This window comes from Euprymna scolopes, chromosome 3, assembly GCF_053919585.1.
Source record: "Euprymna scolopes isolate OS-2025 chromosome 3, ASM5391958v1, whole genome shotgun sequence".
Classification (NCBI taxonomy): Eukaryota; Metazoa; Mollusca; class Cephalopoda; order Sepiida; family Sepiolidae; genus Euprymna; species Euprymna scolopes.
Genome location: NC_136484.1, coordinates 1,178,701 through 1,322,879, shown reverse-complemented (window position 1 = coordinate 1,322,879; position 144,179 = coordinate 1,178,701). Strand labels below are relative to the sequence as shown.

The 144,179-nt window shown below is 34.6% G+C and overlaps 1 protein-coding gene and 3 long non-coding RNA genes across 4 annotated transcripts; all 4 read right to left on the bottom strand.

Annotated features, from left to right (window-relative positions):
- Nucleotides 1-24,355: 24,355 nt before the first annotated feature.
- LOC145252757 (uncharacterized) lies at nt 24,356-39,575 on the bottom strand. The gene is made up of 2 exons (XM_080112646.1): nt 38,270-39,575; nt 24,356-28,823 (listed from the first exon to the last, which is right to left on the bottom strand). Exon 2 carries the CDS (start codon nt 27,808-27,810, stop codon nt 26,920-26,922), a length of 891 nt encoding a protein of 296 aa, XP_079968772.1. The 5' UTR covers nt 27,811-28,823; nt 38,270-39,575; the 3' UTR covers nt 24,356-26,919.
- A 12,829-nt stretch (nt 39,576-52,404) lies between these two features.
- LOC145252751 (uncharacterized) lies at nt 52,405-65,162 on the bottom strand. The gene is made up of 2 exons (XR_013863668.1): nt 64,923-65,162; nt 52,405-54,959 (listed from the first exon to the last, which is right to left on the bottom strand). It is a non-coding gene; the product is annotated as an uncharacterized LOC145252751 (long non-coding RNA).
- A 13,621-nt stretch (nt 65,163-78,783) lies between these two features.
- Nucleotides 78,784-93,886, bottom strand: LOC145252750 (uncharacterized). The gene is made up of 2 exons (XR_013863667.1): nt 92,633-93,886; nt 78,784-81,900 (listed from the first exon to the last, which is right to left on the bottom strand). It is a non-coding gene; the product is annotated as an uncharacterized LOC145252750 (long non-coding RNA).
- A 25,433-nt stretch (nt 93,887-119,319) lies between these two features.
- LOC145252745 (uncharacterized) lies at nt 119,320-139,512 on the bottom strand. Its single transcript, XR_013863666.1, has 2 exons — nt 139,053-139,512; nt 119,320-123,885 (listed from the first exon to the last, which is right to left on the bottom strand). It is a non-coding gene; the product is annotated as an uncharacterized LOC145252745 (long non-coding RNA).
- Between the last annotated feature and the right edge of the window lie 4,667 nt (nt 139,513-144,179).

The window sequence follows — 144,179 nt, the reverse complement described above, 5'->3', positions numbered from 1 at the left end:
ATCCGATCCCGCATTTTGCTAATTCCTACCCTCTGATGAGAAGGAAAGTATTTCTTCGAAACTCCGCGGATTAAAGATTATCCATTTATCTAGTGTTTCCTTTTCAGATTAAATATGTTTTTAACTCATTTCAAAGTGTTTTTAACATATTTTATTAACTGTTTGCTTATTTGGAATACAGTCATTTGAATTTCTCATTTGGTTGGATTACACATGCTTAAACTTATACAGAAAAAGCTAAAGCGAGGATCGCTCTACAATGAGCAGGGGGGGGTATAATGGCTGACAAGGTCAAATGTTTATAACCGATGCTTTTCAAAAAACAGGTGACATCAGCAATGGCAACAAGTGTAAATTCTACAGAAGTAGAGATTGTGTGCAACCTGACATCCAGTTGTAAGGTTCTGCTGGGGACGGTTACTGTATAATGGGACATAATGGAGTGTGTTAATATTTACACTGGATTATTTGGGGAAAAAATTGAATATAGAATACAGCAGCAAGTCCATGATACATATACCAGAAAGAACGGGTGGAAACAAGTTACACACAATTATGACTATGAAATTTCTACACCTACTTACCTTGAAAATTGAGCAATTAAGCCTAGCATAATGATATTGGACTTGAAGGAGAAAGAAGCAACCTTAGTAGAAGTTAGTGACCTCAATGATGTGTTAAAAAAGCTGAGAAGGGTAAAATAATGTGGTGCAAATGTTATATTTTCAACATGAACAGAAACTGGAATCTTAGGAAGATTTATATCTTTCCAATGATTCGAGGAGCAGCAGAATTTCACAAATTATTGGAAAATATACCCGGTATACCAAATACAAGAGAGATTCAAACAGTTGAACTAAAAGGGATGATTTGAATCTAAAAAAGTTATTTAAATCGGAATATATGTGATTGTGGGTGATTGTATGGAATTCCTAACGTAAACAAAATTTAAACAGAAAATTGAAAAAAGGGTTAATTCTTTTATTATCATAAGGTCACGAGTTTTTTTGTTTTTTTTTACACAGTAATCACCACTTATCAAGGCCCGGAAGCCACTCATGGATAAGGGTTATTGCAAGTACATTACGTTAGTGTGGAGATTTGATGAAGTGTTTACTTAAGGGAGCGGTTCATTAGGAATTTGTTAACATTAGACTTGAAGACATCCAAGTTGTAGTCCGGAGGGAAGCAGGCAGACGGAACAGAGTTCCACAGGCGTGCAGTTCTAAGAAAGAAGCTTTGTTCATGGAATCCGCGTTTTGATTTAGGCACAGATATAGAGTGGGGGAAATTTTTCACAGTGGATTCAGCTAGACGGGTGTTTTTCGTGAAAGAATGTGCGAAGGGGGACCAGGGATTGGAGTTCAGACGAGCACCTGCCATGAAAATAACGATAAAACAAGGATAGGCTCGCAACATCTCTTCTGTGGGAGAGGGGTTGCAGGGTAGAGAAAAGGGCATCCCCCACTAAACCACGAAGTCTATTTTGTACTCTGTCAAGGCATGATAGGCTGTTTTTGGCAGCTCCTACCCAGATATGGCAACAGTATTCCATCCTTGGACGTACTTGGCTTTTATATAGATAGAGAATTGCATCAGTAGTGAGATATCTTCTTGAGCGGTAGAATGATCCCACCATCTTTTCAGCGACCTTGTCAACAGACTTGATATACGTGTTCAATTTCAGATCAGGAGTAAAGGTCAAACCCAGAAGCTTGTCAAAACACGGAGCCTCACCCAGACGAGAGCCATCCATCACAATTGATGCCAGCTGGGGATCAGAGCGTTGATGATGTAAGGATGGAGTTTGGTTTTGGAATGTAAACATTATCCTGATTTAGATGCTTAGAATTCTGACAACCACGAGTATGAAGCCATGCACCATATTTTGCAAGTTAATTGGTGTCAATAAAAACGGCTGTGACATTAACATTGGCGAGCTTACTCTGCATAGTTTTACTTGGGTTATAAAGAACAGTTAATGTTATCACATGCTATGTCAACAGAGACAAAAAATAACACAAACCCATTATATATATATATATATATATATATATATATATATATATATATATATATATATATATATATATATATATATATATATATATATATATAGTCAGACTACGCATCAAAAACAAGAATAGGTTGAAGATTGTTAACATATTAACATGAATCTTAAATGGAACACATATATCAAGTCTGTGGGCAAGGTCGCTGGAAAAATGGTGGGATCCTTCTACCGCTCCAGAAGATATCTCACTAATGATGCAAGTATCTATCTATATAAGAGCCAAGTACGTCCAAAGATGGAGTACTGCTGCCACATATGGACGGGGGCTGTTAAAAACAGTCTATCCTGCCTTGACAGAGTACAAAATAGACTGCGTGACTTGGTGGGGATGCCCTTTTCTCTACCCTGCAACCTCTTTCCCACAGAAGAGACGTAGCGAGCCTGTCATTGTTCTATCGTTATTTCCATGGCAGGTGCTCGTCTGAGCTCCATTCTCTGGTCCCCCCTCGCCAATCTTTCTCAAAAAATACCCGACTAGCCACCATCAATAATTTTCCCCACTCCCTATCTGTGCCTAAATCAAAACGTAGATACCATGAACAAAGCTTCTTTCTTAGAACTGCACGCCTGTGGAACTCCGTTCCGCTTGCCTGTTTCCCTCCCGACTTCAACCTGGATGTCTTCAATCCAACACAAACAAATTCCTGATGAACCGCCACCCCCCTAAGTAATGACACCTTACCAATTCTCCAATACTATTGCTACACTATCCCTTTGATTACTGTATACACAATAACCCTTATCCCAGAGTGGCCTTGATTAGTGGTGAACTCCATGTACAAAAAAAATGAATTGTCTGCAACATGTTGATAAATAAATGCTAAAGTAATCATCCGTTAAAAGTAAAAGTCCTATTTAAGGTTCAATCCTCAGTACGGACGATACTAAGAATGCAATTAGGAATTGTTTATTTTTTTATTGCATTTTCACCCCAAACAAGGCGCAGTGGCACTTTGTTAACATAATTTGCAGGGATACTATGTAGGGAGTTGAGCAGAAATATATCTGTTTACATTACACTTAAGCTTCTGCATGTGAGTACAGTCAGGGAAGCAGGAACCCGGAAGGGAATTCCAAATTCTAGTAGTCATAGGGAAGAAACTATTAGAGTAGAAAGCTTTCTCGCATCTTGGGATCTCGACTGTATAGATGTGAGATGTTCAGCTTGTCGGCTTTGTAGGGTATATTTACGTTGAGGGGTTACAAAGGGTTGTAGTTCGCCGAAACACCTACCAATAAAATACTTGTAAAACAGGATGCAACCTCTCGTCGATGGGACAGTGGTTTAAACCTAGCAGACAGTGCAGGACATTAGGTTGGCAACTCTCTGTTGAACCTTGTCTAAGAGTGAGAGACTATCAGTAGATGCACCAGTCCAAATGTGGCAATTATACTCCATACATGGGCGAACGGTGGCCTTGTAGAGATACAGGATACTCTCAGAAACAATTTTATCATTTATATGATAAATATCGGAAATAATAAAGGTTCAAGAATCGACCCCTTGGGTACACCCGTATTCATATCATATTGTTTTGTGCGTACGAATATTAAGGGTAAACTGGATTCTTCTCTTATTTAAAAAGGATTTTATTATGTTAAGTGTTCTTCCAGTAATGCTAAATGATCTGATTTTCATGAGAAGACAATTAAAGATTTTACACTATCATGGCTGATGGAACGAGCGCAACTTCCATCCGCTTATTAAATAAAGAGATCCATTCGAAATTCTGTGTAAATTCCCAAGTTCCAAAACAATGTTCCTAACTTCGACAAGGTGCACCTGGAAAAGCTGAACGTTAACATGAACATGAAGGTTGTGAGAATACCAAAATCATCCGAAATATCAATCCTTTAAAGATAAATTTCAAAACAAAACACAGTATGATGAGGCAAATTAATGTTGCTTAAATCAACTTTAGTATAATAGGTCAGTATTGTTTTGATGGTTGTCAGTCCGCGTCGTTAACAACAGAATCACTTTTTTTGATAAAAATTATTATTTTTTATGAATTAATAATTTCTGAAAATAATTGCATTTTACGCACACATTAGTGCGCGCGTGTTATTTTAGGAAGTAAATAAAAGTCATTTACAGATAGCTGTAACTTATAGTTTTTTTATATAATTAATAAATTCCGCCTGTTAGATTTGACTTGTGTTAAATGTATAATTACATAAATAGATAGATAGATAGATAGATAGGTATAATTATGAATGGCTAAATACACAGACACATATGAAAACACTGAATAAATTGATAGATATTTTCAATAGAGAGCCACTATTTATTAAAGGTCAAAAGTCAAAGGTCAAAAGTCATTAGAGGATAAGAGTTAATGAGTATCAAATGGCCAGTGAGATAACACTGTGTTGATCGGTAATGTTTGAAATTGGGTAGAATTTCATTACTAAAGAGGACAGCCCAAGAGGATTTGTTTATATTGTACTTGTTATAATCAGCTCGAAGCACGTTATTGTGTTTCGCAGACTAGAAATAAAAAGCCGATAGATAACCATATATTTTTATTTTAAATATTTATTTCTATTTACAGACATTAGTGTTTCATTTAATCCATGCGGGATACTGATCATCCATTAAAAATTTATGTCATTTGGAATCAAACATTAATTCTTTATCTTGTTATTCTTATTTTAATAATGTATTTATTAACCTTTGAAACAATATTTCCTTCATTTAAATCGCATTAAAACAAACTAATTTGATGTCTATATCCATGTTCTATGCTTATTCCTTTTACAACGCAGCAACCTATCTCCAAATTTAATTTTCTTTTTAGTGGAGGAGTGTAAATATTCAGTAGATACTAAATACCTCAACTACTAACTACATTTAATCTTAATTATCTATGTAGGGGCGCAGAAATACTTGATTTAAATTCTAGACGCGGAGTTACACCTCTTGGTGTTGATGTTATGTTATATCATAAAGGGGATCGTGTGTGATCGTCTAGTCAGAGTTAATGTCGTGTGATCGTCTAGCTGTTCTTTCTATCAAATATGTTCATATGCCGTTGTGTGTTGTGTGTGGTACATGTATTTTTCAACATACCTTCTACGTCTTGGATGTTGGTCTATCTGGAAACATCTCGTGTCTTGGAGAGGAAAAGGTACCTGTTTTGGACGAAGGTTCATTCACTCCAACACGATGAATTTGTTTTATGGTTTTTATTTCACTTTCCAGATGTCTCGCAGAAGATGGAAAGTGAATCGCTGGCTTGCGCGGTACTCTTTTTTTTAATTACATTTTCACCCCACACAAGGCATATTGCCACTTTGTTGCAGGGGGCTACTATCAGGGACATGGGCATCAGGGCTACTGTGTAGGGAGTTGGGCAGCAAGATGTCGGTTCACGTTGCACTTGAACTTCTGCATGTCAGTACAGTTGGGGAAGCAGGGACCTGGCAGGGAATTCCAAATTTTAGCTGTCCTGGGGAATGAACTACTGGAGTAGAAGGCTTTCTTACATCTAGGGATCTCTACTGTGTAGGGGTGGGCATTAGCTGCTTGTCGGGTTTGTCGGGGCTATTTATGTCGAGGGGGTACAAGTGCTTGCAGTTCGTCAGAGCATTCACTGTTAAAGTACTTGTAGAACAGGCAGAGGGATGCAACATTTCGTCGATGGGAGAGGGGCTGAAGTTTAGATTTCAGTTCAGGACCTATCAGATTGGCGACTCTCTTTTGAACCCGTCTAGGACCGATAGACACGTGGTAGATGCACAAGCCCAAATATGACAACAATACTCCATACATGGGCGAATGGTGGCCTTATAGAGGTATAGGATACTTTCAGGCGTTAGTATCTTTCTAGCACGGCAGAGAGAACCAACCTTTTTCGCAGCGGTCCTGGCGATAATCTCGATGTTATTGTTTGAACTCATGTTTCCTGAGAGCGTTAGGCAGAGGAGTTTAATGATGTACTTTCAGATAAAGAGTCTTTGGCCATTGCTATTGGGGGTAGGGAAGGTTTCTTGTAATTATTGAAGAAAACAAGTTTAGTCTTGGCAGCATTGAATGTGACCATCCATTTTTGTCCCCATTCCACTACAGATCGGAGGTTATATTCTAGTGCTTCTGCCATTTCTTTAGATATGTGTTCATTTGTTTTTCTTTCGTGTTTGTTATAGAGTGTGGTGTCGTCAGCATATATACCCATCTCACAGGCAATTTTGTCAGGAAGGTCATTTATGAATATTAGGAATAACAGAGGTCCCAGTATAGACCCCTGAGGAACTCCCGATTTATATCGTATTGTTTAGATGTACGACCGTCGAGGACAACCTGGATTTTTCTCTTATCTAAGAAGGATTTAATTATGTCATGTATTCTTCCAGTGATACCATATGATCAGATTTTCCTGAGAAGACCTTCATGCCATACCCTGTCAAAAGCCTTAGATATATCTAGAGCTACCGCTCTACCCTCCCCAGCTTTGTCTAGTGACTGGTATATACGTTCTGAGATTACAGTTAGGATGTCTGCTGTTGAACGGGCTTGTCTGAATCCATATTGTTGGTCAGTCAGAAGTTTAGCATCTGTAAGGTGCTGGACTAGAGCTTGGTTACTTATTGTATCAAATATTTTGGCAAAAAGTTACAGGAGGCTAATGGGGTGATGATTTACTGGGTCAGTTCTTTCGCCAGAATTCTTGAAAACTGGTACTACAGAAGCAGTTTTCCAGCAGGCAGGAAAGCAAAATTCATTAAGGCATTTGTTGTAAAGTTTGGAGAGAACTGGAGCTACTTCGGCGGAGAACTTTTTCAATAGCACAGGCGGGATAAGATCAGGTCCACATGCTTTTGCAGTGTCAAGATTTCTTATGATAGCATGCACCTGAGAAGGGGTGATTATCAGATCGTCTAATGTGGCCTTTGTCCGCAAAGGAAAGTCAGGGAGGGGGTGGTTGACAGGGTCCAGTGTAAAGTTGGAGGCAAACCGACTGGCAAGCATATTAGCCTTCTCAGTTGCAGAGCAAACAACCTCATGATTGTTGGATAGTTGGGGGATTGTTAATTGCCCATTATTTACTACACTGTTGTAGATTTTCCAGAAGTCGCGGGTCACTAATTTCTGTGCTTCGATGCGTTTTTTTGGTTGTTTCAGTAAATTCTCTCTTAGCTGTCGTTATTTTTTTCTTACAGTTACTTCTGGCTTCTATATACTTCTGCCTGTTTGAACTGGACTTATGGAATCTTGGTCTCGTTTCTACACACGTCAGCGTCCCCCCTCCCCAGTGAAGGGGAGGAGACGTCTAAAGCCGTTCGTCGCCTTCTACATCCAAACCAAATCTCCACGATTCAGCTAACCTGATCACGTGACCACACGTAATCCGATCAGCTGATCCTGACTTCCGGTCAACGTATCTGAATATAATTTACACCTCTCTCTCTTTCTTTCTCTCTCTCTCTCTCTCTCTCTCTCTCTCTCTCTCTTGATCCATTCTGTAACACTGATGGGCCCATAGATCTCGCCAGGTTATTTATGTAGGAAAATGAAAACTCTAAGGTTAAAACTGTTACATACCGCATACGTCATGGCACTAAACAAATTAGTGGGGCGCCTAAATCTGACTAACAACCTTACTAGAACTGGTGATTCAAACTAATTATCGGTTTGCAAACCCAAACTGATTAAGAAGTGGATATGCTTTGCTTATCGTTCGACTTTCATACTCCTTTTTTATTAGCCAGGCGCAGAGGAACGCCCACAAAAACTCAGCAAAGACACCCAGTGATTGACCTTGTTTCCCGACTAGGACAATAAACGCCGTCCCCTATTTCTCTCTACTGAAAACTGGACATTTTGGAAGCGCTTGCCACATATGATCATGCGATTGGACTGAGCCACTTTTGTCGGAATACAGCAGGCAGACAAAGTGTTAAACCAGTACTTTCAACCCTGTCAGACAAAATACTTAATATAATCAAATCTTTCTTAAAAAAGAGAAAAATCTGGGTTATTCGAAATACAATTTAAAAAGGATAATGAAAATGTGTGTGTTCCACAAATGTCAATCTTTGGACTTTTATTATTCCTTATATTCATAAATTAACTCTGATTAAATTGTTCCCGAGGTGGGTATATTTGCTGATGACACTATGCTTTATAACAGGCGCAAGGAGGCAACAAATGGACGCAATATTCTAAGGAAAGCTATTCTAGAGGAAGGCTTCAAGTCTATAGTGGACCTAAATGGATGGTAACATTCAATACTGCCGAGATTGGGTTTCTTTTCGATAACAATTATAAGAAGCTTTCTAAACTACTTATTGTCATGACTAATAATACGCTCTCAGAAAGCTCTTCATTCACACTTTTCGGTCTAACATTCATAGACAACATGAGTTGGAGCAAATGCATTGAGGACATAGCTAAGGCGACTGCGAGGAAGGTGGCTCACTTTACCGTGTTAGAATATTACTTACACCTGAGAGTGTTCTATGTCTCTTAAAAGCATTCATGCACTCATGCATCCACCATTCGACGTAAACAGGGCCCCAAAACTAACCTTCAACCTAATAGGTCTCGCACTATCGACTAAGCTTTAACCTCTGTCTCATCGCCGAAACGTTGCATTCTTGTGCCTGTTTGACAAGTATTTTAATGGAATCACGAAAAAAAAACGTTCTTCTTGTATTCTCTCGACATAAAGACCCACTTAGCCAGACAAACAGCAAAATCGCACCCGTACACTGTAGAGATGTGTAAAAGCCTTCTACTCTAACAGGTTTTTTGCCTCGAACTACTAGACCTAGAAATTCCCTCCCGGGTTTCTTCTTCCCTGACTGTAATAACATGAAGAAGTTCAACTGTTATGTGAACAGATATGTCGTTGCATAATTCTCAACATAATATCCTTGTATATTTGGTCCCAAATAGTAGCTGCTTACGTCAAAGTGACACAATGCCTTGTTTAGATTGAAATAACAATAAAAACAAAGAGACTGCTTTTCTAATATGAAACATGATTAAACAATAAAAATAGCTTTTTTTTTATTTTGGGCGAACTAGAACAAGATTAAAGATAAACAATAGCAAATTTCACAAAATCTAAGCCGCCACGTGTGACGTGACTGTCTTGAGGAGCAATACTGCTCCCCATTGGAAGGTAAACATCCCCTAAAACCCTGAGTAAGACCCGGTAAATATGCTGAGATTGCCCGTTAAACGTTGATTGAATCCCTGGAAGTGGCAAGTGACCTATTAAAAGGGACGAATTTGTTTAGTAAAAACAGACAGATATTTTTATTGTTTAAAACAATGACAGGAAATGTCAGAATAATGAGGAACGGCATTGTGTGGCCTGAGGAACACTGGCTCAGACCTTCTGGGTTTGTGACAAGAGAAATTGACAAGGTTTGACCTTTGGGGTCGTGTGAAAGCGCAGTTGAGCCTTGGTCCCAGATTCGCAGGCCATGGTGATCTATTGAGATGCACACACGCAAAATGGATCTGGGGATTCCCCAGAAAGCGTGTCGGACCCTGATTGGTTTAGCAGATCGCCAAACCCACCCCGTTACCTTAGTATAAAAACGAATACCCAGGCCGAAATAGACAGGTTGAAGCCAAATCTCGAGAGAAACATACGCCCCCGGAGGACGCCATACCCCCTCCATCCATCCTGACCGCCATCGTGAGAACGAACAATAAGATTTTGGGAAAATCTTGATGTTTTCTAGTGTAATCGAACTGAACGATGTATATATGTAAAAACTTGTAACTATCATGAAATTAACTTTTTCGTAGTTAGAAATCCTGAGTCCGTCGTGCATGCAAAGCTATTTGAATCGACACGGAGCTGAGACGCTGAGAATCAATGTGAAGGCCTCCCGGAACAAAGAAGATCACGATCAACATTTTCGATGGGGTCAGAGGCCAATTGCTTACATCAGCGGGAGACCCTTTACACATGCTTCAAAGAAGATTACATAATAGACTGGCTCTTATAGCTCACCAGCCAAAGGGCATCTGATTTGTACGACTTCCTGAATTCCAACTGTTTTTGTAGTGGAAACAATTATTGTATTGGTGCGTGTTATGGCGAGATAAGCAATTCACCGCCGGAACTTTTTATCGAAAGAACGTTATCACCGGTCACCGGTTGTGAGAGCCTTTCCTGGGCGGGAACACTTAAAAACGTAACATGCTGTCTCTATAAATATTCTCAATAAACTTCTCTGTTTCTTCATTTTTCAGAACCTCTTTATCCATTTATTTTCCTTGTGGAATACCTTTCTTGAATATCCTTTTATTACGGCCACCCACTGCAGGATATATCAACTGGCGACGAAGATGAGATACGAACTGTAAATTCATCTAAAAAAAAATAAATAAAATTTAAAAAAACACGTGGTAACCGAGAACATTCTGAAAATTGTTGTTCACAAAGTTCACTTTTAATTGAAGAAAAAGCTTCTTAGAAAGCGAAAGACTGGTGTCTGCAACAGATTTACGCAAGTAAAAATTTTTTTTATATTATTGACGACTTAAACTCCGTTTTTCTCTTTTTAAACTCCCAAAGACTTGACGTTATATAACGTGTGTGTGTTTGTGTGTGTGTATGTATGTATGTGTGTGTGTGTGTGTGTGTGTGTGTGTGTGTGTGTGTGTGTGTGTGTGTGTGTGTGTGTGTGTGTGTGTGTGTGTGTGTGTGTGTGTGTGTGTGTGTAAATTGTAACTTTCTTCATGAGAGATATTTTTACGTGTTTTTTGTATTTGGTTAATACGATAAAAAAACAACAAATGAACAATACTGAGGAATCTGTGTTTATTTAATAAAGAAAAATTTTTTAAAGAAGTTTACGTGTGTCTGCTGAAGTAGACGAAAAAAGAGTCTCTTGAAATTCTGTCAAGTGTTATTTTAACGGTGATTTTTTTTTCGGAACTTTCCTATGTGTTGACAATTTTCTGTGAAAATAAGCATCTTGTTTTTTAACAATATTTTTTCTTCTCTGTGGTATACGTTAACTTGCTATTGATACATTTAAAAAGAAAATGACATCGGAACAAATAGCGACGTTGACGAAAACGTTAACTGAGAGTTTAATCGCTCAACAAAAAGCCCAAATGGATGTTCAAAAACAAATGCTAATTCAGCAAGAACGTTTCGAAACACTTGTAATACAACAAACAACGGATAATCGCTTATTTTGTGAAACGATTTTGTCAGAAAAATCTAAGGAGGGTGCATCCAGATTCTTTTCGGCTGAGGGTATAGTGAACTCGCTTTCAGAGTTTAAATATGACCCAGAAAAAGGTGACACTTTTCCAGCCTATTATCGTAGGTTTGAAACGATATTTGCAAAACGATGCGAGAAGTGGTCGGATGAGGAAAAAATAACACTATTACTCCAAAAAATGGGCACAGAAGAAAATACTAAATTCACGAATTTGATATTGCCTAAAAAACCGGAAGAGATCTCTTTTTCAGAAACGGTGAACATTTTGTGTGTTATATTCGGTGAAAGAGATAGTCTTTTTCATACACGGTATAGCTGTTTAAATATGTCAAAAGACGAAGCTGATGTCATTGTCACATATGCGGGCAAAGTCAACGCCCAGTGTGAACTGTTTAAATTAAAAGATTTATCAGTGGACATGTTTAAGTGCTACATTTTTGTCCAGGGACTGACAGCACCGAAGGACAAGGATTTAAGGTCAAGGATATTACCAATCATGGAACAAGACCTGGAAATGAACTTGCAAAAAGTGACAGAAGAATGTCAAAAATAGATAAATGTAAAAAGGGACACTACGAGGATAGAGGGAAAAGTCACAGCCCAAGTCCAGGTAGTAAAACAGAAGACATTTCCAAAAGACAAAGGGAAAAGTTTTGAATGTTGGAGTTGTGCGGGTCCGCACTTAAGAAAAAACTGCTCTTATAAAGACCAACGTTGTATCAAATGTGGCCTAGTGGGACACCGGGCATCCCCCTGCCGAACTAAGCAATACAAAAGACGGAAATAGAAGCCAAAAGTAAATGTGGTCTTGTCCAAAGAAGAAATAAAACAAGGAGGGAAACGGAAATTCGTTCACACACAAATAAATGGTCACTCAGTGAAGCTACTTTTAGACACAGGTAGCGATATATCAATTATCGACGAAGTGACCTGGAAGAGAATTGGTGGTCCAAAACTGAGAAAAACACAAAAAATTGCAAAAGGTGTTTCCGGAGAGCGATTAAAATTCATGGGAGAATTTAATTGCAGTGTTTCGCTTGGATCGAAAACTTTTTCCTCAAACCTTTCAGTTGTTCCAGGAATAAATTCTTGCCTTTTTGGAATTGATTGGATTGTTTTGTTTGATTTATGGGAGCTACCCATAAATTCATTTTGCAATAATGTAAGAGCGTTGGAAAAGAAAAATTTCAAACAAAATGACCATAAAAAAAAGTGAATTCCCCAAAGTTTTTTCAGAGGGATTAGGAGTGTGCACCAAAACTGAAGTAAATTTTGAATTAAAACAGAATGTGAAACCTGTTTTTAGACCAAAAAGAAATGTGCCTTTTTTCTTCAAAAGAAGATATTCAAATTGAACTAAAAAGACTACAGAAGAATGGTGTAGTCGAAAAAGTTTACTATTCTGAGTGGGCGAGCCCCACTGTGTATGTTAAAAAGAAAAATAAGAAGATTCGAGTATGTGCCGATTTTTCTACAGGCCTTAATGACTGTCTGATGGATCATAGTTATCCACTTCCATCTCCTGAAGACATTTTTACAAAGCTGAATGGAGGTAGAATTTTCTCCAAAATCGACTTATCGGAAGCTTACCTTCAGGTAAAAGTCAGTGAAGAATGTTCTAAGTATTTGTGTATCAATACACATCTAGGACTTTTCCGACTAAAAAGACTTTCTTTTGGATTAAAAATGGTCCCAGCACTATTTCACAAATAATAGATATGACGCTTGCTGATTTAGATGCTGCAATCACATATTTGGATGACATCCTTGTCAAAAGTAAACATGTACAGGAACATAAGGAACACATCAGAGCAGTTTTCCAAAGAATTGAGGAATTTGGTTTCAAGTTAAGTGCCGAAAAATGTGAATTCTTTTTAAAACAGATAAAATATCTTGCTCAAATTATCGACAGCCAAGGCAGAAGACCGGATCCTCAGAGAACATAAACAATCGAGAGGATGTCAGAACCCAATAATGTTACCCAGTTACAATCTTTTTGGGGTTTGGCTCAATAGTATGCTATTTATATTCCAAACATGCATAAGTTGAGAGCATCATTGAATGATTTGTTAAAAAAAGGACAAAAGTGGATTTGGTTAAAAGAATGTCAAAATGCGTTTGAAGATATTAAGAAATGCCTGCTATCAGATTTAGCTCTAGCACATTTTGACCCACAGAAAGAATTGATTGTTGCATCAGATGCAAGTGATTACGGTGTAGGAGCAGTTCTTCTCCATAAACTTGAAGATGGATCAACAAAGCCAATAGCCCATGCATCCAGATCACTTTTGCCAGCTGAAAGAAACTATTCTCAAATTGAAAAAGAAAGCTTGGCGATTATTTATGGCATTAAAAAATTCCATAGATTTATTCATGGAAGGATGTTTACTTTGCAAACCGACCACAAACCTTTATTGACTATTTTTGGCTCTAAAAAAGGCATACCTACGCACACTGCGAGCAGACTCCAACGATGGAGCATAATTCCAGTAAATTATGACTTTAAAATGGAGTACATTTCATCCAACAATATCGGACATGCAGATGGACTGTCCAGGCTCATCCAAAAGTGTGCTGAACCTTTAGAAGACACAGTAATAGCTGCATTGACAGAGGAAAAAGAACTCTCCGGGTTACTGTGAAACACAATCAGAGAGTTACCAGTGACTCTAGACGAAATAAATAAGGCAGCAGAAAAGGATGATTAAATTGTGAAAATGAAAAAGTTGGTGCAACTAAATGGAAAATCAAAGAAAGACCCTAAAATTTTACCATTTTCCATTGGTGCTCACACCTTGATGTACGCAGACAGAGTCGTCATACCGACTACGCTTCAGAGAAGAATTTTAAAAGAATTTCATAGTGGTCATCCAGGCATGTCGAGAATGAAAGCTTTAATGCGTGGATATACGTATTGGCCTAGGATGGACCAGGACATTGAAAAACTCGTAAGAGATTGTCAAGGGTGTCAGCTAGCAGCAAAGGCACCACCTGTGCAGATACAACCGTGGCCAAAGACTGATACACCGTGGACTCGGTTACATATCGATTATGCAGGTCCTTTAAATGGACATTATTTCTTAGTGGTCGTCGACAGTTTCACAAAATGGCCAGAAGTGTTTAAATACAAACACCCTACTTCGATGAGTACAATAGATGCACTAAGAGTTCTCTTCAGTCGTTTTGGAGTGCCTAAAACTATTGTCAGCAACAACGGCACCCAATTTACCAGCAAAGAATTTGAAGAATTCTGCAAGGCTCTAGCCATTGAACATTTAACAACGGCAATCTATCACCGAAGTTCAAATGGCCTAGCAGAGAGGTTCGTCGATACATTCAGAAGAGCCTTGAAGAAAAACCAAGGCATGGACACTGACGAGAAGAGTCTTGAACAATTTTTATCAATGTACAGGATAACTCCGAACCCAAACACTGATACCGGTTCGTCACCAGCCGAACTGATGTTTGCACGGAAAATCAGATCTGTATTTGACAGAATTTTACCAAGTGCAACCAGAGTAACAACAACAAAAGAAAATTTTCCAACAAGGTTTTACAAACCTGGTGACAGAATATTCTTCCTGAATTACAGGAGTGGAAAAAAATTTTGGGAGGAGGGGATTATCATGAAAAGAATCGGACACATGATATATTCTGTAAGAAGTAATAAATTCGACTGTCGCAGGCATATAAATCAGCTAAGACCTCGACACACTAATGATTACAAACAGGCAGAAGAAAATGACCTGCCATTAGAGGTTTTGTATGATTCTTTTAATATTCTCCAACCTTTAACAGAACTAACTCCAGATTTGAGAGTTCCAGATTCTCCACCAACTCCACTCACTCAAACGATATTGAGGAGAAAAAGTACAAGGGTGAAAAGAAAAATTAACCGGCTGAGCCCCAAGCCAAAAAGCAAACGATATTAATTCAAATTCTCTTGGGAGAAATTGTCTTAGGAGCAGGTGTTATGGCGAGATGAGCAATTCACCGCCGGAACTTTTTATCGAAAGAATGTTATCACCGGTCACCGGTTGTGAGAGCCTTCCCTGGGCGGGAACACTTAAAAAACGTAACATGCTGTCTCTGTAAATATTCTCAATAAACTTTTCTATTTCTTTATTACTTCAGAACCTCTTTATCCATTTATTTTCCTTGTGGAATATCTTTCTTGAATATCCTTTTATTACGGCCACCCACCGCAGGATATATCAGTGCGGTTCGAAACTAACCCAACAAGCTGTATTCATTCACCCAGGTATTCTATTGGTTGGTGAGACAAATACTCAGCGCTGCCTTGTCTGTTTACATCAAGAGAAAAGAGTCCATCAAAACCTGACTGCGACAAATGAATATACAAACAGATGAACGTAATGAAACTTAATAAGTATAGCTATTGAAGTGAAATTATATTTTCTCCATCTACAGCCGGTGAAGAGCTCTTTTGTTTTAATAGGCAATCACCTACAGATGAATTAGTGTCAGGAAGAAGATTCGGTCTATAAAATTCTTGCCTGAATTAATGAAATGCCTTCTAACTAATTAAATAAAATAAATAAATATAATAAAAGTGTTGCTGTTACTTTAATTTTCTTTACAGAAACTTCTGCTTTGCACGCTGTAAAAGAAGAAAATTGAAATGATTTTTATATATTTTAATTACGTTTTTACTTTTTTCAAGTTGATTTCAAAATTTGAATTCTAAAGTTGTTTTTTTATAAAAAGCCTCATTATTAATAGTCTTAATATTGTATTCTTTCATTAAAAGTCGTGATTGCATTTAATGTATTCGTGAAGATTTACATTTAGTTTAAGATATTCTTTTGTTTTATCAATTATAAAATAACAATATGATGTTTAACCCCTCGTATTAAGAATTCGCGGCGATTTTACTCGATTTAACTGTTCATTAAACACGATGAAACTTTTTCGCTCGAACAAATTAAAGAAAAAATTGTAAAGTTCTAGGCGATTCTCATTTCATATTTAATTAATGTGGAAAATTTTTAAAAAAAGTAAAAATAAATAAAAATAATTACCAGTTGAAGGTTTTTTTTTCTTTTTATAACTTTGCAATCATTCTTCATCTTCTTTTTCTTCGACCTCCTTTTCAAGTTTCCCTCCATTCTTTTCTTTTCCGTGAAAGATTTTATATTTTGTTCAAAAAAAAAACCTTGAAATTGAAAAACAATTCAGATTTGAAAATAACTTATACAATAAATACAAGAGAATCACATTAAAATAAAAAGTAGTGAAACAGTGAAATCATTTGTCTGTGGAAGATATTTCATAAATATATATATATAAATATATATATATATATATATATATATATATATATATATATATAAACTGCGTCAATCGCTTTATTGCAGATTAGTAGAAAATATCAATACTTCACTAAATATTCGTAAAAAATGAAAATTGTATCATCAAATGATCGTTTAAAGGTTAGTTATTCCCTCAAATTTTATTCAAATCCATGCGATATTCACGAAGTTATGACAATTTATTCTTTATTAAGGAATTTCCATCGCTTTATTGCAGGTCTTTTAAAATGCCAAAAAAAAAGGACGATCAACGGTTATCGAAAAGAAGGGGATTCTTGCTGGACTCGCAGAAAAGTTCTTCATCAAAGTTTTAGCTATGGAGTTGGAAAGGGATCCAAGAACTTTGGCTTCATTCGTGAACAAGTCCAACAACAAATCCAAAAAGGATAAGTGCACCAGGAGAAACCTTTCATGTCGTGATATTCGGGAAATTTCGTAGGGAAGTCAACTGAAACCCAAACATCACCAGTGCTTCCATTTTTGCAAGAGCTGGAAATATCAAAACTATTCCAAGGCCTCCATCGAGCAAACAACATAATGAAAAACGAGTGGCTTCGGCACAGAATTACATGAAAATGGGTTTCCAACGTTTCCTTTTAACAGATAAGACCCGAGCTACTCTTGATGGTCCGGATGGATGGGACAAAGTTTGGAAGTCGAACCGACCTCCAACCCCTTACAAAGTTCATCGCCAACAAGGAGGTGGAGGCATAATGTTTTGGGCGGGAATCATTGGGGATGTTGGTTGAACCATTGCGAGTTTTTTGTTTTTTTTACACAGTGATCACCACTTATCAAGGCCCGGAAGCCACTCAGGGATAAGGGTTATGGCAAGTACATTACGTTAGTGTGGAGATTTGATGAAGTGTTTAATTAAGGGGGCGGTTCATTAGGAATTTGTTAATATTGGACTTGAAGACATCCAAGTTGTAGTCCGGAGGGAAGCAGGCAGACGGAACAGAGTTCCAGAGGGTGAAAAACTTACCAGCAATGCGTACACGGACTTTTTAGATAAACATTTGCCACCATGGCTAGATGACCTACCATTGTCACGTCGCTTTCAGATGATTTTTATGCATGACAATGCGTCATCCCATTCTGCTAGGGCGACTGCAGTCTTCCTTGAATCCATGGGCTTCTTTGGAGAAACTCTCATGAGCTGGCCGCCATATTCTCCGGATCTTAACCACATTGAACATCTTTGGTCAATATGGAAAAGAGGTGTTTATGAGGGAGGAGAGCAATCAAGGGATGCCCTGTGAAGAAAAGAAGTTAATGTCGCCAGAACCATAACTCCTTTTCAAATCAAATAATTGACTTCTTCGGTGGACAAAAGGTTGTTTAAAGTTATTTTAAAAAATGGTAGATATTGCAATAAATAATTTATTTATTTGAGGCTTATCACCTAGGATGTGCTTTTGTTTATTTTTCTTTACCAGAAAAATATAATAAAAAGTTTTCATGATAAAACATTGTATTTTTGCCCTGATACAACATTTTAAGATACCAACAATAAAACGATAGACAGTGGAAATCCCTTCATAAAGAATAAAATGTCATAAGTTTCAGAATATCGCATGAATTTGGATAAAATTTTGGGAAACAACTAACCTTAAAGCAGTCATTTGATTATGCAATTTTTTGTGACATATATTTAGTGAAATATTGATATTTTACTAATCAGCAATAAAGCGATTGACGCAGGGAGAAAAATGATATGGTATATGTACAGTTAAAGCTGAAATCTTTACGTTTTTGAAGAAAAAAAAACATTTTTTCACTAATTATTTTTATTAAAATGTTGATGAACATTTATATCGACCATCTACAGATCTCCTGCAACACTTTTAGTTTACTATAAAATATTCAAAATAAATATTATTAATGATAACAAAAAGCCACTTGCAAAGCCTATGTTTTTAATAACAGCTTCCAGACGTTTTCTATACAACATTACTAAATTCTTACACACATCAACAGGAATATTAAACCATTCTTCCTTGGCGATATTTTCTAATTCTCTCAGGTTCCTTTGTTTCCTTCTTTTCATTAAATACTTTCACATGCCAAATCCGATCCCTCATTTTGCTCATTCCTGCCCTCTGATGAGAAGGAGAGTATTTCTTCGAAACTCCGCGGATTAAGGACTATCCACTTATCTTGTGCTTCTTTTTTAAAATTAAATATGTTTTTAACTCTTTTTCAAGATGTTTTTTAACAAGTTTTATTAATCATTTGTTCATATTATAAGCTCTATTTCCTTTTCGGTTTTATCGAGCTTTTACATATGGTTGAGATTACTTTACTTGTAAATATTAACTCTTTAATATTTATAATATTTATAATATATTTTAAGTTTACCATTTTGATTACCTTGGTAAACTTATTATAATTTATATATATATACATATATATATATATATATATATATATATATATATATATAGTAAGTTATAAAATATATATGGCGATTAAGCTACATTGAATATTCCGCGTTCATCCACTCTAGGACTTTTCAGGCTTGTGCGTTAAGCCTGAAGAGTCCTAGAGTGGATGAACCGCGGAATATTCAGTGTAGTTTAATCGCCATATATATTTTATAACTTAATAACTAGCTTTACCTACGTGTTGAGCACTTTTGAAATAAATACTTAAAGTTTACGCATAAATTTATACATTCGTATATTAATGTTATGTGAGTAAATGAAGAAGTTATATAGATATACATATATATACATATTTAAATAAATGTTTAGAGGTACAGAATTTATATATAGTTTTAAAAATAATAGGCGGAAGTTCCTCGAGAGCTCTTTCGGCTATCATCTCGTCAGGAGAAAATCGATAGCAACCGAAATAATATTGTGTCGAAAAATAAAGAGTTCTAATGGGGAACTTATTAAATGTGCCAAAAGTACGGGGACACTAAATAAATTTATTTACGTTTAAAAACGATTAAAATATTGGCACAACGAAGGAGAAAAAAAAAGCGGGAGAAAAGATTCAAAGTTCCCCAAAGAGAAACAATGCGTTTGATGTTTCTTTTTGCCGGCACAAAGAAGGTTGACGCACCGCAATAGAGACGGCCTCCAAAATATTTAAATGGTTTTTGGAGTCAGCTCTATGTAGCACCTCGAACCAATCTATTTTATATCCATCGGCACAGTACGGGTTGTCAACTATATGCTATTGTTGTCAACTATATGCTATTGGCCAGCATTACACACATATATATACGTATATATACATATATATACACATATATATATACATATATATATTCATATATATACATATATATACACACACATATATATACATATATATACATATATATATACATATATATACATATACATATATATACATATATATATACATATACATGTATATATATATGTATATATATATATATATATACAGAAAGAGAGAGAGAGAGAGAGAGAGAGAGAGAGAATACCATGGTCGCGACAAAGGACAGTGTAATGTTTCGGACAGATGGTCGGTCAAGACCACAAGTTCTCGTCAAATGACATAATAAAGTTTGTCTTCTAACGTTAGTTCATTACATATTAGAATAAAAAAGTAACTTCCACACATCTTTGAAGAACATCCCAACCACTAATAACTGGAATTGCATTCTGGTCCTTACAATGAAGATAGAGGAATTACTGAAGCGCATGAAATGAAAAGCAAAATTGTTTTCTAAATCTGATAAAAAACAAATGGATTTCAATAGGGATTACTTCAGATTCAGAGACCAAGACATTGCACTTCGTCTGGAACTACTGGATTCATTCGAAAGGGATTTAATACATATGGTCATTGGTGAAGAAAATTATCTTCCGCAAAATTAAAAGCCATTTCCAGAGAAAATTGGATTTTACTGTCAAGGAAATTAATAACTCTAAACACATTCTTGTTAAAGCAGACAAGACAGATTTTTTAATAAACTCACTAAACAGATGGCTGACCTGACTCGATACTCTATGGCTGACTGGGATAGCTTCCGTACATTCATATCTGACCTACCTCTGCATTCCATGTTTAAAAAGGATGTGTCCTCTATAGTATCAGACCTGACCGAATAGTTACTTATAGGCATAGATCGATTCATACCATCTAAAAAATTCCAACAAAAACCTAACAGCCAGCCATGGTTCTCCCCTGAATGTGCTGCTGCCATCGCGCACAGAAATCACTTTTTTCCATAGCTACCAACGTAATAGATGTACTGAGACTAAAGGTGCTTTCAGGACTACCAGCAACCACTGTAACAGAGTAATAAAACATTCAAGAGAGCTATATGCCCAGTCTGTTAAATCCAAAGTAGCTGAGCAGCGGCTTGGTTCCCACCAGTTCTGGCAAATAGCAAACAGGATCTTGAACAGAAGCGTGCGTTCTATCCCAACTATCATCAATGGACCAGAAGTCATCTCGTCAGCATCAGAAAATGCCAGACTATTTGCCAAGAACTTTGCAGCTAATTCTACCCTATGCGACAATGACCATCAATTCCCTGTATTTGCTCCTATAACAGACAACACGCTGTGCAACATACAAATGAGGTCGCCAAGCTAATCAAGAACCTTGATTCCAGTAAAGCAACTGGCCCTGATGGCATTCCAGTTATAGTGCTGAAAAAGCTCCAACCAGAACTTGCCCCATACTTACAAAACTGTTTAAGCGTTGCATTAAGGAGAAGTGCTTTCCAACAACCTGGAAGACCTCATCAGTATGCCCTGTATTTAAGAACTCAGGTGAAAAGTCATCTCCCTCTCAATACAGACCAATAAGTCTCCTGTGTGTCTGAGTAAGTTGTTGGAATCCATAATAAATAAAGAAGTAGTCAACCACCTCAGCAGAGACAACCTTCTTAGTGACATGCAATATGGTTTCCGCTCTGCAAGATCTACAGCAGATGTGCTAACGGTTATATCACATAGGATTAGTGAATCTCTTGACAAAGTTTTTCTTTCCAGGGCAATTGCTCTTGATATATCGAAGGCCTTCGATAAGGTATGGCATAAGGGCCTACTTCACAAGATTTCCAGCTACGGTATTACTGGAAATGTTTTCTCAATCATTAAATCATTTCTCTCTGATATGTTCATAAGAGTATGGGTTGATGGGCAGAAATCAGAGGTCCACAGTATTAATGCTGGAATCCCCCAAGGGTCCATCCCGGGCCCAACTCTCTTCCTGGTCTACATCAATTATCTCCCAAAACACATACTTAAATCATTCGTTGACATCTATGCTGATGACACGGCCATCTATCGCAACACATCAAAGGCCGTAAATGACAAAACTCTCTCCCTAATTCTCTCTCCTCTGATCTTGGGCATGTGGTACAATGGGGGAAGAGGTGGCTGGTCACTTTTAATGCATCCAAAACCAAGCTTCTATCTTTACATCATCAACGATCCGATCCCCATCCATTTGATCCCCATCAATTGAAATGGATGGCTCTCGTCTTGGAGAGGTTCCATGTTTTGACAAGCTTCTGAGTTTGACCTTTACTTCTGATCTGTAATGGAACACGTACATCAAGTCTGTTGCCAAGGGCGCTGGGAAAATGGTGGGATCCTTCTACCGCTCCAGAAGATATCTCACTAATGATGCAATTCTCTATCTGTATTAAAGCCAAGTACGTCCCAAGATGGAGTACTTCTGCCACATCTGGGCAGGAGCTGCTAAAAACAGCCTATCCTTCCTTGACAGAGTACAAAATAGACTTCGTGGTTTAGTGGGGGATGTCCCTTTTCTCTTCCCTGCAACCTCTCTCCCACAGAAGAGACGTTGCGAGCCTCTCTTTGTTTTATCGTTACTTCCATGGCAGGTGCTCGTCTGAGCTCCAATCCCTCGTCCCCCCTCGCCAATCTTTCACGAGAAACACCCGTCTGGCTGAAACTACTGTCAATAATTTTCCCCACTCTTTATCTGTGCCTAAATCCAAACGTAGATTCCATGAGCAAAGCTTCTTTCTTAGAACTGCACGCCAGTGGAACTCTCTGCCGCTTACCTGCTTCTCACCTGACTACAACGTGGATGTCTTCAAGTCCAACATACACAAACTCCTGACAAACCGCCCCTTAAAGTACGACACTCTATCAAAAACCCAAATACTAATGATTACTACAATACTATCTCATTGATTACTGTACACGCAATAACCCTTATCCCTGAGTGGCCTTCGGGACTTGATAAGTGGCGACCCCCATGTAAAAAAAAACGTAAACTACAGATTCTTCGGTGCTACAAATTCTTCAGTGCGATCTTCGACGGGAATGGAATGCACTCAGATACCCCAAAAGTGGAGGAAATAAAATCGCTCCCTAGCCCGACCAATGCTACCGAATTGCAAAAAGTACTGGGAATTAATGCCTATATGACACCATTCATTCCCAGACTTTCGGACCTCACAGCAAACCTGAGGGAACTTTTTAAAAAAGATACTATCAATGTTTAAACATTGTTTTGTTTTTATATTCCATCATGGATTCTTTTGGATTTGACCTTTCAAATTCTAAGGTCTTACATCGTTTTGACTTAGCTCAATATTATAAACAACTGTCACTCTTGGATCGAGTCATGTCTGATTGACACTAGTTAGTGAAACTGTCATGTTTTTCAATAATAACGCCTTTCTTTCTCGCCTCCCCGCGAACATAGTCAGTCACAAGTTAGACATGAGATTCATTAATGTAGAATCCCCAGCTCCCCCAAAATGGGAGCTAGGTAATTGTGCTACATTAAATTTACATTTCTGCATATCAGTACAGTCACAGAAACACGTGTTTCTGTGACTTGGAGAAGAAAGTTCCAAGTCTGGCCTTCGACAATCAGAGTAGAAGGCTTTCAGGCATCTAGGGAACACTACAATGAAGGAGGAAGATTTTGCTAATAGCGGGTCATGCATATTTACGTCAAGGAAGCAGCAGTTCTGTGAATTCGTTACAGTACATTTTATTAAAATGCTTGTAAATATAAGGATGCAACATTAAAGCGATGGGAAGACGTTGGAGCTCGGTGTAGATCCTATTAATTTGGAGATTCTTTTGAGATGTTGACTAAGAGGGAAAGACAAGCGGTGGATGCACAAACCTAGATGTGGCAAATTCAGTTGAACGACAATGTAAATATCAATGTATACTTTCCACAAGTTCGTGAAATGAAACAACTCAATCATAGAGTAATAGAATAGTGAACTACACGCCTACTACATCACTAGCTGGAAACTTAAACAGTATTTGATAATATAAAAAGAGACAGTTTATTTCTAATGTTTTTCAAATGTTTTATGGATTTTTGCATAAAATCACGTCTTATACTGTAAAACGTATAAGAGAATAAGCGTTTGTCAAAAATGTGTTATGATTTAAAACGTTTTTTACAAATGACAATACAAATCATATTAGAACAAGCAAATAGCAATTGCTTAGTTGTTAATCTGAATTAGAAATGACAGCTGTTCTTGTTGATCACGTGATTGATGTTAGTCATGAAATGCTGCTTGTTTTGTGAAATGTAAAATCTGTTTGCCATATCTATGAATAAAATAAACGTTAATAAATAACAAACTTTTAATTAACAAAATAATAATGCAAGTCTAAAACAAAAGCTTTAATAGAATAAAGGAAAACGTTAGTACACAAACTAAAAACAATTGCAGGTATATAACAAGAAAAACGTTAATATATAAAATAAATTTTTAAAAAACTTAAACAAAATAAAGATGCAGGTATACAAGTAAATATATTTATTAAACAAATGCGAAATTGCTGATGGAAGTTTAAATCTGTGCCACATAAAATGGATTAAACCTTCTGTGGTCGTGCGGATGCTGCATTATTTCATGCAGTATATCTTTGGCAAGAATAGCCTGGTGGTGCACATCTTGTAACGAAAAAGTGTAAGGAAAAATTCAAGATGGCGCCCGACTCTCTCTTTAACACGGTAAGATATCCTCAACACGGCACAAGAATCAACAGCCACACGATTCCCCAGCCAACTCAATCGTCACTCCCCCACGTCTTTCCCCTCACCCGCTTTTATCGTCGTTCTAGGCCGGCTAAATTTGCATATTCCGAGAATTCGTGTGACTTTGCGAGACATCATACTTTACAAAAGACGGCGGCCGCCATCTTAGTCTTTCTTTTCTATTTTTGGTCGGTAACGCTGAGCTGATCTCGAGGTAAGTCTTTTTCCCCTCATCCGTCTCTCCCACATACCCACACAACATGCAAACACGCGGGCGCTTATCTCCTGGATGCACGTTACACATCTTTCACTAGGCTTCAGGTCACATGGTATTACAAGTCAGCCATTTTAGTACCGACCACGCTTATCGTTACTCATCTTTGGTATCTAATGGAAATGTGTGTGCTGGTATTATTATACCATATATACATTATATAGATAATATAATAAATACGTCGATACTCTTCAAAAAAAAACAAAGAGACAAACTGCGTAAAACAGTATTAAATGTATTCTAAAATTAAATAGACAAAAGCTACATGGAGGCATGGATACACAAGGGTGTATATGCGATATTTCAGGAAAAGCTTAACCACGTAAAGTTGTGTACACAGCATGATGGAAGAGGTGTGACAGATTGAAGATTTATTAGTGTTCAAAATTATTATGTAACTTACCAGATTTTTGATCTGGTAGAATAGGACTGGTTAAATGATTCAAGCGTTTTACTCCCATCAATTTGTCTGTATAGCACAAACCTCTATGACTCTTCGTTCTAGTTACTCATTTTTAGTGTGATTAGATGAGATATTTTCATATATTGATATGATAATGTATGGGTTAAACAGTAAAGGAAACAATCCGGTTCTCATTCCATGAACATTAGTCATCTTTTCAATTCCTCCTCAGTAATGAAAGGTCCAACTACGTGAATTTTAGTGAGTTAACAGAGGGATTCTGGAACTTAAATATATTCTCTTTTGAGCATAAATTAAATGAAACGGAAGATCTGTAAAGATTGTTATCAAAATCAATGTCATTAACCCCCCCCATGAAAAAGAAAAAAAAATGTCACAATAGAAACAAAAATTATTCAACAAATTATCTGTATTTTTTTATTTGTTTACTCTCTCTCTTGTACTACTTCTTACCAAATCTGTTCTCTTCCCTTCTCTCAATTTTAACAAACATATAACATACTGGTCCTTCAACAACAGCAGTAGAGAAGTAACTGTGACTAAATTACACAGCTTGACAACTTCAGTGTGGAAAGTTCCTATGTAATTTCTTTTACTAGTTCTAACCAAATTTGTTCTCTCCTTTTCTCTATATTTACACCAAGACACAAAATACTGTGGACCAGCCTATTTGGCATAATAGTAAGCATGTTTATTATTGAGTGAGAGACCAGAGTGCAATCCTCGGTCGTCATACCAAATACTTAAAAATTGTACTTGATAACCTTTGCATTCACTCAGTATTATAAAAAGAGGATCAAGGGCAACTGGAGTTTCCTAAAAATGGAGTTGCTCTCTTTCCTATGCTTTAGAGTAGCAACTTATGAAAGTCGGCCATTTAGCTTAGTGCAACATAATGTTTCTTTTACCATAACATCATTTAGTAGTGGATGGTGTAAGACTAATTTCCAACTATTTTTTCTAGTATATGTCCCCAGGACTTGCTGTTGCATTTGATATTCAACTTTTAACAGATAATCCAGTAGAAATAATTACACACTATTGGGTTGTACTGTATAGAAGCCGTCTCCCAGCAGAACTTTACAGCTGGACGTCAGGTGTCTCACACATTCTACTTCTGTGTGTCAAAACCTACACTTGTTGTCATTACTGAGAAAACTCACATTTGTAAAAGCATTTGTAATCAATCCTTAATCTTGGGCTGAGGTTCTAGTGTCTGCATATGCATAAGTAAATTATTAGGAAAAGAATAGTCTCAGTATTCACGTGAATATAGCTTTTATCCAGTGTGTGTTTGTAAATATATAACTTAATTTCTTCATGATAGTCGAGTCATACATTTGACAAATATACAGCTGTTCTCCACTGTTTTAATATTTGGTCAGAGTTTACTCATATGAAAAAGTATTACTATATCAGACATAACATAAAAAACAATAACAGTCGAGTATAATGTGCAATAGATATTAAAACTTTTTTATCTTTTTTTTCTTTGATTTTATTTCATTTAGTTTTCAGAAAACAAGGGTCCCTTTCCCGAGCTTCTTTGTTTTTATTTTCTTATCATTTTGTTCTAGCTATGAACGAGCATTCTAGAAATATTTTCAAATTTTAACTTAGTTCTCAGAAATCAAAGGCCCTTTCCAGGGTTACCAGTATGTGTTTGCATATGTATAACTAAGCACGATTTCTTAGCAAATGAAGAGTCACAGTCTTCACATGAATATGGTTTCTCTCCACTATGTGTTCGCAAATGGATGACTAAAGTTGATTTCTTTGTAAAAGATGCATCACATATTTGACAACTATATGGCTTTTCTCGACTGTGTTTTCGCATATGCATGACTAGATGTGAGTTTTGAGAACAAGAAAATCCACAAACGTTGCAAGAATATGGTTTCTCGCCAGTGTGTGTCCGCATGTGTACAATCAGGCTGCATTTCAATGTGCAGAGATAGCCGCAAATCTTGCAGACGTATGGTTTCTCTCCAGTGTGTGTCCTCATATGCACAACAAGATGCGCATTTCTTGCAAACGAACATCCACACACTTCACAACAATATGGCTTTTCACCAGTGTGTGTTCTCATGTGCATCACTAAAACGGTTTTCTGTGAACACGAATATCCACATTCTTTGCAAGAATATGGCTTTTCACCTGTGTGTGTTCGAATATGTCCGACGAGATTTGATTTCATTGTGAACGAAGCATCACAAACTTGACAAGAATATGGTTTCTCTCCAGTGTGTGTTCGCATGTGAATGCCGAGACCTGATTTCTGGGCACAAGAATATCCACAAATTTCACAAGAATATGGCTTTTCACCCGTGTGCGTTCGCATGTGCACAACTAAACTTGATTTGTGAGATGAAGAATATTCGCATAAATCACACGAAAATGGTTTTTCACCAGTGTGCTTTCTTAAATGTTGAATTAAAAATGATTTATAGAGGAATGAAGCGTCGCACACTTGACATGAATATCGTTTTTGTTCAGTTTGTTTTTCAATTGATTCATCCATGTTTTCTTTATTTCGTGGTTGTGTAATTATTGTTTGATAGATCAATGTTCAGTGACGTATTTAGATTTAGGACTGTATCAACTATATGTTTGTAGGTTCAATCCCTGGCTAGAGATGAGTGCAAGTATAGCCATACTGATGAGCTGTGATAACTCTTGTATTTTTTATGGATGTTACACTTGTTGAATATGGTTTCTGTTCAGTTTGCTTTTCCATTAATTCATTCATGGTTTTATATATATATATATATATATATATATATATATATATATATATATATGTGTGTGTGTGTGTGTGTGTGTGTGTGTGTGTGTAATATATATATATCAGATGTGAATAATTCACATTCACCAATTCAAGTTCATATAATTGTTAAAAAAGAATATACTTCTTTTACTTCACTTGTTTTTCTTCATTTAGATTTGTTTAATAGATTAATATGAATTATTTTTTACTTCTTTGTTTAATATTAATATCTGATGTGAAACAATTTTGTTTTGTTTATTTTTCCATTGATCATTTCATGTTTCCTTGCTCATTAATATTCAATGATGTCTTCTTTCCAATTACAAAGGGTTCATATTCAAGTTATTAAACTCTTTAGTAAAACAGACGTACATAGAATACATTAAGATTCTCCTCGTCTTTGTCTTCACATTTAAAAAATTTCCTTTTTTATGGTAATAAAAGTATGTCTGCTTGCTCCAATAATTTAGATTTTCTTTTTAATTTTTTATTTAATACAACCTCTAAAACTGAATTTTACTAAAACAAATTAACGATGAATTTTGACTGTTTTTTAAAGATATTTATATTTTTTTAATTTACATAAAGGAAATTTGACATTTGTAAAGATCCAATAGTTTTCACAATTTTTCACTATAAAAATGATACACTTTCAGTATCACACAACACAGGAAAAATTATCTTTTCGAATGTTTTTTAACAATATATTTCACTTATGTCTTGAAATAAGAATCCATTGAAATGCATCAGATTTTAAGCAGGAATGTCTGTAAATAAAAAAAATTCAATTAATTTTATGTCATTCTATTCATTTATAATCAAGAAACATTAATTGGCAAAATGTGTCTAAAATTTTTGTAAGGCCTTAGTTCAAAATTTCTGGATTTTATATTTCAACTCTTGTATTGTGCTTCTATATCAATGTTGTTTCATTTACTGGTAATTTTTTTATTTGTTTTTTGTGAAGCCGTTTATTTTTATGTTTAAAATACTTATATGCATACAAAGGCAAATTGTATTGATGTACCACAGGTAATAGCATAAAAAGAGATTAAGAATCATTACTTTTGATCTGATGTCCATATTATTGGCACAAGTCCTTAAACATTTTACAACAGCATTAAAAATTAAAGAAATGTCTTTACATTTAGTGTGGTCAGTAAGGATCGTCAAGATTATCAACAAAAGAAAAGAAACCTTTGTCAAACAGTTCAACAGTTTTAAGTTAAACAGTTTTAGCAACACGATAACCTTCAATGGCAAACCTTTAAAGACATATACAAACATTAATGATTCAATAGAAAATATTCTTTTTGATGGAAGATTTGATGAAATACAGAAAAAATTATAACTTCTGACAAATCCATATAAAATACAAGAGCCTATATATAGTTTGCTATTAGCCATGAAAAAGTAACTTAAAAACGAATGGTGGGAAATTATATCATTTAGAAGAAAGGACTGAACAGATGGTTTTACAACTATGTAATCAAAATAAAATTCAGTGAAAATTTGTGACTAGACATTATCCCATTAAATAAGGCACTAGATACAAGTTAATACAGCCATGTCTGAGCTTGGAATCTGTCATACGCAGTTTAACACAAAGAAAAAATATAAAATTAAGCAATTCATAAAGTAGATTATTGCAGCCGAGGCTCAACATGATTATCTGTTCTAATATTAGTTTGCAAATAAATAGTTCTAAACATGAAATCATTGGGAAATTGCAATGGATGTTCAAGTATGATTCAAAATGACTGCTTAGTTAAAGGATTTATGAAATAACAAACAAAGCCTTTAACAATAAAGTAATAAAAACAATAAGATCCAAAATTTTCGAATAAATCTGTAGAAATAAGGATAAAAATCATAATTATGGAGGGAATAACCTAAGTAGTTCAGACATAAGCCAATTCAAGCTTAAAACATGAAGAGAAAATGCAGAAAATCACAATTCCAAGCACTTCAAAAATTATCTCATATGTTGCGAAGCTATACATTGAAGTGAGGTTGTTACGTCAGGATTGTTGGAAGGTTGGTAAGCATATTGAGGAGAGGGACATTTATCACTGATCTTGTATATGCTAGATACATATGTTTATATGATTTCAGATAAAAAGGAACGACATCAAGGAAAGTATATTTAAATGAGAAATATCAAAAGGGAGGACGTTAAAGCTGCAATAAATTATATAAAAGCAAACGTATTTAAACAAGTAAATTAATATTGTACAATGTATTCTCTGAATGTCAACCTATGCATGTGTGTGAGTTCTTTGATGTGAACACATGGAAATCAGGATTTAATTCGTAGTATTATTGTTTGTGTCATCTTACCATAGGAAAGATGCAATTATTGTAAGTTGATTGCTGTCTTGCATTTTTACCTTGAAATAAAGGTATACATCTGCCAAGATGAAAGGAATGTACGTCGTATCACATCAGAGCTTCAGGTGAAAAGAGAGAGAAAGAGAGAGAGAGAGACAATGGAAGTGGAAAGAAGAATCTGAAACAGGAAGTAGAGATGCCGCCTGTTGGACAAATCAAAAACTAAGACAACAGCAAGTAACTGTTGCATCATTGATGAATGTTTGTATGCATGTGTGTGTGTGTGTGTAACATACTTATTTGCATATCAGTCGGAAAAGCATATGTGACATATATGCTTCATAAACATAATCAAATACATGTCGAAATTTGAACATTCAATTAAAAGAGGCTAGCAGAAGTATAATATCACATCTCCCTCCATTTCTGATCTCTCCTTTCTTGCCTTCTCTAGGAACATACATTTACTACTCTTCTTCAGCAGCTGCAGTCTTCAACTACAAACTCCCAACTTGGTACTTAAAGCTATCTACACATTTGTCTCGTTTGTAAATACCCTTATAGTATATGAAAAGTATTTTTGATAGTCTGGAGCAGGATGCTCGCTTGCAATAATAAATATATTTTGGTATTCTCCCATTGTCTATTTGACTGATTAATTTACGTTACAATCTTATTTTGTGATCAAATCGATTTTTGTGCCATTTTTTTAGTAATTCACTTGTGCCATTTTTATATGTATCATTATTACTATGCACCATTCTATCTGAACGCCCGAATGTTTTCAAGGTTATAATCAGAAATGGGAGAAAAGTCGAAATGCTTACATAGAAATGATTAACTCACCAAATATCTGCCAAATTTTATTAACTATTTTTTTTAATTTTCCCAGTGGTGACAGAACCAATATACTACCATGATAATGTGTTGTCTGATTTATTAGGATTTATTATCTATATATCTATAAAAGTGAAACTGTATGTGTGTATGTGAGTCTGTGTGTGTATATTTCCATACTAAACTGCTCTGTCAATTTTCAGTCTACAGACTCGAGATTTGACATAAGGGGAATTGAGATTTGGGAAAATCTTTTTAATCGGTTTTGGTCAGAAATTTGGCTATCAAGGGGTCAAAGTTCAACAATTCAACCTTTAAAATTCTACCAAACTCCTCTTCTAATTTTGGGTCTAAACACTTGAAATTTTAGATGTAGGTTACTTGGACATAGATAAAACTTTATAATTGTATTTGAGCCCAAAACAAGGAATTTTAAGAGGTCAAAATTGGGGTCAAATTTTTTTTTAAATCTGACCTCTGTGGTCTCTACCAGATTACTCAGCCAATTTCTGGTCTAAACATTTCAAATTTTACATAAAGTGTATTCAGACATAGGGCAAGTTTTTTAATCGGTTTTTGGCTGAAAATTTTCCTGCCAAGGATCCAAAGTTAAAAAGATTTGACCTTTGCGGTCCCTAGCAAATTATTCAGCTAATTTTGGGTCTAAACATTTGAAATTTTACATAAAGGTTATTCAGACATGCAGCAAGCTTTTTAATCAGTGTTTTGACGAAAATTTGGCTGCCAAGAGGTCAAAGTTGAAAGAGTTGACCTTTGCAGACTCTACCAAAGTCCTCCGCCAATTTTAGATCTAAACACTTTAAATTGTAGATGTAGATTATCTGGACTTGAGTCAAACATTTTAATATATATATATATATATATATATATATATATATATATATATATATATATATATATATATGCACATAAAGTTATGAACAGTACATAGGGGCCGAGCAAAGCTGGACTGAACTGCTAGTTATTAATATTTGTGTTCAATTGGAGATTTGATACAGGTCATTATCAAACATTTCTATCTGTCAAGAACCTGTGGCATTTCTGGAGTCTAAGTGACAAGTTTCCCCAGATTTCTAGTACTCTGCACCTATTTTGATAACCATTATAAATGAATTTTCATTATTGCAATAGTCATTTACTATTGTTTTTTCGCTGGTAACGGCCATCGGCTTCACTGGGATTTGTGTAGCACTAAGCCACCATATGGTCTCAGTCCTCTTCATACTCATACAGTGGAGGACTGAATAGTGCTTTCTATCCTTGAGCTTTCCAGCTTCCTTGACTTTTCACGATTATTTACTTCTTTTTTTTCAAAATAATTTATAAATAATTAAGCTTTTTAGTGACCTTTGCAGATTAGTTTACAATTCGCTTTCTGATTTGAGGAATTTCTTTTCTATTGTTTACTTAAATTTTTACATGTATTAGTTAACAAATAATAAAACCAAACAGTGTTTATTAAAAATGTTGCCACTCGGACTTAGGGTAAGTGATAGTTTTTAGAAAGGGTATATTTTGTTTTGTAAGAACAAATAATAAAATTAAATACTTTATTTTAAATGAAAAAGCCAATAGGCATCTCCTAGCTTTGTGATAATTATCTTTTGTTCTTGTTAGCTCCTTACATGCATCAAGTGGTTTCATGCCTTGACTGTGGGCGAATTTGCATAAAACATAAAAAAAAATGAAATATATTACAAATGAGAAAACAAATCAATATTTGGAAAAAAAACATGAAACTAAAAAGAAATTTACAAGAAATTCACAAAAATCAGAAAACAAGTGGTTTCATTTGTCCTCTCACTGCTTCGAAAACTAGACAAAACTAGAATTATAAAATTTGGCAGCTACTTGATTAATCAACCACTAAAATTTTTGTTGGGGGACAATCAGATTAACTTTACCATCCGACCTGGGTATAAACTGATTTCTTACTTTAGAATTAAAATTACGACCTATTGGACATTTTTTATAATAGCCAAAGAAAACAACAAAAAAGTAAAAGAAAAATACAAATACACAACAAAGAAAGAAAAGACAAGTTACTCATCATTAAAACAATTTGAAACAAAATAGAACATATTTTTGTACGAGTGATGACATTTCTTGGGGGGTACCAGTATTTTGCTTAATTTTCGAGTTTTGAGCGATTAGCAAAGGTCAAACTAGCTTTTATGAGATTGATTTATTTTTTGTTCTAACTAAATACTTTTTTTTTTCTTTCATAATAGAATATCGCTTTAAAATAAGTTAAAAAACAAAAGACATATCCGGGTAGGTTGATCAGTAACTTGGATATCATTTATCTGTTGTATATTTTTTGTCCCGTGTTTGTTTTGATGTTTAAATGCCAAGACTGATACATTTAAATTATATAAATTATACTTAAATAAATGAACAGATTTTAGCACTTGTGCATAACTGTCAGAGGAGAAATTTATTGGGATTCAGATTGAAGAGCGCACATCAGAAGGAGAGACAATTCAAGACTTTCCAAAACATTAATCACTGTGTCAAAAAAGAAAATTCAATAAATGTTTAAACAAAAAACTTTGCCAAAATAAAGCACACGTTAAAAAATCCTGTGTTATTAGAATGGTTTTATCTTTGTTATTGTAGTGAAAATTGAAAATTGAAATTCAATTGTCATGTAACAGTAATGAACATATTCAAAAATTATGAAAAACGATAAGGTAAAAAATGTATTACTGAAAATAGTTTTATATGGCAATTAGCAAAAATTGAATTTTGGGTATATGTTTAGTTTAATCAAGACATTAAAAATGAAAATATTGAAAAAAAAAACTTATATTGTACATATCCATTATGGAATAAAGTTCTCATAAATAAAAATGGAGAGGCGGGAGTAAACAGTAAAAGGTAAAACAGTAAAATCTCCTAAAAATGTTTAATGGTGTTCTAATTGGTAAATCTTGGTGCGTTATAATGAATTTTTTTAACATTCTTCAAATTTTGAATTGTGTGCCAATGAAAAAAAAAGGACCCCCCCTCCACTTGGGATGGTTTTCTTCTTTTTCATATAATTTTAAATGTTCCACAAAAGATTTGTATGCCATGTGAAAAGACAGTTTGCTGCATGAAGGCACATTCAACAGCCATCGTTTATGTTACCGCGCACTCGCACGTTGCATAAATGGAAGCTGTAAAATGTCAGAAATTGTCCCTGGGTTCAGGGGTTAATACCATGCAAACGGTAAATTTGTGACGAGTTCGATTATCAGATTCATTTTCAGCAACCTCAATTACCCCTGAAAAAACAAATTAGACTGGTTGGTGTTCTGTTGTAGCGTATCGCTATCAGTGTCAGAAAATCGCCATTACAATGCGTGACGAAAACTTGAATATTTAGACTTACTATCTTTTGAAGCTTATAACTACTTGAAAAATGTAATTCAAACCCTAATTTTTTTTAAAAAAAGGAGCAAAGACCAAATTTTTAAATAATATCAGGTTTAATAGCAAAATATGCAATATTTTTTTTAAATCGGTTTTCTTTAAAAAAGATTTCAAGAAAATCAACGAATTTTAACTTACTTCGAATATAATACATATATATGAATTCCAAAAAAATCACTTACCTATAGAAAATACTAATCAATGGGTACTTCCATTCTTCATTGTTAAAAATTTATCCATATTTATATTATATTCCATGCCCCTTTTAAATAAAATACTTTTTTAAGCAATGATTCAAAAATACTGTGATAATCAGATGTTTCACAACTGGAATAAAGGGAGACAAATGTCTCCTTTTATTCGAGTTAAGAACTACGGTGGCCTGTAAGGGCCAAAATTAATCTCACTTTCTATTGCTGGCTGTAAACAAAAGTTAGTAAATATGGGTCATCGTATTTGAAAAATGATCACATTTCACTTATCAGTTTTTGCCAATAAAAAAATTCCACTCGATCGATTTTTGATTTTTTAAAATTCTTTTAAAGAAATACATTATTTTTTGTTTTGTTTTTTATATAATATTTACTTCGTCTTTATGGAGTGATTTTTTTTAATCTAAAAACAAACATTGAATGAAGCAGAAAAAAATTGTTGTAGGTATTCAATCTTTTCAGGACAAAATCTTAAAAATGTGAGGTCTTACTTTAAAAAAAATCAACGTGGTTTAAAAAAAAAAGGTATTAAACTTTAGACTTTACAGGTAAATTTGCACAAAACTATTCTTTTTTCGTTGTTCTTTTAAATTAGATTATTTTATTTATTGATCTTTTAACTTCAATTTGTGATATATAAATCTGAGGTGAGAAAATTAATTATTTTCATTTAAAAAGACATTTAGAAATGGGGGGTGACTTAAAAAAAACGTTTGTCTAGAATATTATATTCGGTTTATTGGAAAGAGTATAAAATTTCGCATTAAACCTGCAAATATTGTAAAAGTTGAACCAATAGAAAAATTTGGATAGATTTTTAAATTGAAAAAATTGAAAAAAATTTAACTCGTAAAATTCAATTCATTTTACTACGTAAAAGAAATGGCTGCATGAGCGCACGCAGGCACTTTGTAAACACTTTGTAAACACTGTTGTTTTTTTAAATAAAAAATAATATTTGTATTATTTTTCAAAAAACTTTAATAGTTTATTTTGGAAGTATATTCCATGAAAAAATTAAACAAACCACTTTAAAAAGAGAAATTACGATTTTTGTACATTTTATTCGCAGTTTTGTGTTAAGGGTATTAAAAATTCCCTCGTCGGCGAAATAGGCAAGATAGCGGGATACGAACGATCTAATTATAATTTGACTTTCCTCTGCAAAAAAAAAAAAATTTTTTTAACCCTACTTGATCAAATTAAGTGAATTTCTTTTTATGACAATTTTATTCCATAACGAGTACGTAAAATTTTTTTTTTTTTTCAATATTTTCATTTTTTTTAATGACTAAAAAAGTACCGAATTTTGCCAAAAAAAAAGAAACTGGGGAGTTTTGATTGTAACAAAAGGGAGGCAAATATTTTCTGAAAATTGAAAATATTTGGCCAATTTAACAAAACAATTTAACAAAACAATTTCACAAACAAAAATATTGTAAAAACTAAATTTAAATCGAAAATACTATGAAAAAAATTACCTTTTGTTTTTAAATTTCAACTGTAATTTTTCACTTGAGTACTAAATGTAAAAGAAGCATTTTGTTCATGGTATTTTTTTACGATATTTTTGTTTGTTTCATTTTTAGGTATCGTATTTTTTTTAATTTACTAATCAAGTAAAAAATGGAATTTTCAGTTGATTAAACAATTCGACATAAGAAAAATTATTTCTGTTTTAATTTAATTATTTTTACTGTGCAATAATGTATATCAGTTTGAAATATGTTTTTGATAAAATGTTTCTTTTACTATTTTTTATTGAATTAGTAGTGGACATAAAAAAAAAAAAAAAAAAAAACATTGTGGGGGAAAAATCCACTGATATCGGCCCGTCTCGATGCTACAAATTTGTAATAGGAGCTGAGCGACAAAAAGCGAAAGTAGTTCAGGGAGATGTCTCGTACAGGAGAACGTAATTTTTTCATTACTATTATTATTATTATTATTATTATTATTATTATTATTATTATATCTTTCATATTTTCTGTAATCATTCATTCTTTTTATTGTTGTTTTTTTTTATTCAAAACATGGAAATGTCTCGTGAAAGAATAACACGTTTACATTTTGAATTTTTAAAAAAATAAGGATAAAGGTGATGATCTGGAATCGAAAAAAAATGGAGTTCAATTAAAATTATTTAAAAATAAAAGGTTGTTTTTTTGTTTTGTTTTAAATATTTTAGTGGTGGACTGGTGGAGTGGTGGAGTGTGGACGCATTAGGAAATTCCCCTAGGGGTAAGGGTTTAGGCTCATTACTGTTGGGTCTCGATTTCGAATCTCGCTAGATACAGCCACTCTGCTGAGTCGTAGACAACGAAACAGTAAACACGTGTCAGTGGATAATTACATTTTAAAAATAATATATATATACCGCTCCCCATGTGGGGGTACCAAATTGGTTAAAAGGGAAAATTATTCCCAACTCGCATTTAGGTAAAAATGCACTTTCGTAAATAATTGAATTCATTCAAAACATATCGCTAAAACCAAAACAAAACAACATCTAAGTAAATTGCGATATATCCAGTCAGTCGGCGAGATGGTCAAGGGGTAAGGGTTTAGGCTCATTACCGTTGGGTTCCGATTTCGAATTTCGCTAGGTACAGCCGTAGACGACGAAACCGTGTCAGTGGATAATTACATTTTAAAAATAACATATATATATATTGTCAATTTTCTCAGTGGATTATCATCGATTGAACGCAAATCTACTAGATTATCAAAAAAATAACAAATGAAAAATGAAAAAAAAATTGTAATGGGTGCTCAGTTTTTAGTACAACGTTCTTATAAATCGATCACCCATATTTGAACCAATCGACTTTTTAAGGCCAAATGGTTATCTCCAAGATCAGTGCTCGGAAAAATTAAGTTACAGGAAGTGGATACGGTTGATCATGGAACGGAACAGAGTCACGGAGTCAACACGAAAAACGAAACCAAATATTTATTTTTAAAAATTACTTTAGTTTTAACATTTCTTGTGTCATTACGAAAAAAAAAAACACTTCTTGTATATCAAATAATGAAACAAAAAAATGTTCAACTTTTACATTTCTATAAATAAAGTTTTTTAAATAATATATTAAATACTTTTACAGTTATCGTGTTAATCACTTTTATTATACTAATAATAATATAAAAATTATTATTATTATTAAATTAAATAATTGTTTTTGTTTTCGTCGTAAAACAAGTGTTGAAACTAAATTATTTTTTTTTAATAAAATGTGTTTTATTATCTTTATTGAATTTAAATTGAAAATCCTGTCTAAGAAAATAGCATTGTCTGAACACCTAGCAGTTTTTGAATTATTTTTTAAATTTTAAATCGTTAAAAAATTCATTTTTTAAAACAACTTTAAAAAGTGTAAAAAAATGCATCTTACCTTTCATTTCAACAAATTCAAAAACACGTTTGTTTTTTGGGTTTTTTTTTTTCTGTTTTGCATTCAAAATAAAAAAAATTTGGTCGGTTTGTTCGGATTTCTTTAGTAAAATCGATGCAATATTTGCGTGCAATTCATAAAAAAAATATATCAAGATGGAAAACAATTAAGATTTAAATTTTAAAAAAATGAAATCCACGATTGAATGTTAAACAGTTTTAAAGGAAACACTGCAACTACTAAACAATGACGAGAAGACCAACACGAGAAAACGGTGTTAATTGTTTGTTGTATTTCAAAAAAACAAAGTCCGTTTATTTGTTATGAAGGAACGTTTTGTGTATTCGTTGCTAACAACTTTGTTGTTGTTGTTGTTGTTGTTCCTCTTCTTCTTCATCTTCTTCTTCTTCATCTTCTTCTTCTTTTTCTTCTCTTTTGTCTTCCTTCTTCTTCCCCCTTCTTCTTTTCTCTTTCGTCTTCTCCCCCTTTTTTGTCTGCTTATTATGCCACTCCTCCCTTTTGTTTCGTTTCTTCTTTTTTTCTCTCTCGTCTTCCTCCTCTTTCTCCTTCCCTTTTATCTCCTCCTCCGCCTTCTTCTTCTTCCACCTTTTTTTTTTCCTTCTCCTTTTTTTTTTGTCTTCTCCTCCTCGTTCTCCTTCTTACCGGGATCAAATTGCAGTGGTATAAAAAAAAAAGAGATGAAAAATTAGACACAATTAACTGTTACCAACGAGTTGCTAAGTTATTGTTTTTTTATCTACCGAAATATGAGTTTGTGTTTTAACTTATTTTAAAGTTGTAGCAGTCACCACAGCAAACTATTTCCTCGTGGATTAATGCCTCCTTACTGAGGCGGGTACACATCCACCAGGGTGCATTAAATTAAGGGCCTATTTACCCCTGTCAGGAACGAGCCAGCAGATGAGCTCAGACCACCAAGATCTCTCTCGTCTCACTCTATGTCCACTGAATCCCTCTAGCTTGCGACTACTCCACTGAATACCTCCACTGGACAACCTAGGGACACCTTAATTTTCTGCTTCCCTACAGGAGAACACACCAGAACTTTCTGTTACTTTTTCTTTTCTTTCCACGCCGGACATGGTCTTTATTTCGAAATAAACCTTTTCGTTGTTTTGTTATAAAAAAAGAAATATTGTTTAATTGTTCTGTGCATTTGTGTTTATTAATCTTTTATTAGGGGTTTTGTGCGCTCACGCGTAAAGACTATCTAAAAAAGTGTTTATTTACTTTGAAACAAAAGTAGTAATAAGTTTTAAGTTAAGAAAAACAAACGGTTAATATTAGGTGGTTTGTGTTTATTTACTCCCCCACCCCCACTGAGAAAATTAGGCATGAGGCCGTTTTTTAATGTGGAGAAGGGGGAGGGGGAGGGAAAAGAGGACCAGCTCCCGAGAGGTGGAGAATGGAAGCTGGATAGTGAGAGCCTCTTGTTATATAGGGTTGCCCTTACATGGACCAGAAGCCCATTGCCACAAGGACAATGGTCTTTGATTGCAGCATCTGCGGAACAGATACTACACTTTGAGATATTATATCCTTTATTCAGGCTAAAATTACAAAGTAAGTTCAAACTGAACAAAAAAAAACTTAGGCACAAGGCCGACTCAAAAAGGGGTGAGTCGTTGGTCATCCTTGTCACTCCAGAACTAAACAAAAGTTTCTCTTAGCTAGTATCTTCTTTCAATGCATTCACCCTTTCGTACTGGGGGACGTCCTACTTAGCGCCCAAACTTTGATCTTGGCCCGAAGGTTAATATTAGATGGTGGGATTTATTTGCTTCCCCACTGAGCAAATCAGGCACAAGGTTGTTTTTCAATGTGGAGAGATTGAGGAAATGGGGACCAAGACCCTGGAGATTAGGGAAGCTGGATAGTGACAATTGGTATGAAGGGTTTCCCCTATATTGACCAATAACTGATTGCTACAAGAGCAATGGTCTTATATGTGGGGTTGTCCCCACATACGGTCTTTGCTTGAACTTTGGTGTCCAGCCCTCAGAAACCAGGCGAGTTGGATTAATATTAGGTAGTAATCTCTCAAGAGGTTTAATTACATATAAACATTTTAGCTATATATATATATATATATATATATATATATATATACACACAGATGGCAAAAAGAAAGTTCACACTTGTCATTTTTTCAAAACTTGCAAATTTAAGCTAAATTTAATGTAACTGTTTAAACAAACTAGACCTCATTTGGTTGGCCTTTTATTCCTCTATAATTTTACCTGTTCATATTTGACTTTTAATTGAAATATTCCAGTGTTGACGCCAATTTAAAAAATAACTTCAAATTGAGGAGGCAAAAAGAAAGGCCGCACAATGGAAAATTGTTATTTAGGACATTAATGCAACACAAATACAACAGGAACACAATGAACTAGTTAATGTTTAATAGCTAGCCCTTCTGCAATTTGACAGCCTGCAATCTCTTGGGAATTCCTTGAATTAGACTGAAGCAATACTCCGTGGAAAGGGCATCCCACTTTTCTTTAATTTTTGTCCAAAGTTCTTCCAAATTTGAAATTTTATCATTGCGTAGCTGTTACTTGATGTAATGCCATACGTTTTCGATAGGATTGAGGTCTGGAGATTGTGCAGGCCAATCCAAACACGGAATATCATGCTCTTTCAGGAACCTCATGACATGGCCAGCTGTGTGAATGGGAGCATTATCCTGCATGAAGATAGGATTATCATCCAAATTCCGACCAAAGTACGGTAGAAAATGCTGAGTCAGCATATTAATGTACTTGGTAGAATTAATTCGACCTTGCAAGCGAACTATAGGCCCTGGACCATTAGTACTAATAATGCCCCACCCCAAAACTAAACCTCCACCACCTTGCAGCGTTTAAACTGAGCACCTAGGATTAAATTCTTCGTCTTTCCTCTGACGGACGTACTGCCTACCACCATCACTGCCTAGCCTATTGAACTTGCTTTCGTCGCTAAAAAGCACTTTTGACCAATATGAAGAGTCATGATCTTCACTGCATCTGACGAAATCTAGACAGCGCTTTCTGTTTTTTACAGAAATTATTGGCTTGTGTCTTGCAACATATCCTCACAAATTAAATTTCTTTAATCTGTTCTTGACAGTAGAAAGAGAGCACTTTTTAACAAGATTGCACTGTTATTGAATTTGGGGAGCCGTTTCAAATCTATTTCTTAGGCTGCGGATCTTGATAGCATTGTCTTCCCTGTTAGAAGTAGTTCTAGTATGACCAGATTCAGGGGTATCACGAACTATCTGTGGTTTGGTGTCTTTGCACAGTCTTCCGTACTGTCTTCTCATCACATTTCAATCTGCAGCTGATTTCTCGATTGAATAAACCAGAAAGGTGGGGATTAATGAGTTCCTGATGATCACTAAGAGAAAGGCATGGCATATGGACTAAATGTTACGTTGTATAATATGAAACAACAACAATTACGATTAGAGATGTTTGTTGCCTGTTGATGGATATTTTAAACTGATTTAGGGACATATAATTTAAGCTGGTTTTAAGTGAATTTGTTGCTGCGGACTTTCTTTTTGCTTCCTCAATTTGAAGTTATTATTTTAATTGACGTCAACACTAGAATATTTCAATTAAAAGTCCAATATGAACAGGTAAAATTAAAGAAGAATAAAAAGCGAATCAAATGAGGTATAGATTGTTTAAACAGTTTCATTAAATTTAGCTTAAATTTGCAGTTTTTGACAAAATTACAAAGTGCAGACTTTCTTTTTGTTGACACTCTGTGTGTGTGTGTGTGTGTGTGTGTGTGTGTGTGTGTGTGTGTGTGTGTGTGTGTGTGTGTGAGGTGTTGGTTTAGCAACACTGATGAGCTAGGATACATCGAAACAGTACTGTATGTGGATGATTATACATTTTAAGCATCCCTCTTTGGGTAGAGCACTGTTGTAAGTGCTGCTCAGCTGGGATTAATTCGAAGCTCACTGTTTGTTTGTTTGTAAATAAAAAAGCAGCTCGAGCAGTGTAAAAGCAGTGAGTGAGTGTTTATTTAATAGACATTTGATGAGATCGTTTGTGATCGCCGATCTCATGGCCAGAGGTTACAACATGTAGAAGGATGTGCCGAGTTTGCATGTTGCTTTTGTAGTCAGGGTTACCAATTTGCTAGCCTTGACTGTGGAGTCAGTAACTTGTAAGAGTGCGAGTTGATGTTCACCAATTCATAATCGGGAACTATTAATTTTTAGGACCGAAGTTGCAGGTACAGAAATCTCTTGAAGTCAAAAATAGTAGGGAAACCAAGGGGCCGTTAAAGGTAAATTTAACCAGATCGCTGATGTCACCAAGGTACATCCTCAAGTGCATAAAATCAAAATAATAGAAATAACTCTGGAAAATAATGACACCTGACAAAGAACTCGAAATCACTGTATTAATATGAAATACACAAATTTTATTTACGTGTTAGGAATATTAGTCCAAATCGTTCCAACATAATTATTTTCTTGTAATGAGTGTTCATTATGCAGGGTTAGCTATATGAGGATTTTGTGAGAACAGCACAAGGTTTTAAATTACTGATTTTTATGCCCAGAGTGCCATGCATGGCTTGGAATTAATGTGATTAATTTTTAGAGGATAAAGTGTGTTTGTGTTCATCTTGTAAGGACAGAAGTTTGAAATAAAATTGTTTAAACAAAGAAGAATTAAATTCTCGTTCGATGTGGTAACTTTCCATGATGGGTATTAGTCAACTGTAGTGCACATTAAGTTCATGATGGATGTTTTACATCTAAAGGATGGAGTTTTCTTCAAAAAGTGCTGTGGTTGAGAGTTTGGAGAGTTTGAAGGGAAAATGATTTGATTTTATGAGGCAAATTTTTATATAGCAATATTCTTGAGCATTCCTGCCAGTTTGCGATACTTCTATATGAGGAAACGTAATGTGGTTCCTTTTCTTCTATGGGTGTGAGTGGTCACATTACGACATTGTCTGCTTGTGCGTTTTTCGTACGCATGGGCATTGAAATCAGTGATCGCTATGAAAATGTTCCTGCCGGAGATTTGTTCTAGTTTACGTAGCGGTTTCTACATTACTCTTCTCCTAGATAAAAAGTCGATCTAAGAAGAAAGAATAAAAATGCTGCAAATATTTCATTGACTGTAGGTAGCAAAATTGGAGTGAACAGTTTATGTGTCTGCCAGATTTGGTAGAAGTTGTAGCACTAGGTAGCGCTGTGTCATTAGGCGTGGCAGTAGCCGATCCTGTTTGAAGGCTATATCTTGGTTGATGGCAGTCTCAAAGAAAAATGACATCATCAACTCTTGTGTTGCGCGGTTGCCTGGGTGTTATAAATGGTGCAATTTTGAAAGAAATGAACCATCTTTGTTTGAGAGGTATATTATAGACGTTCGTGTTCATTCGGAGTATACTGAGGAGCTGAGTGAAAGCAGAATGTTATAAATAATAATTCCTCATCATTCCTCTCATTTGCTGCGATCTGTTGTAGATCCATATAGTCTGCTAGTGAGTCTGCAGAGTCCTAGTACAAGTGAGTCTGTAATGTATCAGCATTGCGTAAGAGTGTGATTTACTTGTAAGAAGATCTCTTATGCATGCGTGAAAATGTACCAGAATTGCTTAAGAATTTGAGGTGCTTGTAATGAGCTCGTTCTAAAGGTGTTCAGCATAGTTGGCCCCGATGGAGAGCGTTATTAAATTCTGCATGTGAACAAAATGGCGGTATCTCCAATGTGTTCAGTGTGGTTGTGGTTTACGTGAGAACATCTATGCACATTGTATTGTGAATTTCATGAGATTCGGCATAAAACAGGCATTGATAATCACTGCTGGCAACAATGTCAGTAAAATCCTGTTGGTTGGCAAATTGTCTAACATACTGACTTTGCAACCACTAATCCATAGGAACACGGTTTTGCTGTAATTGGAATCCGATTCGTAGGAAAACCATGTTGTTTAATTTTCGATTTTTGAGTAATTATTAGCATAAATTGCTACTTTATTGAGACCAGTGTTGCTAGTTTGTAAGGAGGTCTGTGTTACATGTCACTGATGTACTGGCATATTAGATGACTGGGAAAGAAAGATTATTTTTTTTATTTATTATTTTTTTTCTTTGAGCATAAAATTGATCTTCCACATATACGAACCAAAGTGTGGGATCATCTGCCTAAAAATTTACTAATGCAAGCATAGTCGAATTTCGTGTTATTGTGTCGTTTTCCATTTTGTGCTGTGCGAGTGTTCTCGCCTGCTGCTGTTGTCTAATAATTCCTACAGGAATCATGATTTACTGAATTTCACCATCATTATTTAATCAGCGACGTTACTTAAAATGTGCGATTTGTGTGATGTCTGAGTAATCATCAGTTTCCAGGTTCACAAAAGGACCATCACTTATAGGAGGACGTGCCGAGTTTGCATGTGGTTTTTGTAGTCAACATTACCATTTTGTTGGACTTGACTGTGGAGTCACAAACTTGTAAGAGTGTGAATCGGCATTCACCAATTCATAATCAGGAGCTATCAATTTTCAGGACCAATGTTGCAGGTGCAGAAATCTCTTAAATTCGAAAATAATAGGGTATCCAAGGGACCGTTAAATGTAAATTTAATGAGATCGCCAATTAGTAGAAGGGTGTCACCAAGACACATCTTCACGTACATAAAAATAAAATATAGAAATAACTCCGGAAAATAATGACAAAGAACTCAAAACCACTATATTACTTACTTGTACTTGTTTCGGCTATCACCATTGATCAGTTGAGCCGGCTCCACTCATTGCGTTAGTCACATCTCGAATTGAGGTTGACCATGCTCGACGATCTGATGCCGCAGCAGCCATGAGCGTGAGTCATTCGTGGTATGTCACTGGAACCATGAACGGCTCATGCTCATTTGGCTACTGCGGTGCCTAGATTTATATAAAATCCATCCAGCAATCAAAAAGATCATGACTGTACCTATAAAAATGTGGCAAACAACCATGGCATTAAGCTACACTCAGAGAACTGTAAAAATCACTAACGTCAATATATATATAGCGATAGATCCGTTAAGCAAGTTACTAAAAAAAACTACAATCTAAGCCAGGGCTGACAATAAGACCCATAGAAAAAAGTCAATCATCTGCTCTTTATGAATGACCTCAAGTTGTATACCAACTCAGACTCTGACTTAAGTCAACTCTTGCAGATCTTACATAAATTCTCTTGAGATATTGGAATGAAGTTTGGTTTGAACAAATGTACCAAGTGCTTCATCAGAGCAACGAAGAATGTCCAGATGAAAAACATACAGTTTGATGAAGATACTGACATCAAGGGCTGAGAAGAGCAGGGAAATAACAAATATTTTGACACGGAAGAGGACAATTCAATTAAGCATGCCAAGATTAAAGAAAAAATTGGCAGTGAATATATACTCTACGTAGAAAAATACATACAAAAACAAGATTACTGCCATTAACCAACTAACTATGCTTATGATAACATACAACTTTGGCATTGTCGACTGGCGAAAAAGGACATAAACAAAATGAACACTAAAACGTGGAAAATGTTAACACTGTACACAATAACATATAGAAACCAGTGTCTGCTTAGACCATATCTGCTCAGAGGAATAGGAGGCGTGCGTCTCTCAGAGATTGATTATCAGTATCATGTGATTATCATGAGCACCAGGCAATATCTGATGAGATCCCAAAATCCAAACTTCGAAATGGTGCACCAACATCATGAAACTAGAGTCATCAGAACAACATCGATCACAAAACTGGCCAAATATTTTGGACAAGACTGTCCGAGAATTGAGACAGAATCAGAAAACAAGTCATCTCCGAAAATAGTCCAAAAGACTCGCTGAAAATACACCAAGACAAAAAAAAATACACCATTGCAAAAAAAAAAAAAAAAAAAAAAAAAAAAATTGAAGAAGAGGTAAACTAAAAGTTTACAAAGGTTTTTCTTGATGAATTCACCCAGGACTATACAGATGAGTAAGACACTATAGATTAGTTAAAAATAGAATCGCTCCAATTTAGGCTTATAATGGCTGCCCAAAGATCAAGACTTGATGGCTAATGGCAATGCTTTAAAGAAAATGAATGGTCTCATCAATGACAGCAAGTTCAGGTTCTACCACAGAAGTAGAGGGTGTTGAGCCATCTGACATCCAACTGTAACGTTTTGCTCGGGACAACTAATATTCGATGCGACACAATGGAGTGTGTAAATATCTCAACTGGACCATCTGTAAGAAATTGAATTTTTGAATGCAACAGCAAGTCCTGGCAACATATACCAGAAAGAACAGTTGGAAATCCATTATGACTAATCCCAACAGCTACGCATCTAGAAAACAAAGCTATAAAACGTGTCATAGTGATACGGGACAAGAAGGAGAAAGAAACAACCTTAGTAGAAATTAGTGTCCTCAATGATGCTGTGTTTAACACAGTTGCGAGGGGGGAAAAGATAACGAAATACCATGTCTAAAGCATGATATGAAAAGAAATTGCAATCTTAGGAAGATCTCCATAGTTCTAATAATTATAAGAGTAATTGGACTCATGAGAAGGAATTTCAAAATATACCTTACAAACATAACCCACGAACTGTGCAAGAAACACTCAAACAATTGCATGTAAAGGGACAGTCAGCATCTTAAAAAATCTGAAGAGTCCTAGAGTGGATGAAACGCAGAATATTCAGTGTATATATTTTATAACTTACTAACTAGCTCTACCTATGTATTGAGCACTTTTGAAGTAAATACTTAAATTTTACGCATAAATTTATACTTTCGTATATTAATTTTATGTGAGTAAATTAAATAGTTATATATATATGTGTGTGTGTGTGTGTTTTAAGCTTCGTCCCATTGATGTATTTCCCTTAGTGAATAGATAAATAACTACATACATCACTATATATTTTGTATTGTTGATATTTTTCCTTATATAGATTGTCTATATACTATGTACAAATTATATATATATAAACATTTATATACATACACACACAAATAGGTACATTTATATATATATATATATATATATATATATATTTGTGTCTATGTGCGTTCGTATGTGCGTGTGTGTGTATGTTATCCTGCTCAGCATTTCATTGATTGAGATTGTCGGACTGACTTCCTCATCTTGGTTGTTATTGTCACAACGTTTCGGCCGTTTTGCCCTCCGGCCTTCGTCAGGTGAACGGTTTGTTAGGAGTTTCGAACCCAACCCTTTATTATTATTACGGGGGTACCGTGTTCGGACTCCAGCTAGGCTTTGGGACATAGTTGCTGATTCTCTGTTTTTCAATGTTACTTTTTCACTGCCTTCGTTCAGGATTGAACTCAGCACCTTTGGGTAACTGTAAACTTTGATACAACGTCTAGGACCACTCAGCCATATGTCACTAGGACAATTCTTAGTTGGTTTTTGTTAATGTTAAACCTATGTTGTTATTCAAGGTTTTCTCTCTCTATCAGAGGTGTCCAAATTGCATTCAGCTCTATGCTTGGTTTGCTCAGTAGGTTGTTATGTCCGAGCATGTGAGCTGTGACTTTAAGTTTTCTCACTTTCCAGTGGGTCTCTCTGTTTATTATTTTTACTTCATCCCATAGGGGGCGATGATCCCCCCCCTCTCCATCCAGACATGGTTGGCTATACCCGATTTTTCCGTCTCCCCTTTAGTTACCGCTTTTCGGTGTTCTTCCACCCTTACTTTAAGGGGGCGGCATGTTTCACCCTTGTAAACCTTTCTGCAACTGCATGGGATGGAGTATATGCAGTTTTTGGTCATGTTCTCATCCATGCGGGGCTTCACTCGTACCAGGTGTCGTCTGAGTGTTGACTCGCTTTTGAATACCGTCCTGATGTTGTAGGGGGCACATATTCTCTTAATCTTTTCGGAGATGCCTCGTATGTATGGTAGGCAGACCGTTGGAGGTTTTTGGGTTTCATTCTCCTCTCTTATACTATTAACACGTCTGGTGGATAGTATGCTATCGGGGTAGTTGTTACGACGGAGGGTATTCTTCAACCTGACCATTTCTTGGTGGTATGTAATGGTGTCGCTACTTATTGTCTCTGCTCGATGTTGTAAGCAGCGTGCGATTCCATGTTTGATACTGTATGGGTGATGGGAGTTGAAGTTTAGGTATTGTCCGGTGAAGGTAGGCTTGCGATATACGGATGTCTTAACCCCATGCTCTGTGCGTGATATGAGTATATCAAGGAAGGCCAGTTGGTTATCTTTTTCTTTCTCCATTGTGAACTGTATCGATGGTCTTATTGAGTTCACATGATCTAGGACAGCCTGGATGTCTTCCTGATGGGGCCAGAGTATGAAGGTGTCATCAACGTATCTTAGCCACATGGTGGGCTTTAAGGGAGCTGAACCTAAGGCCATGTCTTCGAAGTATTCCATGTATATGTTCGCCATCACTGGTGATAATGGCGAGCCCATAGCTAGTCCCTCCTCTTGTCGATATAGGTCAGTACCCATTCTGAAGTAGGTTGTTTCTATGCAGAATGTCAGCATTTCCATTAAGTTTGGCAATGGTACACATGTGCGCTCTTCTATGGAGAGGTCCGCAGCTAGTTTGTCTTGAATTACTGCTAATGCCTCACTAGTTGGGACTTTAGTGAACAGGCTAACCACATCTAGGCTTACCATTTGGTTTGTACTGATGGGTGCTCTCTTGATCAGTTCCGTGAAGTGGGCAGAATTCTTTACATGTGTTGCTGACTTGCCTGCTAATGGGTTTATTATATCCACAAGGTACCTGCTCAGTGGGTGGCATGCTGAGCCTCGGCAGCTCACTAGGGTCTGAGTGGAATACCGTCTTTGTGTATCTTGGGGAGACCGTACATATGTGGTAGCTTACTGTAATGCTGGACCAGCTGTCTATATCTCATCGGAGCGATGTGTTCCTTGTTTTTCGTAAGGATTTGTAACAGCTTTCTTTCGGTTTTCAAAGTTGGGTCCTTCTTTATTTTACCGTAGCTACCATCTGCGATTAGGCCTGCCATTTTTTCAGAGTATTCTGACATGTCCATCACCACAGTAGCATTGCCTTTGTCTGCTGGCAGAATTATTATACTGCTGTCACCCTGTAGGTTTCTTATAGCCAGCCTATCTTCCCGAGAGATGTTTGATTTAGGAGGCTTGGCTTTCTCGAGTACTTGTCTCACTTTCCATCTTATTTCATCACCTTGGGTTGATGGGATTCTAAGGGCTATATCTTCCATGTGTGTTATGATATCTAAGAATGGAACGCGTTTGGTTGTTGTTGCGAAGTTGAGACCTTTATTTAGTACTGCTTCCTCTGAGTGACTCAGTTGGCGGCTGCTGAGGTTGATGACCGCTTTCCCAGGTGAGCGGTGTTTTGATGTTACAATCCTCTGGTCTTTGAGCTTTGTGAGCTTCTTGATTTGAAAGGTTTACAAGGGTGAAACATGCCGCCCCCTTAAAGTAAGGGTGGAAGAACACCGAAAAGCGGTAACTAAAGGGGAGACGGAAAAATCGGGTATAGCGAACCATGTCTGGATAGAGAGGGGGGATCATCGCCCCTATGGGATGAAGTAAAAATAATAAACAGAGAGACCCACTGGAAAGTGAGAAAACTTAAAGAAACAGCTCACATGCTCGGATATAACAACCTACTGAGCAAACCAAGCATAGAGCTGAATGCAATTTGGACACCTCTGATAGAGAGAGAAAACCTTGAATAACAACATAGGTTTAACATTAACAAAAACCAACTAAGTGACATATGGCTAGTGGTCCTAGACGTTGTATCAAAGTTTACAGTTACCCAAAGGTGCTGAGTTCAATCCTGAACGAAGGCAGTGAAAAAGTAACATTGAAAAACAGAGAATCAGTAACTATGTCCCAAAACCTAGCTGGAGTCCGAACACGGTACCCCCGTAATAATAATAAAGGGTTGGGTTCGAGACTCCTAACAAACCGTTCACCTGACGAAGGCCGGAGGGCAAAACGGCCGAAACGTTGTGACAATAACAACCAAGATGAGGAAGTCAGTCCGACAATCTCAATCAATGAAAACAACTCATCTCAAAAATACAGACAATTACTATGCTCAGCATTTGTTTGGAATTCTGACCACATACCCGTGATCACGATAATAAAAAAATATTTGGAATCGGTTTGTAGAATTAATGAAAAAGCGAACTAACAAGAGCCAGCTCAAAACAACCAGGTGAAAATTTAGAAACATTTATTTTCATGCAGAATGACTGAATAATCATGCGAAGAAGATACATTAGAAGAAAATGAAACTATGGTTATCTAGCGATGAGTAATGTTTATAATAAATCATATTAACCCCCTCCCCTTTGGAAAACTGGGATGTTACATATGCATCGCTGATGGGTAACATAAAGTGCATCTTTTCAAAAAGTAAATATTCAGTAATTCAGGAAACAATGATTTGATAAAGGTAAACGCATAACCTGAGGTTTAAGATCACAAGTGGCTCCACACAATTCTCATATCGCATATTGAAAATACAATCTTTACTGACAATAACAGACTTGTGTTTTTCTGTGAGGGCTTCTTTTTACATTTTCAGAATGCAATTGTTTTCTGTAGCGGTAAAATATCCCCAAAATACGTTTGTGTTCATATCAAACAGAAATCACATTAGCAGTGATGTGGCTTCGTACAAACACCTAAATACAAAGTTCAAAACTGTTTACAGAGTTGCACCTTTTTTCACTCTCCTTATCATCGCTTTTTTCATCTTTCTCTTCATCAGTCATGACAAACCTAATGGTGACAGACTCTGGTGGTAATCTCCTCGTCTCTGGATACATAACTCTCTTTTTCAGTCTATATGAGCACCAGTTACTTGTCCGATATTAAATTGCATACATGTAATAGTGTTTTGATGTCTTGAATGATTTATTTGGATTTTACTTTCATTCAAAAAATTCAGAAGTACAGTTACTGTTATGAGAATATTGACTTCATAATCGCTTTCTAGCAATATTACTTACATCTTTGAAGTGTAACATGTAAGCAAAACATTAAGTTTATGGAACAATTGATATAATGAAATCATATAAAATAATAGATATAATAGTACCAGATGAGTGACCATTTAGAAATAGCAGGCGTTGTATGAAGGATATCAACACCTCCTTACAAGAACTGCAAAAGCCTAACGTGTCATCCCCCTGACGAGGATATACATGAAACTGGAGACCGCTTTTAAATGTCATACCCGCTTGGAAATTTCAACCTGCATAGGGTGAGTGCTGTTTCAGTACAGTATTATTAAATCTAATATACACAAGGGGGTTCATAGACAATAATATGTAATACAATATGTTCAAGTTAGAATATAGTCTTCAACGATCATATTTATTCATGTTTTAATGGATTTACTAAGGAAAGATAATATAGGTCAATTGAATTAATTTTATTATACGTTTCAATATTAAAATATTAAACAAAAACATTCTGATTATTTTAAGGTCTTGTATAAGAAACGATCAACTCCACATGTTGTTATTGTAGTTTATAAAAAAGGATCCTCATCCACAATCATATCGAATCTCATACTTTACTTATACTTTAGAGAGAACTTCATTGCTCACTAGACTATCTTCCAACGTCTAAGGTCTTTCTGCACTGCAGGTGTCACGGGAACGTGGCATGCGGATACTTTCCACTACAAGTAAACCCTGACTAAATATTCAAAATGACATGAAGTATTCACAGCATAAATAAGATCTCGCTGTGGCTAACGCACACTGAATTTTATGAGGGATGGTGCACCTTCTCCAAGTGGTGTTACCTCAGTAACAGCACCAAGCTGGATACTTTATCAGATTAGATAAATTCTTGTTCTAGAATCGAGTAATATTATGAGATTACAAGAAAGATATAACATACTGAAATGATGAATTGGGAAAAAAATGTTCTCAATTTCATTAGTGTTTGAATGATAAAGGAGAACTTAAATGGAATATTCAAATATCTATGTATCTCATATAAAAAAAATCGTTATTTCCAAGAAGGAAGGGTTTGATTTCTAAGAACTTTGACTGAAGTACAAAGAAACAAAAAGTATAAAAACATGGCTGCAATTCAATTTATTAACAAAAAAAGTGAAGTTGAAAAATCTGAAACGAAAACAATGTTTTGTAGAAAAGAGGCACAAGATTTTAGTTGGCATTTATTTAAATATACTCAACAAATTTGGCCATTTTGTTTTATGGCTTATCGACCATTTTCAGATTATTTACTACAGAATCCTTTAATCTTGGAAAGAACGCGTTTATGCTTCACATCTTTGCCTTCAATCATTTAGGAAAAAGGTTTTATTCTTCAAGTTCTTTCAAATATTTATTCATGGTGTTTAGTTTGGTTATTTTTTATAACATATTATCATTATGGTAAACGTTTTTATGTTTCAAGTTCTTTATATCTTCAAATACTTGTTTTGTTTTATGGCATATCAACATTTTTCCAGGTTCGGTCAATTTTGGGAAAAATTAATTTTCTCAGGATTTTGTTCTAGCTGGGAATGCAGTATTCTAGCAATGCTATATATTCACTTCCTATTTCTGGTGTGGGTTTTCATATGTTTTACTAAATTTACTTTCCGAGGAGAAGAATATTCACAAAACTTACACGAAAATGATTTTTCTCGATAATGAGTTTTCGCATGTTTGCTTAATTGTGCTTTTTGAATGCAAGAATATTCACACATTTCACAAGAATATGGTTTCTCCCCGGTGTGTGTTCGCACATGCAACATTAAACCCGATTTCATTGTAAAAGACGATCCACACACTTCACACGAATATGGCTTTTGTCCTGTGTGACTTCTCATATGTAACACTAAATTATATTTTCGAGAACAAGAATATTCACAGATTTCACAAGAATATGGCTTTTCACCAGTGTGAATTCGAATATGTTTGACCAAGTTTGATTTCTGAGAACAGAGATAGCCACACACTTCACAGGAATATGGTGTTTCGCCACTGTGAGTTCGCATGTGTATGTCTAAGTTTGATTTCTTTGCAGATGAATAACCACATATTTTACAAGTTGGTTTTTCCTTTGTGTGTGTACGCAAATGTCTCATTAAAGTTGTGCACATTGCAAAAGAAGAGCCACAAAGTTTACAGACATGTGGTTTATCATCAAGTGAATGCATTTGAATGTGTTTAGCAAAGTCTGATTTATTTGAACAGGAATAGACACAACTTTTGCAAGTATATACCTCGTCTTTAGTGTGCGTTTCCATTGTTTATTCAAACACTTGTTTCATATGTAAAAGTCACAAACTATCTGGTTCAAGATTTTTAAAAATCTATATGGTGCAAGAGTAAAAAGAGTTAGACTATACGGTTCAATAGTTAATAAATTCATAGACTTTATGGTTCATAAGTTAAATGAGTAAAAAACTATAGAGTTCACAAGTAAAATGATTCATCGCATTTGAAATCATTAATTGCATTATAGAATAATATTATAGAACAGACTATATAGTTTGAGTAAAAAAGAGTGACAAACTATATGGTTAAAAAGTAACAAAATCAGAAACTATATGGTTCAAAAGTAAAATGAGTCACAGAATATACGGTTCAAGATTAAAATAGAGCATATACGGTTCAAAAGTAAAATATGTCTCCAACTATATGGTTAATAAGTAAAATGAATCACAAGCTTTATGGTTCATAAGTAAAATAAGTCATACCTTATACGGTTCATAAGTAAAATGAGTCACAAAGTATATTGTTTATAATTAAAATGAATCACAAACTATATAGTTCATAGGTAAAATGAGTCACTAACTATATGGTTCATAAGTAAAATGATTCATCTTATTTAAAATGGTTAGTTGCATTTATTATAGAATAGTATACAACAGTCTATATGATTCAAAAGTAAAAAAGAGTCACAAACTATATGGTTCAAAAGTAAAGAGTCATGAACTATGAAAGTAAAGAGACACGGACTATATAGTTCAAGATTAAAATAGAGCCTATATGGTTCATAAGTAAAGAGTCATAAACGATATCGTTCAAGAGTAGAATGATTCCTCATATTTTAAAGGATTAATTGCATTTATTATAGAATAATATAATAGAATAATGTTATAGAAAATTAGATTTTCCTAATACATCAATTGACTAACATTAACAAAAAAGATCAGACCATTTTCTCATAAAAAATAGTAAAATATTTACTAAAATTAAACAATATCTAAATTTATGCCCTTAAAATGTACTGTATAATTTCAGATAACCTTGTGTGTTTTAATGAGAGAAGGATCTATAAAGTTAAAAGGATATTAGTTCTGATTCATCACTTTACATTCATTCAAGTTTGATTCTTTTGAAATTGGTTTCATATTCAAATATTATTTTCCAATAGAACATTTGAATTGAAATCTGTTTTTACATGTTGCAAGAAAAGTTAACATTTTAAAATGAACGCAATAACATTTAACATTTTCGAGAAAAAATGTTGGTAAAAAATTTTTCTACAGTTGAACATTAACTTAATTGCATTAATCATGTGTGATTTTGTAATCCAGATAAATAACTTCGCGAAAGATTTTACTGATCTTTAAATCTTGGAAAGATCATTCAACAAAAGATTCGACACAGGAACATCTGCAAAAACACAAAAAGTAAATTTCACTTTTAATTTTTACATAATAAAGTTGTTAATGTGTTTGGTTTGGACACAACATCAAAAGATTTGCATTAAAAATTCATATTAAAAACATAAAAAATAATCTGAAGTATTCGAACTTGACATATAACAAATTGGATACAAATTTTGGTTGGAAATATTCTAAAGTAAATTATTCCTAGACTTCTATGTAGACTTTTATGTTACATAACCAAACTATTATTGAGTGGAAGCTTTATGCAATGAATAAAAATGGACTTGAATACAGAAATTAAAACATAAAAGTTCTTTATTTTATTTGGCTAGCAAGATATTGACTCTCATATAAATATGACACTAAGGAATATTTTAAAAATCAAAAGGCTATGTATTCAAGATAATGGTAAGGAGCAAAGCAGTTCACATAAAAAGTTACATTACACATTTGGCAATAAGCTAGTCGCTTACTATTACAATAATTTATGTAAATTCATACATCATCGAACAAATAAAATTTTAACAAATTTCAAAATAATTTTTAAAAGAGTTTCAACAGCTCTCAGGGAAACGCTGATAAATATAGACGAATTTTATCCTTTCTCCATAACAATTATGCAGTAACAGTACTATTATATATTACTTCATATATTTAAAAGAAAATGGTTATTTAATTTCCTTTTAATATGACAGTGCGACATAATGGCTTACTAACTAGACTAACTGTTCATATTCAGCATTGCATGGTAATATTTTTGGTACTTGTACAGAACTCACCCCTCATGAAAAACAAAAATAAAAGGAAATTTGTATGCTATATGTACCTGTAATAAATATCATATACTAAAAATCATGTAAAATTATCAAGCAATTTTATTTTTAAAGAAGAAAATCAAATTTTATCGATAAACAATGAGCAAAGATCTCATGACACCATTTTGAAAAGTCTGAAGATACAAGGGACATAACTCTAAATAATTCAAATCAAGCTTTATTTAATATTATTGGTTTGGAATTACTATTTATTGTACAAAATCATACTAAACACAGATAATCAATTAATACAAGTGTTTATCTATATGATATTCCTTCCTGAGTTAATGCATAGAATACGCTTTGAAAAGTTTTTGAAGGTGATACTGCTTCAAAAAGGAGCTAATTAACAAGATTGTACTTTATAAAAGGTGTTGTAATGCTAGTATTTGAATAATTGACGAGGGAGAACACAGTAAAGGTTTTATATGTATTAATGAAAATACATGAAAAAAGTAAATTGAGCAATATCTTTGCTCCACTGCTGCACTAGTTGGTGACAACCATAATCTCCATGTGTCCATCTTTGACGGATTTTGTTAACCAGTCCTCGTTCCCCAGAAATGACATCATGGACAGAAGTGACGTCATGGAATAGTTCATTATTCCAAGCAATAGGGGTCCGTCCTGAAAAAAGGCCAATCTGACAAACCTGGACAAGAATATTAGAGTTAACACCATTTGATGTAGCCTTATTTTTGAATATCATAATAATAATTCATAATCATTGTTGTAATAGTGTAAGATGCAGTGGTTCTTAACCAAAGGAACATTCAAAAGAAACAGGGGAAAAAGAATTGTCTGTAAGAGGTACTGGATTGAAAAAATAAATTAAAGATTGCCTCTTACATGTTTTTGTTTGTATTGAACTATGTAGCACAATATTATTTTTGAAATATTTGTTTGTACTTATCTCATTTTCATCAGTTCTATATTTAATATACAATTGACACTATTTTTTATATAAATGTTAATAAACTAATATTTGCTGCATGTTATTGGTTTTTCTGTCAAAAAAAATATAATTTTTTGTCCTATTCAGAAAAAATTGCATTTTTTTTTCAAAACATATTTGTTGATTAAATATATTTCTCATTCCGTGGAATTTTGATGAGTCCTGCTAGTAAGGAAATATTCTCAATTAAATTATTTGTAGACATCTATGGCCTCGTACACAAATTATAATTACTTGGTACTAGGCATTTAAAAATAGAAACTCTATTGATATTAATTAAATAAACAGTTTTGATATTTGAAAAGTGTTATTCATTTACTTAAATTTTATTTTTTCCAATTTACAATGGTTATTTTCTGGCCAACTGTTTCTAATAATGATTTCTTAATAAATTAATCTCTAATTGTGCATAACTGTTTTAATTTTATTTTAAACAATTTGTTATAGAATTGTATATATTCAGGACTTTACATTGCGAGTGGAACAGTCGCATTTGTGAGTGATTTTTCAAAGTGGCAACTAGAAATACTGAAACGCTTATTTTTTGGCGATTGTATTGCTTTCACTGACAATCATCCAAAGCTCACTACTGAGTGAAAAATATTTTTTTCTTTGTAATAAAACGAACAAAGTTAAATTATTTAAACAATAAAAGTTTAATAGAATAATGTACTCTTTTTTTCTTTTATTTTAACGAAGGCTGTTTAAAAAATATCTGAAGAAAGTAGAATATGTATACCTTAAGTATCAACATAAAATTTGTTGTATATTTAGAATTACACTTAAAAAAAACATAAACTTTTTATAATGTACATACTCATCACAGAATGAAGATGTCATATTCTAAAAATCATGTGGGTTTGGCTAGTAACTTTTCTGTTTGGCTAGTAAACGAAAATATTTAGTTGTCAAAAGTCAACTAAAGATAAATGTGTCCATAGAGCCCTGATATTCCGTTGAAATGCAATATATTGTATATAATTTCCAATATTTTGAGGTTTTACATGTAAGAATAATCGAATGTTATATTTCATGTTCTTTTCTCTTGAATAATGTCTTCATTCCTTTGCAATCATTCTCAATTTCATAAGAGAAACAAGATAACACAATGATTTCACTGTGCATCACACTTGTTCCTTTTACTTATGATTTTCATCTTTTTTGAACGCACATTCTATCATACATAGTTCTTATCTTTGACAACGAGAGTAGCAGCAGCTAATAAGCATGAATGACTAGAGGCAGTCACACAAAAAATGACGGATATTAGCACCTTCCAATGCAAAAAAATAAAAAGTAAAAGTTACAAGTATTTGAAAATGACTTAACGTTGTTTAAAGATTTTCTCAAGAAAATAGTGAGGTGTGACATACAATAGTTATGTTAGATATAGATGAGGTCAATATATGCATAATATGTTAAGCCTGTATTTTAATAATTTTATTGCACATATCTGAATCTCATCAATGGATCACAAAATACTACAATATTATCTAATACTACCAACGACTTCAATTATCTTCAAATGTTTATAGGTCTTCAGGTTCCATGTGAGGAAGAAATTAGAGAAACGTTTAACATTGACTAAAATTAGAGAAACGTTTAACGTTGACTAAAAATAACGTCGCTAACGAGTGTCTGCTTCATTTTCAAAAATCAATCCATATATTACTATTTTTTAAATTATTATTGATAAAACTATAGTTTTTTATATTTATATTAGTTTTATCAATCTGTGATGTTGTTTGGGTATATGGAGATCGAGAATGGCCTGCATCTTTCTTTTAACTAAGAAATGTCTGATTATATTAAATATTTGGTCAGTAATACTGTCTTAGTGTTGAATAAAAGTCGCACATACAGAATCCAGTCAAAGAAAATATATGAGATTTCAGAAAGCCATTAAAAAACAATAATGACATGTCAAAAGACTATGGACAAACGTCATAAAATTGGAGTTAGTTATTTTTGTTTTGCCGGGCAGGGGCAAGCCAATGACCAAATTCAAGAATACATGCTTTCCTTACACTAAAACCCAATATCCTCTTCCCTAATTGGACAACTCATTGCTTGCCACCAAAGCCAGAGTAAAGTTGTTACATACTTTTATGTTATTGACATTCTTCTGAGTACAGCATAACGAGTTAATTTTTTTGAGGAGACCATTATGATAGATTTTGTCAAAGGCTTTGAACATATCAAATGCGACCTTCATATCGAATGTGTGGTATATGTGTTCAGAGATGACTGTTAGGATATCCACACTATAACAGGATTGCCTAAATTATTATTGTTAATCAAAGAGATATTCAGGCTATACAAGATAGAGTTATTGGTAGGCTAATTAATGATTCAAAGATTTAAGTGAAGAGTAAGAGAGTCTTATAAGATGAAAATTTTGTAGGTTATTTCTATTGCAAGAATTTTTCGAATTTTATACTGCAGTGGCGATTTTACATCTATCAGAGAAGCAAGATTCTGCAAGTCATTTCTTAAAGAGTTTGGGGAGAGTAGAATCCAGTTCAATGGAACATTGTTCTAACACTGCATAGGAATAGGATCTAGTATACATATTTTCGAGGAATCAAGTTTTTTTGCTTTTAATAATAGTCTGGACATGAAAAGGGTTGATGATTATCTATTGTGATTTATGTATAAAAACTTGAGGGCAGAGAGGTTTTCAGAGTACAAGGTAGAATTTAGGTAAAACCACTGAGAAAGTAGTTTAGCCTTATCTGATGATATGCAAACAGATTTATTGTTTTTGCATAGTCGATGAATTAATGAGTATTATAGATTATACATAAATTGCAAGTTTCAAATTTCTCCAACAGAACACAATTCCTAGTCATATCAATGTATCTAGTCTTAACTGCAGCTATTTCACTCTTACAATAATTTATTGGGGCTACAAATTTTCATCTATCTGTAAGTTGAATTATGACAGAAAAACTAGTGATATTTTCACTGCATATTCATAATAGCAGCTAAACAGGTGAATGTAACTGATTGCTATAGAATATTTGTGTTGGTGACAAATTATTCTATGCTTGATTTGAGTCAATTAGTTGCATCATTTTAACTTTATTCAGAAAAGTTTTTGTTGTCCGGTTCATCTTTGCTAAAATTACTGAGGGATTCCCAATCAGTACATTCACGTTTTGAATAACACTATAGTATAGGGTTGAAGATTTATAGTTATATAAGTCATCATTACAACATAATCTGCATTCCAAAGTGAGCTATGGGGATTTGTCAGACAAGCATTGGCCAGTGTTGACAAGAAGAGAAAATTGAAGAGAATTGCTTGTCTCCACGACCTGATTCGGACAAAAAAATCTGTAAGGGAATGAGTAATCAAAAACCTGTTACAAACTGATTTGTGGAGCTGAGAAATCTAAACCAATCTATGAAGTACACATAAAATACATGATTTTTATGCAAGGAACAAAGAAAAGTGATGAGTCAATACTATTATAGGCATAGTTCAGTTTGGACAAAGTTTTACTTAGCCTTTGCCAGTTTTTCATATTTTACAAATTTATTTTGTAAAATATTATCATGTTTTGTTGTAATCGCTTTGTATGTATTTATTATTCACTCCAAACAAGGCATATTTCCACTAAAGCGTAAGAGGCTACTGTGGTAATCGCCAGATTTATAGAGGGCGGCCTGAGTAGGTGGATATGAAATTTCTGCAATAGTTAGCAAGAAAGGAATTTAAAAGGCAAACAGTCCGAGGAAAGGAATTATTTGAGTACAAAATCTTTTGGCATTTAGAGGTCCATATAGTAAAGATGCTGGAATTTAGGAGCTAGTACGGTGAGGTTGTGGACATTCTCGCTTGGGAGTGGAGAGCAAATATGGTAATTTCATCAAAGCACTTTTTGTTTTATTTTTTTCTTCAGATGCTGTACTCATCCCATTATTGTACTAGTCCAATTCCAGAGTGCTTCATTTTGAAACTCACTATTAGTAGCTGACCTTGTGACTGTCTGTGGGTAGGTAAAAAAAGAGAGCTATACGACAGATGTGAAAAACTATAGTGAGAAAATTTGCAGTTTTACTTGGCATTTCATGAGGCCAGAGAGACAAAATTGTCAGTTGAAGCAACCATATAGCAAACTTTTCCATCAAAGCTAATAAACTGCCAACCAGCAAACCTTCAGCAGACAGCAGGATTATGTTTTCTTAAGAAAAGAAATTTCTCTCTACATTGTTTGATATCATGTTCAAGACACGCTTATCCGAACAACTTATGAAAATCAACAACTAATAAAATAGTTTTCATTCAAATTTATTGACATATAATAAGCAATTTTATTAAACCTGTGTTAAATATATTTTTGGGAAAGAAATTTTTAGTCTTCACCATGCAACTAACAGCTCTGCAGAAATCCTTTGTAAACAACAGGGGACTAAACTTGAAGATAACCAAAAATATGATATGAAAAAATAAAGCCCTATTAAAAACATTTTAAAATAAATATTTTAATTATGATATATTTTAATAAAAACATTCTCAATAACAGCTAAGTTCGTTTGCTTATTTTAAAACTGGAAGGCATGAAGGAAACAATAAATTATAATCAGAAGGAACATTTCAAGGGCATCCACCATGAAGCTAAAGGCTCAGCAGAAACTATAAGCTAAAGAAATAAGCACAATTTGAAAATAACCTATTATTTTATATTTATATCATAGTAAAAATCATTCTTTGTTTAGAAATCACAAAAAGATTTTACTAAAAGGAACATATTTTTTAAATTTATGTCAGTGTGAATAATTTATTTTTAGGATTCTTTTTATTTTCGTATTCATGCAGAATACCAAATGTGCTGAAATAACAGCTCATTCTTAACATTAAAGGACTGGGGTTTTTTTTTAATATTCTGTACTTTCACCAAACAATAAATATCCTAAAAATTAAATTTAACTTTAAAATCCTATCTAAATAGCATTGTCCCTATTCGCTGACACAAACTAAACAGACTGCACACGAGAGCGTCAAAGCCTGAATTTTTTCTGTGTCTACATCAACGGCATAATTTGCCAGTCCTCCCAGCAAGAAAACCACTATAGAGAATGGAAAAAGAATCAAGTTTGAAATATGAACATCACAGCCGACGACCCTCCTGCATGTACATCAACACAAATAATTAACCCATGGAACACTATGAGAACATAATTTTTACTCATATACATCCACGAGTTTGTCAGCATAAATCTGATATAGACAAGTGAACATACCTCCAAACAGATGACTTCCTGCTGTACATTAAGGCTGTTACTTCATTAGGGAAGAAAGAATGCCAAAGAATGCCAAAGGAATATAAGTATGCATATATTTTTATATTACACATGACAGCATGGTCCTGAATAAGTCTGTCCATTCAATCCCGAGCATCTCCGATGATTCAGCACATGATCCTGAATGATACCGTCAACCCGACATGATACGATCCCATACAACATTGTCAATCAACACAATATGATCCTGATCAACACCATCAATCAACACACGATCCCAAACAACACTGTTGATCAACATGACATGATTCCAAACAATACCATCAAATTGGCATGCCATGATACCAAACAACACCATTGATCGATATGACATGATTCCAAACAATATCATTGAATTGACACACCATGACATGATCACAAACACAGTAACACAGAGCAACTGTTGTTCCTGAATGACTTATCAGCTTGTTTTTTTATAGCTGTTGCAGGGAGACTCAATTCATCAGGTCTTCAACTATGTCTACAAGCCAAGTATAAATACAGCTGGTTTTCGATAACCAGAAAGAATAGGCTTAGATTACGGAGCAGTGAGGTCCGTAAACGCTGCCATCCCAGCAGCAGCCCAAACCACAGCATCAGCAGCAGTCAGCCGCTGTCAACCTCACTTAAAACAGCATCAGCAGTAGCCCGAGCCACAGCATCAGCAGCTGCCAGCCATCGTCAACCTCACCAAAAACAACATCAGCAGCAGCCTTGCCATAGCATCATCAGCAGCCAGTAATCATTGACGTTAAGATATGGAAACTAACACAAGTCTAAAATGAAAACATATCAATGCCCAGGGCCATCATATCTTCAACTATGTCTGCAGACCAAGTATAAATACAGCTGGTTTTTGAGGCTAGAACACCGAACAGTGAGGATGTCCGTCGATGCTGCCATCCCAGTAGCAATCAACACCACAACATCAGCAACCAGCCATCGTCAACTTCGCTTACAACAACATCAGCAGCAGCTTTGCCACAGCATCAGCAGCAGCCATCATCGACTTCACCCCAGACGACAGCTGCAGCAGCTGTCCAGACTACCCCATCTTCACCATCAGCCTGCCAACTGATCGCTATCCTTATTCCAAGCAGCTGATCGACATCCCCATCACCACCTCGACCATCACATCCTAATAATACCAATAGCACGTTTTTTGTACATAGGCGTTACCACTCATCAAGGCCCACAGGCCACTCGAGGATAAGGGTTAAAGAGTGTACAATAATCAATTGGACAATATATTAATCGTTAGTAATGGAAATTCGGTAAATCTGTTAACAAGTGGAACGGCTCATCAAGAACTTGCTTATGTTGGACTTAGAGGAAAACTATATTGTAGTCAGCTGAAAAGCAGGCAAATGGAAGACAGTTCCACAGGCGTGCAGTTCTAAGAATGAAACTTTGTTCATGGAATCTACATTTAAGTTTAGGCACAGATAGAGTGGGGGAAATTATTGATAGTGTTTTCAGCTAGACGAGTGTTTCTCATGAAAGTTTGGCAAGGGGGGGCATAGATTGGAGCTCAGTCGAGCACTTGCTATGAAAATAACGATAAAGTACAGACAGGCTCGCAACATCTCCTCTGTGAGAAAGAGGTTGCAGGGAAGAGAAAAAGGCATCCCATACTAGGCTACAAAATCCATTTTGAATTCTATCTAGGCCGCATAAGTCCTTTTTAGCAGCTCCTGCCAAGATGTGGCAAGAGTACTCCATCCTTGGACGTAACTGGCTCTTATATAGATAGAGAATTGCATCAGCAGTAAGATATCTACTGGATCGATAGAAGGATTCCAACCATTTTTCCAGTGACCTTGGAAACAAATGTGATGTATGTGTTCAATCTCAGATCAGGAGTAAAGGTCAAGTCCAGAAGCTTGTCAAAACATGAAGCATTGACCCTGAATAAAAGTTTAAACTAAACTTTTTCATTTGTCCTTATTGCTTCTATACGCTCATTTTTGCAATATAACAATTGGCTCATTTAAAGTTTAAAATGCAAAAATCAAGTATCATGGTTCAATTGTGCTCTATACAAAAGCATTAATTTTGAATGCACCTTGCACCTCTGTCTAATCAAAGAATCAACTGTTGATTTATGAAATTAATTTTACATAATCACTTGGATTTAAGTTAAACAAAAGTCAAGTATCATGGTTCAATTGTGACCTAAAAAGAAACATTCATTTTGCATACGCCCATGTCTTAAAAACGAATCTATGTTCTTTTTATATGCTGGGTTTTTCTGCGTGTGCGGTGATAAAACTTCTCAAATGCACTCGTGACATTAGGCTGTATAAAAGTGTAAATTTGGTCCAAATGGAGCTTCTTTCTTGAATTGTTTCGATTATCGATATATGTATCAGAATGCGTCTAATACAAAACCAAAATAAGAACACTCCCAGACACATCAAGTACCTTTGTGTGTTAATAGGGAGCTCTCTCTCTCTCTCTCTCTCTCACACACACACACACACACACACACACACACACACACGAAGTTCCTTTTATATATAAATTAACTGAAATTTTGAAATACGTTCAGACTGTAAAATTAAAGTCCATATAAATAATTTATAATACAATTTCAATCAGACAAAGAAGCTCAATATACGAGACAGAGCAATATAAATGAAATATAAATGAAATTTTGAAACTAAATTTAATAAATTACAAAATTACGACTAATTTATCATTCGACAAGGAATACAAAAACAGCTTTATTTTTTTTTTCTTGTCGAATAATAAATTTGTCGTAAAAATTTTAATTTACTGAATTCACTTCTAAATTTTAATGAAGTATCATTCATAATCGAGATTTTTATTCGATTCAACTAAAAATAAACTTATTAAAATTTTTAAACCATTTTTTTTTTTTTTTTTTAAGTAAAGAAAATCTTACCTTATATTCCAGGGGAGGGTCAAAATCTACGAATATTACTTTAATGTTTAAAACAGAAAATTTGATCGGATTGTTGGGATTCCTTTTGAAGCGATGATGCAACTAATATTTTGTGCGTACAATTCATTAAGGAATAAAATATACGAAAATTTAAAAAAAGAATCAAACACGATTTAAAAGAAAGTGAAGCAATTCAGTGACATATAAACAATGTCAAGGATATCATGAACCGGTGTAAACCATTATTTCGTTTCTTATATTCATAAGTTCCGTGGGAAGAAAGTTTAGTAAAATTTTACATTAAGACCCGTCTCACGTTCGTAAAATATTTTTTTATTATTTTATTTTATTTTATTTTTATTTTTTTATTTATTTATTTTTATTTTATTTTTTTAATTATTTATTTATTTATTTTTATTTATCTATTTATTTATTTTTTTTTTTTTTTTGTAGATATCGGTGTGTTAAAAACGAATCTGCAAACCGTTTCCGTCGCAAAAAATGATATGAAGAAATTACTTTTTCAAAAGGTGGGTGATCACTTTTCCATGTAAATTTAACTTCAAATAAGCACCCCCTTAATGGCCGCCTGAGAGAGGGCGCATTTTTTGGAGTGTTTATTGGCTAAAAAGTTTTTTCGATTTCTTTTTCTGTTTTCATCTTTCAATAAAGGCACGAGGAAATTAAAACATAATGAAAAATCGGTATTTTATTTTACGGCTTGTCTCACATTCGTAAAGAAAAAAAAAGCTTTTGTAGTTTTCGATGTGCTTTAAAAGAACATGGTAACCGTTTCCGTCGCAAATTTACCGTTTGTATGGTATTAACCCCTCAACTCTGGGGCTATTTTCCATTTCACAGCCCAGCAGCACTGCTGGGGCCCCAGCAGTGGCGTAGCAAGGGCGGGGAAGGGAGGGGGCGGCCCGCTCCGAGCGGCACGTTCCATGCGGCGGCATTTTGAGATGGCAAAAAATAAAAAATAAATAAAAATAAATGAAAGCTAACAAAAAATCTTAAATTGTATGTCGAAAAGGTTGTAAAATATCCGGACTTTTAGAGATATGTGTCCCTATTTTACGAGCGGCCCCTGTCAGTGGGGGGGGGGGCATTCTTAAGGGGTGAAAATAGAAAAAAAAAATGCATAAAAGCTAACAAAATATCTTAAATTTTATACCGAAAAGTTTTTTAAAAATCGAAAATTCTGGAGGTATTGGAATCAGAAAAATGTATCCCTATTGTATTGCACGAGCGGCACATGTCAGAGGGCGACATTTTGAGAGGTTAAAAATAGAAAATAGAAAAATAAATGAAAATAAATAAAATCTAACAAAAGATTTGAAATTTTTTTTTACCGAAAAGGTTGTAAAAAATGGAACTGTTAGAGGTATTAGAATCAGAAAAATGTGTCCCTATTGTACGATTGGCACATGTCGGGGGCGACATTTTGAGATGTTAAAAATAAAAAAACAGAAAATATAAATAAAAGCTAACAAAAAATTTGAAATTTTATACCGAAAAGATTGAAAAAGATCGGAACTTTTGGAGGTATCGAAATCAGAAAAAGGTGTCCCTATTTTACAAGCGGCCCATGTAAGGCGGGGAGGGGCGCATTTTGAGATGGTAAAAAATAGAAAATAGAAAAAATATATAAAAATAGATAAAAGCTAACAAATATCTTAAATTTTATACCGAAAAGTTTTTAAAAGATCGGAACTTTTGGAGGTATCAGAAAAATGTGTTCCTATTTTACGAACGGCACATGTTAGGTGGGGGATTTTTATGAGGATAAAAATAGAAAATAAAAATAAATAAAAGCTAAAAAGAATTTGAATTGTTTTACCGAAAAAGTTGTAAAAAAATCGGAATTTGAAGGTATCAGAAAAATGTGTCCCTAATTTACGATTCCAAAACCGATTGTTTTAAATGTTTAACTTAATTTCTTATTTATTGGTACTAATGATAAATATTTATTGTTTTTAAATTATCACTGAATCTAAAATGATAATAACACCAAAGTACGGTGTAAATTTATTTTATTTCTAAAATAAAGTTTTAAAAAGTTGCATAAATTCTCTAGGTAACCTTTCAAAGAAAGCAGTTGATTTACATGTTCCAAAAATGGTGAAAAATTAAACAAAACATTTTTGTCAAGAAAAATACTTTCAAATATCACTGATAATTAAATGATACAACGGAAAATAAGCAACAGAAAATTATGTAATTTTGGAATTGTAGAAACATTAAGCAAGTACGGAATAAAAGTCGACTGTAAGCATATTTTATGATCATCATATCGGGGAATATAAAATCAAATGGGAAATAAGCGTTACACCTCAAATAATATTTAAGTGGCTTTCTATGTGATCGTTTAAATACTGCCGAATTTCTGTCAAGTTTCGAACAATTACAGAGTAATTGATTTTTTTCAAACTATTCCCAAAATTTTCTAATCACTGATGTATTTATGATTAAACCGAAATTTATTATGATGAATTAATTCTGGTAATAGGATTTTAATTTTTTTACTTTTTTTTATTAATATAATAATTGTAAAAGATAATACAAGGAAAATCTTCTTAGAACGCGTACGTAACTTTAAAAAATCGACTTGCTTTCAAACAAGAGTAAATATTTAAAAATATGTATATTTCTGTGAGAGGCACTTGATTACTATTTAAAACTATATCGTCTTATATATATATATATTATATTCCTATTTAAAACTATATCGTCTTATATATATAGAATGGTCTTAAAGTCTATCTTCAATTGACATTTATTCCGTAGATGCTTAACTTTCATACCTTGCCAAAATTAGTTCCCTGGTGTGTAATTTTCCTAAATTTAATTAAATTAAAAAATATATATAAAAAGTAATTTTTAATGTTTTTGATTCATTTGGGATTTTATCTGTTTTTGCTTAAATTAGCTAGTGGGTTTTGTCCGGTGTCCTTTTGTCCGTTCCCTAGTTGTATATATACATATATATATACATATATATATATATATATATATATATATGAGCAAACAGTTAATAAAATATGTTAAAAAAAACACTTTGAAATGAGTTAAAAACATATTTAATCTGAAAAGGAAACACTAGATAAATGGATAGTCCTTAATCCGCGGAGTTTCGAAGAAATACTCTCCTTCTCATCTGAGGGTAGGAATTAGCAAAATGCGGGATCGGATTTTGCATGCAGAAGTATTTGATGAAACAACAAGTAAGTCAAAGATCTTACTAGAAAACAAAATAAGTTAAGCAGAGGGAATATGGTAAGGAAAAAGGTGATTACACATGAATGGATAGTCTGGTGGAAGATAAAAAATCCAGTGACGGTAAAATCCAAATGTAAAACTTCAAGAAAGTTAAAAGAATTTCCATTTGTACAAGTAAAATCCAAAGACATCCCGTAATTGGAAGAAGATGGTCCATAATAATCCAAAGGCAGAAATCCATGGAATAATTCACAAACATATGTACAAGGAAAAAAAATAATATTAATAAAAGAAAAATAAGATGTGCTTTTCACTCTACTTTCGAGACATAACTATAAATAAAAAAGATCTAGGAAGAAAAAGGAGAGAAAAAAAGGATAAAGTTAAATATAAAATAAAGTTAAATATAAAATAAAGGGAAACAAAAATCAAAAAGACCCAGGCAGGAAATGTTAAAGGCGCGAAAATATATATAGGGCAAATGTATATGTGTGTGTGTGTGTGTGTGTGTGTGTGTGTGTGTGTGTGCATATACTAGTGATGGCATGACTCCAAATTTTTTTCCGATTCCGATTCAATTACCGATTCTGTCTTAAATTCCTGATCCGATACGATTCCCGATTCCGATTCTTTTTAAATTTCTAAATATTTAATTAATGATTTGTTTTTGTCTTTTTTTTTAATAACTCTAAAACCTTCTCATGTCTGCATATATTTTCGCAAACAAAAAATGCACTTAGTGTGTGTGTGTGTGTGTGTGTGTGTGTGTGTGTGGGAGGAACATATATTAAGTATACGGGGTTTGTTGAAAATTTATCCCCTTTCAGATAAATTCGACACGAAAATAAAAGCATGAAAATAAAAGGGGGGGTAAAGAATAATATAAAGGTCTTGTTTCAAAACAGAAAAGTGATTTTATTTACAATGAATTTGGTTGCAAATTTTTCCCTTTGTGGGGATTAAATTCCAAAACATAGAACGCCAAGGTAACAACATATAATGAAAAAAAAACGCTGGTTCTTATGTTGGAGATGTCGTATCCATGAACGAATGCAATATAATTCAAATAGTAGTTCCTAATCTCTGTCTCATAAGCAATGGACACGAGTGGTATCATTCATGATACCTGGGAAGCTCACTCCCAATGCATTTTTCTTTAAAATATCACTGGCAAACTGCCCATCAGAAAAACCAAACTTCAGCGCCTGACTACGCAGATCCTCTGAAGTGGCATTTGCAACACTGTTTTCAGACTGTGATGCAGTATTTTCCAAGCCAAACTTGCCAGCACTCAGCAAACAGTTTTCAGAGTCTGGACATTTGGGCTGAGTAGTTGGTAACTCGCCAAGCATCTCCTTAGAGGTTTCGAATATCACAGGGTTGCACAAGGAATCACACTCCACACCATTTGCCAACCTCGAGAGAATAAATCGAACCTGGGACGAGAACACTACAACATTAACAGCATCCGCTTCTACAAGCGAACAGTCCACGTCCTCACGCAAGGAACGATCATCCAACAATTCAGTTATATTATCTACCGATGATAACCATTCATCAACATCGGCCTTCATTGTCATAAAGTAAGATTTTGGTAATTCCCTCTGCAACCGCAATAAATCTAAGACGACGATAATCTTCCCTAAATAAAACTTTCGCTTCCTTACAAGGAATTCGGAAGAACGAGTGACCAACATTGTGCAGCGTTTGTTTTTTCAAAAATATGGAATAAATCCAAACAAATACAAAAAATAGGCGTTCAAATATTATACACAAAAATGCACACACAAAGGTTACAAAGGTATATGCATAAAATTCCTTCCTCATAGCACAAACAAAACAAGACCAATACATCATATTGAGCAGTGAAAATATCAAAGGATACAATCCACAGCTACAAATTTATCTGAAAGAGGATAGATTTTCGACACTTTGGGGCGTTGAGAAACGCACTAAATTACAACCTTATGTGGGAAGGGAAGAAGGGAAAAGAATTTGTAGGCAGGCGTTGGGAACGGGGAAGTAACAGAGAATTAAACACGTTTCGAAATAACGTATCTCGATTAGAAAAGGGTACACTTAATTTTCAAAGTGTCCCAAATAAGGGAACGAAAAATTTGCTAAATGTATTTAATAGGGGAAAACAATTTGCAAAGTGTCGAAAATTTATCCTCTTTCAGATAAATCCGACACGAAAATAACTAGCCTGAAAAAAAATGAAAGCATAAAAATAAAAAGGAGAGGTAAAGAATGATATAAAGGTCTTGTTTCAAAACGAAGAAGAGATTTTATTTGCAATGAATTTGGTTGCAAATTTTTCCCTTTGCGGGAATTAAATTCAAAAACATAGAGTGCCAAGGTAACAACATATAATGAAAAAAAAAACGCTGGTTCTTATATTGAAGATGTCGTATCCATGAACGAATACAATATAATTCAAACAGCAGTTCCTAATCTTTCTCACATAAGCAATAAATTTTAGGAACGTACTTACAAATTGATGGCGTCAAGGATGTGCCTTTTTCTTTTTTTCTCATTTTAAAGTCCTTTAAAATTTCTCTCCTTCCATTTACGTGCAAACCGTAGCCACGTAAATAAGTCCTAAGAAGTTCGCTTTCAGCACGTCCGGGTATTCTTGCCGGGCATTCTTCTTTGAAGGAGGCTCGTCAAAATTCCATATCAGCGCAATGAAACCACGTCTAATATTCTGGTCGCCAGAACCAAAAAGAGGCCGAATTTCACGCTGGGCTCGTGACGTCATCAAGGAGCTAGCATTGCTCTTTTCTTTAAATTAAAGGGAGTTTCGTACAAACCCAAAATATACGAAACTAAGAATCATAAAGGATATAAAATACAGAAAATCAAATATAAGAACCAGAATAAAAATGTAAACAGCGGGATGCACTATTGGTACACAAAATTCCAACAGGGGTTCTAAATATTTTTCTCGAATGTTTTCCTTTTAATTGATTGAAAATACTGAAACAGCTTTAGATGCATTTCTCTTTTAAAACAAACCCGATTTAAAACAAAACCCCTGTGGTGCGTGAGACGAGGGGTCGCTCGTAGATTACTTGACTTCAGGCTCGGGGTGTCGTAATTAGTAGAACAGCCACCACACTGCGATCTATTGAGACTAAGCCCTCGACCGACACGATTCGTCCTCAACAAGGGACGACCGTCCCGACCGTCCAGGAAGACGAACGGACAGTGTGGAGACCTTTCTCACTGTTTTTGTTTTCCTGGATCCGTTCCGAACAATTTTATTTTTTATCCAAGTTTTTTTTTTTTTTCGCTAACTCATTTTTTTTTCTCTTTAAAAACCTAATAATGGCTTCGTTGATCCGTCTTCCAGTCTATATAGAAGTACTGCTCCTATACCGTAATCACTTGCATCTGATGCAACAATCAATTCCTTCTTTGGATGGAGGTGTGCCAGTGCTAAATCAGATAGCAGGCATTTCTTAATCTCTCCAAATACACTTTGCCACTCCTTTGACCAAATCCACTTTCGTCTTTTTTATTAACTGTTCTGATATTCTCCTTATGTTCCTGCACATTTCTACTCTTTACAAGAATGTCATCCAAATATGATTGCAAAACCTAAATTGGCAAGCATTGTGCCCATTATTTGCTGAAATAACGCTGGAGCTATTTTCGAACCAAAAGGAAGCCTTTTGAGTCTGAAGAGTCCTACATGTGTATTGATACACAAATACTTCGAACATTCTTCACTGACTTTTATCTGAAGGTAAGCCTCAGATAAATAAATTTTGGAGAAAATTTTCCCTCCATTCAGCTTTGTAAAAATGTCTTCAGGAGATGGGTGTGGATAACTATGATCCATAAGACAGTCATTAAGGCCTGTAGAAAAATCGGCACATACGCAAATCCTCTTATTTTTCTTTTTAACATGTACAGTGGGGCTTGCCCACTCAGAATAGTCATCTTTTTCGACTATACCATTTTCCTGCAGTCTCTGCAGTTAAATTTCAATATCTTCTTTTGAAGAAAACGGCATGTTTCTTTTTGGCTTAAAAACCGGTTTCACATTTTGCTTTAGTTCAAAATTCACTTCAGTCTTAGTATACATACCTAACCCCTCAGGAAAAAACCTGGGGAATTCACTTTTTAAGATCGTAAGAAAATCCTCATTTCGTTTGGAATTTTTTTTTTTACTTACACTCACACTGTTACAAAATGAATTCATGGGTAGCTCCCATAAATCAAACAAAACGATCCAATCAATTCTGAAAAGGCAAGAATTTATATCTGGAACAACTGACACTTTTGTAGAAAAAGCTTTTGGTCCAAGGGATACGGTGCAATTAAATTATCTGATGAATTTTAATCTCTTGCCGAATAGTCTTTTGGCAATTTAAAATGTTTTTTTTTTTCCCAATTTTGGACACCCAATCCTCTTCCAGGTCACTTCGTCGATAATTGAAATATCGCTACGTGTATCCAAAAGTAGTTTCACTATGTGACCATTTATTTTGGTAGTGACAAATTGTCTTTTAGCTCCTTGTCTCACTTCTTTTGACAACACCACATTTACTTTAGACTTAAATTTTTGTCTTTGTTTCATAATAATAATGTTTTTGATGTGTCCTAAGGTGGCCTATTATACAAAGATAAAATATTCCGTGAAAGGAATAAATATACACTGTGGGTTGAATACTGAAAGAGAAGTTTATTTACGTATTTACATAGAGACAAATAAAGTGTGTTAATGTTCAGGGAGAAGTCTCTGTTCAAAGGGTCTGGTGAATCCAGTGACTCGGTTCCTTATGTAGAATGTTCTGGGTTGGTTGTCTATCGCCACATAACACCTCCATCCAGAAAATCTCTATCATTTAATTACAAAATCCAAAGCAAAAGCAAACTTTACCATTTTTTTCCTGTGTGATGACAAAGCATATAAAAGTGACGTTTTCGCCAATAAATTTCTATATTAAATGTTGAAACTTGGCTTCATATTGCTAATTACTGACATCTTTTATTTTTATTTATTTTTTGTTCGGTTGGGAGATATTTATCTCATGCTCAGGCCATAACTGTGATACCAGCCCAGCCAGCCTGAATGATCGGCCCATCATCGGCCCATTACAGTGTTTGTCGGCTTATCGTCGGTTATGTAATGGGCCGATGATGGGCCGATCATTCAGGCTGGCTGGGAGGTATCGGTGAATGTCGACCAACCTCCTCCACTACTAACTCAATAGCAAATAAAGACAATAATTGTTAGCCTCTCCTTGCCAAAAAGCTGGGATAGATATTCACATTAATATTTCAAAAAGAATATTTGCATAACTCACTGAAAGATTTTTATCTTCAAATTTATATTGCACAAAGTTGAAAAAGTGGCTACAGTCAGATCATGCATGTGACATCAAGTCAGTTCCATCACACACCCATGAAATCTTGCATGATAGTTCAAATCTAATGTACATCTGTAGCAGAAACAAATGGAACTATTTTTATTTTTCACCATTTGTTATGCTACTTTTTCTTTGTCGGCTTTCAGCCTAAGCAGGGGGTTATGTAGCAGAAACAAATGGAAATTTTTTCTTCCTCGAATCAATGCCTCTCTCCTGTGCTATTTGGCCACATACTGACCAATCAGGGGTACGGCGCACTGATCCTTCCTATTCCCTAAGGAAATCGGCCAGCATCAAGTTTGAAGAAGAACTCGTCCTTACTGAGAGAGCCACCAAACAGAACGGACCTCCCTTTTCTTCTCTCTCTCAACCTCGGTGATTTCTAATGGTATCGACGATTCCACTGGGAATAACTACCGCGATAGCACCAGGTAGCCGGAGTCCAGCTTTTGACAAGGAACATATCACATTCTCCTTAATAAACCTGTTCTGTGTTACCTTTTATCAAGTTGTTGTGTTCGTCATTTCAGAGGCTTGTATTGAATTATTTATTTTATTAGGTTGTGTTCTAAAAGCATTTTAAACCCTAAACATCATGCACTACTGATTTCTACAATCATTATTATATTCGGCTACAAGCATAGTTTTCTACATATATCTTTCTATTGCAAAGTACTTTGTAAAGACTTGTTACAAAATTCCATTCGTTTTTGGGCAAAAATACATACACGTACAGAATTTCCTTCAGTTAAATATAATACCAGGTTCATTGTTAGATTATTGGCATTAATATAATCAAGTACGAATTGGTATCACCTCATTATCAGGCAATATCTACAGCTTAATTCACTGATCAATTCCGTTAGGTCTCCCATATCTTTAAGTTGAATGCTTCCTAAGTTAGACCAAGAATCACTACAGTATAATCCGACCTCATTGTATCATAATATCGTCAAATGGCACCAAATAATCAACTGCTCTAAAGAAAAACTAGACCCTGCCTTACCTGATCAATATTCAGACTGATATCTTCATCAGATGCATAGTCAAGTAGAAACGGGATAACATGATCATGCCCTAAATATTGTTCGGATCACAGATTAAATCAAGAGTTACAATTCATTTTGCTAAAACATTATTGGTTACTTTTGCATTAAACGCTGTGATTGGCTTAATGTCAAATTACTTACCTATTTACTGTTGTGCTTTGTTGATATTGGTTAAGAGCTCGCCCTTCTGATTTGGTTACATCTAGAATCACTATCTCTACTATTATAACAAAGTCACTTTGTGTGTGTGAGTTCCTTTCTCATAGGTTCCGAAACGGCTGAGCCTATCTTTTGCAACTTTCACACGAAAGTAATTTATATGTCTGGCAGTGTTCTTGGATAGGTTTTGTACATAAATTCATCCAATAAGTATCGAAAATCGAAAAAATTCCGATAAAGTCTTTTCTTATAAATAAAAAGGAATTTTTACATGGGAATATTTGTGAGAATCGAGTTCTCCATACAAGCGAACTCACATACATAAATTGATGAGCTTAAGGTAAACACAATTATCGCCCTTCAACTCTGGTAACACCATGCCATGTCACCTGGGGGTGATACAGCCACCTTCATTTCCGGTTTGTATCATTCATTCTCTTTCTTCGTTGGACATCAAAGAGTGCAGATGTGATGATAAACGCACTCTGGTCTATTGAACACCAGTCCGCTATTGACCTCGCCGTCGACCTCTCATCAAAAACTATAAATGCAAGTAACATTAGTTATAATCTCTCACTGAACTCTTACTATCATTTATTTTGTATCTGCTGTAAATAAATTTATTTGGTGATATTTATAATATCAGCATATTGTGTGTCTTCATTTCACGGCATAGGGGACATGCGACCTTTCTTTATTAAGTAGGGGCTTAACAATAGAGGATGGGATCGCCAACTACACATCAAAAAGTGGCCCATCCTCTACAGAGTAGTGACCCTGGCGTAATTTGAACATGCTATCGTCTGACATAATGCAACCACGCGACTTCAAAAAAGCAGCAATTTTACCTCCATGCATTCACACATTGGGAAATTAGAAATGACCATGTGCGTACACACACATAATTCGCATTGTTTCATCAACAAAACTGAGTTTTTGACTTCATATCAATGATTAAAAGAACACTCATTTCTGAAATTAAATGATTATCTATCTCTAACTTTTAATCTTAAATCGATAAAAACATTATACACAGAAGAAATAATTTTTCCAACCTCTTAACATTAGTATAACTTAAAAGAATTAAGAACACAAAAACATCAACCAATCTAACATGCTTTCTAATATAAAATAATTTATTCCTAACTTTCAACCTTAAATTTACAAAAGAACAAAATAATGGTGAGATAAAATAATTTCATTTCTAACAATTCCTTACATTGCATGTTGCGACTCTATTGTTTTAACAGCGTCGACGATCATGGCTTTTAAAATTTTACAGCCATTATGATCTCAGGAAGACAAGTAAAGACAGTAGTTTCTAGTTGCTTTCTCTCTTGATTTGGGGGTGTATCCCTCTATCGGAGTTAAATGTGCCTTCAAATACCAAACTGGAAATTGCTACAACTTGGTGCGGTACTAGGTGTGTCAGAATTTGGGGAATTTTTGACACCCCCAACACAAAACTGCAAATAAAATATTTAAAAAAATCGTAATTTCTCTTTTAAAGTGGGTTGTTTATTTTCTTTATGGAATATACTTCCAAAATAAACTATTAAAGTTGTTTAAAAAATTATAGAAATATTATTTTTTATTTTTTAAATAACAATGTTTACAAAGTGCCTGCGCGCGTTCATGCAACCATATTTTTTACATAATGAAATCAATTGAATTTTACGAGTTAATTTTTTTTCAATTTATAAACTTTAAAAATCTATCAAAATTTTTCTGTTTCAATTTTTACGATATTTTCAGGATCAATGCAAAATTTTATGCTCTTTCCAATAAACTGAATATATTCTAGACGAGCGTTTTTTTTTAATTCAGCCCCCCTCCATTTTGAAATGACTATTCAAATGAAAATAATTAATTTTCTCACCTCAAATTTATATATCACAAATTGAAAATAAAGATCAATGAATAAAATAAGCTAATTTAAAACAAAAAAAAAGAACAGTTATTTGCAAATTTACCTGTAAGGTTTAAAGTTTAAAACCTTTTTTTATATTTTAAAACACGTTAAATATGTTTTTGTTTTTTTTTAAGTGAAACCTTATAATCTTGTTATATTGTCCAGAAAATTTCGTAGAATAACGATAATTTTTTTCTATTTGATTCAATGATTATTTTTGTAAATATTTAAAATAAAAATTCACTCGATAAAGAAGAAATATATTAAATCAAAAACTCATGTATTTCTTTGAGAAAAGAAAAAAATAAATAATTCGTCCAGTGTTTGTTTTTTAAGGCAAAAACTGATAAGTAAGATATGATTATTTTGCATATACGGTGACACATATTAATTCACACACAAGACTAGACGATTAACGTATATGTGTTGTTTTTATATCCTTCTATCCATCTGTATTTCCAAACAGGAAAAACACTGCTTCGGCGCTTTGCTAACACCGATTAATGCTTACTTAATGGCGGCCTTTTCAAATAGTTGTTTAAAAATTCTTTTATTTAAAAAATACATGGAATATAAAATATAAATACGGACAAATTCTCATAAATGAAGAATGGAAGCATGCATTGATTAGTATTTTATATATTAAGTGATTTTTTTGAATTTATATATATTTTTAGATTAAGTTAAAATTTGTTGAATGTTGTGAAATCTTTCTTAAAGAAAACCAATTTAAAAAGAAATATTGTATATTTTTTCGATAAAACCTTTTATTATTTTAAAGTTTGGTCTTTGCTCCCTTTATTGAAAAACAAATTAGGGTATAAATTACATTATTCATATTGTTATAAGCTTCGAAAGATAGGGAATCTATTTAATCACTCTTTTTTATGGCGAATTCTGACACTCCTAGTGCAGTACATACAGTGCCTAGCCTTCCCAAATGGTCAACCATCTGGTAGTGACCAGGCTCATCGTTACTTAACTTTGGTAATCTGATGAGAACTGGTGTGTCAACGTGATTGTGCCATATATATTACATATTTAGTTTATTCAACTGAAAATAGTTAATTTAAATTGAAGAAAGCAAAACATTCAAAAACATCTTAAGTATCAAATGAGGCTGTTATCAGTAAGATATTACAATTGCTGTAGAGAAATAGCGTTAGAAAAAAAAACATCACACAGCATTGCAATTGTAGGAGAATAAATAAGAGCACCGGATTACCGGTGTAGGGTAAGGAGTGGGGTCCCTTGAGAAAAGAAGAGGAGAGTCCGTACACATGAGGCACGGACGCAAAAAGTTCTTCTCCTAAAAGACAATGTTGGACAGGCAGAGTACAACTCTAGAATACAGTTCTCACTCCTCCCGTAAACCCCACTATTGAAGTGAGTAATCTTTTTACCTTAATGTTCTGAATTGCAGTGTTGTCATGTTTTCATGTTTGTTAATAAATTCTTATTTATACTTGTTGTACGTTTAGTAATTATTAAAGCTGGTCGGTAGTTTTGGGACTTGGAAGAACCTAAACCCGTACCAACACAATGCTTTAATATTGCATCACAGAGTAATATCACTTTATTTCAAACAATTCTAAACATTAGTAGGACTTGAACAATTAAGAAAATAAAAATTCACCCACGCCTGAAACATCAGCTGATATAAATCGATTATTTATCCCTAACTTTTAATCTTAAATTTATAAAAGAACAGGACTGAAACGGATGAAATAATTAAATATCAAACCTTAATTTTAACCAATTCTTTAAATTAAAAATAGTTGTAAAAACTAATTAAAAATGAAGAAAACAAAAGTTCAAAAAATGTTTTAAGCAACAAATGAGGCTGATATTACAATTGTTGTAGAGAATATCAATGAAACCCACATGAAACTGCAGTAAAAAAAAGACCATTATCAGCGCTGCAATCCTTTATCACAGAGTAATTTAAAGTTTATTTCCAAATATGTTTATAGCTTAATTAGTAAAACTTAATGCAATTATTTTGATAGTTTGAGAAAATAAGTGATTAGAAAAATCGAGGTGTATAAGTAATAAGTTTTTAGAAAAATAGTGTATTTAGAAAATAAATGTTTAGGAAAATATGGATGTTTAAAAAAATAAGGTTCTTTAGAAAATAAGTGTTTACAAAAATAGGGATGTTTAGAATAATATGGCTATTTAGAAAATAAGTATTGAAAAATAAGGGTGTTTAGAAAAGTTAAGGTGTTTAGAAAATGTTTAGAAACATAGGGGTGTGTAGAAAAGTTAGGGTTTTTAGAAAATTAGTGCTTAGAAAAATAAGGGTATATAGAAAACTAAGGCTTATTAGAAAATAAATATTGAGAAAAATAGAGGTGTATAGAAAAGTTAGGCCTCTTAGTTAATGAGTGTTTAGAAAAATAGGGGTATTTAGAAAAGTCAGGGTGATCAGAAAATAAATATTTAGAAAAATAGGGGTTTGTAGAAATGTTAATGTTTTTAGAAAATGAGTGTTTAGAAAAATAGGGGCGTTTGGAAAAGTTAGGGTGTTTAGAAAATAAGTGTTTAAAAAATAGGGGTGTTTAAACTGTCACTTTCTTAAGTATTAAGTAAAGTGTCTAGTTGGCATTTAAACAATCAGTAATGTTTGCCTTTAAATTACATTGAAAATGAGAATCTAAAAAGGTTCTCCTTTTTCCTTTTTATTCCATTAGTTCTCGAAAATCAATAGGCACCTTCCTTATATTTCGAATAAAATGTTAATTTGAATAATTAGTTCAAATGTGCATTTTATTTAGCAAATTATGCTCATCTCAGGTTGGGCTAACAAACTACATACGAGGAGAGCAAAGACATTCAAGGATTATTTCTAGTAAGTAGTCAAATGTTTCACTGAGAAAAGAAACATCAATATTTACAAAAGTATGTTTTTTCCGATCTCGTTCTTTTCAAATTTCTGCTATTGTTTTTTTTTTGCCAGATATTAACCAGCTATTTTTATGAATTCCAACTGAGAAATCTTTAGAATTCTAACCATGTCCTTAAGAAAATTGTGATCCTAAAATGTTTCTTTTTCCCATTTGTTATTAAAACTCAGATTATTATTATTATTATTATTACACTCAGTTATTCATATGGAGTGTGAGTTTCCAAATATTTCACAAATTTCAATTTCTGAGAAAAAGAAGATACACATACATATCTACATCTTAATTTTCTTTTTTGTTATTTTTAGTGAGGATGAGGCATCTTACTATATACCTTACATATTCCAACTGAGAAATTTGTTTAGAATTCTAAGCGCCATTTAAATGTACTCTCTTTTTCTAATTTTCTTGTTTTCTTCTAGCTGGGGCATCCTACCAGATGCCAGGTATTTACTATCTCATATATTCTAACGGAGAGATCTTTTTAAAATTCTAACTGTTCTTTTAAATGCAAGTGTTTGTATCTGTCTCGTACTTGGTTCACAAGTATATTTTCCAGGTAGTTTTTCACTTTGCTATTTTTCTTATCAGTTTGTTCAAACTTTGGATGGAGCATTCTACTGGATGTCAAATATTCATCTGCGAACTCAGATATTCCAACTGTGAGACCTTTTTTTAACATTCTGACTGTCCCTTTAAGTGCAATTGTCTTAATCTCTCTTGCACCTGATTCACCAGGTATATTTCCAGGTAAACTTTCAAATTCTTTTCTATGAGTCAAGTTATTTCTATAATAACTGGAATGATAGTGATCTTCTTAAGATTCCAGTTTCTTTTCATGTCATACATAAAACCTTGGTGTTTCATTTAAGTGTGTGTCAGCATATGTCTTTTAAGATGAGAATTTGTTATAAATGCAGAATCGCATACGCTACATAAAAATGGTTTCTCCCCACTGTGAATTCTCATATGTGGAACTAAACTTGATTTTACAGAACAAGAATAGCCACATATTTTACAAGAATATGGCTTTTCCCCAGTGTGAATTCTCATATGCATCACTAAATTTGATGACTGAGAACAAGAATATTCACATATTTTACAAGAATATGGTTTTTCCCCACTGTGAGTTTTCATATGCATCACTAAGCTTGATTTAACAGTACAAGAATATTCACATATTTTACAAGAATATGGCTTGTCACCACTGTGCGTTCTCATATGTGTTATTAAACTTGATTTATGAGAGGAAGAATACTTACATAATTTACAAGAATATGGTTTTTCTCCGGTATGAATTTTCATATGCGTCATTAAATTTGATTTTTGAGAACAATAATGTCCACATATGTTACAAGAAAATTGCTTTTCTCCACTGTGTGTTTGCATATGTATTGTTAAATTTGATTTATGAGAACAAGAAAAATCACATATTTTACAAGAATATGGTTTTTCCCCAGTGTGAGTTCTCATATGTTTTCCTAAACTTGCTTTCTGAGAACAAGAATATTCACATATTTCACAAGAAAATGGTTTTTCCCCAGAATGTATTCTCAGATGACTAACGAGATTTGATTTCCGAGATGAGGAATATTCACAGACTTGACAACAATATCGTTTGTCTTCATTCTGTACCTGCATGCTTTGCTTGATTCTGGAAAATTATTTACAAATCTTGCATTTCTCAAGGATTTACTTTTAGTCTGCAATTCTTGTGTGCTGTACTAATTGCCACATATTTTATCTGACGTGAATCCTCATATCTTTCAATGATTTTGAATGAATTTCATTTTATTATCAAGCATTTTTCAAATGTAAAAGAAGAGCCATGTTCTTCACAGCCATGTGGTACCGCATGCGTTTGGTAGATTGTGAATTCTTTGAAAAATATGCACATGTTTATCAAAAAATCTTCAACATGTATAACTTCTCCACAATCACAAAACAGGTGATAAATAGATAAACGCCACAAGAATATTGCTTTCACATAGTGTAGGTACACTTTATAAAAGTGAGGTATTTACCAAAAGTTTATTAATTAATTTTATTGTATTGTAACGAAAACAGCAAAATGCAGCACAGTAATGTGTTTTTTAACGTTTTTGTGATCGCATGCATTTGGAAAGTTGTGATTTCTTGTATATATTTTACAACTACACAGATTATCTTAAAGGTGTGCGTGCATCTATCCATTATTATACAATATTTGTTGAATAGTAAGATCCAGAAAAAAAAGTTTTCCTGCAAAAGATACCACTGATAACTTCCCCATAAATTAAAATTTTATCCATAGTACATCTCAATGAAATAATCATCAATTTAAATTCAGCAAAGGCCTTCAAGCAGGAACATCTGAAAAAAATAAATTAAATTTTATTTTGTAGCATATGCATTCACATTCGATTTGCTTATTATTATCAATATTATTGGATTGAACTCACAAATTCTAGATCAATTAACTCTTGAAAATCATAAGAGACAAATTCGAAAAACTAATTATCTTACTTAAGAGAGGACCACTCGATACAGATGTTTGTGAAATATTCTAGCATACTAGCACACTCAAAGTATCACTGAATTATCTGAGCTAAAAAAATATTATTATAACAATGTAGATTGAATTGTCTGTATTTTTGAGATGGGGGGTTTTCATTTATTGAGATTGTCGGACGGACTTCCTCATCTTGGTTGTTATAGTCACAACGTTTCGGCCGTTTTGCTCTCTGGCCTTCATCAGGTGTTTTGTATTGAACTGGGTAACTGTTTGTTAGGAGTCTCGAACCCAACCCGTTATTATTATTACGGGATTACCGTGTTCGGACTCCAGCTAGGCTCTGGGACATAGTTGCTGATTCTCTGTTTTGAATGTTACTTTTCACTGCCTTCGTTCAGGATTGAACTCAGCACCTTTGGGTAACTGTAAACTTTGATACAACGTCTAGGCCACTCGGCTATATGTCACTAGGACAGTTCTTAGTTGGTTTTTGTTTCACCCTTGTAAACCTTTCTGCAACTGCATGGGATGGAATATATGCAGTTCTTAGTCATGTTCTCCTCCATGCAGGGCTTCACTCGTACCAGATGTCATCTGAGTGTTGACTCGCGCTTGAATACCGTCCTGATGTTGGAGGGGGCACATATTCTCTGAATCTTTTCGGAGATGCCTCGTATGTGGTAGGCAGACCATTGGTGGTTTTTGGGTTTCATTTTCCTCGCTTATACTATTAACACATCTGGTGGATAGTATGCTATCAGGTAGTTGTTACGATGGAGGGTGTTCTTCAACCTGACCATTTCTTGGTGGTATGTAATGGTGTCGCTACTTATTGTCTCTGCTCGATGTTGTAGGCAGCGTGTCATTCCATGTTTGATACTGTATGGGTGATGGGAGTTGAAGTTATTGTCTGGTGAAGGTAGGCTTGCGATATACGGATGTCTTAAACCCATGCTCTGTGCGTGATATGAGTATATCAAGGAAGGCCAGTTGGTTATCTTTTTCTTTCTCCATTGTGAACTGTATCGATGGTCTTATTGAGTTCACATGGTCTAGGAGAGCCTGGATGTCTTTCTGATGGTGTCAGAGTATGAAGGTGTCATCAACGTATCTTAGCCACATGGTTGGTTTTAGAGGAGCTGAACCTAAGGCCATGTCTTTGAAGTATTCCATGTATATGTTCGCCATCACTGGTGATAATGGCGAGCCCATAGCTAGCCCCTCCTCTTGTCGATATAGGCCAGTACCCATTCTGAAGTAGGTTGTTTCTATGCAGAATGTCAGCATTTCCATTAAGTTTGGCAATGGTACACATGTGCGCTCTTCTATGGAGAGGTCCGCAGCTAGTTTGTCTTGAATTACTGCTAGTGCCTCACTAGTTGGGACTTTAGTGAACAGGCTAACCACATCTAGGCTTACCCTTTGGTTTGTACTGATACGTTGATGAAACCTCCATACTCTGGCCCCATCAGGAAGACATCCAGGCTCTCCTAGACCATGTGAACTCAATAAGACCATCAGTACAGTTCACAATGGAGAAAGAAAAAGATAACCAACTGGTCTTCCTTGATATACTCATATCACGCAAAGAGCATAGGTTTAAGACATCTGTATATCGCAAGCCTACCTTCACCAGACAATAAGTTAACTTCAACTCCCATCACCCATACAGACCAAGAACTGCATATATTCCATCCCATGCAGTTGCAGAAAGGTTTACAAGGGTGAAACATGCCACCCCCCTTAAAGTAAGGGTGGAAGAACACAATAAAGTGGTAACTAAAGGGGAGACGGAAAGATCGGGTATCGCCAACCATGTCTGGATGGAGAGGGGGGACCATCGCCCCCTATGGGATGAAGTAAAAATAATAAACAGAGAGACCCACTGGAAAGTGAGAAAACTTAAAAAAAACAGCTCACATGCTCGGACATAACAACCTACTGAGCAAACCAAGCATAGAGCTGAATGCAATTTGGACACCTCTAATTGAGAGAGAAAACCTTGAATAGCAACATAGGTTTAACATTAACAAAAACCAACTAAGAATTGTCCTAGCGACATATGGCCCAGTGGTCCTACACGTTGTATCAAAGTTTACAGTTACCCAAAGGTGCTGAGTTCAATCCTGAATGAAGACAGTGATAAGTAACATTCAAAACAGAGAATCAGCAACTATGTCCCAGAACCTAGCTGAAGTCCGAACACGGTAATCCCGTAATAATAATAACGGGTTGGGTTCGAGACTCCTAACAAACGGTTACCCAGTTCGATACAAAACACCTGATGAAGGCCGGAGGGCAAAACGGCGGAAACGTTGTGACTATAACAACCAAGATGAGGAAGTCAGTCCGACAATCTCAATAAATGTAGATTGAATTAGATTTTTTTTTAAATGCAATTCAATAATAAATATGGTTAAATGACATTTTAGGAATTTAACTTGACTACATTCTATAAACAATAACAAGGAATTTTAGATGAATAAAAAAAAATATGTTTTCAGAAAAAAAGAATGTGCATTAACAATAACATCTAGATACATGATACAGATGTTGGCTGATAAGATTCTTTGTCGACGTGCAAAAGTACATAATCAAAAGAAATGTGTTTGATATATGCATGGATGTTAGAAAAGAAAAAGGAGTAAAGGAGGGCAGTAGCAGAAGTTAGGTGAAGAAGTCAGGTGAAGAAGTCAGGTGAAGAAGTCAGGTGAAGAAGTTAGGTGAAGAAGTTAGGTGAAGAAGTCAGGTGAAGAAGTTAGGTGAAGAAGTCAGGTGAAGAAGTCAGGTGAAGAAGTCAGGTGAAGAAGTTAGGTGAAGAAGTCAGGTGAAGAAGTCAGGTGAAGAAGTTAGGTGAAGAAGTCAGGAAAAAAACACCATGGAAGTCGGTGAAGTCAAGATCAAAAATGTGAAGTCAAATGTTGTAATCTCTGAAATGTCAACTCAGGTATCTGAATTCGTCCCAGTTGTTACTGTCATGTTAAATGTTTCTCTTACTCTGTTTTTTATTCACATTCACCCATAACAAGGCATATCGCCACTTGGACATAAGGGGCTACTATTTAGGACCAGGCCTAGGAAAGATTAATAAGGTGTTGGTTTATATTACATTCAATCTTCTGCATATAAGTAGTCAGGGAAGCAGGTAGCAGGAAGTGAATTCCAAAATTTAGTTGTTCGAGGGAAGAAACTATTAGAATAAACTTTCTGGCATTTAGCAACATTAACAGTGAAGAGGTGAGATTTTGTTGCTAAGCGGTTTTGTCAGATATGTACATCGAGAGGGCATTAGTGCAATGAGTTCATGAGAGCATATTTTATTAAAATTTTTGTAAAACAGAAATAGAGATATGGCATTGCGGCAATCAGACAGGGGTTGGAGTTGACAAGGTAGGATTTATTAGATTGAAAACTCTTTTGTTGACTCTATGCAAGAGGGAGAGACTAGTGGTAGATGCACTAGCCAAGATGTGGCAACAATACTCCATGCATGGCCGAATGCTGGCCTTGTAGAGGTTGTAGCAGCCTTCACAATGTCCCTAATGCATTTGTTCCAGTTCATATTGCTAGTGAATGTTAGTCCAAGGAGTTTGAAGGAAGAATTCTCAGGTTGGGCATTGTCATGAATATCGATGTTGGAGAGGCGTCTTGTTAAAGAAGAGCAGCTTAGTCTTACTAGCATTAAATGTTACAATCCATTTGTGACTCCATTGCACTATGGCCTGGTGATCATTTTATAAGGATTCTGCAATTATCTTAGATTTATGTACATCCATTTTTCCCTTATACATGTTACAGGGTGTTTTATCATCAGTAGGTGTATCCATGTCGGACACAATATTATCAGGGAGGTCGTTTATCAGGAATAATAGTGGTCCAAGGATGGACCCTTGAGGCACTCCCACAATAATATTATGCTGCTTGGATTTACGTCCATCAAAAGATAATCTGGATGGTATTACTATCTAAGAAGGATCTAATTATATGAAATACATGTCCAGTTATACCATAAGATTTAATTTCCATTAGTAGCCCTTCGTGCCAGATTTTGTCAAAGGACTTGGATATATCAAAAGCTATAGCCCTGGCTTCACCTGCCTTATCCAGTGCATGGTATATGCGTTCAGAGATGACTGTAAAAATATCTACTTGACTTGAGAGAGAACAGGAAAGAAAATATGAGTAACTAACACTGTGGTGAAAGGCTAGTCGAAAGCACATAAAAGTCTGCCACAATTTTTTACTTGACACATAGCCAAAATCGATAGACGTTGACCATAGCATATTCTAGGCTTAATTGTACCTCGAATTTATGCTTTATTTCAATCATGTTGAAAGTAAAAGAACCATTGAGATAAAGCATTTATGCATACAACATAATGATGCTTACATACTGTTTTCGTTAGATGACCATGATTAAATGTGGTGAAAGTCAGCTAAACATATGCGACAAGTGTGCCACACCAAAATTTCTAAATTATACTAACCTAATACATATTCTAAGCTGGATTATATTTCGAATTTCTGCATGGTTTAAATCATACCGAAAGAGAAAGAATCAGATATCAAGCATTTATATATACAACATTATAATGTTTATACACTGCTTCCATTAGATCACAAAAAATTCACCCTCGGATCTAAATTAAAATTTTATAACTGCAACGTCTTGTCCACACTTATATAGAAATAAAATGTGGTGTCTCAAAATCAGTCAAGTGGCATTACCTGAATGAATCCTTCAGTGTCTGGCCGGGGAATCCTCTTGACAAGCTGGAGAGTTTTGTCAATACAGCATAGAACTTATCATCTGACTCGTCCAAGCATAATATTCATCTCGAAAATTGCTTGTAATGGCCCACATGGGTCAAGCACAAAGGTCCTGCATAGCGCATCATTTACCTGTGTTTCATTGGTCTTATCTGCATTCAGCAAAGGCATCACCAGCTAATCATATGATTACTTGCTCAACCGTGTCACTTCTGAAAATTTGCAAATCAGATCCACACTTTCCAGTAGAGGTTGCTCCATCATATTCTGGTATGAATTTTAGGTAGAATCTTCCTACAGCCATAATCCCAAAGTTGCTTGTAATTAATATTTTTGTTGACGCATCACCTACTTGTTCCCCACACAAAAGAATTCACCATCTTTTATGCCATACGAGGTTGCACATATGCAAATGAATACAGGTCTCACTTTGATTACACTTGTCCATGCACAGTGCCATTTTCGTGTCAACTAACCATATGGTCGCCTTGTGATGCATTGTCTACTAAATGGCAGATTATAATCGATATTTTGGACTTCAAAATTTGTGGGATTATTTTATGCTAGCAATTTATTTTATTTATATTTTGAGTATTGCTGATACGTATTTAATTGCTTGCATTGTGCTTCACATGTTTTAAATACTATTAGAACAACATGAGAGAATGTTGCCAGTTAAAATTTTCTCATATAAATTGGAGGGCAGATAATAAATTCACATCCTATTCCAATTTTTATATCATAACTAATCATACAAAATGTACACAAATACTGCAAATTCAAAAGTTTTGGACATATTAATTAGACCTACTAAGGGCTGTATTATTATCACTATTTAAAATATGTTTGGTTACAATTGTTCGATGTTTTCCATTATATAAAAAACATTGAACTGTTTTGGCCACGATTAAATCTATGAAATGCTAAAATATATTTAAATGGTGTTTCAAATAGAATAAAAATGTACAACCTTGAATTCACAAAATTCAATTTGTGCTTCATCCCTCCTCTTCCCCTTTTTCCACCAGTTCATGCCTCATACTTCTCAATCCTCTCATATATTCACTTTGAAATCAGCCAAGAAAGAGTATAAAAAAAAGTCTCTTCTTCTTTGCATACAGTTCATCAAAACGTTACATAAATGGGTTCAATAGCAGACCCTAAAATCCAAATGAATAAACTATTCCTCAGAATTAAAATTGTCAAGAAGTTGGACAAAACTCCACAGAAAAACAGGTAGGTGAAGTGTTATCTACTATTATAAGTAAGAGTCTGTGGATGTCTGAGGGAGTGAGGCCGAAGTAGTGTAGGTTACAGGAGGAGATGCAATCAGTGATTAAATCTACTGCTGGGTGTGCAGGTACTGTGGTGTAGATGGCAACTTCATCAAGGCTAAAGGCGTATTTACCTTGTTTAAGTTGTTGTGGTTGGAGAGTGTTTAGACAGTGGAGTACTTCATCGGAACACCAAACATACAGATAGATTATAGGACTGTCCATGGGTTCCTCCCTCTACACATGCAACTCAGTCATATTTCTCTCAAGATATGTCGACGACATCCTGATCCTCATGTCATCATGTGCCGAGGCTGAGAACATCTACACCATATTCTCCGATACCGACCCACACATAGAATTCACCATCGAACATCCCAGCGGTGATGGATCCCTATCGCTCCTAGATTTCAACATAAAAATATCAGACGAGGGGACCATCACTACAATTCTATCGAAAAGCAGCCAGCCGAAGCATATTTGTGCACTATAAGTCGGCCCTTCCTACTAAGGCCATTATCGGATACGCAAGAAATGAGATCATCCGCATTCAAAAAAAGTGCAGTAGACCAGCAGACAAGACAGAATTCACAAAACAGTTCCACCAGGTCCTGGAAACAAACAGATACTCCAACACTGTCATTAAACATCTCTGGAACCCCAAAAAACATGTAAGAAGCTCTCTACCAATACCTGCTTCCTCAAAATGCCCCACCTCAGTGACAAGATCACAACGACTATCCACAGGGCTATCAGAAGGGAGGGCCTCAATATGCAACTAGCCCACTCTGGACCATCCTTGAGGCAGCAGCTTTCTAAACCCAAGCACAATGAGGACCCACCGCCATGCACACGTACAAATTGCCCCATATACCCTGCAACCATCTGCCACCGAACACATGTGGTCTACAAACTAGAATGCTCTGCCTGCGGAAATTCTACGTGGGTAGCACCACAAGGCCCCTACATATAAGAATAAAAGAACACACACAAACACAAGCATCGTCATTCCACAAACACCTTAACACCTGCAGAAACACCAATACATCTATTAAAGTCGATATTTTAGCCACAGAATGCAATATTGGGAATCTCCGCATAAAGGAATCACTACTAATATCCAAATTACGACCGGAACTCAACAACAGACTAGAGCTTGGATCATTATTCATCATATAACACTACACACAGCTCCCACCAAAGTCTTACCACCACACCGTACAACCATAACCCATTAGAACAGGTATACCACTACACACCTCTCATGCACCACCTGGCTAACCTACAGCCCAGACAGGGTCTTACTACAAGCCCCCTCCCATATAGATAAAAAATAAATAAAAAAGAAAAATTAATAAAAAAATAATAAAAATAAAAATAAATAAATAAAGAACGAAGGAAAAAAATAGCTACATAGATATAATAAAAAAAAGAAAATAGCAATAAATAGTTAATTGAAGTAACCTAAACCAATTTAAAGAAAAGGAAAAAAAATTGAATTAAGCTAACCAGCTATCCAAACCTAAATAACACTATCAAACCCAATTAAACATACATAAATGCAATCCCACAATAAAGAGCACAAATAACATGTAATCAAATAATAACAACATAACTCACCAAAGGTGAGTGCATGTGCACAGGTGCAAGTGTGCATATGTGTGTATATGTGCATGTATGCGTGAGTGTGTGTATGTACATTTGCACGCATGGTTAGGATGCATGCATATACGGGTATGAGTGTGTGTGTGTGTGTGTGTGTATTTGCATGCATACAAGTACGTGTGAACGTATGTGTATGTATATGTACATGTACGAGTAAGTATGTGTATATGCGTATATGTAAGTGTAGGTATATGTGTATAATAGTACCTGTGTTGTACATGTAACAACAACTACACAAGCCCATGAAAAGTAAAGAGAAGATATATATGTATGTACATGTGTATATGTATGTGCGAGTATGTGTATGCATATGTGTACGTGTATATATATATGTATATGTATGTGTGGGTGTATTTGTATATATATAGTATAAAAAATTTTAAAGAAAGACGAAAAAAAACGAAAACTAATAAGCTGACAAACCTAGGGTCAATACTCAAATGCTCATACATACTAAGCTGGCATTTAAAGGGCCACTCGTGGCAGAAGGATAAGTAAACTTATTTAAACTAAATAAACAAACAAACAATTAAATAAATTACGATAGCCATTAGACGCCGTTTTCTCAATACATACAAATATCGTTAACCTACTATTCCTAACCGTCAAACATGGACAAAAGAATAAATAAGTAAATAAAGATAATAATAATAATCACTTAATAAAATAGAGAAATAACAATGTCCAAAAAAAAGCCGAACCAATGTCTCCCCCTAAAAACCCCATCCCCTAACCCAAACACGCCAACAGTGGGCCAAGAGCACCCCATCCTGCATACACCCTCCAACAGTCGGGCCAAGAGCACCCCATCCTGCATACACCCTTTAACAGTCGGGCCAAGAGCACCCCACCCTCACACACACACGCCTCCTCATTCACAACCTCGCTCTCGACCTCTCCTTCAACAGTCAACCCATGCCAACTAGTGAGTTTTACATGCTTTACCTGCATGGACTAGGTCATTCCACTGAAAAAGCCACGATGTAAATAAATTAAACAAATAAATAATATGCAGCAGCAGAAAAAAAAGACAATGAAATAAATATAGAAAATACAATAGAAAATACAAAATAAAATACAGATCATATAGAAAAGAACAAAAATAAATAAAAAAATCTAACAAGTTCAACAATATGTTAATCACCTAAAACACGCTATACATCTAAATCCCCTCTTTTTTAAATTTGCTGCGAGACTCCACACAGCAATTTAATCCATTCCTTTCGTTCCACCCGGCATGCTCTGAATAGAACTGTAACATCCACCATCTGAAAAGGGGAATTTTTCCTGAAATATATTATGGATATTGTCACACACAACAAGTAAGACATTTATACTTAATACAATTGAATAAATATATGCATATATAGACATATATTTATGTACTTATTGATTTGTAAATCGCCACTTGTTTTCGTCTTCTCTTATCAACACCAACTATATCTCATTCCTCGCATTGTGATAGCCTTCTAAATCTCCACATTATATATATATGTGTGTGTGTGTGTGTGTGTGTGTGTGTGTGTGTGTGTGTGTGTGTGTGTGTGTGCGTGTGTGGGTGTGCTTTTATTCATTCAATTATTTTTATAGCAATTTAAAACAATATTCACTTCAAACACTCGAAAATACGAAATGTAAATATTTCTTGAAACTTAATCGCACATGTTAGATTGCTTTTCAAATTGAAAGGAGCCAATCCTTATAAATATTATTGAAACTGTACACCTGATCAGAGCACACCTTAAACTACAGAAATATTTTGCTTCTATAACCAGTCGAAGCAGACATGCTTTCCTAAAATCAGCTCTTAAAAAAAAAAATGGCCATCTAAATTGTTATCCTAAAATAGGATCTCCAAACACCTACTGTGATTAAGGAAATAAATTAAAAATGAACTCGGAATGGTAATAAGTTATACTAAAACGAATATTTTTAAAACTCAAATCTAAATGTCAAATTTAATAATCTATTTTTTGTGGATTTTAGGTGCTTGTTAAGATAAAGTCGACAGATCAATTTTTTTAATATGTCATTTTAAGGGAAAACAGCAGTATTTAACTGAACTGTCATGTCGAAAATAGTAACATATTCCAAAATTACCAAAAATCATTGAGTAGAACAACTGCTATTGTGTTTTTATTAAATAAATAAATAAAAGTTCGCCATTAAGGTGACAAAAAAGAGATAATATGTCCCTTATATTCGCAATTATCAAAGTATTTATATCTAGGAGAAATGCAATTTCCTCTAATTTTTTGTAAAAATTACTTTGAATTATAAATAATTTTCTACTCGATAAATTTTCGTAATTTTTGGATATATTACTATTTTCTAACATGACAATTAAGAAGTACATTTATTTGTACTTAAAACGACATGTTTAAAAAATTCGATCTGTCGACTGTATCTTAACGAAGCACCGATTTTTATTATAAACTGAAGACTAGTACTTTTTTTTTTTAACTCAGATAACAAAACAATCGATTGACAGATTGTTGTGTGGGGGGGGATATCATAAAGTTCCTTTTCTGCACTGATATTATCTAACGACACGACCAACTTAGAATTAAATTATTTTATGTTAAACATTGTTTTCGCAGAAATCATGAGTTTTTATCAAATCAACACATTTTCGATTTAAATGTAAATGTTTGAAGTTTAAAATTTTTTTAAAATCGAATAATGTTTTTATAATTAAATAATTTATTCTTAGATTTTTTAAATTTTTATCATAGATTAATATATTTTTAATATTTTTGCGATATAGTACGGCGAAATCGAAATGTTTACTAAAACAATAAACTTATTTAAATGTTGAAGATTGTTTAAAAAATCATCGAAGAACATTTTTTTTTCTTTTTTTAGTGTAAAAAAATCTTACCTTCCATTGCAGGAAATTCAATCCGAAAATCAAAAATCGAAAATATTTTATTTTTTTCTTTCGTGTTCAAAATATTTTTTCTTTCAGTTTGTTAGTAAATTGATACAATTTCTGTTTCGTGTATCAACTTCATAAGAATCAAAATTAAAAGATGAAAAACACGATTTAATTGCGAAATTATTTAAAGGAAAATCAATTGACTGATAAACAAACAATGAATTGTAACACGGTGTAATCATTATTTCGTCCCTCGTCTCCAAAAATTCCGTTCTTTAATTGTGTCGAATTCTTTTTCTATAAAGTTTAGATGACACTTGTGCACAACTAGGACGGAATGAATCACTTTTTTGGTTTTTAGTTGGGACATAGAAAGAGTGCATAACAGGGCCAGACAAATGCAATTTCCGGACCGAATCTGAAATAGGTAGGTGTTTCTTTTTTCTTTTTTGAGAAAGTTTTTCTAATATATATAAGAAACTTAAAATCGAGTGGGTATTTTTTTAGTTTACCGACCCTCGGCATTCACCTTTAATTTGTCGATTTTCCGAGGTTTTCGGGGACGCTGAGAACGAACATCGCATTTATTTTTTGGCGTAAACAAGTAGTTATCCATATTTGAAGACACTCAGTATCCAACGTGAATTTTTTAAGGAACTTTTGACACCCCTAACACGAAACTGCGAATAAAATATAAAAAGACTCGTAATTTCTCTTTTTAAAGTGGGTTGTTTATTTTCTTTATGGATTATACTTCCAAACTAAACTATTAAAGTTGTATAAAAAGTAATAGAAATATTATTTTTTTATTTAAAAAAAAAACTAATGAAATTAATTGAATTTTACGAGCTCAGTATTTTTCAATTTTTAAACTTTAAAAATCTATCAAAATTTTTCTACTGATTCTTTACAATATTTTAAGGGTCAATGTGAAATTTTATGCCTTTTCCAACCGAATATAATATTTTAGACACACGTTTTGTTTTTTTTTTTAATTCACGCCCGTCCCCCCATTTTGAAATGTCTATTAAAACCCACGTTGTTTTTTTTTGTTTTGTTTTTTTTTATGAAACCTTGGTCCTTGCTCCTTTAATGGGAAAAAAATTAGGGTTTGAATAACATTTTTCGAGACAGGGGGTCGAATTAATTCACACCCCCCATTTTGAAATGTCTATTAAAAAGTAAATAATTAATTTACCCAGCAAAGTTTTATATATCACAAACTGAAGATAAAAGATCAATAAATAATATATTCAAATTTAAAGCAAAAAAAAAGTAATTTTCTTTAGAAATTTACCCGTAAAGTCCGAAGTTAAAAACCTTTTTTTTAAAATCCACGTCGTTTTTTTTTTTTTTTTTTTTTTTTTTTTTAATGAAACCTTGGTCCTTGCATCTTTAATTGAACAAAATTAGGGCTTGAATTATATTTTCGAGGAGTTATAAGCTTGGAAAGACGGGGAGTGGAATTATTCAATATTTTTCACGAAATTTCTGACACACCTACGTAATCATTATTTTTTTTGCTGGCAGCCATTTTGTTTCCCATTTAAAAAAAAAAAACGCCAACAAGAGCCAAACGAAGCCAAAACAATGTTTTTGGCAACACATGGCTCTCAAAACATTTTTCGGCTTCAAAGCCGAAATGCCCCCACCGCCACCCATCCTCTATTCCGGATATTTTTCCGCTTCCCAATATCGAAATGGACAATCTTTTTTTCACTTTCTTAATTACATTAATTTTTTCACTTTCTTACTAAAAAATGTGGACACGCGTAGTCACTTGACGTTTTACAACGTGTATGAATACATGGCAGACATTTTAAATGCCAAGAAATATTTCTCATAAAATAAAGTTTTCACCTCATTTAATAGTAAAAATATTGCTATCAGTAAGTTTTCACGAGCGGTTTACAAAAGCATATTTTACGTTTTTTGTTCTTTTTTGGGGGGAGAGGTGTATTCAATTATAGAACTTGTGTAGTTAAACAGGTGCTTCTGAAGTTTAATTAACCATTTTTCCATAAGTGACACGGCCACCACAACACATCCGCCCCTGCCACTCCACTGCCTCCCTCAAATGTAAACACAAAATTTCTGTGAAATGCTAAACGATATTCTACTCGGTAAATGTTGGCGTGTTACTTATGGATAAACGGTTAATTAAACTGTAGAATCACCTGTTAAACTACACAAGTTCTATAAAAAAGAACGAAAAACATAAAATATTCTTTTGTAAACTGCTCGTGAAAACTTACTGACAGCAATATTTTTGCTATTAAATGAGGTGAAAACTATTTCATGAAAATTATTTTTTATTTAAAATGTCCGCTATATATTCATGCACCTTGTGAAACGTCAATTGACTATGCGCGTGCGCACATTTTAGTAAGAAAGTGAAAAAAATTAATATAATTAAAAAAGTGAAAAAATTAATATAATTAGGAAAGTGAAAAAAAGATTGTTCGTTTCGATATCGGGAAGTGGAAAAATATACGGAAGGGTGGGGTGAGAGGTCATTTCGACCTTGAAGCCGAAAAATATTTTGGGGCCCATCTTTTGGCCATTTTGTCTCTGTTTTGGCTGTTTTGGGCGTTTTTTCCTAAATGTGAACAAGATGGCCGCCAGCAAAAACAATAGTGATTACGTTGGATACTGAATGTCTTCAAATATGGATAACTGCTTGTTTGCGCAAAAAATAAATGCGATATTTGTTCTTAGCGTCCCCGAAAACCATAAGAAGTCGCCAAGGTAAAGGTGAATGCCGAGGGGTCGGTAAACTAAAATACCGAAACGATTTTGTTATTATATAGGTACAAGCAATTCTAATGGCTGCTTAGGTATGGGACCTGGTTTTGAACGCCGGTTAATCATAATATGTTTTTTTAATTTTCGGTTATTTTTGGATTATGTTTAAAAGATTATAGCTTCAAGTTAATTTTTCAAAGAAAAAATAGCGTGTGAAATAAAAAAATATATGGAATAATTTTATCTCAAATCTGAAAAACCGTATATTTCAGGTAAAAATTCATCATGACAAATATCATGTTTACAATTTTCTGGCAAGAGAAATATAAGTTTTCTGGAATTATTTCTTAAAAAAGTCTTAAAATAATGAATTAATATAATAAATGTACTTAACTTTTGCAAAAAAGGGTAATAATTATCCAAAAATATGGCCATGGTAACAACAACATTAGTTTTGTGTCAAAAAAGTCATCGCGGCAAAATTCAAGAAATACAGAAGCACATTAATGATATAATTTTATTATTATTAAACAATTCAATTTAAAAATTCAGTGATTTTAATTCACTAAGTTACAATGACAATTTATGTTCTGTTTCGACCTGACACTTTGGACTCACATGAAAAAGAAACACGAAAAATACAAGTTGGAGAACAATAAAAGATTATTTAACACAAACGTAAAATACAAATGTAAAATAATTAAGTTGCAAAACAATTGCATTTGCGGCTTTTTAAGAAGTCCAAAAAAAGTTATTTTAACGTCTTCAGATTGACGGCTCCTTTCAAGTTAAAAAGTAGAGAGATGGAATAATACGTCTTTTCTCCACTGATGTTCATACGAAAGAAGGCGTTTAAAGAGATTCTTTAGTCCCGTTTAATAAATAGGTTGCCGTGATTGGTCGATGAGCGGCACCTTTGGCCAATGAGACAGGGCCTTATTTAAATTGTAAGGAAAGGGAAATAAGATGATGAATTCGTTTCGCAACTACGGCAGTTGATTTACATATATGTCGAACTTCTAATCACACTGATGCAGTTGATACAACACACTGTCCTCGATCTTCTGAACATACTCCTTTTATTGTCCAAGCGTTCGTCATCAGCCAATCGGCGGCCAGAAAAACAGTCACGTGAGGCCTGGCATCATTGCTCAATAATCTTACAAAAACCGCAGCCGCCATTTTTAATTTCTGCCCTTCCTGTGATCCTCCCAGTAGGTAAGACAACACGCGTAGACACGTGGCCGCTTTCTTCCTTCATTCTGTTCGACTTTCGAAAGGAAGGTAACTCTAGGTTTTTTTTATATTCTCCCAACAACAAAAATGTGACGAATGAATTCGTTGCATGTCCCTTTAGGCCTTAATAGTTAAACATAAATGCTTAACAAGAGCTGATAGCTTGCTTAAATAAAATTTCAGGCATTATTATGGCCCGATTACAAGAATGTATATATAGTTTTTAATAAAAAAAATTTTTTCTCAGGCATTATTACGGCCTAATTACAAGAATGTATACAGTTTTGATACAGAATTTTTTTTTTTTTTTTTTTAATAATGCAGGTTTGTAAGTAACAAATTCTTCTGAAGCATCTGATGGTTCCATATTAGGATTCTTACAAACTTCAGTAGAAGAGGGTGCACTTTCATCGGATTCCTCTTCAGCTGGAGTGTCAGGAAGTAGTTAGGAGTTAAAGACAACTCTAATGGAAACAAATGCTTGAGGCTATGTATTTCCACTGCACCATCGCCTCTTTTTATTCGAGCGGAATGAACTTTGACATCACTCCCACTAAACAGTTCAATAACTCTGCCCAGTTTCCAGAAAGGTCTAGCCTTGGCAGGATTCTTTATAAGAATCACATCATTTACCTTGATTTTATTGTGGAACTAAATTTCATGCAAATCCTTGCAACTTTCCTTTAGACTCAGCAAATATTCCTCATGCCACAGGTCTTTGAATTTAGAAGTCAGTTCTTCTGTTTTCCAAGGTACTTACAAGTAGAGATCTTGTGACTGGTTCTGTTTCAACTAAACTGGGGTTGTCAGCTTGAAAGGAAAGTTCAGAGTTTATGTTAGGATGAATAAAACAGTTGGGTGTTAAAGGGAGTAATTCAACATCAGTAGAACATCTGTAGGTCAGAGGCCTGGAGTTCACTGCCCTTTGGACGTCTGATAGAAGGGTTAAAAGTTTAAAATAACCGATTTTGGATCGACCTAATGTTTTAAACAAGCATGATTTTATTACCCTGATTATTCTCTCCCAAGTACTACCAATCCAATTTTTATGTGCATGATAGCAGAGCTGGTAAATGCATTATTGAATTCATTGTTGTTGATGTGATGTTTAATTACGTCGCCACCTAAAGCAGCATTAAAGGAAAGTGCATTATCACTGTATATATGAGTGGGTACTTCATAAATATTAGAAAAACGGATTAATGTGAGAATGAAAGCTTGAGTGCTCATATCCGGCACAAGCTCAATGTGAATAGCTCTCACATTCATACATGTGAAAATCAACAGATACATTTTTGTAGACTTTCCTTCTCTTTGTACCCAGATGTGACCCGTGTAATCAATACCGGTACGCTGAAAGGGATTTATTAGCCTCTGTGTTTCGGCAGATTTGTTTACTTGGGGGTATTTAAAAGCCAAGCTGTTGAATTTTTTACAGGTATAGCAACTTGAGATTATAGACTTCACCGACTGTCTTGCTTGGAGAAGCCAATATCCAGACAACCTTAATTTTGTTATTGTCGTGCCTATGCCCAAATGTCTGCACCGATGATGGCTATCCAAAATTATTAATTTCGTTTGTGCATGTTGCTTGACAATCAAAATTGGAAAGACCAAATTATAGTCATATCTTGAATTGGCAATTCTGCCATCCACTCTTAAGATCCCATCAGAGTCAAGAAAGATGTTAAGATTCTTAACCAGCGAGCGAATCTTCTTATCAAGGGGTCCTTCAGATAAGCAATCTCGACATCAAAGGCTTGTGATTGCATCATTTTAATCAAGTAAATTTTGGCAGTTTGTTTTGGATTAGACTATTTCTTCACTCGTTTACATTTATTCACAAATTTGAATACAAAGGCAGTGGCACGGCATAACTTGTCCAAACTCGAGAACCTGTCAAAGGGAATTCGTGGTTTACAAATAGTTCCACTTATTGTACTATGAAAAACATTTTCCACGTGTCGCTGGTTTTCTGGACTTAGATAGCTCAAGGTAATTGTGGGCCAATTCTCTGGTTCCGGAACTATCCATGCAGGTCCATAAGTCCAGTTTCTCTTTAAATTTTTCCAGGCTGACACAACGAGAAAGCAGATCCGCCGGGTTTTCCGCAGAGGGGACATATTTGTAGTGAATGTCCACTCCAAATTCTTTGGAAAAATTCTATTTCTGGAATATAGTTTTTTTGCATTTACATTGTCCGAGAGAAGCCATGACAATACGACTTGCGCATCCACAGAAACAATAATGTTCTCAATTTTAATATTAGACTATGTTCTCAGCAACATGCTTAAAGCTTTGAATGCAATGTATACAGCAAGTAATTCCATCATTGGAAAAGTTTTAGCTTTCATTGGTGCCACTGTCACTTTAGAAAATATTATATGGGATTTCCCATTTTGCACCCCATAAGTAACAAACCCATATGCCTGTGGTGAAGCATCACAGAAGATATACAACTTCAGTGGACTGTCACTGTCTACAGCCTGTCGGGAGAAGGACAGATTCCTCAAACCAGAGAGATCCTCAGCTAAATTTGACCAGATTGTCATTATGTCTGTTGGTACCTTTTAATCCCAACTCAATTTGAGCAACCATAATTTTCTGAGAAGGATTTTCGCTTTAACTGTTACAGGAGCACAGAGTGATAAAGGATCAAATATTTTTCCTATTTGTGCCAAAATATCCCTTTTAGAGAGTATATTTTCCTGAACTGAAGTGTGAGAGATGCTGATAGTATCTGATTCAGGGTGGTATTTATACCCAAGAACCTTTTCATACTCACAGTTATGTTGCATAATACTACCGTCCTTAATTATGATTTCTCGTAGGCCTCTATAATTGGAATTACACAACTTCAGCTGGAAATTTACCTTTTACAGTCGAGGCACTGCGTTTTTATAAAGGCTGATTATCTCCGCCGAAGAATTGCTTGTCACACATAGGTTGTCAACATAAAATCGACTTTTCAACATCTTAGTATATGTATCATTTGGAAAGTTACTCACGTGATGCTGCAGGACATAATTTAATATAAAAGGGCTTGCATTGAAGCCAAATATCAATGTGCAATAACGATAACAAAACAACTTGTTTTCATCTTTCACAAAAAAACAAAATCTATTTTTATCTTCATCAGACTTGAGTCTGATAATAAGAAAAGCTTTTCTCATGTCACCTTGCAGAACATATTTATCAGTGACGAATATAAAAGTTAAAGCATATTACTCAACATATTAACATCCGGGTAACCTGCCTCATTAAGAGAATAACCACCTCCAGCCTTTAAAGAACAATTAAAAACAGGTCTTATTTTGGTAGTTACCTGTTGATCAAATTTGGAAACTGATCTATGGGGTATCCATATATATTTGTGAAACTCCTGTGGGGCAACTTCAATTCTCTCAATAATTCCTTCAGTCTCTTGTTGACGAAAAATATCAGTATAGACCTCAGCCATTTTTTTCTTTTCCAAGGAAAGCATAGTTCTGTCAAGTACCTTCAGAGCGACATGGTAGTTGGAAGGCACAGAATTGATTTTATCTTTATGCCAGGGTAAATCCACAAAATATGAGTTGTTTTTGAATTCAATAGACTTCTTGAAGCTATCGATTTTATTTTGGTCATAGTCCGCGATTAATTCTTCATCAAGGGAAGTGCCATTAGTTTCCACAGCAAACAACCTTTCTAAATTTCTCTCCACATTTGAAGATTACAATATATCTGAGAATGGATCCTGGTAGGTTAATTTGGCGTTCAATTGGCGCTCTGGGCATCAGGCATGTTCCGATATTATAGTATGCTAATTAGCACAATGATTGGATCTTTCAGTTCCTACAGGAAAGATTTGATCGGCATATAAAAAATGTTGAACATTATCAAATGGAGCAATCCCTTGAGGTAAATCACATGCGTGTCTATTCATGCATTTAATAATTTTGGAGTTAGTCATAAATTGAAAAATATCTACACCTAGGATACTGTCAATTTTTATAGCATTCTATGTTTTTCACTAGAAAATGCCAATTTGTATTTTAATTCATTTAGGTTGGACTTTAATTGACAGAAATTATCAAACTAGAATTGAATACCAAATTGGTCATCTATCAAAACCGGAATTGGGAGTTGTCTCCCTTTACCAACATTAATATTCACAACAACTTGCTCAAGACTCTTTACCGTAACACCTGCATAGATTTTCATCTGGTAATCAGTAAGATTCGAATCTCCATCAGGATACCTTAGTTCCTTTAAAAAATTATTGGAAAAATAAGATTGCTGACGTCCAGTGTCTGATAGGCAGTTAACCATAGTTTTCATTGTTCCATTATGTAATGAAATAGCTACAACAGATAATATGATGTTGTTTTCATCAATATGGGAAAATAGTGAAATTACTTTTTTGGGATTATCACATAAAGGTGTAATATGTGCCTTAGATCGACACAGTTTGCAGGAGAGAGAATTGTTCTGGCACCCAGAGCATTCTCCGCTTTTGTATTTATAACTGGAACATCTGTTGCGGACCAGGATATAATAATACCCTAACTCGTCACAAGAAAATAATGAAACGAATGGAATTGAAAGAAACAAAAACTCAATTGATGGATAAGATAAACGTCGTTTATTTACTGTTGAAAGAATGAATGTTTTAGATATAACATGTGTTCATGTCCGCGCGGGGAAAAGAAGTGAGTAATATAGTAGAAATGAGAATGATAGTCCAGCGTGTAGACAAAGACAAAGGATAGAGGGTTGACATCAGTTAAACTGTGCGCCATGTTAGCCGTCAGCTACGCGGTGGTGTTCTGTGGCACAAGTAGTAGATAGAGAGAGAAAGAATGTACGTACTGTCTGTTGGCCTTTTGTCCCACATAGTAGTAAATGGCGTGAGGTACGCACGCATACCGAAAAAGCATGCTGTCGGTCCGTAGACCGGACAGCTCGAAAGCTGGTCCTAAAAGGAAGAAGCCGCTTATTGCTCTTTCTTTTATACTTGTTTCCGGTGGTCTTTTGCGCATGTGTGGATTTCCTTTGAAAGGAAGTGACGTTGTCCTTGTGTGCATACGTGTGCGCGTGTGTGAGTACATGTGTGTATGTTAGCGTGTGTTTATATACACGTGAATGTGAGTGTATGTACGCGAACATGAATATATGTACGTGTGTGGATGTGGGCACGTATGTTTGTGTGCGCGTATGTATATGACAAGTAATATAGCTTGAAATGTGAACACGTGTTTTTTTGTGAGGCTAGAAAAGGCTCGTGCAATACTCCCCTTCCTAGGAAAAAAAATACATGCAGTGTATAGATGTTTATATGTATATATTTTTTTTTTGTAAGTAATGCTTTCGGCAATTGTTTTTTTGCTGTTGGTGTGGTTGTTTGAAACAAAATGTCAAAAACGGAGTCTGTTCATAAAAAAAGTATTTACTTACGTGTGGAAAAGCGTTTACTCTTTTTTTTTTTTGCTGACATTTGTTTGTTTGGTTTTTGTTGTGTGCTGACATGTACAACGAGTTGCTTGGATAGAGAAGTGAATTGTTCCTTTGAAAGGAAAATATTTTTGTTTTGTGGTGACGTCGTGTGTCCAGTTGCCATTGTCTTCGCATGTGAGTCTGCGGTAGTGTGTGCATTGTTTGGACGGGCGCTAGTTGCGCATTCGTTCTTGTTGAACGATTAGTGTTATTGCCGGCTGTCAACGAAACTTCCAAGTTGTGAGTTTATCAGCGTGCGTGGTGCATCTCAACTCGTATTGTTGATTCAACTTCTTCCTATGTGTTGATAGGGATGTCCTGTAATTGTTTCTTTGTTGTTGCGTCTGCTGTACGGGAGAGAATGTGCATAGGCCTATGTGATTTTGCTCCTCGCGTTTGTTACAGAGTAATGTCAGGAAACCGTGAAAAATGTTTGTCGAGCTCGAATTTTTCTTTAAATTCGGTATGAAGTCGAGAGCTCAGTGTTTATATTTCTGCCGAGTCTGACGAGGGGTTTCGTCATTGTAGTTCGTTGAGGTCCTTGTCGGTAGCAGTTCACTTGTTTTTCTTGTTGAAAAGTTCGTTTTTATTTTTATCAAATAAAATGCGCGTCTCGCTCAAAACAATTAATTTAAAAAAAGGTAGGGTTGCCATGCTTGTTTGTTTTGTGTCAGTCGGGCGCCAGTTTGTTGTGGACTTGTGGCATAGGAAGCAATGCTTGTTCGTCTCGCATTCCGTTGTCACCATTTGGTGGTGGTGGTGGTGGTGGTGGTGCAAAATAGGGAAAATGAATTGTCTCGAGGAAGAAACGAACGATGTGTTAAATTGAATTAAACGAACAGGAATTTCTTTCGTGAAAGAAACAAATGAAAGAAAAGGGTACTACATGTGTTTAGTTTGGTGTACGTCTCTCGCTGTTAACTGGTGAGAAAGAGTCTATAGTTTGCCATGCATCTCTCGTTGTAAGCTGGTGAGAGGGAAAGTTTATTGTTGTAGAGAGAGAGAGTCTGTGTGTGTATGAGTGCTTCGTTCAAATTCATCCATTTCATTTTAAAATAACGGGGTCACCATCGTTTGTGTAGAGAGAATGGATGTTTTCAGTATAACATGTGTTTATGTCCACGCGGGTGTAACCATCGTTTGTTGCGCGTGGGAAAAGAAGCAAGTAATATAGTAGAAATGAGAATGATAGTCCAGCGTGTAGACAAAGACAAAGAATAGAGGGTTGACATCAGTTAAACTGTGCGCCATGTTAGCCGTCAGCTACGCGGTGGTGTTCTCTGGCACAAGTAGTAGATAGAGAGTGAAAGAGTGTACGTACTGTCTGTTGGCCTTTTGTCCCACATAGTAGTAAATGGCGTGAGGTACGCGCATGCACGCGCATGCTGAAAAAGCATGCTGTCGGTCCGTAGACCAGACAGCTCGAAAGAAAGAAAAGGAAGAAGCCGCTTATTGCTCTTTCTTTTATACTTGTTTCCGGTGGTCTTTTGCGCATGTGTGGATTTCCTTTAAAAGGAAGTGACGTCGTCCTTGTGTGCGTACGTGTGCACGTGTGTGAGTACATGTGTGTACGTTATTGTGTGTGTATATACACGTGAATGTGAGTGTATGTATGCGAACGTGAATATATGTATGTGTGTGGACGTGGGCGCATATGTTTGTGTGCGTGTATGTATATGACAAGTGATATAGTTTGAAATGTGAATGCATGTTTTTGTGTGAGACTAGAAAAGGCTCGCGCACATCCGATACACAATTTAAACTGTTTACACCTCTCAACTCTTGCTTTATAAGTAGAGAATTTGCTGCACTTCAACATAGAGTGGCCACGTACTGAGCAAAGTTTGCAGTATGTACCGGTATAATTAGTAGAAAAATTCTGTAAGGCAGCATCTCTTCCCTTTTCCTGATTTTAACATGTGTTCCATCATCTTTAGAATTAGTTTCTGCTGATTGTGAATATTTCTTATTCCTCGACAGAGCACGAACAGCTTCATTATAATTGTCAAATAATTGAGTCAAAGACGGGTAATTCGTGCCCACTCTGTGACTAATTTCCCTTCTCAAGACAACAGGTAACTTTTCAAGCATAATGTGACTGATCAACACAAACCCAGGGGACTTATTCTAAAAAAATCGATCTGATATGACGTTTTCAGTTCAGACAAGTCTGTCCTCACTTCAGCAAGGTATTGTTTCACAAATACAAATTCAGGGTCATATTGAGGTGATGCAGAAATTATCTGCTTAAAAATTTCGTTAATAATAAAGAGAGGATATCTAAAAATTCCTTTGTCCGTAGATCGACAGCAACATTAAAATTTTCATCTTCCACTGTTAGATGAGAAACCAATTGTAAAGCATAATCGCTTAAATAACATTTCAATAAAGCTAATTTAGACTTAACGGATTTAACAGAGTCTGTACAGTTTTTGAATTGTGAAATAAAATTCTTGAATTCGAATTTGGATGGATTAATTCCGCTGAAGGTTGCACATTGTAACTTGGGCATGGATAACAGAGGTACAGAGCCAACTTCAGATTTCTTTGATGTGTTGAGTTCTTTAACTGTGTCTTCGATGTTGGCAAGACGATCATTAACATTAGATGGAAACTCAATTTCTTTCTTCTGTTCGTCAACAAAACCACAATTCTTCAAATCAAACTCTGCTTTGATGCATATTACTTTAATTTTTTCATTCAAGGAACGAACTTCAACTAGCATCTCCTTGATAATATCTTCCTCTTTCTGGAAGGTCCTTTTTCTTAGTCTTTCACGTTGTTCCAGCATTTCGATGTTAAGTGTAATATCCTCCTTTAAGACTTCCCGGGCAACTTCGAGAGCCTTTACACCCTTCAATGTCTTAAAATTCTCCATTTTAGGATTTACTCTTATTTATTTTAAATCAAACGTGAATCCAGTTTCTTCTTTTCTCGAAGAGCGACAAACAATTCGTAAAAGAGTTTCGCCGGAGAATCATAGCTTTGAAACACGTGTGGCCCCAAGTAATGTTTCTATTTTCTTGTCTCCCCACGAGAGCAGAGTTTAGCTCAAGAATAGTAAAATATATATATATATTTTTTTTGTTGTTGGTCGGGGGGATAAGCAATAAATAAGCTTTGCTTTAAAAGTTTTTATTTTTGTCACAAGACAAACAGTAAAAATTTTTTTTCACAATGGCAAATAATAGCAAAGAATTTTTTTTTCAACAAATATTTCCAAGTCCGCACGAGGTCATACGATGGTTACTCGTTCACGCATTTTGTGAAATAAATACAGTTTATCGCACGATAATAAAATTAATTTGTTTTGTTGTAAATGTTTATTTTTCAACAAATATTTCCAAGTCCGCACAAGGTCATAAAGATGGGTACTCGTTCACGCGTTTTGTGAAATAAATGCAGTTTTATCACACGATAATCAAAATAAATTTGTTTCGTTGTAAATGTTTTCTTGTTTTGTTTTTTGTGGGTGTTTTCTTTTTTCACGACAACCAGCTAAACTTGAGAATTGTTTTGCAAAATGTTGTGTTTCGACCCGCCACTTTGGACTCACACGAAAAAGAAACACGAAAAATACAAGTTGGAGAACAATAAAAGAGTATTTTACTCAAACGTAAAATACAAACGTAAAATAAGTAAGTTGCAAAACAATTGCGTTTGCGGCTTTTTAAGAAGTTCAAAAATTTATTTTAAAGTCTTCAGATTGACGGCTCCTTTCAAGTTAAAAAGTAGAGAGATGGAATAATACGTCTTTTCTCCACTGATGTTCGTACGAAAGAAGGCGTTTAAAGAGACTCTTTAGTCCCGTTTAATAAATAGGTTGCCGTGATTGGTTGGCACCTTTGACCAATGAGATATTTATTTAAATTGTAAGGAAAGGGAAATAAGATGAAAAGGGAGGTAACTCTAGTTTTTATATTTATTCATTCTAAAAGTGCAAACAATTATTAATAGAATTTAAACTTTCATAAACTTTAAACGGCATAAATGTTAATTACATTCATTAATTATACTGAGAATTTATTAATTGAAAAAAAACAGTTAACACTATTAATATCTATACAGAATTCAAAGTGGAAAGGAAACAATTTATAATTATTGAAACAATAAACACTTTAAAAAAAGACAAACTTACGTTTTAATTAATCGGAATGTTTACGTAAAATTTAAAGTCGACTTTACACAATTTGAAACGTATCTGAAAATGACATCGGGTAGTTAGAGGGAAAAGGTAGGAGACAGAGGTGGAGGGGACAAAATGGGCAGGTTTACTTTTCAAGAATGGGCATCCGTAGTTACCGATATAGAACGTTTGTATAAAATTTTTCATTTTTTAATTTAATTATTTTTGTCTGTTTTTAATTAATTTTTTGTTTAATTATTGTTCAATATTATATAAAAAATATGTTACGCCGAAAGTTTCACATTCTTGCAAGCAAGGAAATTATTAAAAGCTTGCATATAAAAATTATGCGAAACCTGTAATTTCAAAAAAAGTAGAAAGATTTTTTGCAATTATAATTTTTTGACATGAAAATATTAAATAAATAATGCTTAATTCAATGGTAATATCGGTAGTTCGAGAAATTCATTTTTCTTCGAGTTATATAGAATTCATTAACACGGACTTTAGGGGCTTTTTCATAATGTTCCTGTAAAAATTATTTTTTTATTTTTATTGCTACAAATTTCGATGCTTTATTTATTTAAAAAAAGCAAAAATAAATTCTTGCGTTTTTTATTTACTACTTAAAACCATAACTTTAGTAAAGGTATTTTTTGTTTAAAGAAAATAATACATTTTCACTAAGATTTAAATAAAACTAATTAGTTTATTATATTTTGTGATCATTATTTGATAAACACTGAAAATTTTATTAAAATTGATTAATTTGCTGAATTTTGGTGAATTTTTAAGTTAAGGGAGGGGGTCAAAACGTTTATACACATACGCCTCTCAAAAAAAAAAAATAAATAAAGTACAAAAAATATCAAAATATGTTTATTTTTACTATTAAATGAGGTGAAAACTATTTTTTTCATTTTATGAAAAATATTTCATATACTAACTATTAAATGAGGTCAAAACTATTTTTTATGAGATATATTTCTTGTAACTTCAGATATCCGCCATGTATTCATGCGCCTTGTGAAACGTCACGTGACTACGGCCTCAATTGTCATACATTTAATCTAATAAAAATCGTTGAAACAATAATAAAAATGAATTTCTTTCGAGTTTTATTTCAACCTTAGGATCTAATAATGTGTTTTATATAAAAATAGTTTTTATAATTTTTTTTTTTCTGTCAAATAATTTACGCCGCTAAACTACACATTTGCCATTTAATTAATGTTATAAAACTTCATTACATAAAATAAAGTAATTTAAAAGATCATTTTTTTTTTTCCTTACAATTTGTAGTAAAACAGTTTCCCCGCTTCGAAAAATGAGTTAAGATTCCAAATTGCCATTTTTTTTATGTAACAATTTAAGTTATTTTTCATTAAAGGAAACTGCTACAACGTTTTATCTTTTACATAAAACAACATTGCTAATATTCTTGGGAATATTTGTCCAGTATCTCAGATTTTAAACAACCTTAAATCATTTATAAGCCACCGCACTTGCACTTCTTAAATAAATATTACAATTTCTCTGCAATAAGCATCGCATTTTTAAATAGTCGCATCTTTTTTCTTACAAGTTGTGTTACCTTAATAAAAAGTAGTCGAAAATGTAGTTGGAAAAGTAACATTTCTTATAACAATAAAGTCATTGAGTGTTTTCGTTTTAATAAAAATTAGAATATAGGGACAAAAATGGATGGTCACATTCAATGCTGCCAAGACTAAACTGGTTTTCTTCAATAATTAAAAGAAACCTTCTCTGCCACCAATAGTAATGGCCAGTGACTCTTTATCTGAGAGTACATCTTTCAAACTCCTTGGCCTAACGTTCACAGGAACCATGAGTTGGAACAATTATATTGAAAGCATTGCCAGGGCTGCTGCGAAGAAGGTAGGCTCTCTCTACCGTGGTAGAAAACTACTAACACCCGAAAGTACCCTGTACCTCTATAAGGTCACCATTTGCCCATGTATGGAGTATTGCTGTCACATTTGGGCTTGTGCATCTGCTACTAGTCTCTCACTCCTAGACAAGGTTAAAAAGAGAGTCGCCAATCTGATAGGCCCTGAACTGGCATCTAAGATCCAGCTTCTGTCCCATCGACGAAATGTTGCATCCCTCTGCCTGTTCTACAAGTATTTTAATGGTGAATGCTCTGGCAAATTGCAGACACTTGTGCCCCCACGACATAGATACCCTCGACAAACCAGATAGGCAGCTAAATCCCACCCCCACACAGTAGAGATCCCTAGATGTAAAAGATCTTTCTACTCCAGTAGTTTCTTCCCCAGAACCGCTAGACTCTGGAATTCCATTCAAGGTCTCTGCTTCCCCAACTGTACTGACATGCAGAAGTTCAAGTGTAACGTGAACTGACATCTTGCTGCCCAAATCCCTACATAGTACTCCAGTAGTTGTTGCCCCTGAGAGTAGCCTCCTACACCAAAGTGGCAATGTGCCTTGTTTGGGGTGAAAATGTAATGAAATAGAAATATATATTGTCAAAAAATGTAGTTGAAAAATAAACAATTTATCTACCTTAATTCTCATATAAAAAACTGAACTAATCTCATAGTAAAATGAAATTGGTTACTTTTTCTTTGAGTTCCAAATAGAAAATTTGCTGTTTTCTTCTTTAAATTATTAAAAAATGTAATATCTGAAGATTGAAAAAAATAAAAAATAACATTAATAATACGATTTAAACGTGACATTTAAAAAAAAACAATCCTAGGAAAAGGAATATTGGACATGTGCCTAAATTAGAATTTTGATTATATGTTATAATTTAAAAAAAAAAAAAACCAAGAGAAGAAATAAATTCTTGTCAGCAATCGAACATTCTTAGTTCCGACCCATTCAAGCGGTTCTCTCGAACTTCCCCCGCCATCTTTACTCCCAGCCTTATATCATCTCATTCCAGTGTGTAGTCTCATCGAAGTGCAAGTTACATCAAACTACATGCGTACCAACATTTATATCAACTTTCATTTTCTTTGTAAAGTAAAAGAAAAATTAAAGTACATTTAGTTTGTTAAGTAAAAGAAAATGGAACCGATAAGACGGTTATTAATACCAAGAGTATGGACGAAGATAGCAGAGTTATGAAGTTGTGTCAGGAGAAAACAGAATCTATGCATGTCCACGTGTTTAAGTCAGAGTCCAGCAGTTGGCACGATGAATTACATATCTCCCTATTGAAGTTGAGCCCAAGGCTAAAGGCCCAGGGGAGGGGATTCTATTGCTCCCCAACAGAAAAGGTGGGGTTCATCCGAGACACATGGCGTTGTCATTGTTAACATGTCTGGATCGAGGAAAGAGAAAGTAGTCGTATATTAATTCTTTTGATTAACTCTGTCATGTGCTCAGCTTTGATTGGGCAAGCCAGAAAGGAAGTTGAATGTTTGAACTAATCAGCACTGTGCTTATAAACTAAAGACAGATTCAAACTCATAAGTCCAATGATGTTGCTGCTGTTGGTGTGGTTTTCTGTAATCATGGCTTCTACAAATGTAATATAGAATCATTTATTTTGTGTGAAAATTTTCATTGGGATGTAATAAGTCTAAAATTCTTTCAAATGTTATTTAAAAAAAAAGGGGGAAATCTTACTTTTTATTCAAGGAGAATTGAATATGAAAAACAAAATGAGAACAAAACAAGATAAATATAAGATGATTTTTTCCTCTGTTCCAAACAGAAAATTAACTCGGTTTTCTGGTATTTATTTAATGCAGTTTCTGTCGCATGTATTTACTTCCTTGAAAAACATAACAGAATTTAAGTTTGGGATTTTGTTTTGTGGTTAAAAGTAAAGAATCTTACCTCATGCATCGTGTGGCTCGTGTTAGGAAAGAAAAAAAGGAGAAAATAAAAATGCCCCCCACTGGTATTTATGGACTGAAAATCATGTGATGTGACGAGAAGGGGGGGAGGGGGTATGCAAATGAGATGTGGTTGGGTCTCTCTATAAAAGAGCTGTCTTCTTTATTTTGGGCGTCAGTGTGGAAACTGCAGAGAGAAGAGAACAGTTGGATTTGAGTTTGAGACTTTTGATCTGAGGTTGAGTTCAAATTTAACGTCAAGCTATTTCAGCACCGTGACAAAAATGGGTGACCGAGTAAGATTGAGCAGCGATATCCTGAGGCCATTTACTGGAGAAGGTGACGTGGTTGCATGGCTTAACAAGCTGAAGTTAGTGGCAAGGCTGCAGAAGATCGAGGATGTAGCCACCTTAATACCAATGTATTTGGAAGGAAGTGCTCTAGCGGTCTATCTAGAAATGGGAGAGACGGATCAGGCCATAGCTGAGAGCATTGAAAACCGGTTAAAGATCGCATTTTCCGAGAGCGTGTTTGAGGCTTACAACAAGCTCAAAAAAGTCACCTGGACTGGCGAGTCTGTGGACGTGTACGTAGCAGAGATAAGGCGACTAGCAGGACTGGCTGGATATGGCGGACGCAGCCTTGAGAAGACTGTAAAGCTGGCGCTTGTAACTGGTTTCCCTGATCGCATCTCCATGGAACTGCAACGACTTACTGATATTGAAACCATGGAGGTGGAGGAGATTCTAAGGCATGCTAGAGTTTTGGCGAAACAGCCCGGTGAGCTGGGGGCAGTCGCGGCTGCTGTGGCAATCAGAAAGGAGCGACCAGTAATGAAGCAAAGCCGTGGATTTATCGGTAAATGCTTTCGATGTCAAGGATCACACTTGATGAGAGACTGTAGGGAGCCACAGCCAGACATTATCTGTTTTCAGTGTGGCCAAGTAGGGCACATTAGCAGGAATTGCCCTTCGCTTCCGGGAAACGAGTAAAGGGGTGCTATTGCACCAGTAGTCACCCCTTTTATACTGAACAGGCATATGAGAGTTTGTTGCCACAGTTAGTGATCACAATCAATGGAAAGAGGGCTAGAGCTCTTGTTGATACTGGATGTACAACAACACTCATTACTACGAGCGTCGCCAACTCTTGGAATGGAACCAGCAACGTTAGAGCGGTGGATGGCAGAGAAGTGGAATGCTGTGGAGAGGCCGATGCGGAGATTGTAATAAGGAATATCCCATTGCGACTAAGAGTGATCGTGCTGGATAGACTGATTGCAGGAATTGATGTGGTGCTGAGCCTGGACGCAATAGACCGACTGGGAGGAGCTACTATTGCTAAAGACCAGGTGAAATTTGGCAATCAGAGTGCACTGGGAATAACAGGAAGTGTAACCAGGGGTGATACCAACCAACCGTCGAAACCCCGACCATGTCTGATTGAGGATGATGACTTTCAATCCTGCTCTGATGGCGAAAAATGGATGGTAGAATGGCGATGGACCACGGAGCCACCTGTATTGACGAATCGGGTCAGCTGCTACAAAAACACACTAAAAGGAGCTGCAGAGCCGCAGTTTGAAAAAGAAGTTGAGAGATGGATAGATGAAGGAATATTAATGCCGTGGTCAGGGAAAGTTGAAGGAATTTTACCACTCATGGCTGTGGTCCAACCTATTAAGAAGAAAGCTAGGCCAGTGTTGGATTTCCGTGAGCTGAGCAAGTTTGTCGCTTGTCACACAAAGGACGGAATTGATGTGTGTGAAGAAGTCGTAAGGAAATGGATGAGGGTGAAGCAGGCAACTAAAATTGTGGACCTGAAGTCAGCCTACCTCCAACTTCATGTGGATAAGAAATTGTGAAAATATCAATTGGTAGAGTACAAAGGTCAAGTTTATTGTCTGACCAGATTAGGATTTGGTCTGAACTCCGCACTAAAGATAATGACGGCAGTTCTTAAGACAACGACTTACTGATATTACTGGCCAAAGACGATGCAGTGAAGAGAGGCAAGTGTCATATTATGAGTTATGTCCCCTTCGGTCAACTCTTTAATATGAAACAATACAAGAGTTGCGTCCCTTGTGGTTAGTAAAAATAAAATACATGGACTTGCTCCATGGTTTATCACGCTTAAATGTATCTTGTCTTCTGGTGTCTTTTTTTAATAAGGTTCATCCCGTATCATATAATGAAACAAACATAATCGGACATGGTAGCAGCTACGGGGATTTTCTTAAAAAAAAAAAAAAAAAAAAGAAATCCATCCACAAATAGAATGAACGCAAAAGAAAACATCAGTCTTCGTGTTGCGCATAAACGCACGTGGTGACGACGACAAGCGCCATCTTAAAAAAAAAATCGATGCACAAAGTAAGTTCGCCAATTTCATTCAGTCATGTCATTGTTTTGTTTTCTTTGTTTTTTTTTATTTAAAAAAAAGGGGTATTAGTATAATGATAATATTAAAAAGACAATAATTAAATTAAAGTAAAATGAGTTCTAATGCAAGCGAACCCGTTATGCACTGGGGGTCTGAGAATCTATTTGAATCGTTCAGATTCTTCAAGCAATGGTGCACATTATATTTCTCAGTAAAAAAAAATTCCCGTAGAGAAGCAGATCAACCACATTCTACTGCTGTCTGGTGAGGAAGGATTACAGCGAACGCCTGGACATTTGACAATGATGCTGACCGGACGAACCAATTTGGCGTAAATTTGAGGAGCGTCTAGAGCCCCAAACCAATTTTCGTATTGCACGTTTCTATCTGCGTGAATATAAACAGAAGAATACGGAAAGCATCGACGACTTCATGGCGAGATGTAAACTACAGGCAAAAAAATGCAGGTTTAGAGATAACCAAGAGACGGAAGAACGTCTCATTGAACAAATGATTACCGGCACCAGACACCCAGAGTTACAAAAATTTCTACTTTCGAAAGGCATGGAGCTTACACTCTAAGAGGCCTTAAATAGTGGTAGACCGTACGAAGCGTCCCTTAACCACATGCGACAAATGGCTGAAATTCGAGGCGATTGTCAGGAAATTAGTGCAATAAAAACAAGCCAGTGTCGACGTTGTGGAAATAAACATGAAAAAGAAAAATATTCAGCCTGGGGCACCACATGCTCAGCGTGTGGCAAAAAGAACCACTGGGCGAAAGTCTGCGCTAACAAAAAGGAGAGCACAAGAAAATACAGCCAAACAAAAACAACGAACAGCCAAAAGCAGCTGCAAGAAAACAGATACAGAAAGCGGAACAGTAAAATCTGCTCAGTAAAATCTGAGCCCAAGGAGATGTATAGAGAATTTGAGCAGTTAAACTTTAATGCGATTCATCAGCCAAAAGACGAGTGTACTGAAATAATAACTGAACTTAAAATAAAGCTTCCCAATAGACCAGGCACTCATATACTCAAAGCAAAGGTGGACACAGGTGCAGAAGGGAATACGCTTCCTCTACGAACTTTTCGAAACATGTTTCCCAACAGAGTTGATGACTTAGGACAACCCATTCCAGGCTCCACAAAGAAAGAGCACACGATTCTGGCAGCATACAACGGCTCAAACATAATACAGCATGGATCGATCTGCATACAATGCGAACACAAAGACAAGTGGAAAACTTTAAAATTCTTTGTTGTCACAACAGAAGGGCCTACAATCATAGGATTACCTTCTCTCAGAGACTTGGAGCTGATAAGTCTCCACTGCACCATTCAACAAAAGAAAGATCCGATTAACTCCGTCAGCGAATTAAAAAATGCATATGCAAGTCAGTTCGATCGCATAGGACATTTTAAAAGTGACTACCACATCGTCCTAAAATCTGATCATCCTCCAGTAATACATGCACCGAGGAAATGCCCTATCATTCTTAGAGAAGAAATAGAAGGCATCATCAGAAAGGTCACCGAACCGACTGAATAGGTCAGCAGCATAGTATATGTTCGAAAGAAGAATGGACAACTTTGCTTATGTCTTGACCCAAAGGATCTGAACCGGGCAATAATGAGATGTCATTAGAAGACTCCCACCATGGAAGAGCTAGCACCTCCAAGCTAGATGCCAAAAACGGATATTGGTCCATACCTCTTGACGCAGAATCCCAATTACTAACGACCTTCAACTCATCGTTTGGGAGATACTGTTTCCAAAGAATGCCCTTTGCTCTGGTAATGTCACAGGATCTATTTATGCAGAGAATAGACATGATACTGGAAAAATGCCCTGGTACAATTGGACTAATAGATGATGTTATCGTCTTCAGAAAGACTAAGGAGGAGCACGACAGCAACCTCCACTAGCTTATGGAAGTAGCACAAACGGAAGGATTGTTTAATGGTGATAAATGTGAGATAGATCAAAAGCAGATAAGTTTTTTGGGGGCTATCTATGACAAGAACGGCATTAAACCAGATCCTAGTAAGGTAGAAGCTATAAAGCAGCTTCCCAGCCCTACCAACGTCAAAGAATTGAAAAAAGTGTTGGGAATCATCACTTACTAGTCACCATTCATTCCGCGCCTATCAGACTTAACTGCACCCATGAGAGATCTGTTAAAAAAAGAAGCAGAGTACCAGTGGACTGCCAGTCACCAGAAGGCTATGCAGAAAATAAAGGATGAGATCTGCAAAGAAATGTCTCTCGCTTACTTCGATCCAATGAAAGAGACAAGCCTACAGGTAGACGCCTCAAACAAGGGTCTAGGTGCAGTACTCTTGCAAGAAGGAAAGCCCATTGCATTTGCATCAAAAGCTCTAACAGCAACAGAACAAAGGTATGCAAACATAGAGAGAGCTTTTAGCTGTAGTTTTTGGCTGTGAGCGCTTCAAAACATACCTATATGGAAGCAATTTCCAAGTAGAAAGCCATCACAAGCCGTTGGAAATGATCAGCTTAAAAAATCTAATTGCTGCTCCACCTCGTTTGCAACGCATGCTGCTGCGCCTACAAGGATATGACATGACCATCATGTATCGCCCAGGTAAGGAAATTACCCTGGCGGATGGATTCTCCCGACTATCCAACAGAAGGAGTAACGAGGAGATCGACCTTAATATCCGAGTTGACTTTGTCCAATTTCTGCTAAAAAAGTAACACAGATAAAGCTAGCAACGAAAGCCGACCCTATACTCTGTGAACTTAAGGAAACCATCCTGCACGGCTGGCCCAATACATCCAGGGAAATAAGCAAAAACTTGCAGCAATATTGATCGTATCGGGATGAGCTGGCCATCGAAAATGGAATTTTGATGAAGAGTAATCGGATAATTATACCCAAAGTGATGCAGCAGGAAATCCTACAAAAAATCCATTATGGTCATCAGGGTATGGAAAAATGCAAACTGCGGGAAAAAAGTTGTGTCTTTTGGCACAACATTAATAAAGATATAGACAGCATCACACAACAATATACCATATGTCAACAGCACCAAAAAGTCCAGAGTGCAGAACCTCTGATGCCACATGAGATTCCGGTAAGGCCCTGGCAAGTAGTGGCGACTGACCTGTTCCACAGTGAAGGTCACAATTACCTGCTGATGGTGAACTAGTTTCCCTTTGTGAGGAAATTACAGGAATTTTCCAGTCAGGAAGTAGTCAAACTAATAAAGCAGATATTCGGTGAACAAGGGATCCCAGAAAGAGTCATCAGTGACAATGGTCCTCACTATAGCTCCAGTCTTTTTAAACAATTTGCAAGCGAATGGGGATTTGAACACGTCACATCATCCTCTAGATACCCCCAATCAAACGGTCTGGCCAAGCGCTATATACAAGCCATAAAATCAGCGATGCAAAAGGCTGCCTCAAGTAGTCGTGATGTAGACATGGTATTGCTGTGTTTACGGTCAACCCCAATCGACCATGCAATTCCGTCATCGGGTGAATTGCTATGGAACCGAAAGCTGATGGGAAACTTACCAGTGAAGTGCCCCAACAATTCGACCCAAAAAGAAAAAACAGCAACTCGCCTCTATCAAAGGCAATCCTACCAAAAGTCTCACTATGACCAACACACCCGAGACTTACCAGAGATACAGGAAGAACAACACGTCCGCGTATATGATCCAGACTCCAGCAAATGGTCTCCAGCAGTTGTCACACAGAGATGTGTCAAACCAAGATCATATGCGGTGCAGACTCCATCGGGGAAGTCACTTCACAGGAACCACAGACATCTGAGAACAGATAAGTCTGCAACAAGGCTGAACTCCAAAACGTATGCAGCCACACTCATGATGACCCCAGAATTGAATGATTTGTCAACGGATTGTATACCCATGGAGCATACCAGCCCCAACACAACCAATGACAGACCCGGTACAAATACACCCCACAAAACACTGAACACTCATCCTGGAACTCAGAAAGTATCCAGATCCGGTCGTATAATAAGACCCCCCAAAAAATTTTCTTATGATGAGAACAGCCTTTAGTTGGACGCTCACACTATCGTACTAGTGTCAAGGTTCGTTCGTTATGTAATTTTTATTGTTTTTGTTTTATTTTTCTTTGGAAAAGAGGGATGTCATATTATGAATTATGTCCCCTTTGGTCAACTCTTTAATATAAAACAATACAAGTGTTGCGTCCCTTGTGGTTAGTAAAAATAAAATACATGGACTTGCTTCATGGCTTATCACGCTTAAATGTATCTTGTCTTCTGGTGTCTTTTTTAATAAGGTTCATCCCGTATCATCATATAATGAAACAAACATAATCACACAGGCACCTGCTCTTACATAGTGAACACAACAGAGGTGACTGTGGAAAGGGTGAGAGAGCATATCAAAGCAGATGGACTGACGACAAAACCGCCTGAGTCACTGGAAAATGGAATGGCTTTGGAATTTCGACTACAGAACAATAAGGCAGGAAAATTGCTGTTTAGGCGAGGAAATGAGATCCCTGAAGCCAAGGTTGACCTAGCCAAGAGAGAGTTTTTCTCTATATGTGGAAAGCTGGTTGGCCACTACTCAATAGCTGGATTGCTGCGAACTGCGTGCAGTTTTATTAAAAGGCAGACTGGGACAGACAGTTGGGAAGATGCAGTTGATCAAAAAGTGCTTCTCATGATACAAGAAGTCATTGCAGAAGTGAAAAAAATGGACCCTGTGAGAGGAGAATGGCATGTAAAGGAGGGTCATGAAGGGGTGATATGGACTGATGCTAGCAGTGTAGCATTAGGGTATTATTGGAAATAGAAGTGGCTGTTGAAGATGCTGCTTAGCTACGCAAAAGGATGATAGCGCCCATATCAATGTTGCGGAACTCGATGCTGTGATGAAAGGCATCAATCTAGCTCTAAAATGGGGCTACGGATAGTGAACGTTAAAACAGACTCTGCAACAGTGGTGTCATGGATTAAATCGGAGCTGTCTGGTGATAAGCGGATCAAAACAAAAGGAGCAGCAGAGATGCTTATCAAGCGTAGACTTGGAGCGCTGGGAGACTTGGTTCAAGAATTCGAACTAAAGGTAACTATTACCTTAGTTCCGTCACAAAAAAATAAAGCAGATGGGCTGACAAGAGTCAAGAAAGCCTGGCTACACAAGGAAAGAGACGGGGCTCCAGCATGTTGTGCAGTAGAGAATTTAAAAGACCTGCATAACCTGCACCATTTTGGAAAGGAACGGACCCTTTACCTGGCAAGAAAAGTAAACCCGCACGTCACAATGCAAGACGCCCAAAAGGTGGTGGAACAATGTAAGGAATGCCAATCAATCGACCCTGCACCGGCTAGATATAAAAAAGGGGAACTGCATGTTGAAGAGATTGGCCATTGACATCACACATTATCAACATGAACCGCATGTAACTATGATAGATTGTGGGCCTTGGAGAGTAGCGATATGGCGAAAAATCAAGAATGAAACAGCAGAAGAGGTAACGAGAGTTGTTGAGGAGGTTTTTATGAAAAGGGGGCCAGTAGAAGAGGTGTTGGTGGATAATGGTACATCTTTCCGCTCGGACGTTTTTACAGACTTATGTGCGAAGTGGAATGTGGGGCTATATTTTAGAGCTGCATACCGTCCAAGTGGAAATGGAATTCTAGAGAGACACCATCGCACTATAAAAGCTGTGGCATCAAGAAGCCAGATTTCGCCCCAAGAAGCACTTTTTTGGTACAATATGACGCCGAAGGCTGGTCAAGACGAAAATTCAGTGCCGCACCGGTCTATTTTTTCTTATGAATGGCGACATCCATTGATTGTAACACAGAGAGAAGAACAGGCCTGCGTGGACATCGCAGTTGGTGAAGAGGTGTGGGTGAAACCACCCAATTCTCGTTGCACGACTCGCTGGGGAAAAGGTACAGTGACTGTAGTACTCTCCAAAAACAAGGTAGCGATTGACGAAATGCCTCGTCACATTTTAGATATACAGAGAGTCTCCTTGCCATCAAAGGAAGGGGAGGTTGATGCTGATGTTGAAGTGTCTGAAGAAGAGCCTCTTCGATGATCGCACCGCGAACGAGAATGCCCAGCGTGGATGGCAGACTATGATACTAATTATTGATCTTAGAGATAAAGGGGGCGTGTGGTTAAAAGTAAAGAACCTTGCCTCATCCATCGTGTGGCTCGTGTTAGGAAAGAAAAAAAGGAGAAAATAAAAATGGCCTCCCCCCCCCTGGTATTTATGGACTGAAAATCACGTGATGTGACGAGAGGGGGGAGGGGGTATGCAAATGAGATGTGGTTGGGTCTCTCTATAAAAGAGCCGTCTTCTTTATTTTGGGCATCAGTGTGGAAAGTGCAGAGAGAAGAGAACAGTTGGATTTCAGTTTGAGACTTTTGATCTGAGGTTGAGCTCAAATTTAACGTCATGTTTCCTGTTACAAAATAATATGGGATAAAACGTTAAACGATGAAAATCATTTTGTGTATTTTTAGCTAAAAAGTAACAAAATTAAAAAATGTTTTCTCTGCAATTTTTTAATTGCATTTTTATTTCAATGTTTTATAAATAAATAGTTTATAATATTCTTTAAAAATCTCTCTGGGCAGTAGTTCATTGGGATGTTAATGTTGGACCATTTTAAAGTCTCCTCAATAACAGGCACGTGTCCCATTTCATAACGATATTTATAAAATTGCCAATATCATTTCTTAAAATATCTTTGTTTTGTTTTTAAAATAATTGTTACGACAACCATTGTCTATTGGTTTTTACAAAAAATAATAATCATATATATATATATATATATATATATATATATATATATATATTTATTTTAATCAAGATATCTACGTTTTTATTTTGTAAAAAAATATTTGGCGCTTGTGCATTACTGTTTTGCAGACACCATTTTGTTTTCATTTTTATGATGATAGAACGGGGAAATAATTTAAGTTGACATCTAAATATCAAAGGTTTGCGTTACATCTAATACAATAACAGGAAATAAAACATTAATTATCTAAACATTTATTGAATTTTAAAAAAAGGAAGAAAATTTTTGTAACAAAGTCAATGTTCTGAAATGAATGAAAGTTTTCATATGAAAATGTAAGATTTTAAATTATGAAATAGTTTTAAAAAAGAATTATTGGAATGCATGTTAGTTTTTTGCTCTGAAAAAAATTTTTTTTACAAAAGTTAAATTTTTGTAACAAAGTCAAAATTTAAAAATTTTCATAATGAAGTTAAAATTCTAAAATGAATGAACAATTTCATATGAAAATGTATGACTTAAAAAAATCGTTTTCTGAAAACGAAATATAGACCTGTATTTCATATAATGACAACTTTCATTAATTTTTGTAATGTTCAGGTAATTAATGTTTTATATTTTATCTTATTAGAATTAATGGTTAAAGACTAATAAACAGAGATACATTTATTAGGTCAACATCTGGTATTTTCTTGATTGAATATTTCATATAAACAAGTTTAATGAGATAAGGAATGCTAATAAACAGTGAAGTAACTGTAATGAAGAAAATAGAGTTTGACGAAGACAGTAAAGTAATACTGCAATATAACATGTAACATGCTGTTCATTTAAAGTATTTGTAATCTTTGCATACAAGATAGCATACTGTATATATTGCATAACACAGTTAAAATAGTAAAAGGTCTTACTGTGCCCTCATTTTAACAGTTAAAGAATAACTTTATTGGTCATCTTCATTAGCAGGACTGGAGAAAAAGATAAAAGGGTAAGTTGTAGAATGAGTCCATGATTACGGATGGAAACAAAAGTTTGAAGGTCCTGTTTGAGTAGTGAAACAAATTCATGTGTATTGCAGTTAGGGTCTGGCGGTAGCTATGATGGATTCTCTTTGGAAAAGTTAAACCCAGGGTACAAAGCATGGATGGGCTATTCTGTGCTCCAAAAGAGAAGTTTGGTCTGAGACACACGGAGATGCTGTCAGTAACAAATGGTGACTAAGAAAGAGAAAGTTGCAATGTGTTAAAGTCTTTTTATAAACTCTGCCATATGCTCAGCTTGCTTGAGGGATGGCCTCTGACTGAGCAAGTCAGAAGTTGGTAGGTTTCACGAATCAGCACTGAGCTTATAAACCAAAAGTAGATTCAAAATCTTAAACCGTGAGATGTTGCTGCTGCTTCTACACCTGCTTATTAAGCTCTCAGATTTCTTATATTACCATCAATAAGAAAACAATGAAATTCTTGATTTGGATGTTCATACCATCATTCTAATTAAACAAATCCTTTTTGCAGATTTCAGTATGGTTCTGTGTACTGTTAAGAGGAACACAATCTGTGTAGTGTTAGAAGGGACACAGTCTGTGCAGTGTTAGAAGTGACACAAACAATACTGTGTTTGAAAGGACACAATCAGTATTGCAATAGAAGGGACACAATCTGTGTAGTGTAATAAGGGACACAATATGTGTAGTAATAAAAGAAACACAATCTGTATGCTGTTAGAAAGACCATAATCAGTGCTGTGTTAGAAGTGACACAATCATTAGGAGAGATACAAACCCTGTAATGCAACGAGCCACACAATTTGTGCAGTGTTAGAATGGGCATAATCTTTGTAGTGTAAGGAGGCACACAATTTGTGCAGCGTTAGAACGGGCACAATCAGTGCAGTATAGTATGTAGTGTAAGAAGAGAGACAATCTGTGCAGTATAAGGAGGGACACAATCTGTGTAGTGTTAGAAGGAACACAATCTCAGATATTTGTAGAATAAAGAGAAAAAGCCACATTTATTTTTTAAAGCAATTGTTTATGTCATCTTCATTAACATGTAAATGAAAGAAATTAGGAACATTCATTGGCTGCAAAAATACTATTAATATTTTATATCCTGAAATCAAAGACTCGTAGCATAGTGGATATAGCACTTGGTAAAATTCAGTTGTTAGTTACTATTTTCTGGAATTTGAAGCTTCAATCCTTACCGAGGGTGACATTTAAAAAATTACAATTGTTAATTACTTAGGACTTCTACCCAATAATGGTTGATGGAATAAGAGTAGTGTTCGAAATTTCTTGCAGATTCCAGAGTTCCACAGAAAGATTTCAGAGTTTGATAAGATACACCTGAAGAAGCTCGGAGGATACACTGACTGAAACATTATGAAAATAACACTCAAGAGGAGAATAGCAATCTGAAGAATACAAATAATACGAAAGACAGTCTTCTTCCTTAACTGGTTCTTCCTGTATTCTGCTTTTTACACAGCATGCTCCAAATAGAAATGTTGTCTGCTACTAGGTTAGTGAACAGCTTTTAGGTGTTAGTAGGGCAGCATATTAGTCTCTATTTAATTGGCAGTTGTTTCTTGCTCGTTTAGGGTATCGTTTTTTCCTAGTCATATTATTGTGGCCTTCTAAGCTTTAACATCAGTGCATTTTCGAATGTCTGTATATTATATTTGAAAGAAAAGGTTATTGTTCCATTTTTTAGTTGAATGTGGTAAGTAATCAAGAATATTATTTTGCTCCTCCTCAACGGTCAGCATCATAATGTTATAGCTTATCATACTTGTGGTCTTATCTTAGTTTTGACGGACTCCAGGATAAGAATTTATATAATCTGGTATAGTATTCAGCTTAATGGTGTTCTTTTATGTTGCATCATTTAAAAATGACACTATTCCTTTTATAAACCAGTTTGTATGCTTTCTGGCGGGATCTTATTTCTACTTTTAATATGTTCATTTGAATATTTAGTCAGGCTTCAGTTGTATATTAAAGCGTTGTTATATCAGGTTATTCCTAACAAACTCTGTACAGAGAGACTTATAGCAACCAAAGATTCTGTATAAAATGTATTCAAACGCTCTGGAGTGATTCAGCATATGTTTTACTAACTTTGATTTTTGGAAACACAAATAACCACATATTTTACCAGAATGTGTATTTTCCTCTTTGTTTTTAATAAGCTTCAGTTCATTGCAAAAATCAAAGGAGCTAACTCCTTGAGCTAGTCCTTGATTTCATTAAGATTTGGATTTATATCTTAGGGCCTTTTTAAGAATAGATGTTGTGGCTGCTATCTGTATTTCGTTACAGCCCTGTCTTCCAGGAATTTTTTCCAAGTACGTATTAAGTTTGTTTTTAATTAGGCCAGTTGCTCCTATCACAACTGGTATGTTTATTTCTTTCGGAGACCATGTTGTTTTTAAATCATTTTTCAGGTCCTGATATTTTCCTTGGTGTGAATTTTCATATGTGTAATTAAACTTGATTTATGAGAACAAGAAAATTCACATGTTTTACAAGAATATGGTTTTTCCCCAGTGTGAGTTCTCACATGCCTCACTAAACTTGATTTTTGATAACAAGAATATTCACAGATTTCACAAGAATATGGTTTTTCACCTGTGTGAAGTCGCATATGGGTTACTAAATTTGATTTCTGAGAAAAAGAATGTTCACATATCTTGCAAGAAAATAACTTTTCTCCACTGTGTGTTGGCATATGCCTTGCTAAAGTTGATTTATCAGAACAAGAATATTCACATATTTCGCAAGAATATAGTTTTTCGCCACTATGTTTTCTCATATGTTTCACAAAAGTTGATTCCTGCGTACAAAAATATTCACATAATTCACAAGAATATGGTTTTTCTCCACTGTGAAGTCGCATATGTGTCACTAAATTTGATTTTTGAGAAAATGAATGTCCACATTCGTTACAAGAAAACTGCTTTTCACCACTGTGTGTGCGCATATGTATAGCCAAATTTGATTTATTCGAACAAGAATATTCACATAATTTACAGGAAAATGGTTTTTCTCCAGTATGAGTTCTCATATGTGTCACTAAACTTGCTTTCTGAGAACAAGAATATTCACAGATTTCACAAGAATATGGTTTTTCGCCAGTGTGAATTTTCATATGTGTCACTAAGTTTGATTTATAAGAACAACTATGTCCACATAAATTACAAGAAAATCGCTTTTCGCCACTGTGTGTCAGCATATGTTTCGCTAATGCTGATTTTTCAGAACAAGAATATTCACATATTTTACAAATATATGGTTTTTCTCCAGTGTGAGATTTTATATGCCTCACTAGATGATATTTCCGAGAAAAAGAATCTCCACATACTTGACAACAATATAGCTTTTCTTTGTAGGTAACCTGCATACTTTAATAAAATTGATTCTGACAAGAATTTTCACAAATTTATCCTGTCTCCAATTTTTTTTCACTAATATGAGTTCTCATATGTTGTACTGAATTTGATTTCATGTAAAAAAAAATATGGCTACCACTTCACAAGAATATTTTGTTTATTTGGTGTGTGTTCTCATCTATAAGAATTATTAATATAAAATCATTCACATACTTTTCAAGTGTTTTTCCAAGTGTGTCTCTGTATATTTATCAATCAGGAATATCTGTAAAGAAAAAGCATTATTTTTATCTGATAAGCAATCGAAGTCATAACTTTAAGATAGAATTCAGTATTTATCATTATCAATACCATAAAATTGAACTTAGCTCTACTAGAAGGAATTTACCCGAAAAAAATAAGTTAAGATTTTTAGGATACAGTTGGTTAGAAGACAGGGTTTCGTTTAGCATTAGGATAAATTATACCTAGAGATTTTACATGATAAAATTATGAGACAAAGAAACGTTGATATAAAGTGTACATGTGTTTAATGGTCTTATAAGTTTTTCAAACATAAACACTATTTTCTTTAATTAGTCACAAAGCCTTTGTTTTAAATCTCCATGGCTTCTAAGTCAATCATCAGTTTTATTTCAAGAATGTATGCTAATGTTAACACTACAATATTGATCGTCAGTCGTTTACCATGAAAGAGTTTCAAGGATTTTTTTCTCTTTACTCTGTAGATATTTCACTATCTTGATAGGTTTTCTTTTTTATCATGCTCATTATATATAACAGATAGATTGATATTGAGAATAACAACAAGAATAAGATTAAGAGATAAAAGATATACCTAGACTTTTACATGATATAAGTCATGGTATAAAAGAAAACATTTGTTTAATACTCTACAATATATATATATACATATATATATATATATATATATATATATATATATATATATATATATATATATATATATATAGAGAGAGAGAGAGAGAGAGAGAGAGAGATAGAAGAAGTGAATATAAGATGTTTTACATGATATAATTCATGCTATAAAAACTAAAATCATAGGCATGAGTTTCAATGTAAGACAAACAGACATTACACGCCTCAACTCCGCACATAGTTTTTTGTAGCTACGATTTTAATTAGTAGACCATCATGACCAAATTGCAATATGCTTTCTTTGGAGTAAAAAAGAGTAAACAGACATATATATTGATGGACTAAAAATTACATTAAAAAAATTATATAGCTTTCAAGGTTACAAAAGTTTTCAAGAATGAATATATATATATATATATATATATATATATATATATGTCATCTATAGAAAAACAGCTTTGATGTACCACAGTTGTAGTCTGGCCGGTACCTAAAATTGGGATCAAAACTCAACTATGGAGTGGTGGGCATTTCTGCTTAAAAAAGGCAAAATCTCAATGTAACCATTATCAATTGCTGGAGAACTTAATTATTTTATCACTTCTTTAAAAGCTCATTTTATCTTTTACAAAGCAAGCCCAAATCCTTTCAAATGTTCCCCAAATTCCTTTGCCAATACCTTCATTACAGCTATCATTATATCCTAAATTAATGAATCAGTGGTGTCTTTTATTTGCTTCTTTATTTAATACAATTTTTAAAATGGTTGCCATAATCTCCAGTGTAACATTTAGTCCAAATCCTATGGCAGCCAATAAGTTTTGTCTTAATAGCAGATCAGCTGAAACTGCTATAGTTTTCTTTGCTACATATAACTGCAAGTAGGCAGACTTAAGTTCCACATCGCTGTTCATTATTATCTGCTCATTGCTGCTTACTCCCTGTATGACACGCCTCAAAATGGTTCAATTTAGGAAGTCTAACACTGGCCTGACTTTTCCTTTTGTAGCCTGAAACACTATCAATAGTAACACACCTTTTTCTTCTCTCTTCCCTGGTAAAAGAATACCGTTCACTACGTTTTTCTTTTCAGAGAATTCTTATAATATTTTACTCTATTCTATAACATTGGAAGCTCTTCCTTCTATTTCCATTTTATGGATTCAAATCCTCAATTTTACAAACATTCAGCTGATGGGCACTTATTGCACCGTGTACATCTCTGAACTTTACCTCAACTTTCTGTATAATTACACCTTATATCTTATTGATTATATACAATTATACTCTACATACTTTTATCCCCATATGCTGGGATCCTTTATATTTTATGTCCCTTCCAACAACTGATTTCAAAGTGCCACTCCTATCGCATCCACTCATAAGTTATGAATTGATTAAAGTGGTGGCGCAGCCAATATTGAAAAGTGCAGTCATTACTGGATTATTCATCGTATCTTTTATTATTGGAAGAAATCAATACTGTGCCTTCATTTTGTTGGCATGGTATCAGCTGGTGCACAACTCACTCGGGCATTTTTTGCTGAATCTGAGGACAATATCTTACAATCTGACCAACTTTTCACAATTGTAGAATATTACAATCTTGAATCAAGTGTGGACCTCGACATCTAAAGCAGTGAATGGTTCATTCCTTTTGAGCGTTATTTCTCAGTGTATTGCTTTGTGCACCACTGCCACTGTCTCCTGAATGCTGACTAAAAATCGTTCAGTTAATATCAGTTTGATAACATCCCTTCTATGTGAGGTAATGTTGTAGAGCAAGAGATACCTCAACCGAGAATCCCGTAATGATTCAACCCTCTCACTAAGTATTCTGCTAATCCAGCCAATCTTTTAATTGCATTGAAATAAACATTAACTGATTCTCCAACCCACGTCAATCATTCCAGCTTTGCATATGCTTTAAAAATCCCTTTGGTGAATGCCGTCACTAATCTTATTTCTATCTATTCCTCATCTGATTGGTATTAATTGCTCATCTCAATGTGGACATCAAGAACATTTCCATGCAGAAAGAGAAGAACAAAACTAGCAAGATCTTGTTCGTTTTTTAGCTTAGCCACCAATTTTACCTTTTTGAGCCACCCGATATCACCTTCTCCACTAAAAAGTGGTATTACATCCTTGTTCAATCTAAGTAGTCCTGATTCCGTGATCTATTCTTGAAGTATTAGCTTGTTTTTGAAAAAAAACAAAAACAAAAAAACGTTACCAACTCTGCAGCTGGTGTCCATTCTTCTTAACTCAATTCACAACACTATATCTGCTCTCTCTCTCACTCAGCTGTCAAAAACTCGACACTGCTCTCTCTAACTCGTTCTTCTTATAGCCATTATTCCCCCTCATACACAAATTAATACAACAAAGAATCAATGAACTTACGTTTTTATTTTTCCTTCTCATGACAGGCAACACAAACATGATGTTGGTTGTGAGTAGTTTATTTTTATTTACATTTTAAACCACAGTAAATAGTGCTTTAATACACATGAATCAGATATTCTTTAATAAGATGTTGACATTCCACGAATTATCTCAATTATTCAAATTTCTAAATTGCTTAAATGAGAGCACCAATTCTATCAAGCAGTCGAAATCATGCAAAACTATTCTGATTTTTTAATGATAACCAATCGTGGTTATTTCTTTTACAAAACTTTTGACACATCTACCTGCCATGATATTCACGTACAATTTTTTGACACATTCTGATATTTTTTATTCTAGTGAACGTACAGCATGAAATCGTTACAGTTGAATAAAGTAATGATAACAATTTTGGCAGAAGACATTTTGAAAAATAATTTAAGACTAATATCGTGATGGATATAGAGAGCAATCTTGTTCTCTACGATAAAAATAAAATTTCTAGGTATCGAAATGGCTACAAACTACCACTATTTTTACTATGAGAGAAAAACAGTCTAATAATTTAAATCGCATTCTGTTGATAGTATATGTCTATTTATCTGATATATAACTGATGAAACAAGAGAAAAATGAAATACTCAAATTCATGGCAAATTTCTAGCAAAATTGATCTAATGACTTCTAAAGAACGAAGAGTCTGCTGCTTTCCTATAGTATTCCAAAACCACACAATGCAAAGTAGAACCCAACTAGAACTCCTTCTCCTAACACCTTTCCAACTTTTCAGAAGTATAAACAAAAATTTTTTTTATTACATTTTCACCCCAAACGAGGCACATTGCCACTTTGATGTAGGGAGCTACTATCAGGGACATAATCTACAGGGGAACTATGTGGGAAGTTAGGCAGCAAGATGTTGGTTCATGTTACACTTGAACTTCTGCATGTCAGTACAGTTGGGGAAGCAGGAACCTGGAAAGGAATTCCAAAGTTTAGCAGTTCTGGAGAAGAACTACTGGAGTAGAAGGCTCTCTTACATCTAGGGATCTTTAATGTGAAAGGGTATGATTTAGCCGTTTGTCGGGGATATTTACGTCGAGGGGGTACAAGTGCTTGCAGTTCATTGGAGTATTCACCGTTAAAGTACTTGTAGAACAGGCAGAGGGATGCTACATTTCGTCGATAGGACAGGCCTGAAGCTTAGATAACAGTTCAGAACCTATCAGGTTGGCAACTCTCTTTTGAACCTTGTCTAGGAGCGAAAGACTAGTAGCAGATGCATCAGTCCAAATATGACAACAATACTCAATACTCCATACATAGGCAAATTGTGGCCTTATTGAGGTACAGGATACTTTCAGGCATTAGTAGCTTTCTAGCACAGTAGAGAGAACCTACCTTCTTCGCAGCAGTCCTGGCAATGCTCTCAATTTAATTGTTCCAACTCATGTTTACTGTGAACGTTAGGCCAAGGTGGGTAAAAGATGTACTTTTAGATAAAGAGTCATTGGCCATTGCTATTGGCGGTAGGGAAGGGTTCTTGTAATTATTGAAGGAAACGAATTTAGTCTTGGCAGCATTGAAGGTGATCATCCATTTTTGTCCCCATTCCACTACAGATTGGAAGCCATCCTCTAGTGTCTCTGCCATTTCTTTAGATATGTGTTCATTTGTTTTCCTGTCGTGTCTGTTATAGAGTGTGGTGTCATCAGCATATATACCCATCTCACAGACAATTTTGTCAGGGAGGTCATTTATGAATATTAGGAATAATCAAGGTCCAAGGATAGACCCTTGAGGCATTCCCACATTTATATCAGACAACCTGGATTTTTCTCTTATTTAAGAAGGATTTAATTATGTTAAGTATACTTCCAGTGATACCGTATGATCTGATTTTCCTGAGAAGACCTTCATGTCATACCCTGTCAAACCCCTCAGATATATCTAGAGCTACCACTCTACCCTCACCTACTTTGTCCAGTGAATGGTATATACGTTCAGAGATTACAGTTAGGATGTCTGCTGTGGAGCAGACTTGCCTAAATCCATATTGTTGGTTGGTCAAAAGTTTTGCATCTGTAAGGTGATTGACTAGAGCTTGGTTAATTATGAACTCAAATATTTTAGCGAAAAGTGGGAGGAGGCTAATGGGGCGATAATTTAATGGGTCAGTTCTTTCGCCAGAATTCTTGAAAACTGGTACCCCAGAAGCAGTTTTCCAGCAGACAGGAAAGCAAGATTCATTCAGGCATTTGTTATAGAGTTTAAAGCAAACTGGAGCTACTTCGGCGGAACACTTTTTTAATAGCACAGCTGGGATGAGATTGGATCCACATACTTTTGAAGTGTCAAGATTTATGATAGCATGCACCTGAGAAGGGGTTCTTTTCAGATTGTCTAGTGTGGTGTCTGTCCGCAAAGCAAATTCTGGGAGGGGGTAGTTAGCAGGGTCCAGTGTGGAGTTGAAGGCAAACCGACTGGCAAGCATGTTAGCCTTCTCAGTTGCTGAGCAAACAACCTCATGATTGTTGGATAGTGGGGGAATTGCTGATTGCCCATTATTTACTACACTGTTGTAGATTTTCCATGGTTTTACGCCAATATAACAAGATAGAGAAGGTACAACTAACATTGTAAAATTTTAAGTATCATTATTCAAAACAACAAGGTACTTCAAGAAAGTTGACAGGGAAGCGATCAGAGATGTTGCATATGGAAATGTCTTTTCTCTTCCTGCAGAATAGTTTGCAAATGAGGAGGTCGACCCAACAAACTCCCTTCCAGATTTTCCTTGTTATACATAAGCCACACTATGATCTGAAAATCATCCCTTCCTATGTTTGTGATAAAACACCTAGACACCTCAAAGGCTTGTGGGCCTGATCTCACATTTGTTATGCTATTAAAAAATGTTCTGCTAAAGTTGCCACAGTTCTCTCCAGTCGTCACTAAATGCCTTAATGAATGCTTCTCTGACTGCTAGAAAATTGATTTTGTGGTATTAGTAATTTTGGTGAAAGAACTGACACATTAAATTATTGTCCTGTTAGCCTCCTCTATCTTGCCAAAATCTTTGAGTCCTTAATTAATCAAGCACTAACTAATAGATACAACTTCATTTTGTATGGATTTAAGCAAGATCGTTCTACTGCAGATATCCCAACTGTAATCTCTGGACGTATATACCATACACTGAATAACACAGAGGATAGCTAGGGCAGTAGCTTTATCTAAGGTCTTTGACAGGGTATGGCAGGTTTTCTTATGAAGAATCAAATATGATATTACTAGAGGAATATTTACCATAATCAACCTTTCTTAAATAAAAGAAAAATCCAGGTTATCCTCCATAGTTTTACATCAAAATAACATAATATGTGTGTGTGTGTTTCATGGATCAATCCTTAGACCTTTATTATTCCTCATATTCATAAATGACCTCCCTGATAAAATTGTCTTTAAAATGGGTATATTACATTTTGTAACAGGCATGAAAGGAAAATGAATGAACATGTACTTAAGGAAATGGTTGAAATCTTAGAGGAAGACCTCCAGTCTGTAGTGGATTGGGGACATATTTGGATGGTAACATTTAATACTGCCAAGATTAAACTTCTTTCCTTTGATAATTACAAGAAACCTTCTCAACCACTAATAGCCATGGCTACTGATACATTACCTGAAAGTATTTTAATCAAACTCCTCGGATTAACATTCACAAGCAACATTAATTGGAACAAATACATTGAGGCCATTGCAAGGTGGATTCTCTCTCTACCATACTAGAAAATTACTCACATCTGTATCTTTACAAGGCCACCATTCGGCCATGCATAGAGCACTGTTGCATCATCTGGGCTGGTGCATCTGCCACTAGTCTATCACTTATAGATAGGTTAGAGACTTTTTTGAACACTAAGAGGTCCTGCACTGTAAACCAAACTCCAACTCCTGTCTTATCGCTGAAACATCGCATTCCTCTTATATAAATATTTTAATGGTGTGTACCTTAATGAGCTCTAAGCTCTTATACTCCTTTAAAATAAATATCCCTAGATTAACCGGATAAGCAGCAAAATCCCACCCCTAAACAATAGAAATTCCTCGATGCTAAAAAACTTTCTAATGAAAGTTTCTGTCTTTGAACTGCTAGACTTTGGAATTCTCTTCCAGATTCCTATATCACTGACTGTACTGATATGCAGGAATTCAAGTGTAATGTGAACAGACATCTCGTTGCTCAACTCCCTACATAGTATTCCTGTAAATTTGGGACCAAATAGTAGCCCTTTACGTCAAAGTAGCACTGTGCCTTGTTTGGGGGTGAAATAAATAATAAAAATAATTTTTATAAACTATTAATCCCAAACTGTGCATTCATATCACAATACTTAGTTTGCTGCACCTTATCATAACAATCAATCTCAAAAGCAATATAAAAACATCCAAACTAAACATCATGGATAAATAGTTGAAGATATAAACTACAAGCATAAAAACTTTTACCAAAATTAGTGTATTTTACATTTAATCAGACAAAAATGTTTTATATACTATAAAACAAAACAAGCAAACCAAACACCATGAATAAATATTTGAAGATAAAAACAAAAACTTGAAGCATAACAACTTTTTATCAAAAGACCAAATTTGATAAAAATATATAAGTCAAACATTTTTGAAAATATTAATACTGGCCTGCAACAATTTACCAGTTTTCCCAAGTTTCAGTGTCCATGCAGACCAGACCACGACTGCTGTTTATTGGAAAAAATGGATAAACTAGAGAATTTATTCCTTGCTCTCAACATCGACAACAACATAACAAGGCAAGCAGCTCTTCATTATGCAGATGAAATTTTCGATATATTTCATAATTTCACAGGCCAGAAAAAAGGGAATAGGCTCAATCACCATTTCAGATGAGAGTTCCAGAATATCGAATGAGAATGACATTACAAAAAAAACGTTGACCAACCATTTTACGCCTCAAAATAATTTTTGAGTTTCAACGAGCCATGCAGAACCTGGAGAAAGTCTAGACTCCTACCGTGCACAGCTACAGAATCTGGCCTCCACATGCAATTCTGAAAGTATCAATTGGGAGGTCTTAGTCCAAATTCAACAAGGGTGTACATCATCTAAAGTTAGTAAAAAAGCTTTAAGAGACAATTCTACATTGGAACAAGTTCTGGGCGAATAGCAGTGAGAACCATGTGTCATACACACTGTAACAGCCACAAATATCGCACCAACAGTAGAAAAGACAATCATTTTAGACCCAGGCAGCAAAATAGCCACTATGAAACCTCGAATAGAAAAAAAAGGATGGCAGACAACAGTCTTGCAACTATTACATGTACTCTCCAACACACCTGACTTGTCCAACCCAAAGAAAAGAGTGTAAAATCCGACACAAAAAGAACCAATTTGCAAGAGTATGCAACGCTAAGACAGTAAAAGAAATTCCTTTCACCAATCTTCCTGCATCCCCTTCTATGTCTAGTGTTGCGGACCAGGATATAAATATCCTAACTCACTAAAAAAGAAAATAATAAAACCAATGGAAAGAATGAAACAAAACTCAATTGCTGGATAAAATAAACATGTTGTTTATTTTCTGTTGGAAAATGAATGTTTTAGGTGTAACACGTGTTCATGTCCGCGCGTGAAAAGAGGAGCGAGTAATGTAGTGGAAATGGGAATGACAGTCCAGCATGTAGAAAGGGAAAGAGAGAGAGGGTTAACCTCAGTAAAACCGAGCGTACATGGTGGTGCTTGTCCACGTGGAAATGTCTTCAGGCCACTAGCTGTGGACGCGAATTTGTCTGGTTGATGGACCAAAACAAAAGGGAAAAAAGAGTGAGAAAGTCAATCCAGTTCATGGAGGGAGAAAGCGTATAAAGCGTACGTACTGTCTGTTAGCTGATGTTGCCCATGTGTGCGTACATGTGCGCATATGTGCACGTACATGTGTGTGTGTATGCACGTGAATGTGAGTGTATATACGCGAACATGAATATATCTATGTGAGTGTACGTGTGCGCATATGTTTGTATGCGCGTATGTATATGACAAGAAATATGGCTTGAGATGTGAACGCGTGTTTTTGTGTGAGACTAGAAAGGGCTCGCACAATACTCCCCTTCCCAGGAAAAAAAAATATGCAGTGTATATTGTTTTTTCTTTTTTTAAGTAATGTTTTGGGCAGTTGACTGTTCGTCCTGTTTTTTGCTGTTGGTGTGGTTGTTTAAAAAACGTCAAAAACGGAGTGTGTTCGTAAAAAAAAGTATTTACTTATGCGTGGAAAAGGCGTTTACTCTTGTTTTAGGCTGACATTTGTTTGTTTGTTTTTTTTTTGTTTTTTTTGTGCTGACATGTGCAATGAGTTACTTGGACAGTGAAGTGAATTGTTCGTTTGGAAGGAAAATTTTTGTTCGTATTGACGTGGTGTGTGTAGTTGCCAGTGTCTTCGCAAGTGAGTCTGCGGTAGTGTGTGTACATTGTCTGTATGGGCGTTTGTTGTGCATTCGTTCATGTTGAACGGTGAGTGTGGTTGCCGGCTGTCAACGAAACTTCCAGTTGTGAGTTTATCAGCGTACGTGGTGCATCTCAACTCATATTGTTGATTCAACTTCTTCCTATGTATTGATAGGGATGTCCTGTAATTGTTTCTTTGTTGTTGCGTCTGTTGTGCGGGAGGGAATGTGTATAGGCCTATGTGATTTTGCTCCTCACGTTTGTTGCAAGGTAATGTCAGGAAACTGAAAAATGTTTGTCGAGCTCAAATTTTTCTTTATATTTGGTATGAAATCGACAGCTCCATGTTTATTTTTCTGCCGAGGGGTTTCGTCATTGTTGTTTGTAGTGATTCTTCTCCGTAGCAGTTCACTTGTTTTTCTTTGTTGAAATGTTCGTTTTTTTCTTTATCAAATAAAATGCGCATCTTGCTCCAAACAATTAATTCCAAAAAGGTAGAGTCACCATGCGTGTTCGTTTCACATCAGTCGGTCGCCGGTTTGTTGTGGACTTGTTGTTATAGGAGGAAATGCATGTTCCTCTTGCGTTCAGGTGTCACCAATTTGTTGAGGTGCGCAAAATAGGAAAAATGGATTGCTTTGAGGAAGGAACGAACAACGTGTTTATTGAATTAAATGAATTAGGATTTATTTTGTGAAGAAACAAATGAAAGAAAAGGGTACAGCACGTGTTTAGCTTGGTCTGCGTCTCTCGCTGTTAGCTGGTGAGAAGGAAAGTCTATTGTTGTATAGAGAGAGAGAGTGTATGTGTATGAGTGTTTCGTTCAAACACATCCATTTCATTTTAAAATAATGGGGGTCACCATCGTTTGTTGTGGGCCAGGATATGAATATCCTAACTCGCTAAAAAAGAAAATAATGAAACGAATGGAAAGAATGAAACAAAACTCAATTGCTGGATAAAATAAATATGTTGTTTTTTTTCTGTTGAAAAATGAATGTTTTAGGTGTAACACGTGTTCATGTCCACCCATGGAAAGAGGAGCGAGTAATGTAGTGGAAATGGGAATCACAGTCCAGCATGTAGAAAGGGAAAGAGAGAGAGGGTTAACCTCAGTAAAACCGAGCGCACATGGTGGTACTCGTCCACATGGAAATGTCTTCAGGCCACTAGTTGTGGACGCGAACTTATCTGGTTGATGGACCAAAGCAAAAGGGAAAAAAGAGTTAGAAAGTCAATCCAGTTCATGGAGGGAGAAAGCGTATAAAGTGTACGTACTGTCTGTTAGCTCTTGCCCCCACACATAGTAGCAGATGGCGTGATGTGCGCGGGTGCTCATGCCCCGAAAGGGGCGAATGGTCCATTGACCGCTCAGCTCGAGAGCTAAGTCGAAAAGAAGAAAGCAGCTTATTGCTCTTGCTTTTATGGTTGTTTCCGGATATCTTTTGCGCATGTGTGGATTTCCTCCAAAGGGGAAGTGATGTTGCCCATGTGTGCGTACGTGTGCACGTATGTGTGCATACATGTGTGTATGTTAGCGTGTATGTGTATGCACGTGAATGTGAGTGTATTTACACGAATGTGAATATATCTATGTGTGTGTACATGTGCGCATATGTTTGTGTGCGCGTATGTATATGACAAGAAATATGGCTTGAGATGTGGACGTGTGTTTTTGCGTGAGACAAGAAAAGGCTCGTACACTAATGATGAGTCAGTATACACAGATAAATTTATAACAACAGAAAGTTGGCACCCTTGTTAATAATTCCCCAGTAATGTTCGTTTTAGACACTGGTGCTAGTGTCAACATAATAACTGGACATGTATACGATGGTCTAAAACAAACCATCTGTATGCAAGACCCTGATTTGGATACAGATCCAAATATGCAATACCTATCTGAAAATTTATCAATAACAATATAAAATTTCGAGACAAGTCCTGCAGAGTCAAAATCGTGGTTGACAGTGAAAGTCCTTTACTTGAATTCAGAATTTACTTAGTGTCCACTCTGCTAAAGCACTGGGCATGATGACATTCAATTTTACGTTCAATATGACAGTCTCCATTCCAGACGAATTTCCAACAGTTTGATGGAAAATGAGAAAAATTTCTAGAGTCACCATCAATCTCCACAGTGACTCTTCAGTTTTCCAAGTAGACAACGAAGCACATATCATGAATAATTATATTTTAAACAAAATATATATATATATATATATATATATATATATATATATATATATATATATATCAGGGTTCTACATTGCGGTTGAAACAGTCGCATTTGCGAATGATTTTTCAAAGTGGCGACCAGAAATAATGAAACGCTTATCTTTTGTCGACAATCTTCCAAATCGCACTACTGAGTGAAAAATATCTTTTCAGCTTTTTTTAATAAAACGAACAAAGTAAAATTATTTAAACAATAAAAGATTTAACAAAACAATTTACTTTTTTAACAAGGGCTGTTTTAAAAAAAACATCTGAGGAAATTTGAATGTTTATACTTTTAAGTTTCAACATAAAATTTTGTTCATATTTAGAATTACACTTATTAAAAAAATTACAAACAAATCTTTATGATGTACGTACTCGTCACAGAATGAAGATGTCATATTCTAAAAATCATGTGGATTTGGCTAGTAACTTTTTTATTTGGCTAGTAAACGAAAATATTTAGTTGTCAAAGTCAATTAAAAATAAATTTGCCATAGAGCCCTGTATATATATATATATATATTTCTTTCACAAGTAATTGAGCACTCTTCTGCATAACACATAATTACACTCACGTGTGCGTAAGATAGAGACAGAGGAGGAGGAGAATATCGGGAAACAGGGTTCCTCCTTTTTCTCTCTATCTCATGCACATCCCTAGTTTTCAGTGACTGAAATGGCCTAGTAGTACCATATAGAATGTGTGCTCACATAGTCTGGCAACTAGACAACCTTGGAATTTAAAGATTTGTTTATTTTATGTTAGAAATTATTATTTTCTTAGAAATCATAACTTATAGTTAAATGAACATATTTTATATTCAAATCTAAATGTGAGATTAAATAATTTATTTTCAGAAGTTTTTTGTTTGTTTTTCATAGATACATATTTTATTTTAATACTTATGCAGTTCACGAACTATGCTATTTTTTAGACAGAATATTCAAGTTGGATTCTATTTTATGGTATTTTTATTTATTAAATTGTTAGGTGCCCTCTGGACTATAGTCTTTTTATAACGTTTTCTTGGGGGAGCCAAAGCTTCATTGACATGCAAATCAAATTACATAGATTAATTACTAGGTATGTGCAAAATGAATGGCCGATGCTCAAAATGTATAAACATTTTGACCACTCCCTTAACTTAAAAATTCACCAAAAATCAGGAAACTAAATTTTAATTATATTTTCAGTAATTATAAAACAATGATCACGAAATATAACGAACCTATTATTTTTATTTGAATCTTAGAGTAAAGTTAGGCTTTTCAGTAGTAAAAAAAAATAAATAAATAAATAATGAATTTGTTTTTGCGCTTTTTTATGAAAATAAAGCATCGTAAATTAACGATTACAAAAAAAAGAAGTAATTATTTTTTCAGGAACATTACAAAAAAAAAATAAAAACCCTAAAATCTGTATTAACGAAATTGATATAACTGGCAGAAAAATAATTTTTGTAACTAACGATATTACCAGTGAATTAAACATTGTTTATTTAATATTTTCACAGAAAATAGTCATAATTGCAAAAAATATTTCTTTTCTTTTTAAAGGTTTACATTTTAGCATAATTTTTATATGTAAGAGTTTAATATTTTCATCGCATGGGACGCATGGATGATCGTTTAACTTTCAGCATAACATAATTTTTATATAATCTTGAAAAATAAAATAAAATTCTAAAAAGTTAAAAGCAGGAACACACAAAAATAATTAAATTAAAAAAATGATGAAAATTATACAAACGTTCATTCTATGTATGTATGTATGGATGCACAGCTCTGTAAAAACAGTCGGTTTTGTGCTTCTCCATCCATCTCTCCCTCCACCCACTTGACGTCATTTTCAGATATGTCTGGAGAAGCTTTTATGTGCTTCAATAATGTTTGAATTTTTACCACTTTTTATTAATAAACAAAGCTCGTTGCTACAACTTGCGCCTTCCGCTCCCCATGTTAAGAATAGGTTTCTAACAAAGTTGTTATTTCCATATAGTCTGTATTCTGCATAAATATCTTAATCATCCAGGGCGTCAAATCGAGATTTTTATAAACTAACTTATTTAAATTTTTTATAAACTAAACTTATTTAAATGTCTAAAATTATTTGAAAAGTTGGGCTTTTTGAGGTACGAAAAAGTTGTTAAAAAACAAATATATAACAAATAAATGCTATCAAAGCCAAGATAAGGTACTTTTCTACTTAACTGAATAAGTGTTTAGAGTTTTTATTTAATGTAAAATGTTTATTCGGTTAAACAAACAAACAAAAAAAGTTTTCAGCACTACCCAAGAACAAGAAAAAAATGGCCACGAACTCTCTTTACATCTTTGAAGTCTCCTCTATAACCACTTCAAAATAAAAAAAATAAAACAAAATAGTGGTAGAAGCCCAACCAATAAATGTCACGGTAACATTTATTGGGTGGGTTTCAACCACTATTTTGTTTGGTAAAACTTGTGGGGTATGTGCTGTTTTATTCTTGTTGTAAAAATGGAACGGGAATTTAATTTTCGTTCTATTTTAAATTCAATACATTTTTATATTACGTCCAACTCATCGTTCACATTCGTCATGTCAACTTTCATCGGTTTTCGGGTATGCTGACAAAGTTAGTGGTGTCTACTCTGATAGCCGTTCTTAACACGAGGATGGAGGTGTCTATTCTGAAAGACATTCTTAACATGGCGAAGTTGTAGTGTTTATACGTTTTAAACATACTCGCAAACCTATAAAAGCCGACATTTCCAATATGAATGGTAAGTTGAGCATATGTAAAAAATCTACCGAAAAGGCATACCAAATTGACTTTTTTGGCTTAAAAATTAAATTATTTCGTTTTTGCTGATAAAATTTTATTTTTATATAAAAAATCCTTTTTTTTTTCTGTTTTTTTTTTACATAAAATGTACGATTATTGAATGCTATTCTTTCGATTACTTTCGGTTGGGGGGGGGGGCACAATTAAAAAAAAAAAGATTAAAACGAAACGAAATTTCAATTTCCGTTCCATATTTACAACAAACGTAAAACAGCGCATTTTACCTTTTGTTTTATTTCTTATTTTGAAGTTTTTGTCGAGACTTCAGAGATATCGCAAACATTTTTTCTTGTTCTTTTACATTAAATTAAACTGTAAAAACTTATCCAGTTAGGTAAAAAAAATAACTTATCTTGTCTTTGATAACATTTAATTGTTATGTACTTGGTTTTTGTTTTTTGTTTTTTTTACATTTTCGTGCCTCTGTGCCCTGTGTCACAGGGCCCCTGAGGTTATAACACAAACCGAAAAGTTTTCGAATAATAATAAAAGAAATGGTGAAAAAATTACCTTTCATACAAGAATGTAGATGACGAAACTAAACACAATAAAAACTTGCTTAAATATTTAAGACTGTTTCAAAAGATTTTGGACTCATTAAAAAAAAATATGGATAAGAAAATCTTACCTTTCATTCCCGAAAAGCAGGGCAAGGGGAGAGTAAAAAAAAAACAGGATAATTTCCTTCTTTTGTGTTCAAATCGAAAGTTTTGTCCCTTGCTTTAGTAAAATCAATACAATTTCTGTTTTGTGTGTCTAATTTGATAAGAAATAAAATATGGGAAGATTGAAACAGATCAAAATTAAAAGATGATAAATACGACTTAAACGTCACATAAAATAATTAACCCATAAAAGAACAATGAAAATTCAACCTGAAACGGTGTTAATAAGTTTTTTGTTCCTTATGTGAAAATGTCTGTTTATTAATGCAAGGAAACGTTTTTCTATCGGATAGGAAGTCCATGCATGAGGCTAAAACAATCTAGCCTATATATCTAAAAAAGTGAAATTATCTGTGTGTGTGTGTGTGTGTGTGTGTGTGTGCATTTCTCTGCCAATTTTCAGTCTACAGACTCGAGATTTGACATAAGGGGTATTGAAATTTGGGAAAAATCTTTTTAATCTATTTTCGGCCAAAAATTTGGCCGTCAAGAAGTACAAGTTCAACGATTTGACCTTTGAAAACTCTACAAAACTCCTCCGCCAATTTTGGTTCTAAACACGTGAAATTTTAGATGTACGTTACTTGGACACGGATAAAATTTTAAATTTGATTTGAGCCCAAAACAATAAATGCTAAGGGGTCAAAAGTGGAGTTAAAAAAATTGACCTTTGCGGTCTCTAGCAAACTATTCAGCCAATTTTGAGTCTAAACATTTGAAATTTTAGATGTAGATTACCTGGACATAAGTCAAACTTTTTAATATATATATATATATATATATATATATATATATATATATATATATATATATATATATATATATATATATATACATAAACAGTACATAGGGCCTGAGCAAAGCCGGGCTGAAATGCTAATGAAAAATAAATTTAAACACGTTTATTGCTTGAGACTACTTTTTTTGCTATTAAAATGGAAATCAGTATTGTGGGTCGAGTACTCAGTAATCATGATATTAAGGAAAGGAAATGGAGCTTTTATTATTTATTTAGTTTATTATTAAATAATTGAGTGATACACAGCAAAGAAACCTGAAATTGATGAATTGTAATTTTTAAGAAACAATTTAACAGAGGACACGAGAAGGATGGGGTCTGGGTATTGGAAGCCATTGAACGTGGCTCAAACCATTGTTGTGGAGAAGAAAGATCTAGAAATATTATTTCTAATTATTAGATCTTTGATCCTACCAGAGAGAGGGATCTTATCTGATATATAGGCGACCTACGAAGGTCTCAAATAATTTTAGAATGGGATATACACTTACAACAAAGTAGTTCATGACGAAAATTTTATGGATCCAGTTGTCGGTCCCGTGATTTTTATCCTCTGCCTCCAAATCAAAAGAGATTCCTGTAATGACCTGGTGCCGGTTCATTGCAGTGTAAGGCTGTTCATGTGCAGTTCTAGGAGATCCACCCTCCCAAGTTTTGTCCTCCTCTGTTTGAGAAGAGGTTAGTTTATTGCTAATCACCTGAAGCGCTCTTATTGGAGAATGCCGACGCGGCTGTCCAAGCACTTGTTGCCGATCAGAGTGCTCTCCTCAAGGCGTCGACTTCTCAATCCCACTTTCCAAGCCTGGTGTTGCAGTTCTTGCAGTGGGAGGGAATTAAATACCTCCAGTTGACCCCTTTATCCACACACAAACCATTTGAAAGTTTATGAGCCCATACTAAAACAAAAATGAGAAAGGTTGGGAATAAAGAGAATATGTTCAATAAGTTGCAGGACTAAACGGGTGTCAATGTTAGTCCCGCAAACTCAAAAAAATAATAATAAAAATCAAGTGTAAAAAAGGAGTTGAACAATCAAGCATAGATGACTGAGGCGAATGGATAAATTAAATGCAAAATTTTTTTTTTTTTTAATTGTAAATGAATGAAAAGAGAAGATAAGAAAGTTTCTTCTTAATTGCTAGTCTCTTCCTGCGACTGAGGTAGTTGAATGAAGTGATGTAAAAAATGAAAGTTCTAACCAGGTCTTTTATGAAGAATTAAACAATATAAAAGTCCATCGCTTACTTAGCGGAGAGATAGAAAAGGGCAAAAAGTCCATCGAGGGAAAAAGTTTATCTCTACGAGGCGAAAAATAATTGTAGAGCATATGCGTGTTTAACGTCGCAGGGACGGAGATCAACGTTGATGTCTACAGCTGTTCAAAGGTCGACTGATTCGTTCGGCAGCAGAAATGCCCCTTTTATACATTTCGACCGGCTCCACAGAGACCTTCAGAAAAAAACATCTCTTAAAATTTGACTTCCTTGTAATCTGATTGGACGAACAGAATAACATCTGTGTGACATAAAATGCTTTGAATTACATCCGCGTGAAAAAGCAAAGTTTAGTTTATATGCCCACAGAATCCGCGTGGGCATAGAAAGACGATGTGCGCACAGCTAGGGTAATCTTTATACAGTTGCGCGCGTGCAACTGGGTTTTACAGTTGAGGCTACGCGCCATTATTCTGTTTGAATAGTCCCAATGCGGCAGCAGCGGGACTATGATAGATATGCATTTGATCAAATTCTTGTGGCAAAGAAAAGGAAAGGGGGAAGTTTTTCAACGCATCAGCAAATGCCTCTGTGAACAAAATTCTGTTAAATTATGTATTATGTAATATTGTTTAACGTTTATTAACATAGTTAAGAAATAGCACATTCTTTTTCACATTTAAGAAATAAAACATTCTTTTAAAAATGTATAAATTTGTTGTTTATTGTTTATTAATATGATTTATAAATAAAATAATATATTGTTAGTTATCATCACTGTTTATTAACATGATTTATAAATTAAATAATATATTGTTTGTTATCATTACTGTTTATTAACATGATTTATAAATTAAATAATATATTGTTAGTTATCATTACTGTTTATTAACAGGATTCATGAATTAAATGATATATTGTTAGTTATCATTACTGTTTATTAACAGGATTTATAAATTAAACAATATATTGTTAGTTATCATTACTGTTTAGTAACATGATTCATAAATAAAATAATATATTGTTAGTTATCATTACTGTTTATTAACATGATTTATAAATTAAATAATATATTGTTAGTTATCATTACTGTTTATTAACATGATTTATAAATTAAATAATATATTGTTAGTTATCATTACTGTTTATTAACATGATTTATAAATAAAATAATATATTGTTAGTTATCATTACTGTTTATTAACATGATATATAAATTAAATAATATATTGTTAGTTATCATTACTGTTTATTAACATGATTCATAAATAAAATAATATATTGTTAGTTATCATTACTGTTTATTAACATGATTTATAAATTAAATAATATATTGTTAGTTATCATTACTGTTTATTAACATGATTTATAAATTAAATAATATATTGTTAGTTATCATTACTGTTTATTAACATGATTTATCAATTAAATAATATATTGTTAGTTATCATTACTGTTTATTAACATGATTCATAAATTAAATAATATATTGTTAGTTATCATTACTGTTTATTAACATGATTTATAAATAAAATAATATATTGTTAGTTATCATTACTGTTTATTAACATGATTTATAAATTAAATAATATATTGTTAATTATCATTACTGTTTATTAACATGATTCATAAATTAAATAATATATTGTTAGTTATCATTACTGTTTATTAACATGATTCATAAATTAAAAAATATATTGTTAGTTATCATTACTGTTTATTAACATGATTCATAAATTAAATAATATATTGTTAGTTATCATTACTGTTTATTAACATGATTCATAAATTAAAAAATATATTGTTAGTTATCATTACTGTTTAGTAACATGATTTATAAATAAAATAATATATTGTTAGTTATCATTACTGTTTATTAACATGATTCATAAATTAAATAATATATTGTTAGTTATCATTACTGTTTATTAACATGATTTATAAATTAAATAATATATTGTTAGTTATCATTACTGTTTATTGAAATAATTCATAAATAAAATATTATATTGTTAGTTATCATTACTGTTTATTAAAATGATTTATTAATTAAATAATATATTGTTAGTTATCATTACTGTTTATTAACATGATTTATAAATTAAATAATATATTGTTAATTATCATTGCTGTTTATTAACATGATTAATAAATTAAATAATATATTGTTAGTTATCATTACTGTTTATTAACATGAGTTAAAATAATATATTGTTAGTTATCATTACTGTTTATTAACATGATTTATAAATTAAATAATATATTGTTAGTTATCATTACTGTTTATTAACATGATTTATATATTAAATAATATATTGTTAGTTATCATTACTGTTTATTAACATGATTCATAAATTAAATAATATATTGTTAGTTATCATTACTGTTTATTAAAATGATTTATAAATAAAATAATATATTGTTAGTTATCATTACTGTTTATTAACATGATTTATAAATTAAAGATTATATTGTTAATTATCATTACTGTTTATTAACATAATTTATAAATTAAATAATATATTGTTAGTTATCATTACTGTTTATTAACATGATTTATAAATTAAATAATATATTGTTAGTTATCATTACTGTTTATTAACATGATTCATAAATTAAATAATATATTGTTAGTTATCATTACTGTTTATTAAAATGATTTATAAATTAAATAATATATTGTTAGTTATCATTACTGTTTAGTAACATGATTTATAAATTAAATAATATATTGTTAATTATCATTACTGTTTATTAACATAATTTATAAATTAAATAATATATTGTTAGTTATCATTACTGTTTATTAACATGATTTATAAATTAAATAATATATTGTTAGTTATCATTACTGTTTATTAACATGATTCATAAATTAAATAATATATTGTTAGTTATCATTACTGTTTATTAAAATGATTTATAAATAAAATAATATATTGTTAGTTATCATTACTGTTTATTAACATGATTTATAAATTAAATAATACATTGTTAATTATCATTACTGTTTATTAACATGATTTATAAATTAAATAATATATTGTTAGTTATCATTACTGTTTATTAACATGATT

Coding starts and splice junctions, on each gene's coding strand:
- LOC145252757 (XM_080112646.1), bottom strand. CDS start 27,810: ATGGATGAATCAATTGAAAAACAAACTGAACAAAAACGATATTCATGT.